The 141,830-nt window shown below is 44.4% G+C and overlaps 7 protein-coding genes across 14 annotated transcripts; 3 read left to right on the top strand and 4 right to left on the bottom strand.

The window, feature by feature from the left end:
- The first annotated feature begins 5,067 nt into the window (after window positions 1–5,067).
- PPP1R14D (protein phosphatase 1 regulatory inhibitor subunit 14D) lies at window positions 5,068–19,714 on the top strand. 2 transcript variants are annotated; one of them, XM_035111402.2, is made up of 4 exons: window positions 5,068–5,950; window positions 10,347–10,439; window positions 11,175–11,207; window positions 15,012–19,714. In XM_035111402.2, exons 1-4 carry the CDS (start codon window positions 5,708–5,710, stop codon window positions 15,078–15,080), a joined length of 438 nt encoding a protein of 145 aa, XP_034967293.2. In that variant the 5' UTR covers window positions 5,068–5,707; the 3' UTR covers window positions 15,081–19,714. The 2 variants fall into 2 exon arrangements, with proteins under 2 accessions (XP_034967293.2, XP_034967282.2); XM_035111391.2 differs by having other exon boundaries at window positions 5,073–5,950; window positions 10,341–10,439.
- A 1,456-nt stretch (window positions 19,715–21,170) lies between these two features.
- Window positions 21,171–45,476, bottom strand: ZFYVE19 (zinc finger FYVE-type containing 19). 4 transcript variants are annotated; one of them, XM_035111303.2, is made up of 12 exons: window positions 45,143–45,476; window positions 43,879–44,022; window positions 42,413–42,534; window positions 41,505–41,558; window positions 38,928–39,088; window positions 37,109–37,254; window positions 34,935–35,049; window positions 28,094–28,297; window positions 26,455–26,534; window positions 25,237–25,344; window positions 23,230–23,372; window positions 21,171–21,582 (listed from the first exon to the last, which is right to left on the bottom strand). In XM_035111303.2, the coding sequence occupies exons 2-12, from the start codon at window positions 43,933–43,935 to the stop codon at window positions 21,510–21,512; spliced, it is 1,263 nt and encodes a 420-aa protein (XP_034967194.1). In that variant the 5' UTR covers window positions 43,936–44,022; window positions 45,143–45,476; the 3' UTR covers window positions 21,171–21,509. The 4 variants fall into 4 exon arrangements, with proteins under 4 accessions (XP_034967194.1, XP_034967185.1, XP_034967224.1 ...); XM_035111294.2 differs by having other exon boundaries at window positions 28,094–28,300; window positions 45,143–45,474; XM_035111333.2 differs by having other exon boundaries at window positions 28,094–28,300; window positions 45,012–45,275.
- Window positions 45,477–45,526: 50 nt separating this feature from the next.
- DNAJC17 (DnaJ heat shock protein family (Hsp40) member C17) lies at window positions 45,527–65,983 on the top strand. Of its 2 annotated transcripts, XM_035111356.2 has the most exons (11): window positions 45,540–45,810; window positions 47,882–47,951; window positions 48,921–48,979; window positions 50,379–50,466; window positions 51,615–51,697; window positions 52,509–52,605; window positions 53,263–53,312; window positions 53,807–53,884; window positions 54,626–54,706; window positions 56,203–56,325; window positions 65,786–65,983. In XM_035111356.2, the coding sequence occupies exons 1-11, from the start codon at window positions 45,733–45,735 to the stop codon at window positions 65,906–65,908; spliced, it is 930 nt and encodes a 309-aa protein (XP_034967247.1). In that variant the 5' UTR covers window positions 45,540–45,732; the 3' UTR covers window positions 65,909–65,983. The 2 variants fall into 2 exon arrangements, with proteins under 2 accessions (XP_060129509.1, XP_034967247.1); XM_060273526.1 differs by lacking the exons at window positions 56,203–56,325; window positions 65,786–65,983 and adding an exon at window positions 55,047–55,615 and having other exon boundaries at window positions 45,527–45,810.
- On the bottom strand, window positions 60,910–65,790 carry C1H15orf62 (chromosome 1 C15orf62 homolog). The gene is made up of 2 exons (XM_035111369.2): window positions 63,789–65,790; window positions 60,910–62,563 (listed from the first exon to the last, which is right to left on the bottom strand). Exon 2 carries the CDS (start codon window positions 62,439–62,441, stop codon window positions 61,899–61,901), a length of 543 nt encoding a protein of 180 aa, XP_034967260.1. The 5' UTR covers window positions 62,442–62,563; window positions 63,789–65,790; the 3' UTR covers window positions 60,910–61,898.
- Window positions 65,984–67,313: 1,330 nt separating the features above from the next.
- GCHFR (GTP cyclohydrolase I feedback regulator) lies at window positions 67,314–82,271 on the bottom strand. Of its 2 annotated transcripts, XM_035111274.2 has the most exons (3): window positions 82,166–82,271; window positions 76,614–76,708; window positions 67,314–68,089 (listed from the first exon to the last, which is right to left on the bottom strand). In XM_035111274.2, the coding sequence occupies exons 1-3, from the start codon at window positions 82,199–82,201 to the stop codon at window positions 67,909–67,911; spliced, it is 312 nt and encodes a 103-aa protein (XP_034967165.1). In that variant the 5' UTR covers window positions 82,202–82,271; the 3' UTR covers window positions 67,314–67,908. The 2 variants fall into 2 exon arrangements, 1 of the variants encoding a protein (XP_034967165.1); XR_009557464.1 differs by having other exon boundaries at window positions 67,949–76,708; window positions 78,379–82,245.
- A 13,975-nt stretch (window positions 82,272–96,246) lies between these two features.
- Window positions 96,247–131,746, top strand: RMDN3 (regulator of microtubule dynamics 3). Of its 2 annotated transcripts, none has more exons than XM_035111252.2 (13): window positions 96,247–96,368; window positions 97,919–98,103; window positions 99,190–99,385; window positions 101,566–101,712; window positions 105,740–106,004; window positions 107,570–107,672; window positions 108,921–108,981; window positions 117,117–117,192; window positions 117,979–118,056; window positions 120,575–120,673; window positions 121,458–121,511; window positions 124,125–124,205; window positions 126,629–131,746. In XM_035111252.2, the coding sequence occupies exons 2-13, from the start codon at window positions 97,926–97,928 to the stop codon at window positions 126,680–126,682; spliced, it is 1,392 nt and encodes a 463-aa protein (XP_034967143.1). In that variant the 5' UTR covers window positions 96,247–96,368; window positions 97,919–97,925; the 3' UTR covers window positions 126,683–131,746. The 2 variants fall into 2 exon arrangements, with proteins under 2 accessions (XP_034967143.1, XP_034967151.1); XM_035111260.2 differs by lacking the exon at window positions 96,247–96,368 and adding an exon at window positions 96,976–97,246.
- A 3,234-nt stretch (window positions 131,747–134,980) lies between these two features.
- Window positions 134,981–140,106, bottom strand: LOC118075397 (cytochrome P450 1B1-like). Its single transcript, XM_035097347.2, has one exon. It carries the CDS (start codon window positions 139,671–139,673, stop codon window positions 138,066–138,068), a length of 1,608 nt encoding a protein of 535 aa, XP_034953238.1. The 5' UTR covers window positions 139,674–140,106; the 3' UTR covers window positions 134,981–138,065.
- Window positions 140,107–141,830: the final 1,724 nt, after the last annotated feature.

Genomic DNA, 141,830 nt, shown 5'->3' with positions numbered 1-141,830 from the left:
TTTTCTTTAAATTACCAGCTATTGATATATCTGCCCCTTGAGAAGTAGGATTTACTTTTTGCAGTCTCAGTTTCTCTATGTCACTGACAAGAATGTTCTGTGACCCATAGTCAGGAGGCCATTAAGCATCACTTATGAAAAAGAGTATCCATTTGTGCTGTGTGGAAATGTGAGTACAGGACATTAGGATCCATCTAAATCCAGATGTTCTAGAATGATATGGACCACCCTTTCAAACAAAGGAAATTCTTAATTTCCAAGGAGCTTAGTGTGTACTTAAACTGCAGCTATTGTTGAAGCATGCTTCAACTTGACAGTTACAGTACTTTGCTCTAGTACTGGATGTATACACTTCACTAGGGTGTTTAAGGTCGAAAAAACTTGCAAATTAGAGTATGTGGAAACATAGGCACCGAGTTGCACCCAACGTTGAGGGGCCCATTGCTTGTGCATGACATCACATGCGTGACACGTTCTCCCACACACACCCGGCCAGGCAGACCCGGCCTGCCACCCCCACCCCCCACCCACCGTTAGCCACCTTACCTTTGCAAAAGGGAACTGTGGGGAGAAGATGCTTCACCCAGCACATCCCTGGCAGAGACTGTTATGGGCCAGGAGTTGCTCCTGATGAGAACCAGCTGGCTCCAGCTTTCTTAAGCAGGGTTTCCAGCCTCAGTCAGTTGCTGGAAACATTTGGCTAGTAGCAAACATGCATGCCCTTCTGGGGGCAGCAGGGGCATAGTGAAGTTGCGGGCAATCGCGTGCGCGCCCGCGACTTCTAAACAGAGCGTTGTGAGGTGTCCGTGCCCGCCACACCAGTGGGCTATCTACCTGGAGCCTGGTTGCTCCGTTTAGAAGTTGTGGGGGGACGCGATCCCCCTCTACCTAGCACGCACGTGTAATTACATAGCGATGCATGCATCGTTACATAGCGATGCCGCGCCCCCCGGGGGCATGGCAATTTGCCGCCCTGAATGTCGCGGAGCCTCACTACGCCCCTGCTGCCCCCAGAATGGCATGCATGTTTGCTACTAGACATGTAATGACTGGCTTCATGTCAAAATTCTTGGGACTTTGCTTCCATGACTTTATTCCTTTAAAGCAGGCACCCCCAAACTGCGGCCCTCCAGATGTTTTGGGCTACAACTCCCATGATCCCCAGCTAACAGGACCAGTGGTCAGGGTTGATGGGAACTGTAGTCCAAAACATCTGGAGGGCCGAAGTTTGGGGATGCCTGCTTTAAAGGAACTACAAATCACTCACCACAAATTAATCTGATGCTGTGATTTTGCATACAAAAGATTCTGCATAGGAGCAGCTGGACAATGAGTGGTCAGATATTTACTAGGGAGAGTGATGCATTTTTTCAGAGCTCCTTCTAACCGAAAGAGTTGTCATTCATAGTTCAGGATCTGTCGCTTTTCAGTTAAGGCTAAAATAAATCAGACCATGGCGCATTCCATTCTGGTCATACATTTGGGTGATGGGAGATTATTGGGTGATGGGAGATTATTTGGGTGATGGGAGATTAATGTGATTCTGGCATTATACATTGACTGAGCATGTTTGTGAAATATCTTTGGCCTCAGCAGAAATGTCTGCTTTTGGATCTATAGAGCTAAAATGATCAATTAGTCTGCATGGATGGATTGATCTGACGTGTGTCTAGTACAATAATAGTTATTATACAAATATGGCATACCACATGCTGTAGGTTACATCAGAGCTGATTTCTTAAATATGACTCAGAGCTAAGCGCTGGCCCACATGAAGTTTATGTGCAGCAATCTGTTTATATTCTTTTCTTCTAACAAAAAATTTAAGGGCAGAATCCAGGATAGGCCACAGCTGTCAAGTTCTCCCTTTTTTAAAGGGAAATTCCCTTATGCTGAATAGGCTTCCTCGTGAGAAAAGGGAAAACTTGACAGCTATGGGTTAGGCTCACAGAAAGGCTTTTATGCATGGGATGTATCCACTAATGGAAGAAAAGAGGAGCCAAGGTTTGCTCCCCCAGTGCCCCTGAAAATAGGCTGCAGATCCGAGTAAGTCTTCTCACCAGTCAGAGAAGTGGAGTGGTTTTGTTTTGGATCATTTTTTCATTTTGGTTTGACATCTCTTCCCATTATTCCAGTTGTCTAAAAACAAGGCCTGGAGGAGGAGGAGGAGGAGGAGGAGGAGGAGGAGGAGGAGGAGGAGGAGGAGGAGGAGGAGGAGGAGGAGGAGAGGGGGAGAGGGGGAGGAGGAGTTTGGATTTGATATCCCGCTTTATCACTACCCGAAGGAGTCTCAAAGCGGCTAACATTCTCCTTTCCCTTCCTCCCCCACAACAAACACTCTGTGAGGTGAGTGGGGCTGAGAGACTTCAGAGAAGTGTGACTAGCCCAAGGTCACCCAGCAGCTGCATATGGAGGAGCGGAGACGTGAACCCGGTTCACCAGATTACAAGTCTACTGCTCTTAACCACTACACCACATTGGCAACAATAGGATGGCAACAATAGGATGGAAGGATGCTCAAGTTGCAGGGACCATTTGCAGCCAAAGGCAACCTGACCTTTCACATAAAACTTAAAGAGGTCAGAGAGTGCCTTTTGGATCAAACTGTTAAACGCCCACTCCTTTGACAACAAAAATGATGCTGACAGGTTGCCTAGATATGCCAGGTGTCTCTGGGCAACCTGTCAACATCACTCCTGTTGTTCAGGGCATGCTTTATGGTCTGCTGCAAGAGGCAATCTCCAGCCTGCAATCTCTTATCTAATAATTTTTTGCTCTGATTGCTCTCTGCAAACTCTCACCTTGTTCCATCTAGTTGTTGATTGCCTTGTTTCTAAACAGCTTTTAACTTCCTTTTTAAGAGGCAGCTGAAAAGGGACTGGCTTGTTTGTCCTTCTTTTCCTCCATCTCCACCCACCAGTTTAATTGCCTTAGATGTGTTGGGTGTCAAATCTCCAAGGTAAGAGGAAGAGGTGTGGACCTAAGGGAAGACAGAGAGGTGGCGCAGGAAAGGGAGACTTGGGGAAGGTTTCCAGAGTTCGGCAGTTCATGACTAAGTTAAATTGTGGTGTGAAATGTTGGGAGGGGGGAGAAGAAGCAAAGAGGGCTTCTGTGTCCTGCAGTCCCATAGGGGGAGGCCGCCGGCGGGGCCGTGCAGCTCCCCAGCTCACTGCGCTTGCTGGGGCACCCTTGGGGGGACCGGCGCCCTGTGTTTGATATATGATTGGCCGGGGGGGGGGAGGCCGCCAGAAGGTGATCTCGCCTAGGGCGCAAAAAACCCTAGCACCGGCCCTGGCTGCAGTAGGACATGAGGAGATTACAACGGCTTGGCTCCTTGTAGAAATGGCTTCTGAATTGTTTAGTGTGTGCACCAGTTGTTAGTTTTGACAGAGGGATGGATAGAGGCTACTGGAAGAGGATGTAGTTTAATTGGTTCCAGAACAGAAACATCTCTCTTCTAACTGCCTGAGGAACAACTGTAATATGTTTCATTCTCTGCCTGGATGGAATGCGGATCCTGGCTAAGACTTTAATGGACTTTGTAGACATGTGTCTATACATGTCTCCTATTATTTCTTTGCTTAGTACAGTGACCTATACAAACGTTAACTTTTATGAGAAAGGTCTGCAACCAGTCCGTCACAGGAGATGTAAACAAGTCTAAAGACTTGAGGTAAAATTTCACATGCAGAGTATATGAAATGTCACATTAAACTTTGGTGAAATTGGTGTTGCCAACTGAAAAAATATTTGCAAATTTGTGTTTCAGGTATAATTTCATGTACCAAAATATGAAATGGTGCATTGAAACAGAGTAACTATCACTTAGGGGATTTTGTTGGTTTCCACTATCGAGTCTAATTCAGAAATCATTTATACAAACTGGACTTGTTTTTTAAAATTTCTTTCTTAGCCAGGTATTCAAACTAGGTTCAAACCGGTATTTGAGAAATTTATTATTTTTATTTCAGAAATTCACCTCCTCCTCCCCCCCATGTAGTAACTTTAAGGCTCTGTTACAAAGCAATGGCGTTGTTGCTGGCTGACAAGTCTTAAGGCCTCAAGCCCAAGTGAAGCTTCCTGGAGAGAGATCTAAATCTTTAATTCAGTCCCGGAGTCTATGAGGCATGGATCTCTGAGCACACTCCTCTGGTCTGGGAAGGGCAAGATGTATAGATCAAGTAATCTTTCTGCGGGAAGACCTTTATAACAGGAGCTGCTTGGTCTTCCTGGTCTGGACATTGTCACCTGCTCAGCTTCTGGATCTGATCTGGGAGTGAAGAGTGCTTCCAGGGGAGGACAGCCATAACCTATAGAACTGCATTATAAGAACATGAAGAACTTGGCCTTAAGCTTACTTACCCCTCCTCCCTTCCATTCCTTTTCCCTCATGTGTCATGTATTTTTAGATTACAGACCTGAGGCCAGGAACTACCTCAGTATGGATTTTTGTAAGCTGCTCTAAAAGCCTTTTCAGCTAAAGGACACGGGTGGCGCTGTGGTCTAAACCTCTGAGCCTCTTGGGCTTGTCGATTGGAAGGTTGGCGGTTCGAATCCACGCGACGGGGTGAGCTCCTGCTGCTCTGTCCCAGCTCCTGCCAACCTAGCAGTTCAAAAAGCACACCAGTGCAAGTAGATAAATAGGTACTATTGTGGTGGGAAGGTAAATGGCGTTTCCATGCACTCTGGTTTCCGTCACGGTGTCCCATTGCACCAGAAGCCATTTAGTCATGCTGGTCACATGAACCAGAAAGCTGTCTGTGGACAAACGCTGGCTCCCTTGGCTTGAAAAGCGAGATGAGTGCCAAACCTCAGAGTCGCCTTTGACTGGACTTAACCGTGGAGGGGTCCTTTACCTTTTCCTACAAGGAAATGCCACAAATTAAATAAAGAAATAAATAAATAGGTGTGGGGGGGTAAAGTGCTTTTCTATGGCAATATTGACGCAACACAGCACTCTCTCTCTCTCTCTCTCTCTCTCTCTCTCTGTGTGTGTGTGTGTGTGTGTGTGTGTGTGTGTGTGTGTGTGTGTTTGTGTGTTTGTGTGTTGTGAACTGCCCTGAGACCTGTGGGTATATGGTGGTATACAAATTTAATAAAACAACAGCAGCAACAACAACAACAACAATAGATAGCAGATAGATAAATACTGTGTCTAAAAGAGGCCTCCATACTGTACGGGTTTTAGAGTTAGAATATTAAAAGGAAATAGCATATTTAAAGCACAAAATGTATTGATCAGAAATGCATCAGAGAGGTGTATTTCAGAAACATGCAATGTAATATTGCCTGCGTTCCCTCTCCTCGCTCTCAATTATCCCCACTTAGCTCATTCTCCCCAGGAAGTGGATTGCATAAAACATTAATGGACTCTGTCTGCCAGGTCTATGATTGCTCAGCCTCTTCTAACAACAGATGTTATTACAACTACTCTCCCTCCCACATTGCTTTTGTCAGTGTCGCTAACAGTGAAACCGAATCAGCTTTTTCCTAGAGCAGCTGATTGATTGCTTCTCCTGCGACTTCTCTCTCTCTCTCTCTCTCTCTCTCTCTCTCTCTCTCTCTCTCTCTCTCTCTCTCTCTCTCTCTCTCTCTCTCTTGCTTTCATCTAGCGACTTGCTCTGGGACAGCACAGGCACTTTCTTCTGCTTTTTGAAAATAATCAATGGCAATTTTTTGAAAGAGGAGGAGGGTAGGGTGAAGAAACATGCTGGAGGAGAGAGCGTTGTCCCCAGAGAGTACGGAGGAGGTGGGACAATTAGTGAGCATAGCCCAGGGCCCAAGTTGCCTTCCTCGGGTCACTTTTAATGCTCCAGAGAAACCAGAAGAAGAAACGTCCCACAGAAAGCTGGCCAAATTAACCATCAAGTATAACCGAAAAGATCTTCAGAGATGGCTCGATCTGGAGGAGTGGATTGATGCCCAGTTGCAAGAGCTGTATCAGTACCAGGTGGGTAACTATTTGACTGGATAAAGACATCACACATAAGCCCAAAGAATTTTACCTACGCCAGGACTGTCTGTAGCACAATGTATGGCTTGGAATGGAATGGACATCTGTTTTGGTGATAAAGGAAGTGATTCACTGTCACACTCATTAACTTCTTAAATTCTCCCACTCCCATTCTGCATGAGATTACTGTGTGAGATTAGATTGGGGCTTAACGGTAGAGCCACAAAGCATCTGCCTGGAAAGGATCAGCTCATCCAACTCTCCACCCTGAGGCAAAGACATGTTATATCCAAAAAGCATTCCTGGCAGACACCTTTCTATTCTTACCTTGGAAATTTCTAAGCAGGAGACCTCACAACCTTCTTAAGTAGTGTTTTCAGTTGTGGGAATGCTTTCATTATTAGGTTTGTCCTAATCTTGAATTTAAATCTACTTCCTGCAACTAAACACCATCGTTTGTTGTCCTGTATGCAAGTTGAAAGAATGGGTAACTGTTTCCCTTTTATTTTCCGATATCTCTAAAAATGTCTGGAGCGCGTCTGGGTACCTTGCAGAATTTCTGGTTATTTTAGACTGGCTTTGTTTATTTAAGGCAGCCTTCCCCAACTTAGTGCCCACCTATCATCCCTGACCATTGTCCTGATGGCTGGGGCTGCTGGGAGCTGGAATCTAAAACAGGCACCCCCAAACTTCAGCCCTCCAGATGTTTTGGACTACAATTACCATCTTCCCCGACCACTGGTCCTGTTAGCTAGGGATTATGGGAGCTGTAGGCCAAAACATCTGGAGGGCCGCAGTTTGGGGGTGCCTGATCTAAAACATCCAGGGTGGACTGGGGTGGGGAAGGTTGACTTTGATTGGCATCCGTCTGTCTCAGGAGACAATGAAGGGGTGTGCCTTGGGTGTATGTGTGAAGTCAAACTGTTGGAAAGTTACAGTGCCTGTTGGGGCTGTAGAGACCAATACGGGAGAGACATGCTTTGTTGTAGCGGGGGCAAATGAAGGCGTCAAGTTGTGCTGTTGCAGATGCACCATGGCTTTTCTTCTCCCAGTGGTCATTCCTCCTCGGGTCATTGCTATAGATACACAACTTGACTGCATGTCTCCAGACACTGTGCTTGTCTACAAAGGATTCCCACACAGCAGGGTTGATGTTGCCAACCTCAGGTCACATTTGCAGACATTTTTGTTACAGCATGAGTGTCCTGCCCAATTTGCAAGGGCATTTAAATTTCACAACATCCCTGTATGGAGATGATCGGCTTGGAGAGATTAAGAATCTGTCCATAGTCATCCCAATGAGTTTTGTAACAGGAACTTGAATAAATGTTTTCCATTTCCAAACTCACTTGAATCATTGAATCCACATTTACTTTCTGTGGCTACTTTCACACTGGCCATGTTCTGTGGAACACCTACCCCCTGTTCACTCACTTTTTATGGGGAATCTGCATGATGCCATTCTCAAAACATCCTCCCATGATTATCCTCTTCAACTTCCATCCTTTACCAAAGCTCAATTTCCCAAGAGGTAAATGACCTGTCATGAGGCTGTTTATTAGGTTGTTGGGCAAGTTATGGATTGTATAGGTTGCTCTAACAATTTCCTTCCCTATGATCCATCTCTCCTAACTATGAATTACTTTAACCCTTCCCTTCTCAAATAGCATTGCATTTATATCAATTTCTATTCTACTCTCCCCATACATCACACCAAAAAGGGGGTAACAATGATCAAGACTGCAGCAAGTGGAGGAGGAAGAGGGAACATTTAACCCTTTGCTCCATGCCCTTGCCCCAGTGAAAATTATCTCTCCCCCCCCCCGTTCTATCTATGGGCACTTGAGGCCTGAAGACACTGTCTAGTCACAAGCCAAGCAGAGAGCATCCAGGACCTTGGACAGCTCCAAAACGCCCCCCTTCCTCTAAAACAGCCACAAGAGAAGCTGTCACAACAGGGAGCTATAGCCAACTGAAGTATAGGCTGACCAGGCCTAAAGTTTGGCAGGTTCCACTGCCCTGGAAGAGGTTGCCTGCTGGGTAAAGGTCCCTTGCCTTATTTTGTAGTCTCTGGGATCTGCAAGGCTTGAGAGACAGAAGTAATGCAGGGGGCTCACCCTGCAAGTCAGAGGATGGTGGCAGGACTGTGTCTGCTAGCCCAGAGTAAGGCACTGTTTGTTCTTCCTCTAATGAGTAGCTTGAACTTCATCTGAGCCATGCACTGCAAGGTTCCCAGGTCATGGGTCAGGACACCTCAGCATTTGAGGCTGTTTTTCTTGGGGGGGGGGGCTACCCACCTGGGTACACGTTGAATCCTAAAGACAATAAGACTGAAAACAGAGTTGCTTTTCCACTTGCAGCCTAAAGCAGGACAACAATTATTGTGCCCTGATTAATTATCCACACCTTGAAACACCTGAGATCTTTACCCATGTTTGTAGAGTCCTCTTCCATCTTGTCAGCTCTTGAACTATGGAACTAAAAACTCAACACAATACTCGGAAATGAGATCTCAGCAGGGTCCTTCAATAGCACTACTAAATTTCTAAGTCCGGAAGACTATTCAATACTTTGATTCTACCTAAAATAAGGTTGTTTGTTTGCTTGCTTGCTTCATGGAATGCATACACCATTTGATTGTATTTTTTTCCTGACAATACAAAAAGCTAAAATGCCGGTATTAAAACATTAAAATTCACACCAGCATTTCTGAGCATCTGAGTGGGCTAAACAATGTTTTTAACAAGTGCCAAGAAAAATATAGTGAAGCTAGCTGCTTGATATCAATTGGCAGGGAGTTCCAAAGTGTAGGTGCTGACACACTATTGTGTTCTTATACAGTGGTACCTCGCAAGACGAATGCCCTGCAAGACGAATTTTTCACAAGATGAATGCGTCTTGCGATCTGATGGTGACTTGCAAGACGAATTCGTTTTGTGAAAAATCCGTCTTGCGAATCGCGGTTTCCCATAGGAATGCAGTGAAATTTAATTAATGCGTTCCTATGGGCAAAAAAAGAAATTTCAATGCATTCCTATGGGAAACTGCGATTTGAAAGACGGATTTTTCGCAAAATGAATTGACTCATGGAATGAATTAAATTCGTCTTGTGAGGCATCACTGTAAAGGCCGAATGGGTGTTATGTGGCATCTGTAATATTGCCAATTCTGCCAATCAAGGTGGAAATAGCCTATTGGGATCCTTTGTGGGGGGGGGGGTGAAGGAGGTTGAGGGAGCTTATTAACAACCAAACTAATTGTGGGCTATCCTTCACAATTGGGGTCATTGAGAAGAGTATTTCAAGCCTGTTTCTGTACAGGCAGCATGTAAAAGCCCTGCCTGCCCTCTTATCTCCATTCCAAAGGTTGTTTTCCCTACACAGTTTTGCTGATGCTTTACATTCCAGCAGCCTTATCCCCGCTTCTCAAAGGCAGGTACCGGTAAAGGTGAGGATATTATTCAACCTTATTGAAAGGAGGTTGTTAAGTAATCAAGAAAGACATTTGCTGACCCGTCTGTGTAACATGGAACCGAAATCTGACTGTGTGCATGTGTCACTGGTGGAGGTCCTGGAAAGACAGAGGAGGCAACCATTTAAAATTTGCTTCAATCAATCAAATTTATGTATATATAAAGTTTACCTTCAGAGTAGCAACGGGTGGGCCAGATGAAGAAACAAAAACTGAAGGTGTTATGTGCCTCATTAAGTGTGCACATGCATACACCTGAATGAAACAGAATCACCCGACCTGGGTAGCAGTCCTATACCTACAGTATTTATTATCGCCACCAAATCCATAATAATAATTCATTACAGCTGGGTGGAAATGAGAGGTTGGAGTAGGTAATTTTTTCCAGGGGATAAACAGCACAGGGAAACCCCCTCACCCCACAATCCCGATTCAGATTGGGGTCCTCCTGCAGCTGCTAAGAAAGGTGTGGCTAGTTAAGAGCCCACAATTTTAAAAAGGTGCTTAAAGTCACGTCTCATTGACACTTGTTAGGCCACTGGAGCTGTTGGAGCATGGCAGGAGGCTCTTGATTGGCAGGTGCAAGTATCTGATCAAACAGAGGGCCTAGGGAGAGGGGTTGGCCAGGCACTGGCTAAAGAAAGATCCTGCCTGGGGACGTAACAGGAGTGGTTCTGCCTGAATAAACAGAGCTATGCCTGGCTGGGGGCCAATTGGCCAGCTTCAACCAGATGGGTAGACATGATGGAGCTGAAGAAGCCCAGGCAGGATGGTGGTGGCATCTGATTAGAGATTGGGGTGGGGAGGAAAGAGATGATGGTTCCAGTGCCTTCTAAAAGCAATAGAGAAGGGGGGCAACCCCAAAACAATGAAGGGCAGCCCCTGTGTAATTTGAGCATTGGTGATTCTGCTCCAGTTGCAGGAGGAGACAGAAGCCACAGCCGCTCCAGAGCCAGAAATCGACATTGAGGATCTCCTTGACGTCTCTAATGAGGAGCAGAAATCTAAACTGCAGGTTGGACAGAGTCACCTTTAACTGCCTATTTAGACGGTTTGTGAGGATCAAAGGGGCTTTCCCCAACATTGCAATGTTGGTCATCATGAAAGGAGGTTCTCCATGAGCTGTCGAACACAGTGTGACTAAATGTGACAAAACAATCTGCCCCATTTTTTGATGTGGTGCCTGAAAACGGAGTCCTCCACAACTAAGTAACTGGAATTGCAAGGTGGGGTGGCATGGGGTGCAAGCTCTGTGTACCGTTTTTGCATGTGCTTGAATTCTGAGATTGATTCAAAGCAGGCAGGTCATTTCAGACTTGGGAGTGTTTTGAGAGACTGTCCATGAAGTACATCAGTTTTAAACATACAAGTCTGCTTAATACAGAGTCAGATTATTGGCTCATGTGGCCCAGTGTGGTACGCTATATTCCTATTGCAGATAAGCGAAAGGCCATGGCTCAGTGTGAGAGCATTTGTTTTGCATACAGAAAGTCCCAGGTTCAATCCCCAGTATTTCCAGTTAGGGCTGGGAGAGGCCCCTGCCTGAAACCCTGGAGAACTGCCAATCAGGGTAGACTATACTGAGCTAGCTGGACCAATCATCTGACTCGCTATAAGGCAGCTTCCTGTGCTCTATTGGCTGTCAACCAAAGAGATTTTGCTTCCTTGTCCCTGGGGGTAAAATATAGAGGAAGATATATAGAGATATATAAATCAAATACATGCATAAATGTTTTATCTTATCTTGTAGGAAATTCTCCACGAGTGTTCCAGACCTACAGAGGTGAGCATAGAGCAAAGCATTTGTCAGTGCTTCCCCCCCCCCCCAGGGAATAATCAAGTGTACGCAGTACAGGCACCTTACTGTAACAACTTCATGGTGAATACTGGCACCTATTTTTCGGGGGGGGGGGAAGCACTGGTGATGCTTTAAGATCACGGTATTCTGCTCTAGAAACAGCTGAACAGCCAGTTCTACAGATGTTTTGAAGTTCTGTTTAGTGTGCATTGCTCATGCTTTCATTTTCCAGCCATATTTACACAGGTATAAATTATTTTATCCAAAACGGTTTGTGGCTCAACCAAGAGGTTTGGATAATGCCAAAATTTGGATAATCTGGAGTGCCGCTTTATTTTCTCCAAATAGCACAAAACTACTAGGGTTGAATGTGGTGGGTGGCCAAGATGGAAGTTCTACTTCTAAATATATATATATGTTTTGAATGCAGTAGAGCCAAACCCACTTAGGAAGGGCTGTAGCTCAGTGCAGGGCCGGTGCTAGGGCTTTTTGCGCCCTAGGCAAAATCACCTTGCACAACGCCACTGACACCCCTGTGTCCCCTCCATAGGCGGGAGGAACGCGAGCCAAAAGGAGAGCTCAGCGTCCTCCCGCCTATGGAGGGCATGCTGTGAGCTCCTCAGTGGCAGCTGCAGCAGCAGCGCCCATAGCTGAAGGCTTCAGCTACGGGCGCTGCCACTGCCGCCGCCACTGCCACCACTCGCTCGTTGCAGCCGCTGAGGAGCTCACAGCGTCCCCTCCATAGGCTGGAGGGCGCTGAGCTCTCATTTTGGCTCGCGCTCCATAGGTGGGAGGAGCGCGAGCGCGCGCCATGGGAGGGCGGCGCCGGCGCGGGGGTTTTGCGCCCCCTCCATTTACACGCTCTAGGCAACTGCCTAGTTCGCCTAAATGGACGCACCGGCCCTGGCTCAGTGGTAGAAAGTCTCAGGTTCAATTCCTACCACCTCCAGATAGGTCTGGATATGTTCCCCTGTGTGAAAGCCTGGAGAGCTACTGCCAGCCAGGGTAGACAGTGCTGAACTAGCTGACAACGGCCTGACTTGCTATAAGGCAGCTTTCTTATGTTCAAACTATATGCTACTCTTAAGGTGCAGCTATGTATCTAGTATCATTTTCCTTAACTACAGGCACATGGGGAAGAGATTATTACAGGGAAGTTAGCACACGAAGAGTGGGGGCTTATTTCTTCCCTCTCCATGCAATCAGAGCCAAAATTGGCTTCCTTGTGCACGTGCAGCTAAAATGCTTAAGGGGGAAAATTCCCATTGATAGCAATAGTAGGTTTTGTAGTCATGCTGGAGGGGGAGGATGATCTTGGCTCTGATCAGACAAGGGATGTATGACCTTCCTTGCAAGGATCACACACACACACACACACACACACACACACACACACACACACCTGTACTTAAGAAAGGGAAAACCTGATAAGGTTTAATATATGGCAGAAATCAGTTTGGCCCTAAGAGAACTGCTCAGTTCTCATGACATTCATTCCTCTTCCTTCTACCTGTGTTGGTCCATACATGGAGTCACTATCATCAACTTTCCCTTCAAGGTTAACACCCCTCCCTCATGCAGAGAGCCGCACATGGGCTAGGCAAGTGTGTTGTTATGCAAAGGGCACCACCGATTTGCATTCATTTCAATCGGTCTACTCAGAGGGAAACTTAGCTGCATACCACCACCCTGTAATTATGTTTGAAAGGGAAATCAATCGGGTTATCTATTGAAATAGGACTCTGAACTATATTGTGTGCTACAGCTGAAGGAGGCAAGATTTTCCCTCTCCACAACTAGTAGCAGTTGAACTTCTTGACTCACCATTGTTGATCTCCATGGTAACTTGACCAATCCTTGTAGAAGTTGTTCAAAGGTGACTACTGTATACAAACAAGCAGGGTTGGTGAATGATTTCCTTGTGAACAATAAGATAGCACTCAGATGTGGCTGGGTAGAAAGTGAAACCCACCAATAACGGTGCTAGCTTGAAGGATTACAAGAGGTAACACACAAAGTCCATCACTCGGTACAATTGGACGCGTGCAAAATGGTCACCACCTGCACAGCTAGCGGTGTATAAGCACATGGAAGGTGACTTCTAGATGTGTAACACAAGCAGGATGAAAGGCAATATGTGATCTAGCTTCAGGACTGCATCCCTCTCATTCTGTTAGAAAATAGCAGCAGCAGCCTTCAGTTACTAAAGGGCAAGTGGAGGCTTCCATGGCTGAATGGTGCCTGCAGCAGTGTTTGGTGGGAGGCCAGGATATACATTTAACAAATGAATGAACAAATACATGTTCCTCCAGACAAAAAAGGGGGCCAAAACAACTGAGTGTCTGGAAATAGGCTAAGCTGGAATGCTTCTTCCCGGCATACCTGTTTTCTAAGCAGGAACTATTTTCAAGTAGATGAGTATTCAGACATAAGAGTTGCCACCTGCAGTCTGAATCTGTCTCGTAGTTGATCCTGTTTTTTAAAAAAGACATGGAGATTCTTCTCCCACCTATCTGCTAAGATCTCCATTGCATGAATGGCTTTTCACAAAGTGCATAGCAAATATGGGGACCCCAGTCCAGACTGGAACCCTGGTACTGGTGGGAGAGGGCCTTTAACCTTTTGCCCCTGCTACAGTCCTGATCCAGCCTGGGGCAGAGGAAGAGGGGAGGAGATGAGACCTGGGTGTCAGCGCTATACAGTATGTCTTCATTTGGCCTGGAGAACCAGTGTGAACTAAAAACCCCTTTGTAGGGTAACAGAGGAGGAAGGCCGACCATCTGCATTAAAAGAAAAGCTCCATTGGTGTGAACGGGAGCTTCTATTCCAATGCAAAGAGTGGGACTGGGGACATAGATCCACACTGGAACTGCAATGTGGGCCATGCCAAGATCCCCATCCAGACTGGGGGCCCCGCACTTGCTATTTACTTACTTTACAAAATAACTTTGCAATTGATAATGGCACAGAAGACATCTTTTCTCCTTGCACCCCAAAGCAACCGTGTCAAACAGGCTGGCCTCAGGCCAGCGAGGACACGGCTCCCGAATCTTAAGTAGATTGAAAGGAGGAGTTTCAGCAAGTCTATCATGTCAACTGCAGGCTCATCCAGACTTTTTTGTGTGCTGCATTTCTAGGAACAGACCTGTGCTTTAAAGTGCCATGTCCAAGCGCTCTCTCCCCCCCCCCCCGGCTTTTGCAGCAAAAACTTGCTCTTTGCCTCTGAATCAGAGCAAATGGCAATCTGTAGAAAACTCAAATTGCTGTTTGTTCCGAGCTAGTTAAGGAAGCTACACCCACCAAGTTTCCTCTTCTACACAGCTACTGCACCATTGTTTATTTGCATGCCACTTATCCATGGAAAACCATACCCAAAGCAGCTTATAATATCAAAGCTTACATAAGATAATTCACTAGCAATTACACAACATAACAAAATGTAAATAGTCATATAAGCAATATGCCAATGAAAACATCTCACTTTAATGAAACTATAATAAAATTAAACAATCTGCTGATAATTCCTAATAAAGGCCTAGCAATAAAGATACAATAACAACTTCTCAGCCACAGCAACAACCCTAAACAATACCCTGATCGCCTGAAAACTTTAATCTTACCCTGTTTTAGCCCCCGGGGGGGGAGGTATTTTAATTATGGCTTAGCTGCTTCCTAATGCTTTGCAAGAGGAGCATGCCAGGAGGTTGTAAAGATCCAGCTACTTTTAATTTGGTGGAGGGTGAGTTAACCGTATGAATTAAAACCTTGTTTTAATGGATTTTGATTCAGGACTTTGTAACAGAACTGCTCGATCGATTGAAAGGTCTCAGGAGAATGGCCAACAATCAAAAGAAATGAATCGCAATGACAAAAACCGGTAACACAAAATGCATCATCCCGTGGAAGAGAATTATCTGAAGAAACAGGGATGGAACTCCAGCGCTGCCTGATATCGTAGACATCAGATTCCAAAGCATCCATCTTCATTCTTCCCTTGGATTTGCATCTGCAAGCAGTAGTTTGTGTGCAGGGAGGAGAGGCCATAGCTCAGGGGGCAGATCAGATGCATTGGTGGTCAAAGCTCCCAGGTTCAGTTCCTGACATCTTCATTTGAAAAACACTTATGGAGCAGGACTGGGAAAGACCTCTGCTGAAAGCTCCGGAGAGGCAACATGGAACTACCGTAGATAAACCAATGCTTGGACTGTGAGAATCAAGCTAGGTCCTTAAGAACAGGGACAGGGAGCCTGTGTCTCCCCAGATGTTGCTGGATTCCAGCCCTCATTGATTCCTCCCAGTGTGGCCTTTGCTCAAGGGTGATGGGAGCTGGAGGGAACAGCTGTTATGGGAGGGAAGCATCTCTTTCCTCCTTGCATTAAATCAGGGAGGGGAACCTTTGGTCTTGCAGATGTTGCTGGGCTCTCAACTTAGCTTGAGCCAGCATGACATCCAGAGGGCCACCAGATCATTGTTGTTATTATTAGATGTGTATACTGCCCTTCATCTGAAGATCACAGGGCAGTTCACAACATAAAAATACAAACACGAAATACGTAAATCCCTTGATGCCCTCCACCCATTGTGTCATGTTGTTGAGGGATGGGGAACAGATGTTGCTGTACTCCAGCTTCCTTCATCCCTGATGCTGGCTGGGTTTGATGGGAGTCAGAAGACAACAACAGCAGATTCTCCGCCCCTGAATTAGAGCATGGGGGGCAAGACAAGTCTCTCAAGCTGGACAGGTTTGTATGATGGCATTTGCTGTCCCTGCTTTAGAATATAATTTTCAGTTGAATATTTTTGTGCTTTTTAATATGCACCAGACATTTAAAGCATGGAGTTTCCTCAAAGAATCCTGGGAACTGTATTTTGTTAAGGGTAGTGGAAATTGTAGCTCTGTGAGGGGGTTCTACAGTTCCCTGGATCTTTTTTGGATTTAAAAATGTATTTTAAATGTATGGTGTGTGCGCAGCCTAAGAGAAGCATTTATTGGAATCTATCAGACTCCCCAGTTTTCATTGACATCACCTCTGAGATTAGTCTTTTAAAACATTTTTCCTGCCTAGTGATTTCCAGCTTTACTTCCATCAGTGACACAGCTGATAAGGTGAGGCACAGGAAACAGTCATACAGTGAAGAACGACATCATGATGGGGGTTTACAATTTGTGCATCCTCTCTTTGTTACATACCTATGGTATGCACCATTTTTGGCTGACAGAATGCCAAAAATGGGAAGCAGAGAAGTCAAGTTTTCAGTGACTGAGAGAGGGGAAGAAGTTGGGAAAGTGGATTTAGCTCAGCCTTATTTTTCTCTTTCATGGATAAATGCTCTTCAGTAATTGCACGTGGCTTAGCTACCAGAGTCTAGAATCCAAAAATACTGAGGCATGGGAGTTTCCAGCAGCTAAACGTGAAGGAGGTGGGAGATGAAATACCTGAGCTGCTGCAGATCTGTGAGTTTTCTTGAGTAACACATGTCCATTCATGTAATTACAAGGTGGGGTTTCCTGTCCTTTTTACAGTATTTCCTATTCTGAGGAATATACACTGGTGACTAAGGCAATGTTGAGATCGTTCATTCTTCTGAGCAATGGGAATGACTTCACCAAAAGATCTGTGCTTTCAGGCCCCAGTGCTGCATCCATAGCAAAAAGTGTGTTCACTGTTGCTTCCCCCCCTTTCAAATATTGTGTTTGTATGCACAAACACCCCAAGCATGTGATAGTTTGAGATGCATAAGGAGTTAACATGAAAAATGTATTTTTGTCTTTCATTTCAATTGCTTTGGACAATGTCTTCGTCATCATCATGTTTGAGGTACATTTTCTATGGCCTTGGTGTGGTCTTTCCAATGTCACAATTCCCATGCCCCCATCTCCAGGTGTATTTCACTTGCTAAATAATAATAATAATAATAATAATAATAATAATAATAATAATAATTTATTATTTATACCCCGCCCCATCTGGCTGGGCTTCCCCTGCCACTCTGGGCGGCTTCCAACAAACATTAAAATACATTCAAACATTATGAATGGAGGTGACTGTATAACAGTTGGTAGCTAATCTGTGGCATGGGTGCCATAAATGGCACAAGGAACACAGGTCTGTGCCACTCCTGGACCAAAGCAAGAGGGTCTGTGGGCAGGGGTGGATTTCAGGGAGCGTGACCAGGGCCACCGCTGAAATTTGAAAGCCCAAAGTCCACCACTGTTGTGGCAGAAAGCTTGGACTACCGGTATGTGCCTGCCTCTGAGATCTAGAGCTTGGTCTCATATCTCTATCTAGTGGACTACACCTAGAGTTCAGGTTTCAGGCCAATTTCTCGGTCTGTCTGCAAGAGATCCATGGACAGAATAGTTAGGTTAATTCTGAAACTGAAACACGCCATGGATGGTATAAGAGGAGAGCAGCAAGTACAGTTGTACCTTGGTTTTCAAACAGCTTAGTTCCCGAATGTCGCAACCCCGGAAGTAACTGTTCCGGTTTGCGAACTATTTTTGGAAGCCAAACGTCCAACAGGGCTTCCCCGGCTTCTGATTGGCTGCAGGGCCTTCCTGCATCCAATCAGAAGCTGCAATTTGGTTTTCGAACCTTTTGGAAGTCGAACACACTTCTGGAATGGATTCCATTCGACTTCCAAGGTACGACTGTACTGCACTGCAACATGCTTCCAGGCAACACCTTCTGCCCGCAGACTATGCTCATGTGCATTACAAACACACCATCTGAAGGAAAACACTCATTTCACTATCTTCAAACCGCCTGGCTAGCTCAGCCCTCCTAACAAACTAATCAAACAGTATTAAAAATGTTGTGTCTGTTTCCCTCTCTCTTCCTACATGCATTTTCTTTGCAGTACTTGCTGGGCAAGTTGCTCAAGTCCATAAAACACACTAGAGAACGGCAAACAACTGGGTCAAACTGAGGTTGAAGTAGAAATTATATTTGTGGAAAAATACAGCATCAAGGAACTAAAATGACGCTTCCCTCTCCAGCAGGCAGTTTCATACATCTTTGCATGAATGCGTTTAAGCACAACATGTATTTTTCTAGCCACAGAAGACATTGTAAAGAAAGCCTGTCACTGACTTCAGAATTTGTAGGAACTGAAAACTCTTTGGGGAGAAAGTGACTGCGTGCTTCTGGGCCAGTTCCGATTCCACACCCTGCTCTATAGCTGTCTTGGTTCAATCCCCTTTCCATCCCTTTCAGCAGATAGTCTGAAACACACACACACACACACACACACACGGCCAACATGAAGAAAGCTTTGATCCAAGGGCAGGGCCCACAGTGGTTAAAAATAAAACCTGGCAAACTGGTTACTGAAACAATTCAAGGGAGAATAAGCTGGATGTCACATAGATTGTCACCTCTGAGCAGGCAGGATGGGGGAGGAGGAGAAAAGGGAGGAGGAGTCTATTTCCTTCAACACGGTCCAAATATGCTAACCACAAACACAGCAGCAAAAACTGCTTTGTCTGAAACCTGTTTTCTGTACTAAGCAAATTCGAGCTGACAGCGCATGACCAGACACCACAACTATAAATGTTGTGGTTCAGCAATCTGTGAAACATTTCTATGAAAGTGAGACTGCATTTAAAATTCTTATCCTACCCCCTAACAGCCATCCAATCCCCATGATTATGCATCTGGAGTCTGCATCAGACACACTTCCGCTTCACTGTGGACATAATACTAAATGGGATGCTGGTGCTTTTTAGGGGAAATCATGACATTCAAACCTCTGCAGCCACGGACCTCTGAATTACTGAATGCACAACTCCTGGTGGATACAGGCCATGTACCTGAGCATTGGGTTTTTGTTTTTTGATGCTAAAGTGCTTCCGTTTATTTCAACCCATCTTCCTGTTAAAACGCTATTTGTTTTATCTTTGGGAGGTGTCTAGATCTGATGATGGGCATGTTACTCTAGCACTAGTCATTGCCAGGGAATTACTTGCTCTATTCACAGAGTAATTACCGCCATTCACTCTGAAAGGAAATGGTCTGTATATGCTGCTTTGTCAGCTCACACCTACCCCTCCAGACTCCTGCCAAGTGCCTGGCTTCCCAGGTTGACTCCCCTTCTGTTCACCCTAGATGGAAACATGCCGAAAAGGCAACCAATCCACCCAAGAGTGTGTTGCAATTGCAAACCAGCTGCTATGGAACACAACTTTACGCCTAACCTTCTCTGGCTATTTAAATTGTTTAGAGGAGAGGGGCATCAGGAACCTGTGCCCGCCCAGCTGTGAATTCTGGAAATGCTTTTACCGCCTTCAGTTCAGACATGCAGAGTCCTTCAGTCACCTTGGTTCACATGCCTGAGAATGCCACTTCCTTGAGTTAGAGGAAAGCACAAGATCTGGACACCAGTAAGAGCCAATGAAGAACATTGCTTCACATCCAGTGGCACCATCCTGTTCACACAAGGACTTCCACAATGGAACTTCCCTTTTCTCTCCTGTTCTGGGGGGTTTGCCAATGCTGGCAGTTCCCTCACTGCAAGAAGCAAAGTTACAGGGAACCAGGCAGAGGGCCTTCTCTGTAGTGGCGCCTGCCCTGTGGAACGCCCTCCCTTCAGATGTCAAGGATATAAACAACTATCTGACTTTTAGAAGACATCTGAAGGCAGCCCTGTTGAGGGAAGTTTTTAATGACTGATGTTTTACCGTGTTTTTAATATTTTGTTGGAAGCTGCCCAGAGTGACTGGGGAAACCCAGCCAGATGGGTGGGGTATAAATAATAAACTATTATTATTATTATTATTATTATTATTACTGTGACACGGGGAAATGGGGGTGGGGGGAGTTCCACTGCAAAAGTCCTTGCGGGATGACTTCATTGGATGCAACCCCATTGTTTATAATTTCATTTACCTCACCACTTGGATTTTCCACTTCAGATGCCAAAACGTCTTCAGCCAACCCTACAACATGGCAGACTAGGACAAGCAGGGCAGATGAAATGACTGACTGCCTCCTCCCCCTCCCCGTATATCTAGTGGGTTGGGATATGCTCTGATACAAGGGAAGTGAGAACGGAACAAATAAAAACACAGTGGGCAAACTTCTGTCTGCCACGCTCCCCAGAAGGGATAGTTCTAGCAAAACCTGGCACAGAGAAGATAAAATAGCATACACTTGAAGCATAAAAGTAGTCGGAAGCAGTTTGCTGGATGGAGTGGAGCCGTAACGCTGGTTTTGCAATGTGTTGTGTGTGTGTCTCACTGTTGCTTAGAATGAGAGAAAGGGACAACATGCAGAGCGGAGGGTAGGTCACCACAGTACAAACATACCGGCTGTGCTGGATTTTCACTTCACCGGCCCTCCCACAATCTCTGCCTTTCCGCACCCCCACCCCCGGAAGCCACTTTTAAAAGCAGCAATGTAAGGGGTGAACACAGAACTGATGGACACAGATGGACACAGATGGACACAGAACTGAGAAACAGGGGACTGATCCATTTCCAGAATCTGGTGCAATGCCAAAACATGTCCGTTTGGCACACTCAGGTTGACTTACTAAAAGCATTCCCCACATAACAGTTTTGGAATTCGCTATTGTGAAGCGAGAACAGAAAGGATGCTGTTCTGAAAATTTAGTAATTAAAAATCAATACATATGAAACCTAAATCTAGTTCCTTTTTAAAGGGGAAAACTGACCAAAGAGAATGGAAAGATAGGAATTGAATGTTTTCCTGATTTCAGAGGCAAGGCCTTGGTTATGATCCAAGCCTACTTGGAATTTACTATAAAACTGGTTCCATTTTTGTGAAGAACTTTGCTTTTGAGGCAACACTACTGCTTGCATTAAGGATGGCATACCAATGTTATGTCACTGCAAGGGGTTAGTTTTAAGAGACCTTGAGACGAGTCCTCAGATTGTAGAATGCAACAGTGGACATCTACCCCGGGGGGAGAAAAATCACCACAATCTTCTCTTCATATAATTTATTATCTTTGCAATATTTCCTATGAACATCTCATCCAGGTAAATGGCAAATCTCTGCAAAGTAACCCACCTTTTTAAGCATTCATTCTCATTGAATTAACAGCTTACTCACATGGCAAACCACCTCCCGTGTACTACGAGCTCCGCAGTAGCTGCCTTGATTTTGCTGGACACAACCATTTGCACTCCAAGCTTCTCAGTGACACAGAGCTGCCTTTCAGAGTCTGCCAGCTTTTGCTGAAATAGCAAACCTTTATGGGCATCTTCTCTTTTATCCCCTCCCATTTCACCTTCCTCCCCTTTTCTTCTCACGCTCCATAGGCTCATTTTTGCTTTTGAGGACGACAATAGTTAGATGTTCGGTGCTCCCTCCGATCAAATTCATCATGGCTTTCCCTGAAAACCAAAACAGGAAGTGCAGGCAGTGTTTACTAAGAGTCTACTGTCATGCCAACCAGAATATCCTGCAGAAGTGATGGCGACTCTCACTCATTTATGGAGATAAGAGGAGATCACAAGCGCTCCAATGATCTGAGGCACAAGGTTTTGCAGGCATAGTCAGAAGTCTAGGAATTAACAGTATGAAAATTTAGGTTGCTGGGCACGGCTGACAAACAGGAGGCCTCCAGCTGTTCCTTCAGATCCAACTCTGAAACTGCACTACAGGGGTGGGGATGCCTTCACTGTGAGCCACAGAAAGGAGCAGAGAAGGGCCCGATCCACTGGCAGGATGATCTTGCACAAGCTCAATGGAAGGAAACAGAACTATGCGAGTACACATCACTGTCATCACCTGCAAATAAATTACTCTATTTTATGTATGTGCTCGCACACTGTGGAGTGTTTTAAGTTTCGGCACCATAGTCTGAATGACAAATTTCTCCCTCCCTGCCCTACAAGAAGAGAACTGCGAAGAGCCAGTGGGGTATATAATAAGCCAAGTGGTGGACTTGAACTTTGGACCAAGCTACATGTTCACTTAGGTACGCAGCATAGAGCTACCTATTTCCCCGTAAATAATTGCAGGCATGAGAGTTCCCGGTTCTTAATAGAAATGAAGCTCAAAGGGAGGGGAAGCTTCTCTCTTCACTCTTTGATTGGAATGGAGATTCTTTCCCTTCCCCAAATGCAGCTAGAAAATAAGTTCCCATTGATGCAAAGGAGGAGTTTTTATCTACGACTCCCAGCAGCACAGAGCGCCTGATCTCCGTTCCAGCTGTGGAATGTGAATGTGAAGAGAACTTCTGCCCTTGTAGTAAGAAACAGGCTTCCCCCAAGCCTGTAACTATTTAAGAAAAGGCAATATACACAAACTCGTGCGACCACTTTAGACAGTCATGGCTCCCCACTCAAAGAAATACTGTAGTGCTGAGAGTTGTTAGGAGACTCCTGTTTCCCTCGCGGAGCTACAGTTCCAAGTGGTTTATCCACCAATCCCTCTTCTCAAGGAACTGTAGGAATTATATCTCTGTGAGGGAACAGCGGGGTCTCCTAACAACTCTCAGCACCCTTCACAAACTACAGCTTCTCTGGGGTAAGCCATGTTTAAAGTGGCAACGTGGTCTTTTAAATATACAGTGTGAATGTGGTCATGGTCTGGCCCTGAGAAAACCTGGCTTCTAACCCATTCAGACATGATGCTCAAGGGGTGCCTTTGGGCCCGACACCAGTTGTGTGATCCTTGCAGGAGGCACTGCTGCTGAGGTGAGCGGAGCATTTCCCACCAATTTCCCTCTTTGAAAACAGCCCTCAACTCCTGTCCCAGATGATTCATCCATCCTTTTTAGGGAGAGCAGGAAGTTGCAGCAGGATAGAGGAATTGGGTTAGTCCCTTCCCCTTGGGGCCCAAGTCATGGGGATTGCACTTTCAGCGCTAATCACTTTCTGCCGTGGGACTCTTGCAACTCAGGAGCTTTGTTTCAGCCTTTTTGGCACACAGCTCTTCCTGCACACTCTAAAAAATCACGCAGCAGATGATCACGCTACACAAGCAGCATGGAATGCTGGGATCTCCACCCTCCGCCCCGAGGTTCTTGCCATTACCGGAAGCATCGCTGGCAGTAGAGGTCGTCATCACAGGCGTGGCAGCGTAGGACAGCATCCTCGTTGCAGATGCAGCACCAGGGCAGCTCTTCCTCGTCGCTGTCCAGTAAGACGAGAGGTTTAGCAACCGCTGGAGCTTTTCCCTAATGGGAAGGGTAATATGCGTAGATATTCCAACAGAAACTTCAAGAGTACCTTTTGGTGTGAATGGGAAGCTGCATGGCATTGTCTTCACTGTTTGCATTCTGCAAAATTCCTCCCACTACAACTTTGCAGCAACTAAAAACCCAAACATACTTCTTCTTATTATTCGTATTTATTATTATTATTATTATTATTATTATTATTATTATTATTATTAATACCCTGCCCATCTGGCTGGGTTTCCCCAGCCACTCTGGGTATTAAACTACAATAATCTATTAAACATTAAAAGCTTCCCTAAACAGGGCTGCCTTCAGATGTCTTCTAAAAGTCTGGTAGTTGTTTTTCTCTTTGACATCTGATGAGAGGGCGTTCCACAGGGCCGGCGCCACTGCCGAGAAGGCCCCCTGCCTGGTTCCCTGCAACTTGGCTTCTCGCAACGAGGGAACCACCAGAAGGCCCTCGGCGCTGGACCTCAGTGATCAGTGCAATATTTCTACGTATATCATGTAATTTTCTCATTTCAGTGTTGTTGTTTTTTAAAAAATCTAGTTTTTTAAAAAATTAAAAGCAAACACACACACAGCACATAGGAGGGATGCTGTAGTTATTTCCTGGATCGTAGATCCCACACTCAGCCGTGGGTTGGACTGCATGACCACCAAGATTCCACCTTTATTATTCTAAGACTGGAGGCCAGCAGGTAGGAAACTGAACTAGATAGGGCACAGGGCTCTGTTCCCTGAAGACCACAGCATTTTAAATATATGCTATGCACACACCTACATATATACACATTCTTTTGGGGGGAGAATTTGAGATAACCACTGTGTTATTAATATGAACCATCCATTTCCTGCTTCAGGCCTCATCTTACCCGAGACAGTCCTTCTTTCATTCTAGGCCTACATTTCCTCCTCACCACCACCATGTACAATACGATGCTTGTGGTGTTACCCCATGTTACAGGGCTGTTTTAAGGAATATACTGGGAATATACATGGAGTGCTTGAGACACCTGAAATGTCTGCATAAATGTGAAGTATTAATATCTTACAGCCGCAAGGACCCGAAACTCCAGAAACTAAATAACAAAACCCCAGCTGCTAGGAACTCTGCTGCAGGCCCTAGAATACAATTCTATCCCTGTGCCATATTGGACACCTGAAGACAATGCAGAACAGCCCGAGCAATAAAGGAACGGCCACTTTTGCTTGGTACAGGAAGGGGCACACCTGAAGCGATGAGGCCTTGACATGAGTTTTGTAAAGTGACAGAGGAAGCATGTGGAAGGACTGATTGTTATTTCCCACATCAGCACCAGTCATGCTTGATTATTTATTTTAAAGTGCACACACAACTTCGGGCATCTCTTCTTGCTCACACAGACATCAAAACCTATAGTTCTAGAAGAGGACACCTATCAATTTTGCCTACAGCTGGAGGGCTTTGAATTGTTCGGCATAACACAGAACTAGGGCACAGAGTGTGGCTCAGAATTAGCTGGCCTTCAAGGAGTCATCTTGTCTTTTGCTTCTCAGCTTAACCATTAGGGCCATGGGCATTTTTTAATTTGTTTCCATTTAGGTGCTATTTAGCACTATGGGATGACACCTAAACTAAAAAGGCCTTGGTGGGGCCAGCACTGAGCACAACAAAGAGAATGCCACACGTAAAGGCTGTGCTTTTTTTTCTGGGGGTACGCATACCCCTAAACATTTTGTGAATCTTTGTCCTTTTGTCCATTTACTGTATTTATTTTTCCTGATTTGAACTATGAAATGGTGATTTTCTTGAGTCAAAATGAGAGTACCTCTAAAAAGGGGGGGGAGCCCTGCATATAGGATTCAATGGACTGCTCACCTGCTCAGGTTTCCTGGCTGGTTTCTGTTGGGCGGTCGCTGGTTGGGTGGATCGATCTGGAGAAATATTGAAGCCGCTTGCTTCATCCAGAGCCGCCTCCTCAGTAAGCTGGTGGCAGAAACAACAGCAGTTGAAACAAAAGACTTTTCTTCACACAAACCTTCCTCTCAGAAGCGGCTTTCTTCTACTACTTCCTTAATCTTTGGTTTAGTAAACAAACATGCAGCCACCAGATTAACTATTGGGCAGGAAAGAAAGCAGCTTTACAAAGGGCATTTATGACCCAAAAGACTATCACTGGTAATTAAATACACAGAGAGCACCTGGGTTCAAATTCCTACTCAGCTAATTAATATCTCTAACCTACCTCACAGGTTATTGTGGCTAGCTCCTCTGGCTAGAAATTATGTAACAAAATCAATAATATGGATGCTCTTCCCTTCAGACATTTGCATGGCTTGTCTTTCTGCCTCTCAAAACCCTTTTCAAAAGTCTCAAGCATGACAGCTTTGATTTTTCTTATTTTCTTACATCTACCGGTATCTTCATTTCATTGTTCTTTCATTGCTTCCACTGAATAGCAAATATTTGTTTATCTTACTACGTACTTCCTATTCCCCTCCCCTTGTTTCTCTGATATTGTGAGCCTACAGGAAGATCCCATTGATTGTTGTTGCTGTTGTTTAGTCATTCAGTTGTGTCCGACTCTTCGTGACCCCATGGACCAGAGCACGCCAGGCACTCCTGTCTTCCACTGCCTCCCGCAGTTTTGATTACAGAATGCTTTACTTTGCTGAATTGCTGAACTGCTGCCATTGTGAGTTTTAGATGGTATTGCTTTTTATGATGCTGTAAGCTGCCTTGGGTGGGCTATACCCCAAAAAGCAACCTATACATGATTTCACAGATAAATAAAATTCACTGCACAACACTCCTACGGTTAATTGACTACAGCGGCTTTCGCATGCATACTTTAATGGGAGTAAGTTTCATTTTAACTCTGAGCTGACACGCACAGGACTGCATTACATGATTTCTTTAATTGAATGAAAGCTCTACAAGGCTTATGGACTAATTTAGGGAAACCATTAGGAGCACACCCTGAGGATGGATTTACAACAAAGATAAGAAGACGGGCACAGCAGAAATCTTGTCATTGTAGCAAGATAAAAGCAAGAGGCTTAACAAATGCAAAATTTAATTCCAATTACTATGGACCTGTTTCAAAACTCTCTGAATGGCTTCTTCTTCTTCTATTTCTTCATCACTATTGGGGAATCTGTAGTCATCCAAAGTCACTGCAAGAGAAAGAAGAGGAAACTGAGGAGCTAAAGATGCAATTCATCAAGACGGCCCACCATCATCTTATGTTTCTTGCCCTCCTTTGCAGGTTTGCCCTCCATCCTCTTCCTTTTGCGGTCTTGTTTCCCTAGCAGCCAATCCTTCCTTCTTGTTCAGCCCAAGTTCTCTAGGCTGATTGTTCTTTATGGTAGAGTCCCAGGGGAAGCATGTGACTTTTGGTTCCAGCCAGTAGGATTTCTAAAGACATCCAGGATCCTCCTTCTCCCGTCATCAGTGTAGGTAAGGCTAACTCTAGCTGTGGCAAAGGGAGTTGCTAATGGAAAGCAGGTCACTTTATTTACCCCATTGGCAGCAGCTTCGTTTGCAATCTTCAGCAGCGGATACTTTTCAAGTGGAAAAGTTCCACACACTCACTCTTGCATAGCAAGGTTATATCAAAGGCAAAAGATTAGGCCAAGGTATTATCTTTCCTTCAGTTAGTTGGGAACCCTAGTGGTCAACATGAGAATTACAGAGGGAGCACGAAACTACTGTACGGCTGACCCAGTTGCACAGGCTGCAATATTTTCTAACACTTGGGATTACCGGTACTTGAAGGAATAGTGTGTATATTTTATTTTCTTATAATAATATTCTGCAAAGATATCTGTCTGTTTGATAACCATGTGGACACCTTTTAAGGTATCATAAATAACATTGTGAATGGCAGGTTCCTGCGATCAAGGAGTAGGTTTTTAATCTATGGTTCGGGGAAAATGGAAGACCAAACCTTTCAAAATGGCACTGATATTTTTGTTTCTTCAAATTCCTGAGCAATGCTAGGCACCCGGGGGTGAATAAATATGAGAGAAGACCAGGCCCCTGGCAAATGCCCAAGGCTGGAGAAAATACAGCAAAGTATGGAATTTTTCTACAGGCCTGTCTATATGCAAATCAGGCTTTGCTTAAATAGTTTCGCTTGTGAAAGAAACCAAGGCTTTTTGTTACAACTTAGCTCCGAGCTATCCACCAATACCAATTACTTGTTCCTTAAAAAACCAGAATCCCAGCACCAGGAAACAGTCATTATTTTTTTTGACAATTGTTTCTCAGGCACATTCCCACCAGCCAACAAAGAAAATGTAAGAACATAAGAAGGGTCTGCTGGATCAGGCCAGTGGCTCATCTAGTCCCACATCCTGTTCTCAAATGGCCAACCAAATACTGTACAGTCAAACCTCGGTTCTCAAAACAGCTCCGATTTCGAATGTTTTGGCTCCTGAATGCCGAAAACCTAGAAGAAAATGTTCCGGTTTTTGAACATTTTTCAGAAATTGAACATCCGACATGGCTTCCACTTGAGTGCTCTTGCAACCAATCAGAAGCCATGCCGAACATTTCTGAAGTCAAACGGTCTTCCGGAATGGATTACGTTTGACAACCAACATTTTACTATATTCCACGGAGAGGCCTGCAAGCAGGACCCAAGAGCACTAGCACTCCTGTTGAGAACTACTCCTCTTAAGGAAATAGAGTGGATGTTTTTCTGCTTACTTTAATATCCCATGTTACACACCTTTCTCAGGATCTTGGCCTTTTAGTGCGGCCAATCGCTTGGCTACTTCTAGAATCTTCTCCTGCCTGGTGTTGTCTTCCCTCAGTTCAGTCGCTGCCGATGCCAGCAATCTATTCTTCTCCTCCTCCAACTGTTTGGGATCCATATCACCAACACCGCCAATGCTGTCGGTTCGATTTAAGTCATTTAAAGTCTGGGTCCTAACTTCTGGAAAAGCAGAGACTTAGGGTTAATTCAGAAATATACGGCCATTGCACAATGACTGCAACCTTAAATGATGCACGCAGCGCAAACCTCGCAGACCAAATGCGGCAGATGGAACATTTATTATCTGGCTCCCACATCACCATAAACACAGTGCTATTTCAGTCTGCAATGTCATTCACCCCATGAAAAGGATTGCGGTTGCTGCAAGAACAAATAAGAACTAGCACCCAGCAAATAAAACACATCCAATCAGTAAAGGTAAAGGTAAAGAATCCCTGGGTGATTAAGTCCAGTCAAAGGCGACTATGGGGATGCAGCGCTCATCTCACTTTCAGGCCGAGGGAGCCGGCATTTTTCCACAGACAGCTTTCCGGGTCATGTGACCAGATGATTAAACCACTTCTGGGGCAACGGAACACCATGACAGAAGCCAGAGAACAAGGGAACACCATTTACCTTCCCCACCACAGTGGTACCTATTTATCTACTTGCACTGGCGTGCTTTTGAACTGCTAGGTTGGCAGGAGCTGGGACAGAGCAGCGGGAGCTCGCTCTGTCACACGGATTTGAACCGCCGACGTTCTGACCAGCAAGCCCAAGAGGCTCAGTGGTTTAGACCACAGCGCCACCCGCGTCCCTCCATCCAATCAGTAGCAGCCAGTGAGGCTGCATTCCCAGTGTCAAGCACCACTGCTAGTTACCAAGCTGGGGGATGGGGATTGGGGAGGCGCAAGGCTGCAGGGAGTATAGTGTGATGCAGGCAAAGTGCTGAAGCCAACATGACACTCCTGCTGCTATGCCTCCTACTGCTCTCAGTAGCCACTCATGATATGCAGCATCAAGAAGCCAGGTGAACGACACAGCTTTGTCCCACTGGGCACTGCTGCATCAATCCCAAAAAAATAACTAAGACCCAATACAGTAAATCATTAAAGCTAGAAGGGTATTGCAGATTCAACAACCCCATGCAATTCATGTTTAAGAGAACATGACGGAGAACAATTAAAGCCTTCGGGGGCTTTTTGAAGGCCTGATATGATGGGGATGTTCTTCCTGGAAATGCAGCTAAAGTTCAAGATGCTTGGAGATATAACACTGAAGGATATACTTTCATGCCAGTAGTGTGTGGTGTTCAAATCAAATTTTCATGGTAAGTTTCTGTGCCCAGGAAAACTGTGGCCTGATGCAGTGGAATAGTTCTGCTAGTTTGCAACAGGACCCAGCTGTTGATAATGTGGTTGGCTGGCACCTGCAACATCAAAAAGGATCTGCTCCCTCCCAGAATAGTTTTGCAGTAATTTTTCAAAATGCTTTCTTTAAAAAATAGTGATTAATTAGTAACACTTGATCTTGACTTGGGTTACATTCTGGGGGTTCATGTGCAAAGGCCAAATCATGCAAAGTCAGAACAACCCCTGGAACTGCCCCAGCCGTTTGAGATCTTGTGAGATCTTGCAAGGCCCTGCAAGATCTTGTGAGAGATCTAAAGCCTGAAAAGCAAGGGTCTTCCATCCCCTTTTTGCGATTGCTAAGTAAAATATGCGTAAATATACATGTGGCACTTTTAAAAAATAATAACAAAAAAAAACCCATAAAAGAGGAAAAGCCCTCCTGAAGCACAAAGGGAGGGTGGGGTGAGGCTGGAAGATGATGCAGATTTTGAATTTCTGGAATGTGAACCTGCCGTGCAAATTGCCAGGCCAGGTTCACACCGCAGGGCATGAATAATTATTCTCCCCACCTAGTGACAATTAACAGCAAATAACCCGCTACCATTTCTCTTCAAATGTTAGGTTTGCCTTCAGCCTAGGACTCGCCTAGAGAGTTCTGCTCTCAGGGAACCTCCCAGGGTCCACATGCCAGCAGAGGGTTGGGCCAGAGGCAGAGATGGGCGGAACAATTGATGCGACTTTCACCTTTGCACAGCAGGTACGTTCTAGTTCCGCAAAAGCCAGAGGTTTCTGCACCTCCCACCTACTCTCCCTTCCAGGCAAGTAAAAGACATCGCCACAATTTAAGGACGGGAAAAATACACACTGAAGAACAGGAGCAGCCAGTATGGAGCCCTGTGGGCAGTGGTGTCACTGCTGCTTTCTGGGTCGGTCTGGGGGTTGAGCAGGGTGACATAACAGTTGTGTGAATGCACCCACTGGCAGAGCTTCATTATTCGGCACCGGGGGCAGAGAGCAGGCGGGGGCGGGGCTGGTGTGTGTTCTGGGGGCGTGGTACACTGCCTGTAGGGGCGTGGTGCGTGTTCTGGGGGCGTGACGCGCTGCCCATAAGGGCGTAACGCATGTTCTGGGTGCGGGGACCGCCGTCTGTGGGGGCGGGGCGCCCAGCACAGGTGTGAGGGGGGCAGCTGCAATGGCAGCCTCGGGATCACGCTGCCCAGGGCGGAGCGCCCCTCTCTTCCTATGCCCCTGAATGCACCAGCAGAGTCAATCCTGCATTCCCACTAGTGTGCCTGCTAGAACCATTCTGCAGAGGACACTGGTATCAGAGAGGCAGCTCCATAGCACCGACCCAACATGCTGGCCCCTCCTGCTCCATGAGTCCTGGGGGCCAGATAAGAAGGCTGGAGGGCCACATTCAGCCCCTAGGATTGAGGGTCCCCACACCTGCTATATACATAGGAGGAGGAGAGTCAAATTTCTCAGGTGGGTATGATAAAAAGTAAGACCTCCCTGTATACTTTTAAATATTAGAGGGGGGGGGAGAGATGCTTCTTTGTAGGAGTTATTTATGAAAGAAAGGTTTGATACTATTGATTGTGATATCCTCCAGGATTTCCTCTGAGGGTTAGAGGCACACTTCTGCAGTGGTTCTGTATCTATCAGCTGGGTCAATTTCGGAAAGCAACCTCGGTCCCCTAACAATTATGCTGTGAAGCACCACAGGCAAAAAAGACTATCACGGAAGGGTATAACCAGCGTAAAAACAAAACTGTGCCGTGATAACTCCCTGAAACGAGATATAGGTAAGGTGAAAAGACTCAACTAATAATTCCTCAAAGACAAATAATAGATTTAAATATTCCCAAAGAAACTTGGTATAGAAAAGAAATAAATATCCCCAAATAACCTCTAAATAAAATAAACCTTGACAGGGGGGGCGGTCCACTGTCCCTCAGACCTTGTGGGGGACCGGACTATATTTATTTTTTAAAAAAAATTGAACGAATTCCTATGCCCCACAAATAACCCAGAGATGCATTTTAAATAAAAGGACACATTCTACTAATGTAAAAACATGCTGATTCCCGGACCATCTGCGGGCCGGATTGAGAAGGCGATTGGGCCACATCCAGCCCCCGGGCCTTAGTTTGGGGACCCCTGCTCTATAACATCTAAAGTGGTCTCTTTCAAAGGCATACTTAACTTTTGTTTTATTATTGTCCACTGATCATCTCCTGGCCTTGTACCGAAATTTTAACTATTATTGCTACTGCATATTTTATGTTTATTTTTGGTTTTCTGATATTTTATAATGAGTAGCTTATAAATCTTTTTGAAATAAATACAGTAGAACCTTGGTTCCTGAACGGCTTAGTTTCCCAACAAATCAGCTCCCGAACGCCACAAACCCAGAAGTAAGTGTTCTGATTTGTGAACTTTTTTGGAAGCCGAACGTCCGACATGGCTTCCGCTTAAGTGCAGGAAGCTCCTGCAGCCAGTCGAAAGCTGTGCCTTGGTTTTCGAACGGCTTCGGGAGTCAAACGGACTCCCGGAACTGATTAAGTTCGAGAACCAAGGTACCACTGTAAAATGAATAAAAACATGTCAACCAAAGAACGACAATGTGCCCCATGACTCTGATCAAAGTACTCATAGTGCTCTCAAACTGTAACTAAAGAGATCACCACAAACAAAGATGTATATATGGAAACAATTCAAAGAATCTTGTCTTCATTTATATACAGTGGTACCTCGGTTTATGAACACAATTGGTTCCGGAAGTCTGTTCATAAACCGAAGCGTTCATAAACCGAAGCAAACTTTCCCATTGAAAATAATGGAAAGTGGATTAATCCGTTCCAGGCGATGAAAAACACCCCCTATAGCAGCAATTTAACAATAATTTTACTTTCTACCAAGAGCTTTCCGAGGCCTATGGAGGCCTCCACGGAGGCATCGGAGGGTCCGTGACTGGGACGCAGCCACGGAAGCACTCCGATGCCTTCACAGAGGCAAACTGCACAGAAAGGAGCCTTTCCCCGACGCGAGTGCCCTGCGCTGCGGCCGCCTCTCAGTCAAGGCGGCTGAGTAAAGCGCGGGAAACCGGGGGGGGGGGTTCTCTTCGGAAGCTCTTACCTCGAGCTTAGAAAAGGGCTTCCAGCAGCAGTAGCAGCAACAGCAGTGAGAGGCTTTGCGAGTCGTTTCGCTGCACAGTGGTGGCAGCGCTCGCAGCTCTCCTTCCCCCTCTCTCTGCGGTGCCGGGCGGGCGACCTTCCTCCTCCTCAGAGCAGCCGCCACCACCACCAGACGCCAGGACTGGCCTGGGTGGCTCGCGGTGCGCCTGGCTCTGGTTGGAGCGGCGGCGGCAATGGCGGCTCTCTCAACCGCGAGCCTCTCCACTCCGCAGGGGCGCAATGGTGAGGGCCCGGCCTCGCTTCTCTTGACCCCTCCGCGAGGCCGGGCCTTCGCCGTCGTGCTCCTGCGACGTCTCTCCACCTTCGGCGTCGCGCTCCTGTGGAGAGGCGTCGCAGGAGCGCGAAGGTCCGCTTCTCTTGAGCCCTCCGCGAGGCCGGCTCAAGAGAAGCGGGCTTTCGCGTCGCGCTCCTGCGACGTCTCTCCACCTTCGCCGTAGCGCTCCTGTGGAGAGGCGTCGCAGGAGCACGAAGGTCTGCTTCTCTTGAGCCGTCCGCGAGGCTGGCTCAAGAGAAGCGGGCTTTCGCGTCGCGCTCCTGCGACGTCTCTCCACCTTCGCCGTAGCGCTCCTGTGGAGAGGCATCGCAGGAACGTGACAGCGAAGGCCCGCTTCTCTTGAGCCGGCCTCGCAGAGGGCTCAAGAGAAGCAGACCTTCGCTGTCACGTTCCTGCGATGCCTCTCCACAGGAGCGCTACGGCGAAGGTGGAGAGACGTCGCAGGAGCGCGACGCGAAAGCCCGCTTCTCTTGAGCCGGCCTCGCGGAGGGCTCAAGAGAAGCGGACCTTCGTGCTCCTGCGACGTCTCTCCACCTTCGCCGTAGCGCTCCTGTGGAGAAGCGTCGCAGGAACGTGACAGCGAAGGCCCGCTTCTCTTGAGCCGGCCTCGCGGAGGGCTCAAGAGAAGCGGACCTTCGCGCTCCTGCGACGCCTCTCCACAGGAGCGCGACGCCGAAGGTGGAGAGACGTCGCAGGAGCACGACGGTGAAGGCCCGGCCTCGCGGAGGGGTCAAGAGAAGCGAGGCCGGGCCTTCACCATTGCGCCCCTGCGGAGTGGAGAGGCTCGCGGTTGAGAGAGCCGCCATTGCCGCCGCCGCTCCAACCAGAGCCAGGCGCACCGCGAGCCACCCAGGCCAGTCCTGGCGTCTGGTGGTGGCGGCGGCTGCTCTGAGGAGGTGGAAGGTCGCCCGGCCGGCACCGCAGAGAGAGGGGGAAGGAGAGCTGCGAGCGCTGCCACCGCCGTGCAGCGAAACGACTCGCAAAACCTCTCACTGCTGTTGCTGCTACTGCTGCTGGAAGCCCTTTTCTAAGCGCGAGGTAAGAGCTTCCAAAGAGAAACCCCCCCCCGGGGTTCCCGCGCTTTACTCAGCCGCCTTGACTGAGAGGCGGCCGCAGCGCAGGGCACTCGCATCGGGGAAAGGCTCCTTTCTGTGCAGTTTGCCTCCGTGAAGGCATCGGAGCACTTCCGTGGCTGCGTCCCAGTCGCGGACGCTCCGATGCCTCCATGGAGGCCTTCATGGGCCTCGGAAACCTCGGGTTACTTACTTCCGGGTTTCGGTGGTTCGTAAACCGAAAGTTCGTAACCCGAGGTGTTCGTAAACCGAGGTACCACTGTACTTATATATACTGTACATTATTTAACCGGGACCTGCAGCAAGGAGTAAATGTTGGGTGATGTGCTTTAGTCATAGCTGCCAAGTACCCCGTTTTCCCCGGGAAACCCCCCATTTTTACTTACCTTTTCCCGGTGGTCCCCCGTATCACTTTGTCTCTCGTTTTTCTCCGTTATTTTCTCCTGGCGACGGCCATTTTTTTTCCTGATTTGCCCTTCTATGGGCACAAAAAATGGCCGCCGCCGGCTTCAAAAGTCGCATCTACGCATGATCAGAAGTGCGTAAACGTGACTTCCGGTGTTGGCGGCGGCCATTTTTGGTGCCCATAGATGGGCGGGCGACACTGCAAGTTGTGTCGACGCACTTCCGGTCATGCGTATAAGCTACTTTTGAAGCCAGCAGTGGCCATTTTTGGTGCCCATAGAAGGGCAAAGCGACACTGGAAGTTACGTCGACGCAGCTTCCGGTGTCACACGGCTGCCGGTCCCGGATTTTGCAGTCCGGGACTTGGAAGGTAAGGCTTGAGTGAGTGGATATATTGATCTATAGCAGTGGTGCCCTTTGAGGTCTTGAGGTGTACCTGCTTGTTCCTCCATTTTAAATTAACTTTGTGGGGGGAGAGGGAAAGACGGAGCAGATTTAAAAGAAGACAGGGACCTTGTGGTGTAACTCCTGAGCCACCGCTCTCATCAATGGCAACTTCCTCAGACATCTGGTTCAGCAGGTCATCTGACTGCTCAGTTTGCGTCCTGGCATTAGGGGCCTCGTGTACCTAACAAAGGAAAGAAAAACAGAAAGGGATTGCACAAGTTACATCTTTCAAGTTCCCTGACCACTTGATGAGTTTAGAAAGTTGCCATCAACCTCCACCTGAATTCTTAGGAATGCAAATGAAATAAAGGGGTGGCCTTGGGAAGCAGCTAAGCGGAGCCCTGAAGAAAAGTGAGGCTTTTTAAAGGCTCACTGAAGTTTCCCAAAGGCAACTTGCTTTTAAATATTGGGGGGTCGGTTGAGGAGTGTTATAATTAGTCTTTTAACACTGTAAAAAAATAATATTTTACAAGTGAAACCCTGCACTTACATACATTTTATTTTTTTGCAAAAGAACAAAAGAGCATGGTCTGAGAATCCTGTTGCACTGTGGAATCATCTTGTTAAATACAAAAGTTCCTCAATGGCAAGGGCATTCATTGGCTCTCTGAACATGCCCTTGCTCAAAAGTTTGTAATTAATCACATCGTACCTTATAAATTCCTTTTCCAGCCCAGGCCTTTTTGGACACCCAGATCTTTATTCACCCCTGCACAGTCCCATCAACCCCAGAGGATCAATGTTGACCACTTTGAGAAAACCTAAGTTACACAATCAATGGAAGGAGCCCAGAGGTTCAAAACTAAAAGAAAGAACAAGGGGCCCAGCCATGACAACTTCCCAAATGTCTCAAGGGGCCCAGGGATATTTCTGTTCTTTCACACGAACCTAATATACCCAATCTTATTTTCAGGGAGCCAGACAACAGATACAGCCTGTCTCTGAGGCAAACGGCCTTGGACAGAGATAGCACAGTGAAAGCCAACACCTGCTCTCTCTCAGCCTTCGAACACAGCTGAGAACTTGAAACACTAGAATGTACCAGAATGTCCCTGGTGGATTCTGTACGTCATAAAACTTCAAAATCCTATTAGTAAGAGAACGATAATAGGTAAAAAGGTATAGGACCCCTGGATAGTTAAGTCCAGTCAAAGGCGACTATGGGGTTGTGGTGTTCATCTCGCTTTCAGGCCGAGGGAGCTGGTGTTTGTCCACAGACAGCTTTCCGGGCCATGTGGCCAGCATGACTACGTCGTTTCTGGTGCAATGGAACACCATGATGGAAGCCAGAGTGCACGGAAACGCTGTTTACCTTCCCGCCACAGTGCTACCTATTTATCTACTTGCATTGGTGTGCTTTCAAACTGCTAGATTGGTAGGAGCTGGGACAGAGCAACAGGAGCTCACCCCATTGTGCAGATTCAAACTACCAACCTTCTGATCGGCAAGCTCATGAGGCTCAGTGGTTTAGACCAGTAGCCTTGGCCGAATTAATTTCCCCACATACATTAGGTTGGTGCCACCCACGTCCCTTGACAATACTCATGTGGCAGCTACAAACAGAATCTGGAAAAGAGCGGAACCTGTGGCCCTCCAGATACTGTTGGACTACAATTCCCAGCATCCCTATTCACTACCATGCTGGCTTGGGCTGATGGAAACTGGAGTTCAATAATATCTTGAGGGCCCCCAGTTCCTTATTCCTTGGAAATTATATACAGTGGTACCTTGGCTTACAGTGGTACCTCTGGTTAAGAACTTAATTTGTTTGAGAGGTCCGTTCTTAACCTGAAACTGTTCTTAACCCGAAGCACCACTTTAGCTAATGGGGCCTCCTGCTGCCGCCACACCGCAGGAGCACAATTTCTGTTCTTATCCTGAAGCAAAGTTCTTAACCCGAGGTACTATTTCTGGCTTAGCGGAGTCTGTAACCTGAAGCGTTTGTAACCTGAAGTGTTTGTAACCCGAGTTACCACTGTACAAACTTAATCCATTCTGGAAGTCTGTTCTTAAACCAAGGGATGCTTTCCCATAGCAGTGGGGGACTCAATTTACAAATGGAACACACTCAACAGGAAGCGAAACATGTTCTTATTCCAAGGCAAAGTTCACAAATCAAAACACCTACTTCTGGGTTTGCAGCGTTCTTAATCCAAGTTGTTCATAAACTAAGCTGTTCTTAAACCAAGGTACCACTGTATATATATATATAGAGAGAGAGAGAGACAGGAAAATCTTACTGGTTTTGGAGCTGGATAGGGGAGTGTTCTGCCCTGCAAGGCTGCCAGCCGGTTTTCCATCTCCTGGGCTGATGGAATGGGTCTTGCAGGGTCATCTTTCAGCGCTGCCAGCCTAGACTCTATCTCAGCCTGAGATGGAATGGACTCTGTTCAATTAAGAACAATCTTGTTTTACTAAGAGAGCCCAAGAGGCTTTTGTAACTTCCTTGCATTAAAACAGATAGGCAAGTATTTTCCTCCCCCCCCCCAGCCATCATATTGACTAGACCCAGAGGATACCGAGAACCACCTGTGATACTGGAATAAAACATTTCCCTTCTCTGCCCCCACCGCATCATTCCCAAGCCTGTGCACATTCAGTGCCCTGCAAACCCCCAAATCCTGCTGTTTGAATAAAGCTTAAGTAACAGACAACAATTGATGCATTGTGTGCTATCTCTGCAGGCAGGACAAAGAGCTATTCAGGACACAGAAGCTCCACCTGCTGACCACCGGAGGGCCTTCCCATTCAGTCTGAGGTTTCCATCAGACACTGTTCACGTATCAAGCAATTCTGCTTCAGAGACCTCAATCGCCAGAAACTAAACAATGAATAGAAGTTCCTTTCAACCGCCCACAAGAATATTTATAATGCCTGCCAAATGTCAGGTGCTTGCCTTGTGTAGCAATCCCAGGGACACACTAATTATACATAGCCTTGCCTAAGTATCACACAGATGCGAGCTGAATTCAGACCATTGTAAGTCTCTGGTGCCTTCCCTTCAGCACCTTCAAATGGAAGGTATCTAAAGCAGCTTCCAGCAGCAGCACAACGGCCTGCAAAAGGAAGCGTCCAAGATGTATATGCACACAGAGGTCATCAACCCAGAGCATATAGCATATATCGACTAACTGTGCAATTCCAGAAGTACTGCCTCAAAAGTAAGTTCTATTTTTTGCTCAAGACAAACCATGAGCTGTAAACCAAGAGCAAACCTAGGTTTCAGCTCAGGTTACAGCAGGGGTCCCCAGACTACGGCCCGGGGGCCGGATGCGGCCCAATTAGCCTGCCAATCCGGCCCGCGACGACCCCCGCCGCCCGCCGCTGCCGCCCACTTTTACGGTGCGCAGCGCGGCAGCGCTCTTCCGGGTTAGGAAAAAAGCGCCGAAAATCCTTTGTGCGCATGCGTATGGGCCTCTCCCGACCCGGAAGAAGTCATTTCTGATGCACTTCCGGGTCGGGGGAGGCCCACACGCATGCGCACAACGGATTTTCGGCGCTTTTCCCACCCTGGAAGCGCGCCACCGCGCCAGTAAGGCGCGCCGGCCCGCACAGGCGCGCGCTCCCCCGCCCTCCGCGCGATCGGCGCGGCGGGAACCGGCCCAAACGCCGGTAAGTCTGGGGACCCCTGGGTTACAGCTTGTCCAAATCACAAGGCCAGGTTTGTACAAGAAACTATGGCTTAGTTTGCAGCACTGCAGCAGGATCGGAGGAAGAGCAAACTGGCTACAATCTCCTCTCCAGGAACCAGTGGGTTCACACTAAGCCATGGTTTAGCGTAGCATTATGTGCAAACTGGATCAGTGTGTGACAGTCTGGATCAGTGTGTGACAGATCTATTGTGCAAATGAAGAGTGAAGGTAACTGGCTCACAACCTTGCCATCGTTGGTTTTTCCACACTGCTGCAAGCACATGTTGACTTTAAAGCTAAGGGCAAGCCTTCCCCTCCATTTGCAAGGATGGGAATTCATTTTTTAAATTCTGTTTTATGTTGTGTCTAAAGCAGGCTTTCCAGGGGTGATAAGAGCAAATGACTCCAAAAATAGTGCACAGCTTACTGGGTTTTGTTTCCTTCTTGAGCCTCTCCAGTCTCTCTGCTAGAGCTCGATCCTCTTTTGATAGACCTTGATATCTGGAGCCCGCTTGGCTTTGGGACTTCAACAAACCCTGCTGGAGTCCCTGCGGCCGGTTCTGCTTGGCTTCAAGGGCTGCTACACGCCTGCAGAAAGAGCAACCAGGAGGAGTTACAGCAGGGTTTGTTTGTGGGTTTTTTAAGGGAAAATAATAATTCTGAAATCATATTCCATGTGCTTCTCTAGAGGTTTGGTCACACCCACCCACACTATAAGATCATTGGAGCATCAGCTGACTACTGTACTTGCATGCACAAAACCAACACTACAGATGGAATCACCCCACCAAGTAAAACACAGTTCTGTTTCCCAAGCGCATTCACATGTTCAGCCAGAGTCGTGAAATACTGAGCAATCAAGTGCTGAGCAATCAAGAAGTACATAGGCATGACTGAATTGGTCCTAAGCAACAGGTAATTTTTTAGATGAAGGTTATGCAGCGACTATGGAAAAGTGCCGTCTCCCATCGTATGAGTGGAAATCACAGCTACTCCAATAAGAAACAAGAACTACTGTACCATTTTAACAGCAAAGCAATGCTAGATGAGGTTGAGAAAACAATTTTGACTTCCCACCCTTTACATTAGGGCTTCGAATCCTGACACAAACTAGAGAACAAGAACATTACAGATGGCTGATTATTACCTAGAGCTATTGGTGGCAGTTCAGAACAAAGACTTGATCTGGAAAAAGAGCAAACGTATACCCCCTTGTTTGCAACTGACACCAAGGATACGGAATAAAACCAGCTAGATTGTTATTTGCGTACCAGATCCAGGTGCTCTTGGGGGAAACTGATTTTCTATATCTATTTCAATTGGGGTTTAGGCCTGGTTTTGGCACAAAATTGCTTTGGTCGCCCTGTATGATGACATCTGTCAGGAGAGAGACAAGGACAGTGGCTCCCTATTTGTAGAATGCCCTCCCCAGGGAGCTTCGGCTGGCGCCTTCATTATACACCTTTAGGTGCCAGGTAAAAGCATTCCTCTTCAAGGCCTTTGGCTGATTAACATCTGATACCCTTTTAAACGTGTTGTGAGAGGGGGTGAGGGGAAGGGAGTTATTAGATTGTTTTTGTTCTTGTTTTTATTACGTATTTGGTGTTTTATATCTTGTATTTTTGTGTGGTGAACCGCCTCGGGACTTGTGGATGAAGGGCGGCATAAAACTTTTAATGATGATAATAAATTAACATCTGCATGAAACTACTGAATAGGATTATCTGGAGTTTTGCAGTACATTGTCAGCAATATGCTGATGACACACAGGTCTACTTCTCATTCACATCGGCAGGTGTGGCAGTGGAAGAGCTGGGCCAATGTCTTGCCTTGGTCACAGACTGGATGAAAGCCAACAAACTGAAGCTCAATCCAGATAACACTGAGACACTGTTAGTGGGCTCTTCCCTAGACTAAATGGATGGGAGGTTGCCTGCCTTTTATGGAGTTAGACTTCCTCTGAAGAAGCAGGTACATAGCTTGGGGTATTTCTGGATCCCCTGCTGTCGCTTGAGGCTCAAGTGGCCTCAATGCCAAGGAGTGCCTTCCATCAGCTTCAGCTGGTAACCCAGCTGCACCCCCTTCTGGACAGGAATAGCCTAACTTCAGTCACCTATGCTCTGGTAACCTCTAGGTTACTGCAATGCAGAGGGAGGCCCCTGAAGACGATTCAAAAACTTCAGCTGGTTGACCACTGGAGAAAGATGGTTTGAGCATATTACACCAATCCTGACCCAACAGCACGGGCTGACAATTTTGGGGTTCAATTCAAAATGCTGTTTTTGACCTATAAAGTCTTAAATGGCTCAAGGATCGCCTCTCCTCATATGAACCAATGTGGAACCTGTGGTCATGATCTTAGGGCCTTCATCGTGTGCCTCCTTCACTAGATGTCCAGAGGGTAGCAACACAAGAACAGGGCCTTTCCTGTGGTGGCTCCTTGCTTGCAAATGCTCTCCCCAGGGAGGCTCGCCTGGCGTCTTCATTACATATATTTAGGCACCAGGCGAAAACATTTCTCTTTAACCAGGTCTTTTAAATGCATTTATGGGATGGGGTTATTGGTTTGTTTTTCCTCTCGTTTTTATTATGTATTTTGTGTTCTCACTTTGTATTTTTATGCTGTGAATCATCCTGTGAATCATCCTGTGATCTTCAGGTGAACAGCAGTATACAAATTTAATAGATGATAGATAGTGCTCACTGGAAGGACAGATCGTGAAGCTGAGGCTCCAATACTTTGGCCACCTCATGAGAAGAGAAGACTCCCTGGAAAAGACCCTGATGTTGGGAAAGATTGAGGGCACTAGGAGAAGGGGACGACAGAGGACGAGATGGTTGGACAGTGTTCTCGAAGCTATGAACATGAGTTTGACCAAACTGCGGGAGGCAGTGCAAGACAGGAGTGCCTGGCGTGCTCTGGTCCATGGGGTCACGAAGAGTCGGACACGACTAAACGACTAAACAACAACAACAAAGATAGATTAGATGAGATAGAACTCACTTTTTATAGTTCTCTGGTGGAGACCATTTAGCTGCATTTGACTGAGGTGAGCCGCTGTAAAGCAAAAGGAGAAATGTCACAATGGCAGAACATAAACCCCTTCTTAATGATGGCAGGACATGCCCTCAGACAGAACCCCATCTTGCCTTGCCTTCGATCGTATGAGAAGTCCCAGGTATAACACCAATTCATTTCAGCCTATGCCTCAAAAGCAGCAGGGTAGACGGCAAGGCTGTTTGTTGATTGTGCCTCTTCAGCTTGCGTTTGAAGAACTGCCTGACTGAAGACACCCCCGCAACAATCTTCCATCAAAGTTCACAGAAAACTAGATGCAAAGGTCCCAGCCTAAACTTCAGCCTGACATGCCAGTTTCCTAACAAGCCTCAGTGATTTCACTAAGTCCACTTCAAGGGTGAGGAACCTCAGTCCCAGGGACAAAACGTAGCCCTCACTGGCCGTGCTCCATTTCCTCTGTGAATGCTTTTGCCTGGATAGAACACGTCCCTCAGCTGGAATAAGACTGCTTGCTTGCACAGATGGAGAGACAGGGGAGGGGTGTAGAAGTTTCTGACTTTTGCATTGCTGGAATGTAGCCTACTGTACAGAGTTAAGAGACACATCTGTTGCGCCAACCACTTTTGCCTCTGCCCCTCCCCCTTTGCAGGATGCAGCCCCTGCCCAGTTTACCTATGAGAGAATGTAGCCTTCAGCCTGAAAAACAGCCTGAAAAACTCCCTTAGTCTAGAAAGACCCTTGCAGCATCATATGGACCTCATAGTTGTGGGGAATGCCCACCTAGCCTGTAGAAGTTTTGGAGTGGCAAGTCCCTGCAGGAAATGTCCTGTGTTGCCTTCATAAAAAGAAAGCGCGAGAACCCCTCAATCAGAACCACAGCTCTATTTTCTTACCTTGTTAATTCCCCATGGCATTGCTTGCAGACCTTCTGCTGGGTGTTTCCACAATGGGGGACGACAGCACTGAATCCCAGGCAGCCTGAGCAAAACGCTCGCCCGCATTTCTTGCATCCACACTGAGAGAGGAAGGGAAGAGGAAAAGGAAGGAAGTGCTCTTAACACCCAGCTGCAAATGATTCCAAGAAGTCTGAATGACTATTTCTTGGAAAGGGTTCACAAAGGGGATGCTTCCACATCAAAACATCAGAGCCTTCTTCAATCATTTTCTACCTTTTGAATGCAAATGAATTTCTGTGAATACAGAAAGTGTTTGCTAACAGCAAGCCAAACCGGACACATGATTTAGTGATATTTGTTTTAAATGTTCTCCTGCTTTTATCTTTGATTTTAATGATGGGCTTATCCATATTTGTTTTTAACTGGTTTGTCAATTTTAGTTATGCTTTATGACTAACTGGTTTATGACTGAACCTGGGTTGTTTTTGTTTTTTGCTTATACTTTTTCTAAATAAATAAATAGCATAACATAAATACTTCCCATAAAACACATTAAATGAAACTTTGTTTACTAAATCTGTACTCAAAGATATCAATCTTAATTCCAACCATTCCACACATTATGTAGCTGCAGACCTTTGCTACCAAACTCAATGACCAAAAGAAAATCCTGGGTCTCTGGTGAATGTTCTTTTTATACATGCAATATTCCACACCTTACATTTTTAAGTGCACACTACACAGAGCATGCCTACTCATTCAGAAATTTCCCACAATGACGCTTACTCCCATGTAACTGTACACAGTTTTGCACCCTTACAAATATTGGATATTTATTTTATTTTATATATTTATATTCCATTTAATGCAAGAACAGTCTCTAAGTGGTTTACAAAATATTTTATTATATAATTAAACAATGAAATGTATCTGAAGAAGTGCACATGCACACGAAAGTTCATACCTATGACAAACTTAGTTGGTCTCTTGATTTTTTTATTTTGTTTTGAATGAAATGAAAGTAAAACAATACAATACTGTATTGAAAAGGTGTATAAAAAAGCATAATGTATGAATCAATTCTAATTCTTACTTTGCAAAGCCAACATAGAAACAACGTTTTCACCCCTTCACACCATACCCCAAACTTTTCAGGGTGGAGGAACTAGCAAGAGAGCCCCCTCTGCCTATCTTAGCATCTATACACTTTACAGCTGTACAAAACAGAAAATTGGCACAAAAGAAAGTGATATGCTGAAGACCTACCTCATCCAGTAAATTAATGACAGGAGACGATTAAACAACTGACACATCATTAAAATAACTAAAATTTGAGCAAGTGCACCTGTCACAAATGAATGGAAGCCTGAGTTCTAGTGGAACATTTTGGAATAATAATTCCAAGTTCTACTCTTCAAGCTCTCCTTTCTCAAGACAAAGACGATTAGTGGAGAAAACCATACCTGTTTCTTGAAGACAGTAAACTTCGATGCACAGCCATAACATCTGCTATCCATCATGTCAGGTGAGGTGGCACACTCAGTCTTCAAAAATGTACAAATGGAGACACATGATTCTATTCTGTCTGCTACCTCAACTTTCTTCCTCTTTCAGAGAGAGACCAGACAATAAGAGAGACAGTACAGTTATGGAATGTTAGCAATGGACCACGGAAAACATGCCATGCTATGGAACCTGAGGTTCATGCAGTCTGAAGAAAATGTGAGGATCTGGTCCTTACTTAACCTTAACAGCAATGATTGCCACTGAAATGTTCTTAAATCACTAAATCAAAGGAAAGGAAAACAAGACACTACACTTCTTCTAAAAATTTCCTTTCTGAGGTGACCATCCTGGTGACCCCTCCAAATGTAAAGGAGAAAATCACTGGGTCTCCTAGAAGGCCGAATTCTAGATTTCAGCACTATCAGTTTCTGATGAAGGCAGTGCCCCCAAAGTCTGCGTGTAATGGGTCGGCCACCCCATGAGTTGCCATTATTATCATTATCACAGATGGCAAACATAACCATCTACAATGCACCGATTTATGTGAGAAAGGTGGCTGGCAATGTACATTTTTGAAGAGGAGTGACTCATCACTTTCCCAGGCCGCTAGCACATTAATCACCACCAAAAGGTAGCATCCCACAAGCAACCTTTAAAAATAAGAAGAGGTTACACTTTCCTGCCATACTCCAAGGCTTTTAGAGAGGATCACAGAACTGCTATAGATCCACTTATTTCCGCAATACTGTATGAACTGTAAAATGCAGATGCGGCTGGGCTGACACATGGACAAGTGAGCAACCAGAGAGATTTCCCACCTGGTACTCATCTTGCAACAGCAAAACATTTCAGTCTTCTTTGAAGACCAGGAATGCCAGCCCCCACCTTATTCATGGCACCCACATTTATTATATTAATTAATTAATTAATTAATTAAAAAAACAACCCACACATTTCAGTTATTTCTCCTTCTGTCTTCCTCCGCCTTCTCCTCCCTCCCTCCCTCCTTCCTCTCAGTCCCTCATTAAAATAAAAAAGGCAAAAAATGGAAAATGGAAACGATGATGGAGAAAGCTCTGGAGCAACCCACCTTAGGCTGACCCTGGGCGTCATCCAGCCGATTCACACGACCCAGCAGTCGAAGGCAAATGCTCTACCACCGCGGAACTCGAGGGCCGTTTTACCATAGAAGAGCAAATCAACAACCTGCCAGGTACACACCTCGGTCCCAAATCTGGAAATCCAACACCCAGCTGCACAACACGACACGGTCTCTGGGCGCCGGGAGGGCGAGAAGGCTGGAAGCGAAGCAAGGCAGAAGACGCCTCCGCCTCCCCCGCCAGACAACCACGAGCGGATCCTCACTAATGGCAACGTCCACTGGCCCAGCTCGGTAATACTCACTATAGTGGAAGAAACGCGCGGTGCGGCGAGAACCCCACTCTCATCACCCCGGACAGATTTTCTCCGCCCAGAGGAAGGGGAGAGAACTACATTTCCCAAGAGCCCACGGGGCCTCTCCGCCCCCACTTTCCCTTGCGCGGTGTCTCCTGGGAGTTCTCGCCGGTCCCCCACCAGCCTTTCTAGGTCCGAGGCATGGCGGGAATCGTAGTTCTGGCCACACCAGCGAAGGGGAACGGCTGAGGAGGGAAAGACTACGTTTCCCAACAGCCTCAGGGCAGCGCCCGTCGCTGTTGGGGCGGCGGGCGAGGGTAGCCTCGCTGAGGAAAGGCAAGCTCGGCCGGGCAAGTCGAGAGAATAACAGCCGCTTTGGCCCCGAAGAGAAGCGGGTCGGAGGAGCGGGAAGAGAAATGGCGGTGGATAAGGAACTGCTGGAGTTGGACTTGTACGCGCTGCTGGGAGTTGGCGAGAAGGCGTCGGATAAAGAGGTCGGGAAGGCCTCGGGCTGAGGGGAGGGAGAGGCGGCGGCGGCGGCCGCTGGAGATCCCTGGGGGCCCAGCCGGACCTCGCAGGCCCCCGAGGGTCAGAATTATAGCAGGGGGCTCTGTCCCTGCCGCTCCTTACGGGACAAGACCTCAGGGCCCTCGAGCTGCTGAGTTCAACGGCCCCTGGCCTAAAGTATTGATGCTATGCCGTACACACTTTTATAGGGGCCAGTTGGCACTGGACTCGATGGGTCCCCCTTCTGGGTTCCCAAGTAAATCTGAGATGCGCCGGGGTGCAGCCCTGCGCGAAGGTCGCGCCCTTCTTCATATGCGATCATAATACTGTTTTTTCATAGTCATCATAGAAAGGACCACGACGGTCATCTAGTTCAAACCTGCAATGCAGGAGTCTTTTGTCCCACGTGAGGCTCGAACCCACAACCGTGAAATTTAAGTCTCGTGCTCTGCCAACCAAGCTCTCTCGCATGGAATGGTAGAGTTGGAAGCGACCCCCGAGACTAGAGTCTTCTAGTCCAACCCTCCCCCCCATGCAATGCAAGAATCTCAACTAGATCATCCATGACAGGTGGCCATCGAGCCTCAGCTTAACAACCTCCAAGGAAGGACAGTCCACCACCTCTCGTGGGAGTCTGTTTATGATAGGCTTTGCAAGTGTGTGGAACTGACCTGCATGAATGAACTGTGATTTGAGATGGCCTCTTGGGTTTGCTTTGGATGGTTGAGGTGGTGAGTATAATGATGGGGAACCTGAACTGTGAGCTAGGAAGTCCTTGGTTTGCATCCGATCTTGGCAACAATTCTTTCAGCCTCTCCATCTGGCATAAATTGATAATAACGCCGTCTTACTTTGTGTGGGCAAACATTGTGGCAACCTTGCAAATATGTTCCTCAGAAGTTACTAGACCTGACTTATTTTTATTTGTTATCCTGATCTCCTCACCCCCATTTAAGGCGTTTTTTAAAAAGCCAAATTTCAACATTTTTTCCTTCCTAGAGATGATATTTCCTTGTTACAGGCAAGCATTTTAGAAACTTCTTGAACATTTTAGAAACTTCTTGAAAGCATGTTTGTAACAGTTTCCCCAATAATGGATATTAAGCACTTTGAGTAGTCAAATAGTGTTGTTATATATTATTGTGTTAATATTTTCCTTTAAGTTTAAGGATCAATAGCTTCAAGTTGTCTTTTTAGTACTCATTTTGTCCACTAGGTGGTGCCCAAATACCAGAAGTTTTTAGTCTGTACAGTACTTTATATTGACAGAACTTTTTAAGGTAGTTATCTTAGAATAATAAGACACTGCTTTGCATATGAAAATGTTTCTGATAAAGATAATTAATATTAAAATGAGTGCAATCCTATACATCATAGTATATCTGTTGTGACAGAATTGTACAGCTAGAAAGATGCTAACAACTGATGCAGCAACCTGAACAGAAGAAAGATTTAGTGTCTTCTTAACAGTCTCACATGGATTTTCAATGTGCCAGAGAACTCGGAGGTTCTTCACTGAGAAGATCAGTAATACAGTTTTTCCAGCACTAGTGAACAACCCATCAAAGGTGCAATTTCAAGGATGGGTTGAGGCTTTTGGAGCACACTTTTGATTCACAGGCAGAAACAGCAAGAACAATCAGGGCTGGCCAACATGGAACTCATGTAGTATTTTGTAGCTTCAGGCCAAGTGTCAGCACATGTTCAGTTCCTGTCAGGCCAGGTTGTTGCCATTGGATGGATCAGCAAAGCCTTGACAAATAAAATATTTTTATTTACCTGAGCAACTGCAGTTGAAGCAGTGAGGATGCATTAGGCAGCAGGTGTGTTTGTCATATCTACAGCAGTGTTATACCAGGGTTGCCTGGTATAAGGTAGGCCTCCATTTGGGCAGATAACCTCTGGCAACAAAACAAACATCTTAAAAGAATGAGCTAATTTTAAAACTTTTCCCATTTACTTTTAGTTGCCTGCTGTTCTATCTTCTGCATAACTGTATTCTGCCTTAATCTGCAAATCACACTGTTCATTGCATTGTTTTTGCTCTGTCATTTACAGATTAAGAAAGCCTACAGACAGAAGGCCTTGTCCTGCCATCCAGATAAAAATCCAGACAATCCCAAAGCAGGTATGGAAAGTATTCATAGACACTCTTAGCTTTTATTGACTGTTTTCCCTGTGTGATCACTAGAAGTGGCTAGATTTATCCAGAATTACACTGGTGTGTTTTATTGATAATAGATGAAATGTTCTGGATATCAGTATCTGGACTTGATTATTTACGTGACCCTTTTCACATGAAACCTATTGTGTGCCAAGTCCATTGGTTGACAAATGGTGCAGTTTTTTGGCCTGCTACCAAGTACCATAGGATTACCAGGTACCACAGACAGAGCTTTTTTTGTGGTAGCAAATATTTTTTTGTGGTACCGATATTTGAAGCTCCTTCAGAAAATGTGTATGCACCCCCATTGTTTGAGTCTTAACCAGACTTGAGTTTTTAATTTGTTCTTCTATTTAGCTTTTGTTGATGATTTTATGTGGGCTTCATCTTTTAGCTGCTGCTATTCTACATGTTTAATTTACTGACTTCTGTTAATTCTTTAATTGCGCAATATGTTATATTTATTGCTGCAAGCTGCTTTACAGTGTTCATAAGCTCATCTGGGGGGATATAAATATATTCAATTAAATGATGACTCAGTAATATTTTGTATTCAGAAGGGGGTTAATTGTTTGAAGATTCAGGACAGACAAAATAAAATGTTTTTTCATACATGACTAGATTCTGCATTCACTGTCCGAGGTTGTGTCCTCTGAATACAAGTTACTAGGAATCGCCTGTAAGCTTAGAAATAAGATATTAAGAATAAACCACTGATCCTTGCATAAGGGACAAACTGTATTTTAAATGGAGCAAACTGAAGTTCTGAAGTTATGGTGAGGATTGACTTTCAAATATTGTAAGAAGCTTTGTTATATTCTCAGAAATCATTTACTCAGACAAATTTCAGACAATCATTTACTCAGTTCGATATCTAGGAATTGTATGCATTTTCTTATTGCTGTTTCATTTTTTTCACTTTCTGTTCCCTAGCTGAGCTCTTCCATCAGTTGTCTCAAGCTTTGGCAGTACTAACAGATGCAGCAGCAAGGGTGAGTTATTTTAATGCTCTGTTAGAACTCCAAGCATTTTCTGGCTCTGCTGTTAGACACGAATACTTGGAAAAGAAAAGTGCAGTCAGAAACTTATTTCAGGCCAGTACAAGCCAACAAGTTGTTTCTGGCTGTTCCCTTACATATCTATGGATAGCTTATGTACAGCTTATTCTATGTACAGCTTATTCTAAACTGTGAGTGGCTGAGGCTGGGTCATACTTGCATGGAGGGAGAACTCTATAACCACCAGAGGTCATTTGAGCCTCTAACAACAGAGATGGATTAAAGAATACTCCCAGACTGCACACCTGCTCCTTCTGGAGTAAGTGCTACCCAATGCAGAACAGACACAGAATGCAGAACAGAAACAGGAGCTACCCAGTCACAAGACCTCCGTCTTTCCAGGATTCAAGCTCAGTTTATTGACTCTGATCCAGGTCACCACTGCATCTTGCTCCACACTCAGTTGTAATGGAGAAATAAAGTTGAGTATCATCAGGGGAACACCTTGCTCCAAAACTCCAAATGACTGCTTTCATATAGATGTTGAATATGTGTTCGTTTACCTTGGGGAAAGTTAAAATTAATTTATTCTTGCCTTGGAGGCTCGATATGAATCCTTCATTTCAAACTGATCTCTGCATAAATTAGTGATTTAGAAATTAGTGATTTCTAAATTAGTGATAGCTTGGGATGGAAGAGATTTTTGGCATTATGATCAAGTATTTAGGTTCTAAAATGATCTGGGTTCCACTTAGCTGAGTAAATAATACTTCATATGAAGAAATAAGATGGAATTTTAAAAAAAAAATTGAGAGAGAGATGGAGGAAGAACTATATGCACAGCTTTAAACTTGTTTGCTGCAACAGATCTTATTACTGATAAAAGTAACTGCTTTTTTCATTGGTTTTCTCCTGTATTTGGAACTGCTGTGACATGAAAGCAGGTAGAGCTCTTGCAATTTTATTGTTCTTGCCCATTCTTTGGATCCCTGTTAAAAGCTGCACTCCAAGCAAAACTATACCTGTTGTCAACAGGTTTGATAACCTAATTATTCAGTATGTTTCAGACCATGCTGCCCCTACAGTGCTAGTATTAAACTGAGCTAGTGATCTAATACAGACATTAGAAGTAAGATGTATATTTCAAAATACTTTCAAACAATGTATCTTTCTTGATTTCACATATTCTGGTCCACCTTTCTTTCCTCTGTTCGTGGACATTACTACTGTTAGTTACTGAGAAATCTGGAACTATTACAATTTTTATGTTAAACACAATCTGAATGTCCATGACACTTGCAGTTCATTGTTTTTGTTTTAATATTTCTAGATATGTGATTGAAACTTTCATTTTGTTTTGATTTATTATTTTTTCTTGTCCTATCACTACTAGGCAGCATATGATAAAGTGAGGAAAGCAAAGAAACAGGCAGCAGAAAGGACTCAGAAACTTGATGAAAGGAGGAAAAAAGTCAAACTTGGTATGTAAATCTAGAATATTATTTTGCATTTGGAGTAAATGCCAGGATGCAGGATTCTTACCATTTGTTCATGTCTCCAATTCATTTGTTTTCATTAAAATTTGAGGTGGCATCAGTAGGTGCTCTAAAATCTACTGTACTGTGAGCAGAGATTCATCCTGTTAGAAATGAATCTCAGAAAAAACCAATCTGTTGGGGTTTGTCCTATCTTGGAATCATAAAATTGTAGAGTTGGAAGGGACCACGAGGGCCATCTAATCCAAGCTCCTGCAATGCAGGAATCTTTTGCACAATGTGGGGCTTCAACCCATGACCCTGAGATTAACAATAATAATATTTTTTTATTTATACCCCGCCCTTCTGGCTGAGTTTCCCCAGCCACTCTGGGCGGCTCCCAATCGAGTGTTAAAAACAATACAGCATTAAATATTAAAAACTTCCCTAAACAGGGCTGCCTTCAGGTGTCTTCTAAAAATAGGATAGCTGCTTATTTCCTTGACGTCTGATGGGAGGGCATTCCACAGGGTGGGCGCCACTACCGAGAAGGCCCTCTGTCTGGTTCCCTGTAACCTCACTTATCACAATGAGGGAACTGCCAGAAAGCCCTCTGCGCTGGATCTCAGTGTCCGGGCTGAACAATGGGGGTGGAGACGCTCCTTCAGGTATACAGGACCGAGGCTGTTTAGGGCTTTAAAGGTCAGCACCAACACTTTGAATTGTGCTTGGAAACGTACTGGGAGTCAATGCAGATTTCCTGCTCGGCAGGGGGTTGGACTGGTTGGCCCTTGTGGTCTCTTCCAACTCTACGATTCTATGATTCTATGATTCAGATCTCTCAGGAATGGTGTTATATGGTCCTGGCGGCCACTCCCAGTCATCAGTCTAGCTGCTGCATTCTGGATTAATTGCAGTTTCTGGGTCACCTTCAAAGGTAGCCCCACGTAGAGCGCATTGCAGTAGTCCAAGCGGGAGATAACTAGAGCATGCACCACTCTGGTGAGACAGTCCATAGGCATGTAGGGTCTCAGCCTACGTACCAGATGGACACAGAATTAACCTGCGCCTCCATGGACAGCTGTGAGTCAAAAATGAGTCCAAATTAAGAGTTTCCTGCTCTACCAACTTGTGGACTTCTCCTTTTGCTATAGATCTTGAAGCCCGGGAAAAAGAAGCCCAGTCCCAGGTTAGCAAAGAAGAAGAGATCCAGATAACTAGGACATTAGAGCAAGAGGTAAGGGTAGCAACCAAACAAAATGTTATTTTATATCAGAAATGAGGATGGGATCCTTTATGTGCACAGCCATTGTGAAGAGCAGAAAGTTAATGGTATTGAAAGATAAATTATGCTGGCAGCCTATAGGAGTAGCAACATTGAGGTTCAGGCTGTGTGAAAACATGGCATAAAGGGATTATAAACTTGTTGGGCATAGTTCAGTGGTAGAGTGTGCTTCATATGCAAAAGGTCCTAGGTATTGATCCTTGGCATCTCTAGGTAAGACTCCTTTCTAAAAACCTGGAGAGAGACACAACATCAAGTTAGGTGTCTCCTGATAGTCTAACTTTATATAAGGCTGCTTCCTGTGTATCTATTCCAGGGGTAGGCAACCTAAGGCCCGGGTGCCGGATGTGGCCCAATCGCCTTCTCAATCCGGCCCGCAGATGGTCTGGGAATCAGCGCGTTTTTACATGAGTAGAATGTGTCCTTTTATTTAAAATGCATCTCTGGGTTATTTGTGGAGCAAAGGAATTTGTTCATTCCCCCCCCCTCAAAAAAAATATAGTCCGGCCCACCACATGGTCTGAGGGATGGTGGACCGGCCCACGGCTGAAAAAGGTTGCTGACTCCTGATCTATTCTTCCCTTGAAAAAAACAACCAACTTTTCAATTTGGCTGTTGTTCATAGACAGTAAATAAATAGATTGCTGGTCTATTCCTCGTGACACTTTCTTCATACCTACAAGTTAAAGAGTAGATTGTTTTGTAACAGCCACTTTTCTTGGCAACATGGTCACCATTTTTTGCCTTCTACCTCTTTCCCCAGATCCTACGGTTACGTGAGGAGGGATCCCGCCAGCTGGAGGAACAACAAAAACTTATGCAGGAACAAATACGACTTGAGAAAGATCAGCGAGTACGAGGTAAGGCCAGGCAAGGTCAGAGCCTCTGGCTGCCACAAAGTTGTCTCACCTCGGTTCTCTTCAGAACACGCCCATGGGTGCTCAAAGCCAGTTTGCTTCTGTTGTTAAGGAGTATATGCCTGTAGAAAAATAGCCTTTTCTTTGCTGCGTCTCTTGTTGTGGAGCTTAGTGGCAGAATATTCTTTTATTAAGTAGAAGGGCAAAACAGCAAGAGTTAAGTTGGAAGATGTACAGCACACTCCTATGCATGTCTACTAAGAAATAAATTGAGTTCAGGGGGACCTTCTCCCAAGTCTGTGTGTGTAGGATTGTAGCTCTGGTCTCTTCTAAGCTGTGCCACTTATTTCCTTTTTCACCCCAGGCAGATGTGCAAATGAGGAGGGTATTGACGATTATTTTAATGAATGTTTGCAAAGAACTTTGCAATATTTGTTACAGATTTTTCAGTACCAGTTGGCATGTGAGATTGGTTTATGAACATTCAGTGCTATTTTTATCCTCCCACCCCAATTTTTTATTATTATTCTTTTATTTATTACATTTATATACCACCTTTATCTTCCAATAATCTGAAGGTGATGTACATGGTTGTCTTGAGTATTTTCATTCATTAAATGTCAGTGTAGTTTTCATTTTCTTTTTCTTTTCTTCTTTGAGGCAAACATGATGGGTATGGAGAAGAGGGCAAAGGAACACCCAAGCTCAAAGTAAGACATTCCCAAAAATTGAGCTATGAAGAGAGATGAGCAACTAACTTATCATTCCATCAGTAGAAGCCACATGGATCGCCTCTAGCCACACAGAATGCTGGACTGTCTCTGGCATCCTCGCTGCTTACTGGAATTGTCACTTACTACATCTTAATGTGTTCCTTGCACTTTAATCTAGAATCTAGGCACTAGGATGAAGGTAATTAGAAGTTAAGTCTCTGTGACTTGGGATATTGACAGCTTGCCAGATGCTGCTTGATGTATGTAGTAATTTTCAGATCTTCTAAATGTGAACTTTTCCCTGTGCCTAGGACTATGTATATCTGTTCCTGTGCAGTGTAGACATTCCTTTTAGTATGTCTACAAATTTTGACATCTGAATCCATTGCCTCTATAGCATCATAGATGTAAAACCAAATGTTAGATTCTGCTATATATTGCATCCAGTACACTGAAAAGTGTGAAATTAATTTCTAATTTTTCCTCATCAGCTACGCTGGAAATGCAAGAAAGAAGATGAAACTAAAGGAGGCTACTCAAAAGAAGTTCTTCTGCAAATCCTACAAAAGGTCCTGTTCCAAAATGCTCCTTTTAGCTTGGTTGGTTGGTTTTGCCTAGCATTCTGTAAGAATAAGCAAAGAAAGTTGATATCTTCATAAACTAATGAGGCCCTCCCATGGTAATTATAAACCATTCCATTCCTTTTTGTTGGTAAAGGAGGAAAACATAAGGAATTTATTAACTTGTCAGCTAATATTTAATATAACTAATATATCCCTGTGGTATGACTCGTAAATAACTTGATGTTGTGGTTTAACATGTGATCTTTCCTTCGTCCCTATTTGTACTTCAGTAACCGCTAGGCAGACTTGACTGGCTTGGGCTTGCTCTATTTTTGTGTGTGTGTGTGTGTGTGTGTGAATAATTAATTCAGAACTAGGCTGGAACACTAACCTCATTCATTACATCACATGATGATTATGTTCTATGGGGTTTTGCTGGGAGAGTGTGATCTGTGAACTGACTTATAGCTGTGTTGCATTTCAAGCTTGTTACGATGACCTTGGCCTCAAATCAATGACTGCTATTGTAATATATCTAAAAACTCTTTAACTAGCATTTTGACATGATTATGCATAGTATACACAAAATGTACTCTTCACCAGTGTTGTATTTCATCCCACTGCAGTCCTTTTTCCATTTGTTATTTATGGAGACTTTGGCAAGAGCTGTCATGTATCACATTTTAGAACATACGGTTTCTCCCCTAGACCTATGTCTGACTTTACATTTCTTATTGATTCTGGCAGTATGGCGAGGTTCTGAATTTGCTAATCTCTAGCAAGAAGACTGGGAGTGCAGTTGTGGAATTTGCCACGGTGAAAGCTGCTGTAAGTTTTTTGACTTGGTAATTTCTCAGTGCACTTTTATGGTGGTATACATTGACCTTTATGGAAGAAGGTATCATTAGAAGTCTTTCTATGAGTCTTCTACATCAACTGGGCTTCCCCCACCCAACCCTTATGACTGGCGCAGAAAGCAGGGTCAGTTCCCCATCTTTCAGCAATGGGTGGGTGTTTATAAAGGGGTGGGAGGCTCTGTGAAACTTCATCAAAACAAAGTGAAAGCATTTAGAAGAAGAAGAGTTTGGATTTGATATCCCGCTTTATCACTACCCGAAGGAGTCTCAAAGCGGCTAACAATCTCCTTTCCCCTCCTCCCCCACAACAGACACCCTGTGAGGTGGGTGTGACTAGCCCAAGGTCACCCAGCAGCTGCATGTGGAGGAGCAGAGACGCAAACCCGGTTCCCTAGATTACAAGTCTACCGCTCTTAACCACTACACCACACTGGCAGTTTAGGAAACCAAACTTAAGTATTTCTATATAGATAAGTAATTTATATGAATATAGAGTTTCTTGTTACTTTGAACACCCACTCTTATAGCCCCTGAGTAACAAACTATCATGGTAAAACGTTCTCCCATCAGTATGCAAATACCACTATCAAGATAGTTACCAATAAACCCTAAAATGCTACATCTGATTTTGTTATTGTTACTAGGATGTTTCTCTCCATATTATGATGAGCCTTAGATGCAGAAGAAAACCTTAATGAAGTTAGGAAGGAATTTTCTTCCCATTAGATTATCTGACTACAGTCATACCTCTAGTTACGTATGCTTCAGGTTGCGTACGATACGGGATGCGTACGCGCTGAACCTGGAAGTAACGGAACGGGTTACTTCTGGGTTCGGCGATTCGCGCATGTGCAGACACGCCAAATGATGTCATGTGCGGGCGCAGAAGCGCTGAATCATGTGGGGAGCATGCGCAGATTCGGCACTTCAGGGTAAGTACTGCTCTGGATGCGTACAGGGCTCCGGAACGGATCCCGTTCATATCCAGAGGTACCACTGTACTGTACTTTCACCGTTCCATACAATACATTTAGTGTGGTTTGCTTTAAGCAAGCTGGATTTGTTTTACTTTCCCCACAAGCTTTCCCCTATCACATGGTGCATCCTTGTGGCACTGGCATGCACTCTCTCACACTAATGTGCACACACAAACATACTGATGAAAATGGGATGGGCTAATCAGAGACTGGGAGGGGCTCATATACAAGCTTGGAGGGGGTTTCAGCTCCAACTAGCACAGCCTTCTCCAACCTGATGCCCTTGAGATGTTTTGGACTCCAACTTCCATCAGCCCAGCATAATCAGTGGTTGGGGATAATGGGGATTATAGTCCCAAAACACCTGGAGGGCACCAGGTTGGAGAATGCTGATCTAGCATGATCGTTTAATCAATTGACCTGTGGCTATTCTGTTATTCTGGGCTTAGTATGGGAAGCATGAAATGAAGAGGCTGTTTTTATTCATTAGGAGATGGCAGTGAAGAATGAAGTTGGCCTGATAAGCAATCCTCTAAAAATCTCCTGGCTAGAGGGCCAACCACAGAGCAATCCTGTGTTTGCTGATGGCACCAGCCTGCCACAGATATCCAAGGTAAGACCAATACAAGCCGCTACTTTTGCATTTGGTGGTTCTTAAAATCTGTTTGAACTCTGTATACACCTGGTATGGGCACTAGCAAAAATATTCTTGGGAAGCATTCACCGAGCAACTATAAGCCATTTAAAGTTTTTCATTTATGAATTTGTTCTAATGAAAGCAAGTATAAATCTGGCTTGATGTTGAGCTTGTATAGATATGATCTGCTGCGGCACTAATTGAGCTGTTGCAAAATGGAGTAATAGAGAGGATCCCATGTGATGTTTGCTGTGTTTAGGGTTGGGCTGCAGAAGTACATGCACAGTTGATGAAAGATGAGCCTTGGGAAGCCATCTCTCCTGAGAAACTAGATTGGGGCAGATAATTCTTCCACAAAAGGAAAGGCTTGTTTTACTGATGAAACTCATGGTTTTAGAGCAGTGGTGGGAAACCTCCAGCCCAGCATCAGCTGATGGCCAGGTCTTGCAAAGCCCTGTGCACAGCGCTTTGCAAGACCAGACAGTAAACAGATCATCACCACTTTGTGCACTGTGTCTTTGCCACCCACCTGTCAATTTTGTGGGGAGGGGATGTGGGGACAGATCCAGTTCCCCACCCCTGCTTTAGAGTATATGTTCTCTTCTGTTTGTTGAGAAAGTCCCATCATTGGAAAGAGGCCTACAAACGTGATGCACTGTCTGCAAATCTGCTAGATAAAATAAACCTCTGTGATCTCTTTTAAAGCAGATCCAAGCTATAGATTCCTCACATCCCCAAATGTGGATTTGCTTTATTGCACCATTTCTATATTACATTTATAAACACTGTCCTAAAGTTTCTAGAACTTCCCCTGCTCCGTTGAAGGCAGGGGAATTGGCGCTGTAGAGTGCAAGGTCATCTGAGCTTCCATTTTATATTTGAAGCTTCATTTGTTTTTACTTTTGAATTTATAGCTTGTCGTGTCTTGAATCAGAGCACCTATTGTTAGTCATAAATGAAATAAGAGTCTTCATGCGTTAAGGACAAAACAGATTAGATAAATGGGTGGTGGAGGGAAGTGGGAACGTGTAAATACCACTTTATTATCTTGATTTGGACTGTATCTATTATAGATATGTGAGATGGGAATGCCCAACTATTCATTCTGCACATGCAAATATTCTTTAAAAGCAAAAGCAGAGAGAGCTTTGGGTCAAAGTCTGCCCTCCTTTTCTCTGTGCACGTGGCTTGAATAGCTTTTTCAGAAGTGTGTGGGTGGAAAAGTAGCAGCTGTCTACTTAATGAGCAGGTATTCTGGTAGTTTCTCAGGTGAGGCTGTTATTTGCGTCTTCCTTTGTTTTGCTAGCCGGTTACTTTGTGTTTAATTCCAAGTAGTAGTTCCTGAGAAACTGCCTCTCAGCCTCCCTGAGGTTTTGTTTGAGCCTGGATGGCTCCACCTAGGGAGCATTTGCAGCTCTTTTCAAAGAGTGACTTTCCTGCCCGACTCCACAGGGCTGTGTGTTTATGGCCACAAATAGTCTTGCCTGGAGTGCAGTAGGGAACAAATGCTGTGACTGGTTGTGCTGAACTAGGTGGAATCCAGCAGTACTTTCAGGTTGTTTGGGGCCAAGAGATGTTTTTCTCCCTTGCGCAATATAGGTGAAGCTACTGGGCATGATAGCTACGCTCTGCCTCCCCAGCCGGAGGCAGTAATGCTTCTCAATACCAGTTGCAGGAAACCACAGCAAGGGAGAGTGCTGTTGTGGTTGGGTCCTGCTTGTGGGTTGGTCATTGTGAAAACAGGATGCTGGACTAGGTTGGTCACTAGCCTGATCCATCAGACTCTTACATTCTTATCACAAATAATGCCCATAAAAGTTGTTTTCTCAGGACTGAAGACCAACAGTTGTCTCCAAACAGAAGCTCTTGTTGGTTTTCAAGTTAGCTTATTGCTTCTTATGAAGCCTCTGGCTTATGACTGAGTTTATCTTGGCTTGTTTCCGTTCCATATGTTTCTTACTGGGAGCCCATATACTCTGCCTGCTGCACAGGATTAATGTGTATGAACCCAAGCTGGGAGCTGTGACTGAGTTCATAGCTCTGCGGAAGTGATAGGAGCTCTGATACAGAGGCCTTCCAGCTACTTGCTGGAGTGCAGACATTGGGATTGTGCTATTCTGAACTCTTTCTTAGATGATACCTTAGTAAGTTTTGGTTTTGGACACATAGCAGCACTTCTCAGTGGGATGTGATCGCAATTCATGGTAATTCCTGGATTCAGCACTGTTGTTTCAGTGGGTTTCCAGCTAGAAGGGATACAATAGGTATGTCTTTCAGGTTGGAGATGAACTGCAGTGTTCCCCCCCCCCCCCCCGGAAGTAATAGTTTCCACGTAAGCTAACTGGCTTGACAGTTTTTATGAATCAGTTTTCATAAGAACTAAGAACTAGGATGGTTGCCTAAAATAGCAGGATTGCATTTTATCCCAATGTATATTTTGTTTTTAAAAAATTGCAGTAGAGGAATACTGATTTTTTTTACTTGAAAAGATAGTAAACTTCTGTACTGTAACCTAAATTCAGTACAGAAAAAGCTGAATCCTGCAACCTGTGTAAATTACAGTACCTAAATGAAATAAACATCCATACATTACAACACAAAATATGGTAATATTCTTAATCAGAACTTTAAAATTGCTTTTGGAATTTGTACAATTACACACAAATATTAAACCTGTGAAAAGATTACTTATATTTTGCATCCTTAGCCTTTGACAAGTGAAGTTCCAGTAAACTTCACTTTGATATGCAAACTTTTTCCTGTTGCTTGTGCCATGCCTGTGGTGATCATCTTCCTTCCTCTTTTTGTATAATTACTCCTGAGGTGATATCACTGATTCCTTACATCCTTTCTACAGAAACATCCCACAACTTATTCTGTTTGGCAGTACTTGAATATAAATACTTGTAACTTTATTCATTCTCTTCCCAATTTTAAGCGACATCTTTTGTTAAGGCCTCTTTATATTTTGGGATCCTCTTCCACTTCTGCTGTATTTACCTAAAAAAAGTTATTGAATTTTAATGACTAATTTACTTCAGCGCTTATCTCTTGACTTCTGTCTGCCCTGAGGCTCTTTTTACTATCCTGTTCATGTTTATTAACCTTCCAATAAATACTTAACTTAGGTGCCCTCCTCCTGAAATATTGTAAAATCCATTAAGAATGTAGACTGTATACCCACACAATGCTTGTTTTGTCTGTGTTGTCATCATGCTTTTAAAAGGAAACCTCTTGCGGCATTAACCTGTTTGTTGGCATGCTCCTTGAGTTATGTGATGTTGCATATTTAATGTATTTTTTTTGTTAGAAAAAATGATCTGTTATCTGCTCTGCAAAGATGATTCAAAAGCAGATACTTTTTTGCAGCAGAGACACAAACACAAATCTATTTATTTATTTCATAACATTTCTACACTGCATGATTGTAAAAAAATAAAGCTCAAAGCTGTTTACAAAAAGATAAAACAACATAATCAAGAAAAATTCACAGCCATACTTTAAAACATACAAAAGTTAAAATACTACGACATTAAAATTACCTCAACTTTTTAAGCATCTGAGTAAGCATCACTTTTTGTGCTGGAGTGGGAATTGTCTGGCATGCTAGCTGAAAAGTTATGCCAATATACATTGCTGTAGAGCAGGGGTGGGAACTAGATCCATTTAAGGGGCCAGATCCTGGGTTCTGCTTACCCTGGAAGGCCACTTTGACAGGTGGTCAGGGCCCTACCCACCTGTCAATGTGACATCAAGTGACATGTTCCCTGCTAGAAAAGGAAGAACAAGCTTGAAGTCACCCCCTGTCAGTGAATAGACTTGCTCTCGCTGCCAGTCAGCTGATTGGATTAGTGACAGCACACAACTGGGAGTGCACTTTCAGACTCCTAGTTGTGCAGTGGCAGCCACATCTCCACCTGCCCCACACTTGATGTCACCTATGGCAGCAGGTTGGCGTGGTTTGGGAAAAACTGTCTCATGGCCCAAACTGGGACTTGTGTTAGCCCTAATGAGGACCATGGGCCAGAGGTTCCCCACCCCTGCTTAGAGTATAGTGTGTCGTGCATTTCTCAAAGGCCATGCTTTTAACCTGAGGAAATCACTCTAAGCTCAGTTCTGACTCTTGACTTGTTTATAATGTGAAGCCAGAAGCAGAAACAAGGGTAAGAGTCCCTGGTTACTTAGGAACTCTTGGCATGCTGCAGCTTTATCTTGATGGCACAGTCATAATGGCAAGTATGCAAAAACGGGTGGAGTTCATAATTCAATTGTTAGTTTTACAGAGGGCAAAACTACATGTGATGTTAGTCATGCATTGCAAACAAATATGCACAGCCTGACTGTTTTTATATTGAAGAAGCAACAGCCATAGGGTTCCAATCTGCAGTAGGGATAGTAAATTGCACCTTAGGAGGTAAATAGGCAGTGATGGGACAGTTTTCCACAGGAAAACTATATGAGGTGGTTGTTTTCTCTCTGAAATAAAAGCTGTGAGGTTTTGTATTCTTGTTTAAACATGGAGTTGTTGTTGTGTATACCACCCTTCATCCATAGATCTCAGGATGGTTCACAACATAAATTTACAATATAAAAAAGACAAAATGCAAAATAAAAATAAGAACAAAAAAAATAACACATGTATTTGGGTCCTGAGACTGACCTGCAATAGCAAGCAAGGGAGTATGACTGTGAATCATTCTACACATTGTGAATAAGTGTTTATTCAGGACAGTAACGCAATACTGTAAATTATTTTGATATGGCCCTGGAGCCACATGATTGCATAAACAAGCCTTGGGACATGATATTTCTTACAAGGGGGTCTTAGGTGGTTTGGATATGTTTAGGAGAGCAGTAGCTGTTTGGTTTTCCTTTCAAGGGCCCCTTTCCTGCTCTTTCTAGAGTTTGATGTAACAGGGTTTTCCCCAGCAGTCACACTGTTACATGAGTGCTTGCCAATGGAAATTAAAGGAGACACAAGTGAGGTATAGGAAATACTTTTAATAAGGTCTAATATATATATTCTCTTTCACATTTTACAATGTATTATTCATAGCTTATTGTGGAAGCAATAGTTATACACTTCCTTTCCCCTGTGACGAATAGAAAGAAAAACAATTGCTTTCCAATAATGATCTGGCTTTCTAATAGCTTAAATTAATGAGGAAAATATGCACCAGTATAAAAGAAGATAAACTTCAGTCATGTATAGTTCAAGGCTCTTGTATATACATGAGTTCCTTATAGTTCCTTCATGTTACAACCACCCACCCCTTTCCACACACACATTAGTTGTAGAGTCTCTGATACAGTCCAAATGTAGGAAGCATCTTGTCATAATGTAGTACTTTGAGTAGGAGTCTTGGGAATGTGTGATGAATAGAAAAAATGCTAGTAAATTCCAAGTAAATACTGTGCTCAACTGCTAGCTGGTGTGCTGTTCGCAGTTCATTGAGAAAAACAAAAAGCAGCCTCAGTTGCGTAAAGGCAGTGAAGATGAGCCAGTGGTTCAGTGTAATTAATTCCTCTGCTTTTATTTGCAAGTCTAGCTAATTTGACAGTAAATTCTGGTTTCTGAGTGTCTGCAAAACATCATCAAGGAGTGAGGGCCCCAAATCCAATGTGAAAGAAAAAAAGGGGTCTAATGGATCACGAATAGGATTTCTGTAGCAGGAGGTGGTTTCAGAGAGCCACCAGTTTGTGGCTTGGTTCCTATAAAATAGGTCTGGCTGTGTTTGAGTGGCCTTGTGGAAATGACGTGAAGTGCTTGGGAAAGAAATGTCTGTAGAGGGAGAATCAGTGTGGTTTATTATATTGGGGCAGCTGGCACTATCCAGATATAGTCGAGGTGGTTTGGGAGGTGGCAGTGGCTTGCTGAGTAGGTTTTGCTCGCTCTGACAGGATAAATAGTCCGACTTTCCAGTCAAGTCTCTTGGGAGCTCCCTTTTGTTGTACTGTGGTCCACTGGTGTCTATTGTTTGGCTGTTATGATTCCAGATTGTGACTTGATTGCCCGGCTTTTTATGCCTCCTGAATGAGAGGCGCTTGAAGAAACCAGAGGATCTGATGGATCCTCTCCGCCAAGTGTCCATGGTGAGGGAAGCAATAAAAAAGGCTGGTGGTTGCCAACTGTATGATGAAGGAGGCCAGGGGCCTCCGTCTTGAGCTTAATTGAGGTTTTCTGAGTCAGTGGGGAGCTTCTTTCTTCTAATTTCTGGAAGAAAAAAGAAAACCTAACAAGCTGGCTCCCCAGAGAAGGCAATACTTGACTGTTAACCCTCACTTCCATTAAAGAAACGATTGGGAAAGAGTTCTACCAACATGACTTTCATGACCGTATTAGAACTGTAGAACCCTCCAAGTTAGTAGTATTTCAAAGAAAATTGTGAACGCATGTAGCATTTGCTGTCAAAGTCCAAATGTTAAGTAGACATACAAAAAGCACTTCAAGTATTGGGAAATTGAAAGCCAATCATAACCTTTAGTGTGTAAATAGTTGTGTTTTAAAGCATTTGTAGTTGAGGCTCTGTCATCCCAGCTGGCTGAGATGCAGCAGATGAGTTATTGCAGTGTACAGGATGGGGCTTGACCCTTCTTATTCCTCTGCTGCTTGACTCTGCCATGCTTACTGCAGTAGCCTTTATTCAGGACAGTGGCAACCAGTATACAGTAGTACTATTTGAGAGAGAGTTATTGACCTATCTTCACCATCATCAGCCTTCTTCCCTGCCTCCACTGCTTCAAATCATCTTCTTATCTAGTGGTCCCTAGAACACCTCTCTGCTATTCTGCATTCCTATGTCTCCTTATCTGTCACCCCCATTTACACAATTTTCCACAGCTTTTTGTACAAATCCACCTCACTCCTTTTTTTCTTTCTTCTACCTGCAGTGGTCTTCCCATTTTCTATTTATCAGACCACTGTCCTTTCTTTCTCTAGAGCTCTCTTTAAGACCAAATTATTTCCAAAAGAGTCTTTTCTGACCTACCCTGCCTTTGTTTCACTTGATCTGCTACTTTCCCTACCTCATTTCTTTCTTCAGTTGTTAGGCAAAATGAGGGACTATCTAATGCAGATTGCAAACGGTAAAGTGTCAGGACGTACTAACTTCATCTGCCAGATCAAGGTCACCAAACTCCACTGACCCCTTTTAGCCCACTTTAAATCCTTACCGCACAAAGGAATTATGGGGCTGCCAAATAAAGGGCTGTATATACATATCATCACCTCAACAAATTTACCCAGATTCTAGAGCACAAAGCAGCATCCATATGGTGGAAATGTTGAATGTTACATGATAGAAAAGTCATTATCAGTCTCTCATTACTGGATTGGCAGAGCCAAGAATTAGCAAAACTATATTCATGAAGGATTTGTAGAGCTTAATTAGTTACAGAGCTTAACATTGAAGAAAATGAAATGTAGAGTCGCTACTTACTGTGAAACAGAGGGGAACTGTGAAGAAAGTTCTTCCAGTCCAGGGCACAGCATACCTGTGTCCATGTTTAAAAGTCCACTGTATCTTCTCAGCGCCACCTCTAGAACACCTTTTCTTTGGTGTTGCTCATTGCCCTTCTCACTCAGCCACTCATGTGTTTTGCTGGTGGCAATTCCTTTGTGTGTGTTCTGTGCCAAGCCCTTGCTGACTCAGTTACTTCAGAAACTGGGATTTACACTATTAGTTAATTGCAGAGATTGCAGGAAGTAGGTGTGTAGACCTGTGAAGTGTCAGCCCACACATACGAAGCAAGAGAATACGAAGCTTCTATGAAATACTACTTGATCAACTTTCAGTAATACAATTTTTCAGTGTAGCTGCTGGAGGAGGGAGAGGACAAGCAAATACAATAAGACCCAGTTCTGAACTGCAAGTTCAAGGGACCCATGCATTTCTACCTAGGGTTGGAGATGGGATCTCTCCCCGCCCCCAAATGGCACCTTCGTGGTCAGAGGCAGTAAGATTCTGACTATCAGGCACGGTGGAGACACAGAAGCAAATAATCATGCTATGCTTGCAGCTGTCCAGGGACACAGGACTGGTCACTCCTGGAGACAGGATGCTGAACCAGAAGGACCTTAGTCTGACCTAGTCCAGCAGATTTTTAAGTAGAGGTTGGATGGTCATCTACCATGGATGCTTTAGTGATTCCTGCATTGCAGGGGGTTGGACTAGATGTCCCTTGGAGTCCCTTCCAAGTCTACAGTTCTACAATTCTATTATTCTTTATACAGTGGTCCCTTAGTTTACAAGCTTAATCCGTTCTGGAAGTCTGTTCTTAAACCAAAACCATTATTAAACCGAGACACGCTTTCCCTAATGAGGCCCGCCGGTGCCCTTTCACTATTCAGATTCTTTTCTTAGACCAAAGTTAAGTTCTCAAACCGGGACACTATTTCCGGTTTTATGGAGTTTGTAAATCAAATCGTTCTTAAACTGGACTGTTCTTAAACCGAGGTACCACTGTATTCTCACACCATTATATATATGTTACATAAGTAATTAAGTCACAAATACTGGTATAAGGTGCCAACTGCCTTCAAATTTTTAAAAATGTCTGACTAATCAGGAATGTACAAAAATGGCTGTTTTTACTCTGATTTATGAATTTATGAATTGGATAGCTCCAAGCTGAAAATGAAAAGCTCTTGAGTAGTATTAAAGAGTCATGCCACCTATAAGCCCTCTTTTGACTCAACAACACTAAATGTTTAAGTATAGAATCTGTTTAATAGAGGGCTGAGAAATAAAATGACATACAATTTCCAGGATAATGGTTCCACTGGTTTTACAGGATATTAGGCCAGGGGAACCCCCTCAATGTAAGATGTTACATTTTCAAGAATTTTAGATTTGGGGATTTGTATTGTTCTCTTCCTGGAATCTGTGGAAGAAATCACTACCCTCCTCAAAAGAGTATTTGCAGTGCTTTGCCTATTCTTAATTAAAGTGATATTATGTTCCTGTACTAAAATTAAGGCAGTAGACAGTATTTTGATCCTAGAACATTTATGATGCTACTTTAGTACTTCCTGTTATATTGCAGCAAAAGGAAATTTATTACATTTCTGTTACACTTTTTCAGTAAGGAGCTAGCTTGGGTCTGTGTCCCCTTGCACACCCATTTTACCTTTACAACCACCCTGTGAGGTAGGCTACAATTACCTGAAGTAATGAGAACTGCCACAGCTGTAATAGTTGAGAGTGGAGGAGCTTACTTTTTCTGGCATGAAATTTTGCTTGGAGTGGCTACATTAGAGTTGTCCCTACTTTGGGCAATCTTTATTGCCAATAAACACTAGCTAGTAATGTCTGTAAGGTACTCTGCGTCAGAAGACCTCTTTTCTTGTGCCATTGTGGTGGGTGTTTATTTTAGGACTTCTGAAAGAACTAGCAGGGATTCCACCTTACTTTTCCTGCCATCCCTTTTTCTTTAGGGTTCGGTTGTCTCGGAGCGGGATTATGAAAGCCTCGTGATGATGCGGATGCGCCAAGCCGCTGAGAGACAGAAGCTGATTGAGCAGATGAAACAGGAAGACGAGGAAGAACCTTCCACATAGTACAAGGAGAAAAATAGCATTATCTTGTGTGTTTGCTTATACTTAAATTAAGTCAATAAATATCCTTTTTAAAAACAGCTGTGGTTTTCTTTGGAAAATAAACTGATCATCCTCAATAAGGGTGTAAATTTGGTGGTGTGTGGCTCTGTTTCAGCTTAGATATCAGGTGCCCACACTGTCAAAGCTACCAAGTCCAGTTTCTCCTCCCACTGACAGACCATGGGCTAGTTTTAATCTTATGGAAATGGCTAGAAAATGGTTCCTGCTGTTGGCAACTCCACAGATGGGTATAAGTTGTATAAATGATTGTCATGTTTACGAGGTGTCTTCAGCAACTTCTGTATTAAAAGAATTGTGTGTTAAAGGGAGTTTGAAAGACATTGAAATGGTGATGTGATTAATAGACACATCAGTTGCATTTATTGGTTGAGAAGAATTCACCAGAAGGTTGTCGTGCAATGGACCTTTGAGAAACCTATTGCTTCTGTTTCCGCATGGAAGGCTTTAAAGAAATTGGTTCTGAAATACATTGGATGCACCTTCAAATCTGCAGCAATCATCATGGCAGGTATTGGTGCTGTTTTTGGTCTTTTCTCACTGCTCTCATTAACAGGGGAAACATGGAGATTATATATAATCAGTGTTGGCCACAATTGTTGTTTAGTCATTTAGTCGTGCCCGGCTCTTTGTGACCCCATGGACCAGAGCACGCCAGGCAGTCCTGCCTTCCACTGCCTCCCGCAGTTTGGTCAGACTCATGTTGGTAGCTTCCACTGTCCAACATCTCGTCCTCTGTCATCCCCTTCTCCTTGTGCCCTCCATCTTTCCCAACATCAGGGTCTTTTCCAGGAAGTCTTCTCTTCTCATGATGTGGCCAAAGTATTGGAACCTCAGCTTCACGATCTGTCCTTCCAGTGAGCACTCAGGGCTGATTTCCTTCAGAATGGATAGGTTTGATCTGCTCATAATACGTGACCATATTTTCAAACACAAGGGGAGTAAATGGTTTGGCACTACACTACTAAATCAGTAAATAGCCTATGATACTGCCATGTTCCTACAGCTTCTTGAAGAATGGAAGGCTGTACAAGTTGGGATAGCTCAGTTGGTAGAGCATGAGACTTTAGGGTTGTGGGATTGAGCCCATTGGGCAAAAGATTCCTGCATTCCAGGGGGCTGGACTAGATGGCCCCTCCCAACTCTACAATTCTATGATTCTACTAAGGCTGTGGGCCTCTGATTCATTATCTGGCAATGCAGGAACTGGCCCATATGCAGGGTTATCATCTCTGTACTTCTAAAGCCTTTTAGCGGCAGCTGCTCATTATTTCTCAGAACTTCATTCAAGAGTTAAAATGCTTGCCTGCTGCTACTTCAAAGGAATTAAACTCGGGACAATGTGAAGTCTGTTTGTTAAATTATTTTATTTTGCCAGCTATTTTAAGAACAGCTTACTGCATAAACACAGTTCCAAATAATGCCAGCAATGAACGGACTGGTACAATTACAAAACTGATGTTCAAATATTTACAGGACCTTTTGCCTACATTTTCCAGTTTGCGTATAGAAGGGGTAGCTAAAAAAAAAACCACATTCAGGATTCTGTTCATACTCTTTAACTTGAATGAGTACACCCTAGATTATTTTAAGCTTGGAGATATGCTGTGCTTACTGATAATCAACTTGTTCTGCAGCAGCATCTGCCCCTTTCTCAGCAAAGTAACCATCTTATAAGCTTGGCCCTTTTCTCCCTCCAGCCACTCTAGCCTGAAAGAGCTACTTTAATGCCAGCTTTTCATCATTCAACAGGAACAAATGAGGATAATGCTGCTTTATTGGCAATTCTGGACTGGCATTCCAATTAATGCTCAAAAAGGATTGATCTCTTCAGACCAACGCCAGCCCTAACTGGGCCACCTTCCTATGATGTGCTTGTGGTAGTGGTACCTATTTTTCATAATGCCTTAAAACGAGTGACACGCTGGAAAATGAAGGCAGGACTATGCTGGGCGATTTACAGCAATATCTTGGTCAGAGAGAAAATCTGAGTTCTCTGTACTTTCTTTGTGGAGGCACCACACCAGTGTCTGGCCCACTCCCGTCATGCTGATCACGCGATAACCACGCTTCTCCAGCTTGTCCAAGACGATCCGAGGGGCATCCTGCACATAGTATTCCCAGCTGTTGTAAACAAGATGTGGAAACAATGAGAAGAAGCAGTTTCCCAAATAACTTCAACTGAACTGTAACCACCACTTGGGGAAGGCTACCAAATTTCCATCAAGGTTCTGACAGCACAATCGGTAAACATAGAAAGTAACTGGACGTGTAAACTAAAGTGATGCAGATCAGGATTATGCCCAGTTACGGCTTTGCCATCCCAAATTTTCAGAAGACTTAGGAGAGGGTTGGGAAACCTCAGGCCTTGGAGCCAAAGGTTCTGGCCCTAACCCAGGGCTTTCCAAACTTGTGTGTCGCTAACACTCCCCGCGCTCCTCGGGCTGGAAAGGGGTTGGTTTAACCTCTGGTTTGCTAGTAAAACTGGATTACTGTGTCGTGAAATGATGCATGTCTAAAAAGTGTGTCACCAACATGAAAAGTTTGGAAAGCTCTGCCCTGACCAGTACTGTCAGCAGAAGTCCTGCACAAGGCCATCTGCTTGTGCAATGGGGTTTCCTCCCCTCTCCCTGAACTTGCAATTGGCTCTTGGGGTTGTGAGAACTCCCAGAACAGCACACCAGGGAGAAAAGGGGGAATTGTTCGTCAGGCAAGCTGATATGCTTTGTGCTGATGGAATGATCAGAAGAGAGCAGTGTTAGAAACTCAAAACTAATGGCCAAATGGCACCTTAAAACCTAGGTTGCATTCCCCAAAACTAATGGTATAGGAGCCTTTTTTATTTTTTACCGTATTTTTCGCTCCATAAGACACACCTGACCACCTAGTTTTTAGAGGAGGAAAACAAGAAAAAAAAATTTGCTTTCTTGGATTGTCCTAGGCATAGCAGCCAACTCCTAGAAGCCTCAAATTAAATATTTGAGGAAGTCATCGTCCCCCCAGGTTGATGGGCATTGTCATTCATATAGTGTGCATGCACTTTGTCTTGAGATCAATTGCAGTGATTCTCAACCTGTCGGTCCCCAGATGTTGTTAGACTACAGCTCCCACTATCCCTCAACTCCCATCATCCCTAAGCTCTGGCCTTGCTAGCTAGGGGCGATGGGAGTTGTAGTTAGCAACATCTGGGGACCCACAGGTTGAGAAAGGCTGATACGGTATGTGAGGTGGGACTTACCTGCCCCCCCCATATTTTATTCAAGTTGGAAGAGGGAGGGAGGGAAGGAAGGGGTGAGAGAGAGAAAGAGAGAGAGACAATGAAGGAAGGGGTGAGAGAGGGAGAGGGAGAGAAGCAGCCCTCTCTGCTGTCACGGAAGCAGCCCAAGAGCCGGTTTCCTGCTGCGCGCGGCTCCGGCCCCAGCCTTCGCTCCATAGGACGCACGGACTTTTCCCCTTCCTTTTTTGGGAGGGAAAAAGTGCATCTTACGGAGTGAAAAATACGGTACTTTGCAGTGGAATTTGTTATTGTTATTCATTTCTATGCCACTTTATATTTAAAAGAAAAAAATCTCAAAGCAGTTTACAACTAATTAAAATATCAAATAAAACAATCCAGAATAAAGCAGATTCAAGCTTCAAGGAAAATACTTCAGATCCTTCTCTAAGTGATGTTTGCCTTTCCCATATTTATTTACCTACTTAATTTATAAAGCTGACCCATAACGGAAGTACTCTAGGAAGCCAATGTGGCATAGTGGTTATAGCGTGTCGGACTAGGACCTAGGAGATCAGGGTTCAAATCTCCACTCAGTCATGAAGCTCACTAGGTGATCTTGGGCCAGTCACAGCCTCTTAACCTACCTCACAGGGTCGTCGTAGGGATTAAGGAGGGGGGTGAACAATGTACTGCTTGGAGAAAATGGTGGGAGATAAATAAGCTCTTCTGCTTACCTGCTTAGGAAAGCTGGAGGGGCCAGCCAGCTGGAGATGTCAGTTGCCAACCTGGCATCCAGAGATCTCCATGTGGTCACCCACACCAGTTGCAAAATGTGCCTGGCGGCTGGGGAATTTCTAACACTGGAAGAGAGTGACATTGAATTCCTCCTTAAATCTGGCCGTTGGGACTCTCCTCAGGCCAAACCCCTCACTAGCTCTGGTTCACACCCTCCTTGAGTGTCTTTGCCTGGCTAGAATGTGCCTTTGAGCCCTGATAATGCTTCTTACTTGCTTGAACAGGGGATACAGAGAGAGAGATGTGAAGAAACTACCCTACAATATACAAGTAGAATTCACAACTATTGCTCCACCCACTTTTGCCTCTGGCCCCACCCACCCCTAGCATGTGGCTCCTGCAAGGTTGCCAGAAGAGAATGGAGCAGAGCCCTCATCCTGAAAAAAGGTTCCTGGTCCCACCCTAGGGGATACAAGAGTCACTTTGGTGATTGTAATCTTCCAGTCAAACTTCTATTTCAAGATTTGGAAAAGGGTGCAGAGAAAGGCAAGGGCCAGTATATTCTGAAGGAAAATCACCTAGTATTTCTTCAGCATCTCAAAAACATAGCCGGGAGTGATTGTGAAATATAGAGGTGAAACTCGGAAAATTATAATATCGTCGAAAATTGCATTTATTTCAGGAATGCAACTTATTTTTATTTTTTATTTTTACAAATGCTTTCTTTTGGAAATTCCACAGTAATAAAACAAATAGTTACAATAATACAAAAATAAACAAAACTAAACATGGCTACTACATTTCATTAATTACATTCAATTTATAATTGACCCGCCTAACGACAAATAATTACAATTACAACAACAAATAAAGGCTTGACATACGGTATCTTGCTTTGCATGTCATGCATCTATCTCATATATTGGTTTCACCTTTTAAATTGCATTATTGAAATAAATGCACTTTTCGACGATATTCTAATTTTCCGAGTTTCACCTGTACATTTTATCCAGTTTGTGTCTGCATAGCACATGCACTACGAATACTGGTAATCCTATCTTAAATGTCTTGTTACTCAGGAAAAGTAAGGCCCCCTTCAATTTCAGGGCATATTTAATGGATGTAGGGAATATTGTTGTACACACCAAAAAGCAATTTAATATTGGCTCCATCACAGAAGATCACAGACATGATTAACTCATTAATCTTGAGCAATATGTTAAATCATAAAGGCTAAACCTATTAGCTAGCCTTTTACAAGGAACAGGGAACAGGTTGTAATATGGCAGTAATTAAAGCATCTCTATGCAAGAAATATCAGCAGCTCCACTTCTATGGGCTGGTCAAAAAGTGTGTAAGTATTATCTAACTCTGTGCCTGTTGCTTTGGATAGTAGGCCCCATACAGACCAATCACACTCTCTAGAGCAGCTTATCCAACCTGGTGCCCTTCAGATGTTTTGGACCGCAAAGCCACTTCTGAGCCTGCGACGGAGGTGGGGTTGTGGGCTGCCCGACTGTACCATCGCGTAGGGGCTGCAAGCTCAGCCCCTACGCGATGGTAGGTTCCCGCCTGCGTCACCCCCGACCGGCCAATGAGGTCGGTCGGGGCGGGGCCACCAACTTTAAAGCGCTCCGCAGGCAGGAAAGCAGCCCCTTTCTTCCCTGTTCGCCAGAGCGAACAATTCATCAGCTCTTGCCAGCTTAGGTATTGGCTGATCTAGATAGGATTAGCATGAAGCTTAACACACTTCATGGCAGAGTGACGTCAAAACCAACTGTACTGTAAATGCAAGTTTGGAGTTGAACTTGGCTGTGGAATCTTCAGCATATCTTTTCTTTTTTCAGTTTAGGGATCACTTATAGAAACATTAAAATGCCCTTTGAATAATGAGGAAATAGGAAGGACGGCCTACAACTTGGGAATCTAACTGATAAGAAGAAATTAACAAGGGAATCCAAACTGACTGCTCTTGATACATCCCAACTAATAAAGGATAATAAGCATCGCCGAAACATTTTTGACATTTCTGTGGTCCTTGCCACATATTTGGGGCTAGATGAGAGGTCATCTTGCTCTGTGGGGAAAACCGTGGCTGTGTGTGACCCGGATTCAAGCCACACAATCTCCATTTATTTAAGTACTTTCTTGTTAACTACATTTAATAATAATAATAATAATAATTTATTATTTATACCCCGCCCATCTGGCCGGGTTCCCCCAGCCACTCTGGGCGGCTTCCAAAAAAAAACAGAAATTCTAAAATACAGAAATCCATCAAACATTAAAAGCTTCCCTAAACAGGGCTGCCTTGAGATGCCTTCTAAAGGTCTGGTAATTGTTCTCTTTGACCTCTAGTGGGAGGGCATTCCACAGGGCGGGTGCCACTACCGAGAAGGCCCTCTGCCTGGTTCCCTGTAACTTGGCTTCTCGTAATGAGGGAACCGCCAGAAGGCCCTCGGAGCTGGACCTCAGTGTCCGGGCAGAACGATGGGGGTGGAGACGCTCCTTCAGGTATACCGGACCGAGGCCGTTTAGGGCTTTAAAGGTCAACACCAACACTTTGAATTGTGCTCGGAAACGTACTGGGAGCCAATGTAGGTCTTTTAGGACCGGTGTTATGTGATCTCGGCGGCCGCTCCCAGTCACCAGTCTAGCTGCCGCATTCTGGATTAGTTGTAGTTTCCGGGTCACCTTCAAAGGTAGCCCCACGTAGAGCGCATTGCAGTAGTCCAAGCGATTTGTAATCCCAGCTGATGCATGCTTGTTTTAAGATTTCCAGGCTTACTCCAAAATACTGTTTTCAATTTAAAAAAAAATCCACTTGCACCTTTAAAACAGGGGTGGGGAATGTGTGACCTCCCAGTTCCGGCTGAACCAGAACTCCCATCATCCCTCAACATTGACCATGCTGGCTGGAACTAGAATCCAACCATATCTGGAGAGCCACAGGTTCCCTACATCTGCTTTAAAACTAACAGGATTTATTTTACTGAAAGAGCGGGTTACCTGCACGATCATTTAGTGCAACTGATTTTTTAATACATTTAAAAGCTACTTAGTTATAACACTTTAAGTGTTGCAGATATGCCCTTCACAAGTCGTTTACAACTTGGAAGGGCGCCATAACTGCTTAGAAAAGCAATTTACCCTTAGTATGGCTCAATCTCCACCTTGATAATTTAATAGGCCTCCCTTGGTTGTGTTCCTACTTGGTTCTCTGAACTGATCCCTCTGACTTAACCTTCTTGGCATGCAGGTTTTCACACCCACAGCAAAGATGCCAAGTATAGCCCTACATTCCACCAAGGCAGGTTTGTTTTTTATTTTTTCCCCTCTTCCTCCTCTTCAATTACAAAAGGGAGGAGGCAAGCTATGCAGCTTTTCACCGTGGCAACGGAGACAGGAAAAGCATCCACTGACTAAACATTGATTGCATCCTAGAAATGGATGGGGTAAGAATTAGAACTTGTCATGTTTGGGGACACGTCAGCCAAGTACAAAAGTTGACATGAGGGAGTGACACTTCTCACAGCAAGCCCTAGAGCAGGGAAAGGCCACGTGCGGCACCCTCCAGTTGTTTTGGATTACAAACCCCATCATCTTTGACCATTGGCCCTGCCTTCTGGGGCTGATGGGAGTTGCAATTCACAAATTCTGGATGGCACCATGTTGCCTATATCCAATCTAAAAGAAAGTCTCAGGCAGGATTCCTCTCGCATCAAGGTTTTTAATGCTTGATGTTTTATGTTTTAAGACAGGCATCCCCAAACTTCGGCCCTCCAGATGTTTTGGACTACAATTCCCATCATCCCTGACCACTGGTCCTGTTAGCTAGGGATCACGGGAGTTGTAGGCCAAGACATCTGGAGGGCCGCAGTTTGGGGATGCCTGTTTTAAGATATGCTGAAAGCCACCCAGAGTAGCTGGGGAGACCCAGCCAGATGGGCGGCGTATGAATAATAAAGTTGTTGTTGTTGTTGCATCCTACCACATAGTTGCCACGCACCTGCTGGAAATGAACAAGGACACTTCTCTGGTGAGCACAAGAACTCAGCGGCAGGCGTAAGGACTCTTTTTCAGTCTAAAGGCCGCATTCTCTCATGTACTGCCTTCCAGGGGCCACATGCCAGTGGTAGGTGGGGTCAGAGGTAAAAGTGGATGCAGCAATTGATGCAATTCTTACCTTTCGACATTAGGCTACATTCCATCCACACAAAAGTCAGAGGGTTGTTTCCCCCCACATGCACACACCTGGAGGGGGCTTGGCCTAGGGACAGTCTCAAGGGTCAAAAAGAGGTCTCGAGGGCCACACTCATCACCCAAGGCTTAAAGGTCCTCGCTCTTTCTTGAAAGCACTTGCAGGAAGGCAGCTGATCAGAATTCTAGGGGGCCCCTCAAGACAAGCTGGTGCTTCCAACAAATGCCATTTTCCAGCAATGCAATTTTACACATTAAATCACTTTTTCTCTGCTAATAAAATAGTTGCTTTCAAGTACAGTATAAGCTGTACGATCAGGGAATATGACAATGAGAAGGGAAAGAGCAGAAAACATCATTAAGAGTACATTGTGGTTTTAAGAAGGGCATGATTATAAATGACGGGGGAAACACTAGTTCTTCTTCACCATTTCTTAGTTCTTATCTCTGAGGTAAATGTTCATGTGGGAGGAAAATGTTCCTTAATTTTCCTCTTCTTCAAATCTGAAAGACTTGTTTGTTTCAAGAGATTTTCAGTCTCACCTTATAGTTATGAAACAATAAAGCAATCACCTTCAAAACTGTGTGTTTAAATCGTAATTAGAGGGTTCTGTATTGTGTGGGGACCTTCCACAAGTATAGGAGGCTTCCTGCTTCAGAAGTTCACTCTCCAGCATTGGAGGGTGACAGGAACAGTGATGGGGGCTAAAAGTTTTGGGTGCTCTTCATCACACAATGCTACTTGTGGGGGAGATTATAACACCTGAAAAGGGCTTTTGACATACTTGAAAGAATGTCAAAGGAACACCAGACTGAAAACAGACTGAGGACGGGAAGGGGGGAAATGCACAAGGCAGAAGTTGAACTAATGATGAGGAAGTGGTAGAAAATTTACTCTGCATGCAGAAAGGTCCCAGGTTCAATCCCTGGCATCTCCAGGTAGGCCTGGGAGAGAGCTCCACCTGCTGCTGGTCAGTGCAGGCAATATAGAGCTAGATGGACCAATGGTCTGACTCAGTGCAAGGCAGCTTCCTATATATTTAGGGGCTGAAGCAAGATGAGAGTCCCGCAAGGGACAGTGGCTGGAACACTCCTCCTGAAATTTCTCAGGATGAATGGGCCTTCATTTTTTTACTTTTGTTCCAACCCTATTCTGGCATTAAGCCCTCACACGATGTTTACTGCATGAGAGGAAAAGTGGGGCCACACTTGCTGGTCACAACCCCATTGCCCACCCCTGCTGCCCTCCATGCACTGGATGCATGCATGCACTGGAGCCTGACCTGCGAGTGTACAAGTATACAGCAGGCTTTTTGCTTCAGATTTCCCCCCTCCCTAATGCATGGATAGCAGAGGCGGGGCCAGCAGGGGACGAGATGGAAGGGGTGGATCCAGCAACCACAGCTAGGCCTGAAGAGGACTCTTTTCATTTACTTTGGACTGAAGTCCAGGAAACATCTCAGCAGCAGGGTGGAGTGTTCCATCCATCCTAAAGAATACACATAGTTTTCACAGAGCTGAATGATGAAGGTGAACAGCAGGGCATGTTGTTGTTTAGTCGTTTAGTCGTGTCCGACTCTTCGTGACCCCATGGACCAGAGCACGCCAGGCACTCCTGTCTTCCACTGCCTCCCGCAGTTTGGTCAAACTCATGTTCGTAGCTTCGAGAACACTGTCCAACCATCTTGTCCTCTGTCGTCCCCTTCTCCTAGTGCCCTCCATCTTTCCCAACATCAGGGTCTTTTCCAAGGATTCTTCTCTTCTCATGAGGTGGCCAAAGTATTGGAGCCTCAGCTTCACGATCTGTCCTTCCAGTGAGCACTCAGGGCTGATTTCCTTCAGAATGGATAGGTTTGATCTTCTTGCAGTCCATGGGACTCTATGCAAACTATGCAGGGCATAGTTTGGCCATAGATGCAGTGTGTGAGGAAATGTTTTTAACCACTTAGATCAGGGGTACCCAACATGGTGCCCTCTACATGTTGACATAAACTGTAGACACTGAGTTGGTAATGGACTTTTCACCGTGCCTCCAAATGCTTAGATTCCAATTCACACGTGAACATATAAAAAACTGCCTTACACTGTATGAGTCAAACCACTGGTCTATTGAACTCAGTATTGCCTAAAAACTAAACTAAAGTCTGGTTCCCATATTCACTTGGCTTATCTACACTTGTTACTTTATTTTTGTTTCATTTACACTAGCAGCTGGATGTGTGGACTGAAATCCACTGAAAAACCACGGGTTTGAGAGGTGATAGGAACATCTTGCCTGCAGTGCTGTAGCTGTGATGGCCTATTCACACATGCAAGGCACTATTTGATACTGCAGGCATCCCGGTGATGAACACAAAGACATGTGAATTGCCCATAAGTATTGTATTTGCAATGCACATGCAAAATCAAAAGGCAAAAGTCACATTATACTATCAAAATCTCTGACTGGTTAACCAAAGGATGGAGAAGCAAAAAAATGGGAGATGAAATACTTACAAATGGTTCCCCAACATGTTTCTTTTCGTGGCCCCAAGGTATTGCATCAGGTTTGGGTCAGAATGCTCATCGCCAACCATGGTGGGCCCAACCTCCTGTAGGGGGAAATACCTGGTTTCATTACTGAAAATCATATTAGGATCAGGGCATTCATTCATTCATTCTATCTAGCAAGAGTGTCTAATCCATCTAATACAAGGATCAGGAACTTGCGGCCATCCTGATGTTGATTGAAGACTCTTATTTTTTCCTTATTCCAATGATGATATTATTTATAGTGACTTAGAGACTTTTATGCTGTTAAATACATGGCACAGGAAGGTGGACACAGCAGGCATGCAAAACGAAACATTCTTCTAGAGCTCCTCCTTCTGGCTGAACAAGGGACACCAGAATTTCCATATGCAACATTTATCCTGCCAAATTAGTTATTATGCTTAAATCCAGATTAACCAGAGAGAAGAGAAACACAGTTAGAAGAATAACTATTTAAACAGTTACGCTACTTAGAGGCACTTAGGAAGCTGAACCAGCCTTAGCTGCAACCAAGATCACTAGCCACACTTTTTACTAGCCTGCCCGCCCAAACTTACAAGTCGTATCAACCTATAAGGGGAGCAGGGAAAGAGGCAGTGAGAACTTTTGACTAATTGCCTGGAGCCACTTCCTACTCACCACAACCTAAGGGGGAACCATTTGAATGCTTGCAAAATCTTACTTAGATCTCAAAGGAGCCACTATGCAGTTGCAAATATACTGCTTTAAAATGTTCAGAGCATGGAGTCTCAAAAGATGCTAAGAAGCAACCTGCCTTTTACCCCAAAGGTCAAGATGCTTGCCAAACAGCAAAGGGGACCCACAATGGCTGTGCCTAATGTAAACGACAAAGAGGCTGCAATGCTAAAAGGGTCTACTGTGTGACCAGACCACATTTCAGGAAAGGGAAAGAAGAAAACAGTGCAACTGCCAGCGCTCACTGTGGCATGCACTGCAGAGTAATGTCTACAAGAGCACGCCACAGCCAAATGACCTCGCAAACCCACTTGTCCAGCAGAAAACATATTCAGTGCAACAGCGTTTCCTGGCCAATTTGTCCAGGAAATGACTTGGCATTCCAGCTTCATAAGCCCTTTGAGTAAAGGGACCGAGTGCTGCAGGAACTGGCCAATAAGCCTTGTATATCCTTGGACTGTATTTAGGAAAGAGAAACTTACACTGTTTGAAATGGCTGTAGGCAGACAACAAAATGTTGTCACCCTGTGATTTCACCCTCTTTATTCATATTAGCTAATGGTCTAGCCAGTGTTCTAAAGCTTCTCAAAATTCACTCCCCTTTCGTTTCGTACAAAATATGCATTGCAAATAAAAAATGCCAGACACTATAGAAAGCTAGAATTTATTCATACTCAGGGTGTAACCCTAAACAAATTCATTTGGGAGCAAGTCACCCTGAACTCAACTTACTTCTGAGTAAACAGTAGGATTGTGCTGTTTGTTGCTTAAGCAAATGTGTGATCTGTTGGTGGCAAGGGAAAATACTGTATGTATAAAAAGGAGAATTTCTAGATGCCAAGATCCAAGTCTGGGGCAAGTACTCATTGGTGAGAGAGTTTTAACATCACAAAATATGCAGCAAAGTAAAACATGGAAGTATAGGCTGCTAGACCTTTAAATTATCCCCCTGTAAATTAAAAACAACAACAACCCTTCTTCCCCAGCATAAAAAAAGACCACACATTTGGTCAGTTAAAAATGGTTTACTTACAAACTCTGCAAAGGTCATATTCATGTGCTTTCCCACACAGCATTCAGGAAAAGTTACAGGCAGTAAACCTGCCTTAGTGACAGTGGTAGAAGTCCCTAAATTATTGGTATAGGAATTCAAGAGAGGCTTGTTAGAGCCATGTGGTCTGAGCTTGGAGCAACCAAGGTAGGCTGACAAAAACAAAGTCTTGATTACCTAGTCCCTCCCAAGATGGGCTAAGCCATGCAAGACGGCTTACTCTACGGTCTTAACCCCTTCATGCATAAATTAGACCTAAGCACGTAGGTTATTTGAGGCTGGTTATCCCACATGATCTGCTACAGATTTCTTTAAAAAAAAATTTTTTTAATGTGCTGCAATGTAGAGTGTACCACACAGAGAAACAAGGGAGCAAAGGTGAAACTTGATAGAGCTTTTCCTAACATATGAGGGCAATAATATCCATTTGTGTATCAGAGAGGAACTGGACTTTAAAACTTTTATTCGATTTTTAAAGGACAATTGTGCAACCCCATTTGATTCACAATGTACTATGACACACTGCCTTTGTGTTTACAGATCAAAATGACTGGAAGTTTCTTCCATTTTGCCCTTTGCCACTCTTCACTCAGTTTCCAGTTGTTTTGTAACTCAATTTCTTTCCTTTGCTAACATTCAATACATCTAGCCCATGCAGTTTGATACTCTGGCTGGCATGCAGAGGCCTCTGCAATGAATATAATCGGAATCTGCTAGAGTCTTTACATAGCAAGAACAGGGCAATACGTCACTCAGGTTGAGATTTAAAAAAGCTAGACTCAAAGTGCTTCCCGACAGTCACTATTTTGCAGAAGGGATTTCCCTGTATCAGGAGGTTTTTAATGTTTGATGTTTTATTACGTTTTTATATGTGCTGGAAGCCACCCAAGAGTGGCTGCGGAAACCCAGTCAGATGGGTGGGGTATTATTATTAATTATTATTAAAGCATGCACTGTATCAGAGATTTAGGTTGGTGCAATGCAACAAATTCACTTCTTAACAATCTTTTTGCGGCTCAAAAAGCAATAGGGAAATGCACAGGGAAATGTAGGATAAATGACTGATTAATGGGAAGGCAAGCAAATCAAGATGAATGCTCATAGACATACAAGCACCCTATAAGCAAATCAGAGCGACCGCTCAACAAAGACTGGTCACAGTTTAATTACTACATAAGCTTTCTGCAAGTAGAGGGAACTCTGTGCAGGTCTGGTGCAGCAGCAGAGCCAAACCTAGGAGTAAGGGGTGGCTCCAGGCATGTGTGCTTAGTAAAGCAGAAAAGAACTGGTATACGTGCCACAATATACAAAGCTGTAGGTATTCTGTGATTCCACAAAAGCAAAGAGTACTAAAAGTGGCACTGGAACCAGAAATTCAGCTTTACAGTTTTCATTTCCTTTCCCTTTGCTATTTAACTCAAGCTTCTAGTCCTTATGGGCAAAAATAAATTGGAATGTGTGGGGGCAGTGCTGAGCAAAGACCAAGTGACATTTTCAGTTGGCTAGGAGATGCCCAGCCTCGTCCATTCCATGCCCAGTACAATCCAATAAATATCGACTCAGAAGTAAGTTTAATGATGCATGATCTCAGATGTGTTTAGGATTCCAGCCTAAATTATGGGAAAGAGTGGGTGAAGATATGCCTAATCTGCATTATGTACACAGGTCGCAAAGAATGGGAGTTATCATGGCGTGGAATCTTTCAGCTGTATTTTACAGACTGAGCAGTGCTTAAATAATATCACAGTGTATGCAATATCACAGTGTTCCCCAACCTGCATGCAAGGCATAAGCATTACTACTTAGCTCTGGTCCTTTTCCTAGGGTTTGCATCACATTACATTTTTAAGTGTGCAGATAAAATATAATGCGTCAAGCAGCTTTAAATGTGCTCATTTGGTTCCATCTAGACATATACACATACACATTTTTGTTGTTGTTGTTGTTGTTGTTGTTGTTGTTTAGTCGTTTAGTCGTGTCCGACTCTTCGTGACCCCATGGACCATAGCATGCCAGGCACTCCTGTCTTGCACTGCCTCCCGCAGTTTGGTCAAACTCATGTTCGTAGCTTCGAGAACACTGTCCAACCATCTTGTCCTCTGACGTCCTTCTCCTAGTGCCCTCAATCTTTCCCAACATCAGGGTCTTTTCCAAGGATTCTTCTCTTCTCATGAGGTGGCCAAAGTATTGGAGCCTCAGCTTCACGATCTGTCCTTCCAGGGAGCACTCAGGGCTGATTTCCTTAAGAATGGATAGGTTTGATCTTCTTGCAGTCCATGGGACTCTCAAGAGTCTCCTCCAGCACCACAATTCAAAAGCATCAATTCTTCGGCGATCAGCCTTCTTTATGGTCCAGCTCTCACTTCCATACATCACTACTGGGAAAACCATAGCTTTAACTATACGGACCTTTGTCGGCAAGGTGATGTCTCTGCTTTTTAAGATGCTGTCTAGGTTTGTCATTGCTTTTCTCCCAAGAAGCAGGCGTCTTTTAATTTCGTGACTGCTGTCACCAACACATACACATACAAATCACCAAACACATAAATACATATATGCATACTTATTTGCCTGCATATACATATATTGTATAAATGCCCCTCTTACAGGTCTGTTTTGAGGATAGAAAGAAGGAGCACCCTATATGCTGTTTTGAACCCCTTGGAGGAAAGGTATAAATATACAAAATAGCAGCCTTCTGACATTTTTTGTAGGATGAGCTGGTGTAGTGCAGTAGCTTAACAGTCTAATATGGGAATCAGGAAATCCTTGGTTCAAATCTTACCTCAGGCATGAACATAGATAATATTAACCTAACTACTTTCTTTGAGCCGCAGCATCCGATCTACAATATGCGAGTAATAAAACTGCTCTACCTTGTGGAGCTGTCATAAGAATTACAACAACAATGTACTGGTATGTAAATTGATTTGAATACTAAAATCTTCTACATAAATAAGCAGTATTAGTCATTCCCATGTAACAGAACTTCTGGCAGCGTTATTTAAATTTACCATCAGACTCAAGCTGCTTGTCGTGCAAAGCTACAACGTATTGGATTTCAGTCCGTTATTTTTGTCAAGGAGAGAAAAAGTAAGCGCTATCGGTTTGTAATCTAGGACATGCAAACTGTCTTATCATGCAACTATTTTACAGAATCACTGGTTGCTTCCATCCTCAGCCTGAATAACAGCAACTTTTAGCATCAAAAAGGCAAACTTGGCACCCGTCTGATACACTGGGATATATCCACAGTAGGTTCATGCTAACAGACAGACCACCCTTGGGACCATCGCTCAGCAGAAGGAGCCACCTGTCGAGCATCCGTTGAGACCTGTAAGTTACCTGGACAGTTTAGCAGGTGGCATCCCTGGAAAAGGAAACAAACCAGAAAACAGCCAGGTATGTTTCGATCCATGCCTAGACCCAGGAGGGTTTTGCCAATCACACCGCCACCAGCCCTAAACAACACAGAAAGAGACAGCCCCATCGGGCTCCGAAAATACTCATGCACGCTCAGGGGCCAAAGCAGGAAACAAGGGCCGACCGCTGTTTAATGCAGGGAGGTATTGCCGGGAAGCAACGGCACCTCCTGCAAAGGCAAATGAGATCAACTCCTGCCCGCGCCCCAGTCCACCTCTGCAAGCGGACACGGACGGGCAGCAAACAGTTCGGGGCCGTCCCTCGCATTCCTGGGCATGGGCACCGACGCGCTCCTGCTCAGCACCAGACCGGCAAGCCCACCTAGAGCTCCCCTCGAGCTGCTCACCATGCGGATCTGAGTACTGATGAGGACGTACGGCATGATGCCCCGCCGCGCCGCGCTGCCCCCAAGGTGGCCGCCGCTCCCGCACGCCCTGCTTTTGCTGCGCAGCGCCCACGTGACATCCTGCCAATCCTCGGTCACGCCCTCGCTCGAAGGAGCCAATCGGCGAGCGGGCTGCGGCGCTGGAACGCGAATTTCTTGGCCTTGGGGGCGCGGGCGGCTTAAGGGGCGCGCGGCGGCGTTCGGTCGCTTTTGCGCTCCGAACTGGACTGCCAGGGGGTCACGTCGGGGGGAACCCTCTCGTCTGCACCCTGCTGCGTTGCATACCCGGGTGGGTCACCCCACAGCCACCCCCTCTGTGAAATATACGGCACGATACACCTGCCGATCTTTCAGTGCGATCCTATACATGTCACAAAATAAGGCATGCATAGGACTGCAAACTTTAGTTAGGGTCTCCCGCTGAAATCGATGGCAATGAGAAGCATTTCAGTTCGGCTGGATCGATGTAATATAGTCTCTGCTTTTTTCTGTAGAAAATGTGTAGGGGTACTCTCATTTTGACTCTATAAATTCAGCATTTTATAGTTCAAATTGGGAAAAATAAATACAGTAAATGGACAAAAGTACAAAGATTCGCAAAATGTTTATGGGTATGCGTACTCCTGCGTCCCACCCGCCCCCCATAAAAAAGCATTGCATATAATTAAAAATATTTACCACAGTAATCTGCCCTTGCTGGGGTTTCCATTCCTTCCCTGAAGGAGTGGGCATGTAACTTGCGGGTACTCCTGAATCCTTTGCTGTCACTTGAAGCTCAGGTGGCCTCAAAAGGAGAGGCTGTGTGCCAGAGATCAAGTAGGATGGGGGGGCACCCTCAATGGTCAGTTAGTTAGAAAGACAAAAGGGAAATTTAGGATGGAGTTTTGTGGCAGTTTCTAAAAATCAGCAAGCTGAAGAAAGGGCCATGTTTTTGAGGATGTCTAAATTTCTGTTTGAATCCAGGACTATGTCTATGGGGGCGGGGGCAGAGGCAGTGCTCTGAAACCCTCCATGGCAGGCTCAGGTTGTATATATGTGTAAATAAAGCATAGTATCTTAAAGAAACCAGTCTCCGCTGTGCCTCATTTCCAAAGGAAACACAAATCCTGGGTAAGTGCCTGGACCCCTGGAATCTCACACTGTTGTGGAGGTTGGGGTGGCTGGTAATAATACCATTCATAGACTTCCTTTAAATATAGCAATAAGCTTGAAGATTAGGGGAGCGATATTTCACTCATTTTTTTTTTGCTTTTGAACCAGGAGGTGGGGCTGTGCACAACAGAATAATAATATTGAAATAGCAAATGAGCACGGAACAGCCTCTATATACTGTACTCATTTCCTTTGTCTTGTATTTATTATTTTATTATCTTTGATGGAAAAAGCACAAACTTCTCAGGGTCCCAAGGTATAGTCGGAGGACACATGAGGCCACTGTCTTTTTAAAGCTGATGAGGTCTGGATCTGGGTCAGTGCTGGGGTGGGTGAGTACCCGAAACCACGTACATTATATGCTGCCTTGAGCTCCATGATGGAAGAAATATAGAATATAAATATTAATAAGTGATTCATTTGTAGTTTGACAGAGCATCTCATTTTCTGCTTCGCTGTTGCTTTCATGGATTTCTTTGTTCAGTCGGCATAATTTTAAATAAACTCAAACATAACAAAACACCCTAAGCCTCAAATAACCTTCATCCAAAGGAAACCGAATCCAGGTGTGTGCTGTGCCCACGGAACTTTTCATCACTCAGAGAAGTGGGGTGAACATAACATCAACCAATTGTGCTCTGAGCTTTTTCATGCAATTCATGTTTAAGACGGCTTGAGGTGATTCAGCTGCCTCGTAAATTGTGGTATGGTTAGTTTACATAATATTAGGATAAATGGCTTTTTAAGCAAGGTCTATTTGTGTGTGCCGTTTTTGTTGTTGCAACAGCTTTTTCAAATTAATGCTTTCTGCTTCACTCTATAAGTGCTACAGCCAATCTTTGAGTTTATTAAGATTGTTCATAGTTTATTGAGATCAGCCACATTATTAAATTAAGAGATAGAGAGCTTCCTACACAGAGCGAACATCCTTTTTCTATCCTTCCTTTCAGTATAAAATATATTCAAGGCAGTTTACAAACAATAATGCAACTATAACAATGATTTGCAACAAGGCTAGAAACAAGGAAGCAACTTTTACAAAGTTAGCAACAAGGCTAAAAGCAGCAGTAGCAGTACAATCCTTAAAATGGGGTGGGGGTCCACCAAAACAGCACCCTGAAATAAAACAGTACTTGCTTCTTGTCTAAATAAAATCAACCTTCTTGGGAGGCTGCACCATGGCCACTCTCTAGCACCCACCCACCATACCTCTGAAAATTTAAGTGGGCTCTTAAAGGGAGAGGTAATACTTGATATATAGTTGGTTCAAGCTATGTCTGCCTATCAAATTAGTATCCACTTGGCTGATAAAGGATTGGTGTGATCTGATTTGCGCACAGTTTGGACAATTCTGTTGGTTAGAGTGGGGGGGCTGATAACGCCAGGTTTGCAGGTTCAATCCCCATATAGGACAGCAACATATTCCTGCATTGCAGGGGGGTTGGACTAGATTATCCTCAGGGTCCCTTCCAACTCCACAATTCTATGATTCTACTATCTGATCTACCAACTCCAGACAAGCCTGTCATCCACATTATGCACACTGAAGCCTGCAGACTATCTTCAAGGGCCGTGCATTGCAGTAATCTACAGTAATGTGAAAGTGATTACGGTAGAGCAGGATAAATTGAGGCCAGGTCTGGTTTATCCAGGAAAGGGTACAGGTTGGCATAAAAGATTAAAAGGTCCTGTCATTACTGCTGCCTAGGTACCCAGGAACAGGACTTGATTGAGAAGGAACCCCCAAGCTGTGGATCTGATGCTTAAAGAGAAGAGAAACCGTATGTGTACTAGTGATGGGAATGCACTGGAGCCTGTAATGTGCACACAGCCTGAGCAACCAGTGATGCATTCAAAAACATTTTCTGTTGTGGCTCCCCAACTATGTAACATCCTACCCTGGAAGCTCAAATGGTGGAGACCATGATGAGTTTCTACAATCAAGTAAAAAAAACCTTATTCTTCCAGGCGTTTGGGGTGAACGAGTGAGGCCACATTTTCAGTATTTTTAGACTGTTTCTTGTTTATTGCTTTAAGTGGTGTATTTTTATTTTTATTTTAGCTTTAAGTGGTGTATTTTTTGTAATTGTTGTTCATGATATTCTCGAAATTACACACACATTGCTATAAATGACAAAAGACAGAATATAATAATTACAAGAAGTTACATGGTTCCTTCCTTCCAACTCTACGATTATGACTTGAGTTGATAATATTGAAATGCGCACTTAATATATTTGGATGACTAAAAACATCACTTGCACATTCTCTATTTCCCCCCCTTTCTTATCCCTAGGTTCCCACTTCTTTTGTTTCTCTGTTTACCTGGGAAAACCTCTTTTGTGTTTGTATAAACTTTCAACCATCCCCATTTTACTGGAGTTGAAGAGATTATTACAAGATGAAAAGTCTGACAGTGTGTTGACATTGCAGCGAAAAGTCACATGCAAATATAACCAGCCCTGGGAACATAAAAGTTATTATTATTTCAAAAAAAAAAACCTACCGGTACAAATTTTTACAAAAAATTGGCACATTATTAAAGTAAGTAAAGAAATTACATTTCCTTTCTAGTATTCTTCTTAATTATTTAAGCTTACCTTACTCTGGAATATTACCTTGTCACTGTCCTTTGATCCTGCTCCATGAAATGAGGTCATGGATTTGTGTGTGTGTTTATGATGGAACAATGGTTTTCATTTTGATGTCATGAGTAAAGAATTAAGGACTTTTCCTGTTAGCATGAAGAAATAAAATCAAAAACAAGAAACATCTGGGAGAGAAAACTCTAATAAGTAACATTTTGTACTAACCCAATTACTAAAAACAAATTAAATCCCAGCAATGCTATTCTGGCTACAATATGGGCTGGCTGACCCATTCAGGATTTTCTTATCTCTTATATGCATTATTTCTTTGGCTTAATCACTGCCGGGTTTTGTTTTGACCACAGAAGAGCATAACCGAAAAAGGATGGGGCTAATTTAATAACTATCACATCTAAAAGAAGGGCAATAGCTCAATAGTAGGAAAAGCTTAATTCCTGACATCTGTTAGGGTGTCCTGGAAGTCCTGAAAAGTAACTCCCAGTCTTAGTAGGGTTAAGTCTGACTCAGGGCAATTCATTTTCCCACACTTGTCTTTCAAAGTGGGCAATTTCTAGAAAGTTCAGAGATGTCGGACTCAAGGCAGCCTGGGAGTCACCTATAAACCTATAAACCTGGTCCCCAATCCCAGATGTCTGGAAGCTGTTGTTACTTCTGACTTGAAGGATGAATATTGCTATTATTTTATCACCTTCTGATTAAAGCTGCAATCCTACCCACACTTATAAGTAGGTCTTATTGAATTTGGTTTAAGTGTGCATAGGATTTGGCCGAATTTGGCTTATATTATAACATTGAACTTGTTGATCATGAACATGGCTGTGCTTAATGGGTTTTGACCATAGTCTGACTCTGAATATTGTTGCCTGGTGGGTTTAGTTTAAAGAGAACAGCTTGATATTACTTTCACAAAGGCTGATGTTCCAACACCAGCCAAGTCCCAGAAACACAGTCCAAGCTATGATTTATAATACAGCACTGTCTAGATAGGATCTTTAATATCCGCAAAGGCCTAACTTCAAACTCCCGCTGTCTTGAGCCTCTGTTATTCCTTCACTGATAACAAATGGATAGTGAATAATAATTTGAAGGCTTGCAGCAATGTAGTTTCCTTTTTCCACTCACCCGTAGGGATTTGTCAGATGAAATCTATTCCATTTGCTTTCAACCCAAAGCTCTTACGTCAGCAATGCAACCCGACAGGCCAAGAGCAGATTTCTAACAGTATTAGATAGCTGGAACACTCACAGACTTCAGGGAACTGAACTGATATTATCTGTATGATGCAAAACCAAATATTGTTTGCTGGGAAAAAATGGAAGTTTGGTGACTTGCAAGTGTAATCCGTGAACGCTTAAACATGTCAACTTGCCCTATGGGATTACTATACGTTGTTTATAACAAAGTCTTGCATCACCAAACTTTGTGACTTCTAATAAGGGATGTTCTGGCATGAGCCCCACCTCCCAATTTACCCATGTGCATTGGCACAGCCACTATGTCACTGACCTTCCCGTGTTGCACACAACATCTTCATATGTCTCCTCCCAACCCAGCCAGTAACAGACCGTCCCAAGTTGTGAGGGGAAGATCTGCAAGGGGCTTTCATTGACTTTAAATTGAATGTGAATTGAATTATCTTGCACAATCGGGGACCCCACATTATCAGTGTTCCCGATTGCAGTGGGGCATATGTGGGCATCCTTGCTGCCTTCCACTTTTGGAATGTAGGAAGTTGCCTTATACAGAGCCGGGTCATTGTTCCATCAGCTTTTGGTCGATAAAGCATTCTGTGGCTTTTTAACTGTTTTTGTGGGAGGGGTTAATTGGTTTAGTTTTGTCTTAAGTATTTTGTGTTCTCCTTTTGTATTTTTATGTTGTGAACAACTGCCCTGTAATCTTCAGATGAAGGGCAGTACAGTATACAAATTTAATAAATAATAAATAAAAATAATGCAGATGGAGTGATCTGATAACCATTATAAGCAACCAGGACCTGGTAGCCACTATGCTATATTAAGACTAGCAGAATGACCTGACAAAAATGATGTGCAGGGCTTGGCTTGGAATTCTTTGGCCTGGGTGAACCCTAGATGTTGTCCAATTAATAAATGACATTTTCAGGCTTACATTGAATGGAGAACTTTAAAATATGTGGTTACTGTATTTTGAGGCTGCTGTAAGTCCCAAGGGGGAAAGTGTGCTGCCACAGAAGCTGTAAGATTAGATATGTGTGATTCAAATTTCCCAATGTGCAGTCTTCTTCATTTATTAAACCTGTATCATAACCTCCAGGGTGTATGGGGGACCCTGTGTATGGGGGACATGCTTCTTGTGGGATAGTCTGTCCACTTTTGGTCCCCACCCAGCAGTCATCTCTCACCTGTAGCTACTACAAGCTGTCAGCATGCAACAGCAGCCATACACCAGGAATGGCTTTGACTGGCCAGCTAAAGCAGGTGAGGGTAGCCGATCAGTCTCAAACTCTTGGGGAGTTAGGGACTTCACCTGTGTGCGAAGTGTTGTGTATTGAGTCAAAGGATTTTATATCTGTATTATTATTGTCTGTATTTGCATTAGGATAAAGTAACTGCCTTTTGGTCCCAGAGGGTACAGCTACTATTGGTTCATTTAAGCTGCTGTATTTGGATCCTCTGTCTTATTGGTTTCCTCCAAAAGGCAGCACTGTGATTGCGTGATATTGTTCCCTCCAAAATGTATCCCTTCCTAGCTAGTCCCCTGTCCCTATAAATGTAGCTTTCCTCTCCTCAGTCTTCAGTCTTGTTCACTTTAATAAAGAGCTGTTACTAGAGAACTGTCTCCAGCATGTTTTGTCAAGAGAGCTGAAATCACAAACCCCACGTCACAACAACTGGCGACGAAGGTGGGATCCGGAATGCTGAGGAGCGGTTAAACACAACCCTGCCTCAGAGTCCGGATTGCAGCTGAGAACAAGACTCACTGGCCAGCTGAGAAGACGACCCTGCCCGCTAGGACAATGGAGAGTCCAAGGGTATTGGAGCCCTTCCAGCCATCAGAGCCCCACACCTGGGAAGACTACGTCGAACGCTTCGAGTTCTTCGCAGTGGCTCAAGGGATCACCGATGCCAGCAAAAGAAGGGCCACATTCCTGAGCTACTGTGGGCCCGAGACCTTCAAGCTAGCCAAGGCATTACTTGCTCCAGCGAAGCTGAGTGAGACATCTCTCCAAGATATTCTTGCCTGCCTAACAAGCCACTTGGCGCCTACTGAGACCAAGATGGCCCGGCGGATGGAGTTCCATAAGAGGCAGCAGCATGCTGGGGAGTCTGTATCCGCATTTCTGGCTGAACTCCGGAAGCTCGCTCAGCACTGCGGCTTCCAAAATCTGGAAGAGACTCTCCTGGATCGGTTTATTGGTGGTCTGAGCAGCAAGAAAGCCAGAAGACGCATCGTGGCTAAAGAAGAGGTTACCCTTGCTTCAGCCTTGAAGGAGGCCACCGCCACGGAGAATTATGAAAGAGAGGAGCTTGATGCCAGTCGCAAGGCCACTAAGCCACAGATAGAAGTTGCGCATGCCATGGACGAGCTAGAGGCTACTCCAAGCCAGAGCCCAGTCCGTGGGGTTGAGTCGGTGCGTCAGGCCTGCACAGTGCACAGAGATCGCCGAGGCAGTTGCCCAGGTTGTGGCGGAAACCATGAAAGGAAGAGTTGTCGTTTCAGGGATGCTATCTGCCGGACGTGCGGAAAGACGGGTCACATCGCCAGGGTCTGTAGATCGGCGGCGTCGGGAGCGACAGGAGCACCTAGACTGGAGCATCGCAGACCGCCCACAGCAACTCGTTTTCTAAAGGACTGCCACTACGTAACGGAGATCAATGGGAGGGCTGTGCAGTTTCCAGCGCAAGGCAAGGCACACGTCAAGGTGAAGATTGAGGGTCAGCAGTGCGACATGGAGGTGGACTCCGGATCTGCATTCACCATCGTGTCAGACCAGACCGCGAAGACATTCTTCCCCAGGGGTAAGTTGCCCCCTCTGGAGCCCTTTCCGGCAACCTTGCAGTCGTACTCAGCAGGCCGCATCCATGTTATGGGAATGTGTGCCGTGAGAGTACAGTTCCGGGACAAACAGGCTGTACTCAAACTGGTGATTGCGAAGGGCAGTCGCCCCAGTCTCCTGGGCACTGACTGGTTCCCTGCCCTGGGACTGAGTATCTCAGGGCTTAATTCAATCCAAACCTGCCCTGAGATGAGTGAGGTATTATGCAAGGAATTTGCTGGTCTCTTTAATGGAAAACTGGGTTGTTATAAAGGGCCCCCAGTTGACTTCGAGTTGGACCCCGGGGTGGCTCCAATCCGACTCAAACCAAGGCGAGTGCCATTTGCACTGCAACCCAAGATCGAGGCAGAGCTGGATAAATTGGTCAAGCAGGGAGTTCTCTCACCCGTGGACTCTGCTAAGTGGGAGACTCCAATCGTCACGCCCCTTAAAGCAAATGGGGAAGTCAGGATATGTGCAGATTACAAATGTACTATCAATAAGGCACTCAGGGGAAACTCATACCCCATTCCAGTTGTATCACATCTGTTGGCTAAACTGGCTGGGGGCAAGGTGTTCGCCAAAATTGACCTGGCACAAGCTTACCAACAGCTGCCAGTAACCCCACAATCAGCGGAAGCACAGACTATTGTCACACATAAAGGGGCGTTCAGAGTTAACAGATTACAGTTCGGAGTTTGTGTGGCCCCAGGGATTTTTCAAGGGCTCATGGAACGCCTGTTAAGAGGTCTGCCGGGGGTCTTGCCATTTTTTGATGACGTTTTGATTGCTGGAAAAGACCCACAGGAACTGGTTGCGCGTGTCCGTGCAGTGTTGCTCAAGTTCAAGGAGGTGGGGTTGCAACTGAAAAAGGAAAAATGCAGTTTTGGGGTGCCAACGGTGGATTTCTTGGGGTTTAAAATTGATGCATCAGGCATCCACCCCACAGATGCTAAGATTAAGGCCATCATCGAGGCACCACGACCACAGGACAAGACGGAGTTGCAGTCATTCCTGGGACTTATTAACTTTTATCATTCGTTCTTACCCCAGAAAGCTTCGGTAGCTGAACCATTACATAGACTATTGCAGAAAAAGTATGTGTGGCGATGGGGGCGGGAGCAGCAGAAGGCTTTTGACTCCTTGCGAGGAATGCTGAGTAGCAGGAGCGTCCTTGCTCATTATGATGAGTCAAAGCCGCTGGTCCTGGCATGTGATGCCTCTCAATACGGTCTGGGGGCTGTGCTGAGTCATAGGGAACCGGATGGGTCGGAAAAGCCCATCTCTTTCTATTCCCGTACGTTGTCGCCCACGGAGCGCAACTATGCTCAAATTGATAAAGAGGCACTGGCTATTGTGTCCGGAATCAAAAGGTTCTATGATTATTTGTACGGTCGCCAATTCTCCATTGAAACGGACCACAAACCACTGTTAGGGTTGTTCAACCCAAACAAACAAACGCCACAAATTCTCTCCCCCAGAATGTTGCGTTGGTCAATATTCCTGAATGGGTTCCAGTACACCTTGACCCATGTGCCGGGGAAACAATTGTGCCATGCTGATGCGCTGAGTCGCTTGCCCCTTCCTGGCGGGAGCAATGAGGATCCTGCTCCGGCGGAGCACATTATGATGCTAGAAACACTTCCGGGGGCTCCTGTAACAGCTACGGATATAGCTGAGAAAACGAGGAAAGATGCTGTTCTCTCCCGTGTGCTCACTTGGGTGGGGAGGGGGTGGCCAGGTGGTCCGCATGAAGAAAAATTCAGGCCTTATGCGACAAGGCAGCACGAATTGTCCATGCATAAGGGTTGTCTCCTATGGGGAGATAGGGTGATCATCCCAGCACCACTGAGAAACAGGGTTCTTGAGACGCTTCACATGGGACACCCGGGAATGGTCAGGATGAAGTCGCTAGCCCGATGTTATGTGTGGTGGCCTGGAATGGACCAGAACATAGAACAATGGGTACGAACATGCAAGGCATGCCAAGAGGTGCGGCCAGAAGTGGCCAGAGCACCAGTTCACTGGTGGGAGCAGTCCAGGACTCCCTGGAGCCGGCTGCACATAGATTTTGCGGGGCCATTCCAAGGGAAGGTCTTTTTGGTTATCGTTGATGCATATTCCAAATGGTTAGAAGTGGCGATGGTCCCTAGCATGGCATCAGCTGCCGTAATCAAGGTGTTGAGGCAGCTGTTTGCTACCCACGGGTTACCTGAGACCATTGTATCAGATAATGGGGCAGCTTTTGTATCCCAAGAATTCAGGGCATTCTTGGCTGATAACTTCATAAGAGGGGTCACATCCGCGCCCTTTCACCCATCCTCCAATGGGCAGGCTGAGCGCATGGTAAGAACAGCCAAAGAATCCATTGCGCGCTTAATGGAGGGTAACTGGTCGGCTCGCATTGCGCGAATGTTATTTTTGCAGCATGCGACGCCGTGTACTGCGACGGGCAAGTCGCCAGCCGAGCTGCTCTTAGGTAGAAGACTGGTAACGGTGCTGGATTATGTCCACCCAGATAAAATGCCAAACCGTAATTCAAGAGCAACCCCCCAGGCTGAGACTGACACAACAAGGTATCTCGCCCCTGAAGATCTGGTCTGGGTGAGGAACTATTCACGAGGTCCGCGGTGGGTGGCTGGTGTGATCACCCGGGCTAGTGGACCTGTGTCCTATTATGTGACCTTGGAAAATGGGCAAGTTTGGAAGAGACATATAGATCAGCTGAGGCGCCGGGCGCTCAGCAGGGAGGAGTCAGATAATTCATCCCTGGCTAATGACGCACAGCTGCGAGACCAGAGTGAAAATGGTCCAGAGGTGCAGTCACCAGGGGCTTCAGCAAATGAACCAGGGTCTGCTAGTCCTCATGATGACGAGGTACAGGTCGGGGACCCTGAGATGTCTGGGACTCCCTCTGTTCCTGATGAAACCCCTATAGCAGCCCCTCCACCACAGGTAACACCCAATCCAGAACCTGCAACACCTGTTGTCAGGAGATCAGGTAGAAGTTGTAGGACCCCACAGTACCTGAGGGATTACGTCTGCTGTGCTCACTAGGGGGGGAGGGGTGTTGTGTATTGAGTCAAAGGATTTTATATCTGTATTATTATTGTCTGTATTTGCATTAGGATAAAGTAACTGCCTTTTGGTCCCAGAGGGTACAGCTACTATTGGTTCATTTAAGCTGCTGTATTTGGATCCTCTGTCTTATTGGTTTCCTCCAAAAGGCAGCACTGTGATTGCGTGATATTGTTCCCTCCAAAATGTATCCCTTCCTAGCTAGTCCCCTGTCCCTATAAATGTAGCTTTCCTCTCCTCAGTCTTCAGTCTTGTTCACTTTAATAAAGAGCTGTTACTAGAGAACTGTCTCCAGCATGTTTTGTCAAGAGAGCTGAAATCACAAACCCCACGTCACAACACGAAGAAAGGCACATTGAACTGATGAGACCAATAGTAGGTCCAACAGCCAGGAAGGTGATTTCTGTACGTCCTGTAGAGGGAAGTGAGAGGCAGATGCGGCTCATCAACCTAGGAAGGTAGTCCATCTAGGAGACAGAAAACACTGATGCTAAACCTCCGTAGGTCATAATCTCCCCCTAAAAAGTTGAGAGCTGCATAGGTAGAGATAACTCCCTGCCGCTTAACTCCCAAAAAACTATTTATACCCATATGGTCCAGCATCCTGTCTCCCACAGTACTCTCCTACTGTTCTCCCCCAACAACTGGCATTTAGCAGCATACTGCCTCTCATCTTGGGAGAACATATCCATCATGACTCCCAGTCAGGGCCAGATTTAGGTTTGATGAGGCCCTAACCTAATGATGATAACAGGGCCCTTTATATGTCCAGCTGTCCTTTGTCAACAACAAACTGTCACTCTTTTTGTGTTGAATATATGCTATATGGCAGGCATGTCCAGCTTCCAAGAGACTGCAATCTACTCCCACTATAAAAAAAAAAAAAACTGGCGGTGATCTACCCACTGGATTGACTAAAGTTGTTCAGCGCTTTTTTTGAAGGAGGGTGGGAGGGGTCCTGTGATCTACCACAGGCATCCTGCAATTTACCAGTAGATCACGATATACCTGTTGGTCATCCCTGCTGTATGGTAATTTATGGACCCAAAAAGTATCTAAAGCCATTTGTCACTGTTGCTGTATGTAGGTTTTATTTTATGTGTTTTTATATTATATTTTGGAAATGTCATACAGTTTTTTTTTCCTTTAATTTTTTTGCCCCCCCCCCAAGAGAGTGGGGTCCTAAGCTGTTATGTACTGAGCTGAATCCTAGAACAATAGGATTCAGAATCAGCAGTCTGATTGGTCCGCAGGAGCTACCCAATCCAACTCCAGGTGGAAGTGAATCCGCAACCTGATTGGCCTGCAGGAGCAGCCAATCAGGCGGCTGGCAGAAGTGAATCTGCAACCTGATTGGCCTGTAGGAGCAGCCAATCAGGCTGCAGGCAGAAGTCAATCCACAACCTGATTGGCCCACAGGTGTAGCCCTGAAGTAGCCAATCACGCAAGGCCCATTGTGTAAATAATGTATATAAGCAGATGGTTTTGGGAAAAGAGCCAGTCTTCTCTTCTTCTCCTTGATGACTATGAGCTGAATAAAGAGCATGAAATTCACTCTCGACTCCGAGTATATTTCATAAGCTATAGGTTGTTTAGCATATGGTTACCAGACGTCCTCGTTTCCTGGGGACAGTCCCTGAATTTACAAATCTGTCCCCGGACAAAATCCATCCCCAGATTTCATTTAATGTCCCCGGATTTGTATTTTAAGTGTTGTAGATTTATTAGTAGGGAATGAATGTTGTGTGATTGGTTCAACGGCACAAGACATATCATATGGGGACTTCTGGTGAGGCAAAATGGTGGGCGCCACAGCAGCGAGCAGCTCCTGAAGCCAGCCAGAGCCAAGTGCACTACTAGGCTGGCTCTGGGCTGCTGAGACTGCTGCTGTCACTGCCAAGAGGGAACTGGGGACGCCTGGCGTGTCAACTGGGGAAACCACTGATCCCTGCAACCCAAATTGAGCCGGGAGCGAGAGTGCCGCCACCCAGCCGACTACCCAGAGGTGCTCCGGGGCCAGTAAAAACCCCAGAGCCTACGCAGGGAGAAGGAGGAGAGGAGAAGGAGAAGGAAGAGAGAGAAAGAGGAAGGAGAAAAAAGAGGGGAGCCCTGAACTTGCCTCGCTGCCGAAGAGGAAAGGTAGGAGAGCACCGGGAGGGCAAGGACACGACGTCGCCAAGCCCAGGCCCGACCAGAGCCTACTCCATGGTGGCTAGCGCTCCAAGAGAGCAGGCCGGGGGCCGGAGGAAGGCCATGTGACAGAGCAGACCACAGAAGAGAAGAGATTACTTTTAAAATAAATAATAATAATAATAATAATAATAATAATTTTTTTATTTAAAAAATAAATAAATAAAAGATTCCCCAGACTCTTTTTTAAAAATCTGTTAACCTTAGTTTAGCTTATACATAAATCCGGCACTGCTCCCAGCCATTGATGCTCCCAAACCCACCCCAAGCCCTTTCAGATAATTGCACCATTTGGAATCAGGGCATCTCCCAATGTGGCAAGTTAGGGAGAGAACAGCCTCTGTATTCATTGTAGCCTACATACGGTACCACTAGCAAACGTCTAGGCCGGCACCCAGCTGCTCCTGATTCCATCCCCCGCCCCGGTCTGGTGTTTTCCCCACCCATGTTTCCCTATTGCTCAGGCATAAGTAAACTCGACCCTCCAGCTGTTTTGGGACTACAGCTCCCATCAACCCTAGCTAACAAGACCATTGGTCAGGAATGATGGAAATTGTAGTCTCAAAACATCTGGATGGCCGAGTTTGCCTATGCCTGCTATTGCTCGTTTGCTCCTCAGAGGGAGGCCGGAGCCTCCACTGTGGGAGGCAGTAACGCAGGCTTCCTCAACCTCGGCCCTCCAGATGTTTTGAGACTACAATTCCCATCATCCCTGACCACTGGTCCTCCTAGCTAGGGATCACGGGAGTTGTAGGCCAAAAACATTTAGAGGGCGGGGTTGAGGAAGCCTGCAGACAACGCTCCTGGAAACACTTGCACTCCGCTCCTGCTTATAGGCTTCTCACGGGCGCCTGGTTGGCCACCGTAAAAACAGGACCAGCCCCGGCCGCTGGTCTGATCTGACAGGGCTTCTCTCTACGTTCCAGAGGCGTGGCCTTCATTTCTCTCCGTCAATTCTCCGCGCCACCTTTTCACCGGCGGAGGGATGAGCCGTGCCCAAACGTCATTTCTGTGCGTCGGCGAGAGGACTGCCCTGCGGCTGGGTAAGGGGGAAACGCGGGGAACGAGGAGGCTGGCGGACGGTGGCCGCACGAGGACAGATCCAGCGAGAAACGCAGCGGTAATTTAAATAGCTGAAGAAGGAGCACTTTGAAGTTTTCACTCAGCCTTCTCAAGCGGCTCGCGCGCAGCAACCGTCGCCTTGCGGCTTTCCTGATTCTTTGGGCGCGCGCGCGGCCTCATTTTCGAGTAGGGGAAGGAGGCGAAGAAGGAGAAAGGGGCGCTTGCCTGTTGAAGCATCAGTTCCCGGGCACATAGAACTACACACAGGCAGAGGGAGTGGGGGAGAGCGAGTCAGGTGTCACTTTTTAAAGAGGGACGGTGTAAGTCCCATACGTGCCTACTCTGGAGTAAACCCCACTGAGTTCAGTTGGCTTACTCCCATGTAAGTGAGTGCGGGGTTGCACCCTCCATCTCTTGTCAATGCAGCCCGCAGCCCAAGAGATCCGCTACGCAAATCCATTCGTCTCTGCGGTGCCACAGATCTCTCTCTCTCTCTCCGCGTTTTGCTGCAAACGGACCAATAATGTGGCTCCTCGGAATTTAGAACTCGGCCTTCTCAGCGCATGCGCCTGGAGCGACGGGAGATGCTGGGACAACGCGCCTCCTGTCGCCCATGGGTGGGGGTCGGGGTGCGGGTGGGGAAGGGGCGTGTGCCTCAGTTCTGCGGCTCACCAATTCCCGCTATCTCTGAGCACACCCAGTGGGGGGCGATCCCTACATGCTCCTTCTTTCAGTAACGTTTGTGGTTTAAGAACCGCAGTGTCATCGCGGGGTCAGAGGCTTGGCCCAATTATCAAATCGCCTGAGCTGGGTAGACAAGAGTTTAAAACCTGTTTGGTGGTTTTGGACCCCTAAGGCTCAGCATTTCTTATCTCGAAACACATCATGTAGATGATGCTGACAAACCGTATTAAGGGGAAACTGGTATATTTACATGTAAGTGGGTTTAGATTTCTGTGTATTTGTGTATGTACGGTATTTAGGCATATATGTGAGAGAGACAGCTAAAATTGGAAAGAGTGACCTGGGAAGAAGATTATGTGGCTTCAGTGTTTTAAAATTACTCCTAATGCGGATGGTGTCCTGCTTTGAAATGGGAGTGTTTTTGGCAAGGTTGCTGGGTTATCATTTGTGTCCTCCCTGTTACCTGTTGAGCTCCTGCATTGAACTGTATCCGGGTATTATCTGGGTGAAATGTGTATAGCTTCAACTACAGAACTTTATCATGTGGAATGAAATCTCATTGAATGACCTTTGGTATTTGATTATATTTCAGTGTAAAATTCTGTTTCCCCTAAGCATTAATTTGCCATTGAGGTCACCAAATCAGGATTTTCCTCCTATATAGACAGAACATCAGAGTATTTATTTTTACATATTCTGAGAAGTAGGTTGCTGTCTATCTCTCGTATCAAGAAACTGACGGCTATGTTGCTGCACCCTTTTTTTTAATTTAAAAAATACTTGGCTTGTAAATATTTTAGACTTATTTTATTTTGAAATATTGTTAAGGACATAACACTTACCAAGTGTTATAATACAGCTCTTTCCCCTTCATGTTCTATCTATTTCATAAATACAAATTACGTCCTGCTTGAATTGTTTCAGATGCATCATGTCCAAAATGGTGGTCTTCCGTGTGGGACTTGGTGTGGTCCTGGGAGCAGCTGCAGGAATAGGTCTCTTCTACTACTTCTACAAACAAAAGAGAAAAAAGCCCCAGCAAAGAGGGCGATCCAAATCACCAATGGGCGATCCAGAACACACACAAATTCTACAGCCTTATAATCAGGGTACAAAGATGCTTTCCATTTTTTTAAATTATCTTTTGTACTTTCTCTCTCTCTAAGACTAGAGTTACTCAAACTGTTAAGAGGTTGTGAGGTTAATTTATCACTATTAAACTTGGAATTCACATGCCTAGTATTACTCTTATTTGCTCAATTTCAGTGAAAGTATGCTCTGAGATGAATGTGCAGATTAGTTGAGAATTCTGTTTATAAGCTATAATTACTTTAAAAATAAGGATACAACTCTGCTGAACTTGCCAGATGAGAATATGTTAAAATATTCAAATTTTCTGTAAATTAACAAATTACAATTAGATGCTAAGTTGTAAATGCTTAATGTGTACAAGTCTGCATATGCACAAGACTCTTTCTGCAGACTGGGAACCTGGAAAAGCAGTTATATTAGTGTAGGTTATATACCCTTGTAGGGATGCGGGTGGCACTGTGGGTTTGCCGATCAGAAGGTCGGCGGTTCGAATCCCCGCGACGGGGTGAGCTCCCGTTGCTTGGTCCCAGCTCCTGCCAACCTAGCAGTTCGAAAGCACCTCAAAGTGCAAGTAGATAAATAGGTACCGCTCCAAGTGGGAAGGTAAACGGCATTTCCATGCGCTGCTCTGGTTCGCCAGAAGCGGCTTTGTCATGCTGGCCACATTTCCTGGAAGCTATACGCCAGCTCCCTCGGCCAATAAAGTGAGATGAGCGCCGCAACCCCAGAGTCGATCACGACTGGACCTAATGGTCAGGGGTCCCTTTACCTTTATATACCCTTGTACTATTTATCTGCAAAATGTTGGCAGTTAGCATGTTTGCATCGCTGTATCAATGATATGTACAGTGCTATGGGAATTGACTCGGTTTTTATCTCTTTTTCCTGGGAAGTCTCTGGGTTCTCCATTCAGGGAGAAGCTTCCTTATACCAAGTCAGACTTTTGATGCATCTAGCTTAGTATTGTCCACCTGACTAGCTGTGGCTTTCGCCAGGGTTACTGACAGGGGACATTCCCCTTCAAACCTGGAGATGCCAGGGATTGAACCTGGGAGTTTCTCCATGCCTAGTTGTGTTGCAGCTGCTTCATTTTCTTTCTCTAGTTCCACGGATGAGACAAGCACCAGTGGAAGGTGGTGATAGCATCCCATATACAGCTCATCTAACACAAGAAGAACAGGCTGAAGTGCTGAACCGTCTGGACTTTGTGCTCAAAAGCCTTATAGAACTGCGACATGAAGTGGAAGAGTTGCGGAATACCCTGCAGGGTTTAGCAGGAGAGATAGTTGGAGAAGTCAGGTTAGTATAAAGCTATTTCCTGCAGATTCCGGGTTGCTGAAAATTACATGAACCATGTTTTGGGTGAAATTGTTATTGTGCTTTCCTTTTTTAAAACTGTCACTGCTATTTGTAAAACAGTAATTCTTCCCGAGTAATTTCACTAATATTCAGCAAAAAGCTACAGATATGCTAGAGGCACATGTCCTTACAAGGATATTTAATTTCAACATGTTTCTCTCTCTTTTTCTTCAGCTATCTACAAAGCGTCAACTTTTATCACACTAACCAATATTTAAAATTTGCACCATTTGATTTCATATCTGTTGCCAAATGTTGTTTGTAACAGGTTGTCAGCCCCCAAAATTGATACCGGAGCAGAACACTGGTATAAAGCAGTTTATCAAGCAGTTCAGAATTGAATCCAAAACTAAGAAATGTGTAGATGTTTGTATTGTGGGAAGAGTAACTTCTGAAATAACTCCACTGGAAGATTTTGGGTGAAGCCTTTTGAATGATTCATGCTAATATTGACAGCTGTAGAAAAGAAGCAGCAATGAAAGAGCACCTGACTGCAATCCTATACACACCTTGGGGGAAGCTTCATTGAACTTGATGGGACTTTTTCCTGACACATGCATAGGATTGCACTGCTATGCTTCTTAGTGGATGACCATTTATTTTTTCCTGGAAGTTCTTCTTAGTATAGTATGTTTGGCTAGTGATTTTTCCCTAACAGATATCCCAGACTCCGTAGACTTCACAGCCCTATCTAATCTGTAAAGTTGAATGCATTTTTGTCAGTTTCCTAATAATAATAATAATAATAATAATAATAATAATAAAGAGGAAAGAGGAGAGCGCAAAATATGGTCTGAAGCTCAACATCAAAAAAACCAAGATCATGGCCACTGGTCCCATCGCCTCCTGGCAAATAGAAGGGGAAGAAATGGAGGCAGTGAGAGATTTTACTTTCTTGGGCTCCTTGATCACTGCAGATGGTGACAGCAGTCACGAAATTAAAAGACGCCTGCTTCTTGGGAGAAAAGCAATGACAAACCTAGACAGCATCTTAAAAAGCAGAGACATCACCTTGCCGACAAAGCTCCGTATAGTTAAAGCTATGGTTTTCCCAGTAGTGATGTATGGAAGTGAGAGCTGGACCATAAAGAAGGCTGATCGCCGAAGAATTGATGCTTTTGAATTATGGTGCTGGAGGAGACTCTTGAGAGTCCCATGGACTGCAAGAAGATCAAACCTATCCATTCTTAAGGAAATCAGCCCTGAGTGCTCACTGGAAGGACAGATCGTGAAGCTGAGGCTCCAATACTTTGGCCACCTCATGAGAAGAGAAGAATTGTTGGAAAAGACCTTGATGTTGGGAAAGATCGAGGGCACTAGGAGAAGGGAACGACAGAGGACGAGATGGTTGGACAGTGTTCTCGAAGCTACGAACATGAGTTTGACCAAACTGCGGGAGGCAGTGGAAGACAGGAGTGCCTGGCGTGCTATGGTCCATGGGGTCACGAAGAGTCGGACACGACTAAACAACAACAATAATAATAATTTATACCCCACCCATATGGCTGGGTTTCCCCAGCCACTCTGGGCAGCTTCCAACAGAAAAATAAAATTACAGTAATCTATTAAACATTAAAAGCCTCCCTGAACAGGGCTGCCTTCAGATGTCTTCTAAAAGTCTGGTAGCTGTTTTTCTCTTTGACATCTGATGGGAGGGCGTTCCACAGGGCGGGTGCCACTACCAAGAAGGCCCTCTGTCTGGTTCCCTGCAACTTGGCTTCTTGCAACGAGGGAACCGCCAGAAGGCCCTCAGTGTTGGACCTCAGTGTCCGGGCAGAACGATGGGGGTGGAGACGCTCCTTCAGGTATACTGGACCGAGACCGTTTAGGGCTTTAAAGGTCAGCACCAACACTTTGAATTGTGCTCAGAAACGTACTGGGAGCCAATGTAGATCTTTCAAGACCGGTGTTATATGTCTGTTATACTTTTATATTCTATGACACAATAGTTGAATAAGGTCTGATTTTGTAGGACTAATTTGAATTATACTGAGCAGACTAGAATAATTATTTTGGTGGTTTGTGGGTGCATTAGAAAAGGGAAAGGGAAACAAACAATTAATGGGAAACAAACAATTAAACAGCGTAAGTGTCTCTTGTGCTAATATCTCCCCTTGCAGAACCCAACTAGAGGAAAGCCAGAAGGTTATTCGGCGGAGGCGTGCTGTATATCCCAGAGAAAGGAGTGATTCCACAGGTTCCAGCTCTATATATTTCACAACCAGCTCTGGAGCTGCCTACACTACTGATGGTGAAAGTGAGGGAGGGTAAGTGAGAATTAGTTCAAAGCGAGGATTAGTTTTAAGGCAGCAGCAGGTTCTATAAGAGAACTGACTAGTAAAATATCTATTCTGTGCTTAGTATTGAGCCTCATCAGGGAAACTTCAAAGAGAAGTAAAATGTTGTTAAATTTCTATGTAATTTTTTCTTTAGTAAGCCTTGCTGTTCGCTTAGGGCAGCCTTTGAGGTGACAAACAATTTGGAGGGGCTTGTTTCATGCCTAGTTGTGAAATTTGACATTTCTGAACTACAGTGGTACCTCGGGTTAAGAACTTAATTCGTTCTGGAGGTCAATTCTTAACCTGAAACTGTTCTTAACCTGAGGTACCACTTTAGCTAATGGGGCCTCCTGCTGCCGCTGCCGCCGCGTGGTTTCTGTTCTCATCCTGAAGCAAAGTTCTTAACCCGAGGTACTATTTCTGGGTTAGTGGAGTCTGTAACCTGAAGCGTCTGTAACCTGAGGTACCACTGTATCTGTAAAGAGTTTGGAGCTAGACCTCACTTCAAAAGCTTTTAAGCAGAGATTGCATGATGCATCCCTCCAGATAGACAGATCAACTGTAGCAATTTCTAAAATAGCACTACAGAGGAATCACTGCGTACATAGGAGTTCCATTCCTGGCTGCCAGACATGTAAGTGTCATGTGCCCAATTCCATTCCACTCCAGTGCGCCTGTCAGCGGCCACACATTTGCTGATCTCGCATGAGTGTGGAGGTGCCTGTATTTTATAAGATTTCCCTTGCGTTCCTTTTTAACTGCCTTGTTAAAAGGATTTTGAAAAACAGAGAGCTAGAATGGCCTTCGCTTTTGAAAAATTAGTTATTAATTAAATAATTATATCCTGCTTTTCATCATCAGAACATAAAACAAACTCCAAAAGGGTGCAAAGGCATCTGAAAGTCAATGCAAACAGTTCTTATCTAACATCATGAAAATTGAAAATTGATATATTGTTCTAAAATATTAATTTAATTAATATGTATTTTATTTCATGAAGTTTATAATGCAAATGTTTTATTCATAATTTTGTTCTGAAGATTCTGAACTTGTCATGCCTGATAAAGGTTATTGATTGATTGATCTAACATCGTGTGGGAGGGATGCCTGTTTAATGAGATTCCTCAGCTGTCTTGGAAGGAAGGTTCAGAAATAATGCCATATTTGTCCTTGTGGCTCAAACCGATTTCATGACCTTACATAGATTTCTAGAATGTGTTGTACTTGGGAAAGAATTTGGGGAGAGATGTGGAGAAGTCTGACCATGAGTCTGTAATTTATCTGCTGAGTGAACAATACTGTATAAAGAAACAGCTATGAAGCTTGTACACTTTCTATCTGCTGTTGTCTTGTTAGGGAGATTCAGAATATTAAGTTTGTTTTGTGCTTTTATTATTTAGGTGTTACTGTAATTTTATTCACCTTTGTGTATTTCTATGGCATTTCATTCAAGATTTGTTCCAAGACAAAAAGTTTTTGAAGGAATATGTTGTAAAAAGGAGTTGTGATCTGCTAGGAACATTTGGCATTTTGAGTTTATGTGATACCGGTATATAGTTTATTTTGGGTCCAAAATAAAGTTCTACTGATTTACATTGTGTAAATTTAAACTTCAGTTTTATAATAGTCCGATGACTAGATACAAATAAACAGATCTAATCATATTGATGAATGAAAACCACAAGCATTTCTTTCCCCATGGCTTGTTTTTTATTTGGGATATTAATCCTTTAGTAGTAGATTTCTTTATGGACAATATTACTATGCTTCCTCATAACCAAAGTTATGGATGGCATGCCTAAACATCATTAAAATACAATAAAAGCAATATAAATAAAATCACAATAAAACACTTCAGAGACTGCAATAAAATGAGGCGAATGCAGGCCTTAAAACTTTTAACAAACCAGAGCCTCAAAATCTTTTAAAGCCCTAAAAAGGTCCCCTAAAAAGCATTGGAGAATAAAGTCTTTTCCTGATGCCAAAAGGAATACAAAGTACAAATAGTTGGTGGTAGGTGAGCCGCTGTGGAGAGGAAATTCCACAACTGGAGTACTATCAGTGAGGAGGCCCACTCTGTAGTCACGAAACAGAGTACTTAATGCTGGCGCTTTGAGAAGGGCTGTTGGTGACCTCGTGAATGAGTGGAATTTGAACCTGGGTTGCTAGTCCTAGTCAAACATGCTAACCACTGTACTCTGGACCCATACAATTGCACACGGAGTTTGGTCCTTTGAAAAAGGAGGTAAAACACACACATCCTGCATATACTCCAGAGCTTTTTACTGAGTGACTTTGCACACACATACTTATCTCTAAGTGATGGCAACATCAAGTTATGTGATTATGTGAAATAGCAGGTACAAGCAGGGTTTTCATGCAGCTTGATACCATTTCAGATACTTCCTGTATTTTAAGTAGCAATATAAAATCATATGAAGGCTCTGGTCGGAGTACTACAAATAATTGAACGTTTGAAGTGACATATTTTGTCCCACACCAGAGGTAGCACTCCAAAAATGTATTGGGAAACTGTTTAAGGAAAGTAAATAAAAATGTAGTGGGTAACTCAGTTGCAGGAGTGGGAATAATTCTTAAAAGTGCACTGAAAACCACGTGGAGGGATGATGTAGAACAGGGGTCCCCAAACTACGGCCCCCGGGCCGGATGCGGCTCAATTGGCCTCCCAATCCGGCCCGCGACGACCCCCGCCGCCCACTGCCGCCGCCTGCTCTTACAGCGCACGGCGCGGCGGCGATCTTCAAAATCGGCAAAAAATCGCCGAAAATCCTTTGTGCGCATGCGTATGGGCCTCTCCCGACCCAGAAGAGGTCATTTCCGATGCACTTCCGGGTCGGGGGAGGCCCATACGCATGCGCACAAGCGATTTTTGGCGATTTTTTTCCAACCGTGTGCGCATGCGCACGGGCGCGCACTCCCCCGCCCTCCGGCCCGCTGCACGCGCACTCCCCTGCCCTCCGGCCCGAAGCCCGGTAAGTCTGGGGACCCCTGATGTAGAAGATGTAGAAATAAGCTAACACTTACCAACCAAAGCACAGTATGTTGGCATCACTGCCACGACTTATTGCTAGAAGATTGTCAAGTAATTATCATTCTGTAGGATGTAGATTCACAGTTCTTGACAGTGTTGTGAAATATGTTGCAAAATCTGCACGGTTTTTGGTTGTATAGTTCTACTTTTATTCTAGTTTACTACTTATTAAAAAATCCTTAAAATATTATTTTTAGAAAATGCAGTCTTTTCCGATGGAGCTGGGACAGACAGTGCATCATATCTAAGTTTTAGTAGACCTGTTGAAATATCTAAGTTTTAGTAGACCTATTTTAATCATATCTATTAATTTCAATGGGTCTGCTCTGAGTAGGACTAGCATTGGCTACAACCCACTCAGTTGGGAATTAGACTGATGGCCCATGCATGTGTGCTGTGGTTCGTTGGTCAGGAATTTTGGCTTTGTTTTTCAGTTCCAGACTTTGAGGCCATTAGCCCATTCTGTTGTGTTGTCTTGTATGTTGTATCTACTGCTGGTACTAACAGCTGTTGCATAGCAGGAAGTTTAGGATGTTTTTTCCTATATTAGCATTCTGTTCATAGAGTTGGATCCAAATTTCCCTGATTAGAAGGGCTCCTTCTGTCCACTTCTGATCCAGAAGAGGTATCTCATTAGTGGAAGGACAGAAGAGGATATTTGTTTATACCCCCGCCAACACTGTTCTGGAGAGTCTCCCCATCCTCTTGAGCAGATCTTTGAAGGTTGGGAGGGGTTGCAGAAGGAAAAACAAACCAGCAAAAGTTAGCTTCTTCCCCCTTTTCTGCTAGTGGAAGTGTGATGAGCGGAACTCCCTTAGGGAGAAGCTTCTGCCACGAACAAAGTTCAGGCACAAACTTCGATTTCTTAGGATGTGAAATCTATTGACTTTAAAAGGTTTGATTGTGAAATTTATGTTATGTTATGTTAATGTAATGACTGATTTTCTGCAATTTGTCTTAAAGCTATACTACAGCCAACGCAGAGTCTGATTATGATCGCGAGTCTGATAAAGAGAGTGAGGAAGGAGAAGATGAAAGAAGTTGTGAGACTGTGAGAACGGCAAGGAGGGATTCCTTAGACCTTGTCAATGAGGATGAAACACTGACTTTGGACCCTGCTACAGACGAAGCACTTGGTCAGTTGCTCCAGCAAGCAGATCGCTTGCACAGTGGGACCGAACAGGAGAAGAGAGAAGGATTCCAACAGCTGCTTAACAATAAACTAGTGGTAAAGTTCACTCTAGCAATTTCCCAGAAAAACTGAGCTGAGCTAACCAGCAGGGAGAACAGAACAGGATGTTGTGCAAGGTCTTGTCTATACCACAATCCTAAATGAGACCAGGCATCTAAAATGCAGCGTTGCTTATGCTGCCATTAGAAAATTAAAACCCTCAAAGCCTGTGGGGCTTGGCCTCTCCTTAAAAGTATTAAATTATGTTTTGTTTATTGCGTATTGAAGCATACAGTAACTCAATCCCCTAATGTATTTAAAAGTGAAACCGCAGCATCTCTGAAGTTGATAGCAAAGCTCTCCTCAGACTTATTACAGTGATGATTTAAGCATAATTGTTTCATGAAATGTACATACAAACTTGCTTTATATATACACATGTCAACAAGTCAGATGGTCAGTGTTTGCAACATGGTTGGGAATCAAACATGTAGAGAAGGGCTTACCAGTACCCAAACTTTTCCCATCTTCATTTGCATTCATTTCTCAGTCTGTTCTTCTAATGTGTCTCTTACATCTTTTGTGTTGCTAATGCTATCTCAAGTCTTCTACTCCTGCTTCGAGGCTGCCCTACCCAACTGCTGCAACCTACTTGCTATGCTTGAAGTTGGATCTACAGTATTATCTAAGAACTGTTGTTCTGCCTTAATACTCACCCAGTTATTGAGAAATTGCTTCATTTTCTCTCCGTGTCCCAACCCCACTGTAAAATTAGGTTAATGAGCCTGGAATTTATAGCTGTGTCAGTAGTTATACATCTGCTTTATATATCATTGTACCAAATTAATTGGCTCTGTAGTGGCCAACTTGCTTTTATGAAGTCTCACACAGGTCTCTAGTTCCCAGTCCTCCCCACAAGGGGGAGTATTGTCCAATTCAGCCATGCATAATGTGCACATGGCTGGTTTATTCCATCTAGCGGCCATGGCTGTGGTACATCTGCCATATGCTGCTTAAGCTTGACACCTTTGTCTGCTTGCAAAGTAAGCCCCGTGTGACACCAGCAGAGCAACAGCTTATTTGCAGGAACAGGAACTTGTTCTAGGAAAGTTTCTATTTGACATAAGTGTTTGACTGTCTGACCTGAATCCTATAGTTTCTTTATTAAAATCTAAAGAATGGGAAGCATACTACACTTTACTAATTCAGGCAAGTGAAGAGATTTAAATGAATTATTGAGTTGGTTTTGCTCGTCTTGCTTGCTTGTCAAATTATTCACAAGCTACGTTAAAAAAAAAAAACCCTGCAATATGTTATACTTGGAAATCCCATTTTCTTTTAAGCAAACAGGTGAACTAATAAATAAATAAAAATGTCCAGTAGCACCTTAGAGACCAACTAAGTATGTTCTGGGTATAAGCTTTTGTGTGCATGCACACTTCTTCAGATACCAGGCTGCATGCACACAAAAGCTTATACCCAGAACATACTTAGTTGGTCTCTAAGGTGCTACTGGACAATTTATTTATTTATTTTGACTGTGTCAGACCAACATGGCTATGTACCTGAATCTAGAATCACGTGAACTAATAAATGTGAACTAACATTTGTTTTATCCACAGTATGGTGACAAGCAGGATTTCCTTTGGCGCCTGGCCCGAGGTTATAGTGATATGTATGAAATCACGGAGGACACAGATGAGAAGTTATCTTTTGCGTCTGATGGTAAGAAGGCACTTTGAGATAAGGGGTGGGTGCATTTCCCCAGTGAGTTGTATTGGGCATTTATTTACCTGCCTGCCTTGGAAAAATGTGGGTTACACACACACTCACACTCACACTTTTGTTTGTGTGTTTGTTCCATTTATATTCCACCTTTCCTCCCAGAAGCCCAAGGTGGTGTACACTGATTCTCTGCCTCCCCATTTTATCCTCATAATAACCCTATGAGGTATGTTAGGATGAGAGACTATGACTGGACCAAGATCACCAGTGAGTTTCATGGCAGAGCAGTTATTTGAATCCTGATCTCCCAGGTCTTAGTCCAACCACCACACTACACTGGCTCTCAATTTAAAATTACAGATTCCCCCCCCCCGGTGGATTATTCTTACTCCTAAAATGAAATCATGTGTTAAAGAAACTTGTAAACAGAATTGTCCTCAGAGAACTGCTTGGCAGGTGCTGCAATTGCATTTGCTGGCTTTATCATGCAATGCAAGACTTTCGTAGCATGAATGGTACAATAATTTTGAATAGCTGCATCTATATTGGATGCGTGTGCCAACCCACACTTTTGATTCACATCACTGCTACAAACTGCTTTACTCCTCCTCAAATTCCTGAGCTTATGCTTGTCTCAAAATTGTCCGCTTTCCTTTACCTCCTCTGTTGCTGCCTCCTTGGCATTGGCTTCAGACAGCAACCACCTACTTCTCTTTCTGATAGGGCAAAAGTAGGCTCTTTGTGATGCTGGAACTCTCAGGCTGCAGTTCTGCTGTCTGCACCCTGAGCACACATTGCTATGGGAGTTGGGAAGCTGGTAGATTCAAAGCTATAGTTTCCCATCTGAATATGGTACTTCATATGTAGCATGTCTCTTTTAAAAGTGTAGTTAAATGCTTGCTTATTCCTGCCTTGTCTCTCCCTTTGTGACAGCTCCACAAATATTAGAGGTGAAGCTTGATCTCAGGGGTACTGGCAGGAACCTTAACCTGGTTTTCTGGGTTGGGAGGCATGTGAGCCAAAAACCTATGGGCTCTATTTCCAAGAGTGTCAGACGATGAGGTGCAGCTCTTCAGCTGTAATAATGTGTCACCCTAATAGTAGGCTGCTGTTTTCTGAATAATATCTGCTTACTGAATGTGTGAAACTTCTTTGTACCCTGTTAATCTCCAGTTTCAGAGTATTTGAAGGGTTAAGTGTTTAAAATGTGGCACACAAACAAGTTATTTTCGTTGGTTTTCATTGCAGGAAAGGATGAGGCAGAAACAGCTTTGCAGATGGGAGATCAAAGTGCTGAGTGTCACCAGTGGTATGTAATTACTTCCTTTGTGAAGAAAAGTCAAAAAGAGGAGAATTGTTTTATATATTGGCCTTCTATATGTTGTCTCTTTAGACACAAACTTTTCAGAAGTATAGTCCACATACAGAGCTGCTGTCCTCTTAAATGTACAGATTTGATTTATCCTTCTTCCACTAATACTTATTCATTTGGCAGAAGAGTTTGAGTTTATGGACAGAGCTGTTTACAATTAATCAAAATATGTTTTCCCCATTTGCTCTTGTCAGCTAATGACAAACTGGCTCAGAACAATTCCCCCAGAGGATTTTTTTTTTTGGCTGTTAGAATAATAAGTATGTTTTGACTCTGAGAATATGATTCGTATCAGTGTCTTATGAGCCCTCATCTAGTAATTTACTGCTTTCCCCCAGAGTTGTAGAAAAATGGAGTCTAGGCCTATATCCTGGACAGTTCTGTTGCTTCAAGAAAACAAATGACTCCTCTTTTGCCGCCTCCTAATCTCTTTCTTCTGCAAGCCTGCAGTTCAGCTGCAATACAGCTGTGATTTTAAAATCCCAAGAACAACACTACTTACTGTAAAATTATGATACAGATACCACCTGGTGCTGCTAATAAGCCATTGTTACAGGTAAAATAACAATGACTTCAGAGGAGTCCCATAAATGTCAATATGTTTTCTGTTAAGTGCAGTAGTAGCCATCAGGGGTGGCGCAGGTGAGGCAGCATTGCTCACCTGGCATCCCAATGCTTGCATATCTGCTGGTTACTGAAAGAGGGGGGGACATGACAACAGGGAGTTCAACATGGGCGCCCAGTTAGGAGTATTGGATTGCCTCTGCCTCTGTGGCTCCACCACGCTCTCCACTGCTTTGTCCCTCTTGGTAATTGGCAGTGATGTGTGGGGTTGGGAAGCCGGGTGAGCAACACCATGCTGGCCACTGCTGCTTAAGTGTCATGGGCTTAAGTGCCAGGTGGGCTGCTTATAAAGCATTGTTCATGTTGAACCTTTTATATACTGTGCCTGTAAAACTCACATATAATGTTTAACCTGCAAGAAAACTGAGATGGTAAATAAGGTGAGCTTAATACTATGGTTATCAGCCCCTTATACTCTGGCGATTTGAGAGTGTGAAGTTTGAAGAACTGCTATAGCTTTCATGTGTGCCCAGTGCTTTTTGTCTTAATTTTTTTTAAGAGGTACTCTCATTTTCCTACTCATATTGAAACAATGCCCCTCAACGAGGCCAAACTTAGATTCACAAAATGTTTAGGGGTATGTATACCCCTGCGTTCCCCCAGAAAAAAAGCATTCCGTCTTTCTGCTGAGTGGTGTATTATTCAACTTTCCAAAAGGCAAGAACAGAATTAAGTGTTTGAAGACCCGCTGCTATCGGCTAGCCTTTCAAGGGTGCTAAAACAAAAATACTGAATTCTTGCACACATTGGTCTAAATTTGGTGTCTAGTGGGAATGTGAGAAGGGTTTCATTGCATTATCCTTTCTACCAAGCAGTAAAAGGGAGCCTCTTCTTGGAACTCCCATCTGCTGCTAGAGGGAAGAGACTAAAGTTCTATATCTGCCAGCAGTAAGAGGCGAGCTTCAGAGTCATTAGGTATTGTTTCTGGAAATATAATGTTTTGCGGGTGCAATGTAATACATGAGAAAACATGGGTGGCTGACCCAGTCTTGTTTTTAATAGGATGTCCCAAGCTTATCCCACGACTTTCAAAACTAGTTGTAACATTTAATTGTGTGATAGAGGGAGAAAAATAGACACCCCTGTCAAAAACTACGGTAGGGCAACTCCATGTGCTGTAAAGCATGCAGTCTAATGTGCTCAGGCACCAATATGTGAATTCCCGAAGGCCTAGCAAAATAAAAACAACTGAAAATCCCCCATTGTTTCAGCATGTCTGTGGCCTCTGCATTCCTTAAAAACATACTCTGTGAATTAAGGATCAGGAGGAGGAGTTGCTTGTTTGCTTTGGCATTTGTTTGCATTTGCTGTTGAAAGAAATGTTGGAAGTACAACAAGAGCAGGAGGGGATCTCAGAGTGGTCTCTGGAGAGGAAACAGTGCAGGTGCAGCATTATCAGTCCTTTATGCAGTTAGAGTAGTTCTGAAAATATTTACAGACATCCTAAGAAGTCAAAGTTTTTTATTTGCCTTTCGAGACTGAACATAGAGAGTCAATTACAAGATGTGTGAGGCTGGCCTCCAGACCTAAATGGAATTCTGGCACATGAGCTGTCTCTTTTTTAAAGGGGTGTACAGAAAAACTGCAGTTCTCAAATGTTCCTGGGGTTTTTTTTATGAACGAAGTGTGTTCACGAAACATGGTTTTTTTGAAGCTTAATATGCCCATTCTTCTTGATGTGAATTCTATGTACGTTGTTTTGGGGTAACCCAAAAGGTCCATAAAACTTGCTGAGATAAATTGTCATGTTTAGATTTAGAGCTACATAATTTGGAGTTGTTCCAGGTTATCTCTGTTAACAAAAAATCATTGGTAGGTAGATGCTGACTTTCTCCACTTACCAGTGGAGTTCTGCTCTGGATACCTAACTTTCGGGTTGCAGAAGCGGTGCCTCCAGTTACGGACTTTTCGGGTTAAGTACAGACCCCCGGAACGAATTTAATTCATATCCGGAGGGTCCACTGTACATGTGGGTAGCCCTGTTTAGGGAAGCTTTTAATGTCTGATGGATTTCTGTATTTTAATGTTTCGTTGGAAGCCGCCCAGAGTGGCTGGGGGAACCCAGCCAGATGGGCAGGGTATAAATAATAAATTATTATTATTATTATTATTATTATGTGGGTGACATGTAACAAGTACTTTCATGGGGTGTACTGCACCCAGGTTTGTGGCTGTTGCTGAGGAAGCAGGTGTTCAAAAGCACCCTAAAAGTGGCTTGGCCACTTTTGGCTTGGCTATTAGGAAGAGGGAGATTTGCAAAGTAGCCACTGAAACACTCTAGAGCTGTTGGTCACGATGGAACATAGGGGAGAAAAGGAACCATACCTAAGGAATTTCTTTGCATCAAGTGGAGCCTGTGCTCCTTCATAGGTTGTTGGACTCCAGTGCCCATCTGTCCCAGGCAGCATGGCCATTGGTCAGGGATGCTGAGAGCTGTAGTCTAAAATTATTTGGAGAGCCACAGCTCCCTTCCCATCCATCATCTAGGCTGCTTTTGATTCTGGTAACAGTAGATGCTTTACTAAGCAGCAGTGCTTAAACAGTTGAATTCTATGAATTACCTTACCCAAGTTTCATAATGTTTTTTTTTTTATTGGTGGAAGCTGTCTCCTTCACTCAGCGCTGCTATTTTATAATGCAAACCGTGCTGTCCAATAAAACAACCAGTTGGTAAACTTCTAGGAATTTTATAAAAAAAAATGAGTCACAGCAACCTCTAGTCCAGATGTCAAAGCAGTCACTGAAATTTCTCACATCTATTTCCCTTTTTGTTCACTGTTTTGAAAATGTGGTTATTCAGAAGGGAAAATAGGGCCATATCCATATCAGCAGCTGTATTGCTCTGGTTTCTGACTCTGGATAGTAATCAATTTTAGCAGACCTTTAGTGTGGTCTCTGAATGACTGATCTTCCTGTGCAATAAATCTCTTAGTCTTGAAGGTGTCGCAAGACTCATTTTTTGAAGGAGAGGGAAGAAATAGTTGGCTGAATGAATTCAAACTTCGTAAATTTTCATTAAGTGAAACTTATCCTGATGTTTCTCTTTGTATAGACAAGATTTTTGAGGAAAGTGTTTTCCTTGTATCCAGCAGATTTCCCTTCAGGAAACAGTTCATTTAAAAGTCAGCTTGAATTATTTCCTTCACTGATTGACCTTGTGGCAGGAATGAAATAGCAAGCCTGTTTTTTATAGCTAATGGGAAAGCTGGTGTGCAATAAAAGATACAGTTGGGAGGAGGGGAAATGCAGTATTTTTTTTCTTGCTTCAAAATTTAAACCATTAGTATTTTGTGGAGTACTTCTCTATGTTAGAGCAGTTAAATAATATAAAAAAAACTTCAGTAAAGGTTTGCAACCCCAAGGAGAGAGAAAAAGCAAAACTCCAGTATGTGTGGTGTGATCCTTGACATAAAGTTACCATTCCTCCTATCAAATTATGTACCTTCCACGGCTGCTTTAAAAGAAGAATAACCATGCTGAGAGAGCTGATCTTGGCACTATTCATGTTCTCATTCCCCCTATACAGTATGAGCATCTTAGGGAAGATTCAGACAGCTGGAAGCCACCTACTATCGCAAAGCGTTCCAAACTTTTCAAGTTGATGACACACTTTATGGATATGCTTCATTTCATGACACAGCAATTCAGTTTTGCATCACTTCACAACACAGTAATTCAGTTTTACTAGCAAGGTAAAGGTAAAGGGACCCCTGACCATTAGGTCCAGTCGTGACTGACTCTGGGGCTGCGGTGCTCATCTCGCGTTATTGGCCAAAGGACAGTTTCCAGGTCATGGGGCCAGCATGACTAAGCTGCTTCTGGCGAACCAGAGCAGCACACGGAAATGCCATTTACTAGCAAACTGGAGGTTAAACTAACCCTTTGCAGCCCCAGGAAAAATGTTCATGTGACACACCTACACACTGCAACCAACACACTAGTGTGTCACAATGCGCAGTTTGGAAAGCTCTGTACGCTTCCTGATGCTCCTGTAACTACATCTTGAGAACTGCATTTCCCTTGCAACCATGTACATGATGACACACACACATGCATCACCCTAAATGGCATTCAAATTCCTACCTGACCCTAAAACTCACAGGGTAAATGTGGGCTCATGATCTATTAGGCTAGCACATCTCATTAGTTGTGAAGGTAAAAATGAGGTTGAGCGAAGAGGAGAGAAAAGCCATGTATGCCTCTCTGAGCTCCTTAGAAGAAGGGATGGATGAACTGTAGTAAAAGAAAAACCTATTTTACCCCACATGGCTCTCTCTCTGTGTGTGAGAGAGATAAAACTGGACTTCATTGCACAAGGGAGGCTAGGGACAATTTTATACAGCAAGTATTTAAGTAGTACTGCATAGCTTGTGGGAGCCTTAAGAGGTATGCAATAGATTCAGCAGATTGTGGGTGACAAACTGTTCAGTTTGTTGCTGAAAACTAAAAGTTTGAGATCCTTCTCAAACTTGGGGTCCTTTTGCTATATGAAATATGGATGGGGGGGTGAGATCTTTCTGGTTTCTTCCTTTTTATATAGTGAAGTTTTCTCCAGGGAGATCTTGGAGCACTATAGAAGTCCCATTGCAACTTGTCTGCTAAGCACTTTGCGGACAAAATCACACATTACCTTGGCCTGCAGCCTACAATTTCAGCAGTTCAGCTGGAGAATGGTGCAATTGGGGGTAAGGTTTCACAAACCATAGTTTATTAAACAAAGAATTGGTGTTGGGGCTGCACAGTATTTTCTCCCGTCCCCGCTCACACCAGCTTTGGTATGAAGATCCAAGTTTATTTTGTACAAGAGGACCCTGTTATGTCTGAACCAGAAAAATTATCACAAACCAGGATCTCTGTACAAAATCTGAAGCACAAGGTAAGGGTTGAGGGAGCGTGCAGGTCTGATGCTTGTTCCCAGCTTTGTAAGATTTTCAAAGCCTAGGATGTTCTATCTGAGCCACATTTATGCGTACAGGAACTGCGTAGTCCTTTTCAATATGGATTAGGTGACTTTCAGTTGCTGCAGCTGTTCTTCCAGCCTCCCATCGACTGAGTAAAGGAAAGAAGAAAAGCACTAATGTAAATTAGCCACTTTGTAAAGCCTGCTTACCAAAAAAGGTGGGATATAAATCTCCCCACCCCCACCAAGGCATATAATTGTACTGCAGGGTGTGAGGTAGACGTTTCCGATATCTGCAGTCCTAGGTGGCTGGTTCTGTTTTTTCAGCTGGCCAAGGTTCATGAGAATCTGCTTAGTTTTGAGTTCTATGGCAATGCTCCAAGATCTGAACCATCAACATATACCGTCTTTGAGCTGTGGGATACCAGCCGGTGAGACTTGAGACAAAACTCCCCAGTTTGTTTTCCAAGGAGAGAAGCTGCATCAGAACTGGTGGGAGAATTGTGCCGTATTGAGTTCGTCAACCCTATGTGGGCCGATTCATTTTCTTGTCCCTCACCGTTGCTATGGAGAATGTGAATTTCTGCACAGTTTGACACTTCTTGAAGGCCTGGCCCGGCTTAGTATGTTAACCAGGAAAGGTGGAAGGAAAAAAAAGATGTGTTTACTTGGACATAAACCTTGCTCAGTAGGATTTACTCCCAAGTAAGTGTTCCCAGGATTGCAGCTCTGGTGTTCTTTCAGCTCATACTAGACTCCCCAGAAGTTACTGTTAATGGCAGGCTTTTGTTAAGCTGTTCAAATTCTTCTTGCTACCCCCAGTGATAGAAACTGAAAGTAAATATGACACGTTTTACAAGCAGTTACTGGGAAGAGTTTCCTAGTGCCTTGCTTCAGGGCAAGCGTGGAGGTAATTAACTGTGTTTATTTGAAGATCTACGAGTTCACATGGGGGTTATATGGCTTTCTCTTGTTTAAACAGCCTTGTAAAACTGTATTTTAAAGATCTCGCAAACTTTTAGTAGTGTTGCAGTAACTTTCATTAGATCATCCTAATGTTTTATGGAGTTGCTGTGCAGCCTGAATTAGAATCTGATATGAACCATTGAACTTTCAGACCTGTAACTTTCAGCAGCCCTTCATTGTGGGATTGTTCATTGATAACATGCCACGCCGCAGCTAGGTACATGCAAAACTGGCAGAAAGCTAATACTCAGTGTCAAAGCCTCTGGTATTTTCTTTACTTTATGTCCCCATGAGCGCAACATCCATTTTTCCTTTGTCTCTATAGTCTCTACTTTGGCTTCTCCCCACAATCTCTTTCCCACTGAGGTGATCCCTCTGTTTAACAATAAGCATTGGTCCACAGCTCTTCCAAGAACAGAAGATTGAACTTGTGAACTTCTTCTGCATTACTTAAAAAATTGCAGATTTTTAAAAATAAGTTTCTGTTCACAGCAGTCCTTTCATATTAAATGTTTTAAAAAAGGTTTTCTTGTATTTAATTTGCATTTTGTTAAATTTTGTTTACTATTTGTTTCAGCTGATTCCCTAAAGAAGAATCATGCTTAAAACATGTAGGGATGGTTATACCTTATTTGGCATTTTTTAAAGACAGGATTATTATATTTCATTTGGCATTTTCTTAGATATTCTGCTTCATACGTATAGAATTAATACTTTAATAATATGGTTTCCCACCTTTTCTTTGATTGGTAGGCAGCCTCTTTTCATGCCTCAACTAGTCCTAGACATCCTTTTATAAGCTCAAATGAAATAGCCAGGATCTGAATGTGTTGGCTTGCCCGCTTGAACATAATGCTGGATTGGGTCCCGATTTCTATGGACATTATCAGATTGGTTTCTGTTTGATTTATGTTAACCAAGCTTATCTGTGATTCTAGAGGGTCCAGAAAAAACCTCCTGCGCGAGCTACTTTCCATGTATCAAAGGCTGGCCTCAAAATCCCACTTAGCAAGTGGCACAGGTGGTGTTTGTCAAGTGGAGTTCAACTTGGCCAAAGAAAAATAAAAAAATTCCTTCAGTAGCACCTTAAAGACCAACTAAGTTTATATTTTGGTATGAGCTTTCGTGTGCATGCACACTTCTTCAGATACACTAGAAACAGAAGTGTCAGACCCTATATATATACAGAGGGTGGGTGGGTGGGTGGGAATGGGTGATGGGCTGATGGGAGTGGTAAACCTGTAGATGGCTGTTAATTGGCCAAAGAAGTTTGAATATGAGCCCTCTGTGAGAACAACCTAATGGCAAGGCTGTAAAGCAGTCCAGAGAGGAGATAGTGACTCACCTGAGCCTTGGGGGACCAATTCAGGGTGTGTGTAAATACCTATGAAGTGACAAGGTATAAAACCTTGTGTTTGTAAACTGTTGTTAATTATTTGCCCTCTGTTTTCTTTATACATGACTTCTCTGGACAACAGAGTATTTGATATTTTCCTACCCCAGAACACAACCACAACACCATGATAAAAAAAAACAGATTTTGGAACAATACACTAATGCTCAGGCTTACTGTAATTTCCAGGTATGCCATTTTATGTGGCCAGGCTTCAGAAAACGAAAGTATACAAAAACGCATACAAGCAGGGCACAATTTCAAGGTAAGATTATTTTTTTCTCTTTTAAAAAGACATTTATTGCAATGGAGAAAAATAGGATATTGTGTTGAAAAGGCCTGAGAACATGATAGGAAAGACACCAAATATATTACAAGGCAAAGCTGCAAGTAAGATTTCCAACTGATTATAACCATGGTCTGCTTAAAGCTACCCAACAAATTTATGGCTGAGGTTTATTCTGACTTTTGCGTCAGCCGGTACTCTGCACCATACATTTCTGCACCCTTCTGTCTCTCTCACCCTCTCTCATATAACACACACATGTACATGCAATGTGGGTGCTGCTCTTCCAGGGTGCTGTTCTGTACTCCAGAGGACTGTGTGAAGTAAACATTCATGAAGATAGGGCAGGTTAATTTAATGGGTCTCTGCTTCAGTTGAATCCTACAATTGGTTCCTCCCATGCTTTTGTTTGTTTCGCATAACAGTCTCCAGTGCTGTAGGATCCCACAGTGGGAAAGCATCCACTATGAATGCGTGTAAGAGGAGGATTTTAAAATGTGTGGCTGACATAAAAGAGGACATGCCGTTTGTGCCCTTTAGCAGATTTTAAGAAATGACTTAAAGAAGTTGCAGAGAGTCTTGTCTTTGATACAGACTCTGGTATTAGCAAGTACTATGTTACCAGCTTTTTGATAGTTTCCTGCTTTCGGTCATTGTTAAATAGGAAACATGTTTTTAGTGGAATCATAGATTTATCCCAAAATGAGTGTAATCTTAAAATTGTGCTTCATGAATGAGAAATGTCTTTGCTGTACATCTCTTTAGAAACATGTAGACAAAGCAATTGCTCTGAAACCAGATGACCCCAAATCTTACTATCTCCTGGGCCGGTGGTGTTACCAGGTAAATCATTTTATTTAATATGTATTTCTGAGGTCACAAGACATCATGCTAAATTATTTTGTCTATATTGTTGTTTGTTGTTGGCACCCGCCTGTCTTGGGAGACAATGAAAGAGTGTGTCCTATTCCTCCTCTGGTCAGTACTGTGGATGCACAGCCAATCTCCAGGTGACGCAGTCGTCTGCAAGGGATTCCCACATGGAGGAGTTAATATTGCCAGCCTTTCTGTCACATTTGCAGACATCTTTGTAACACAGAGTTGGTGTGCCAATGGGCCTGGTGCCTGAAGCCAGCTCCCCATAGAGCACGTCCTTGGGGATCCTACCATCTTCCATTCTGTGGACATGACCAAGCCAGCGTAGAGTAGGAAATAAAATACATCTGTTGAATGCCTTAGGGTTTTTCTGTTTTTAACTGTCTGGATTCCTTTACGCAATTTCAGCTGCCGATAAGATCTTCACAGAAATAGTCTGCTTCATTGATTTGGTTCAGCGACTCAGTTTTATTGCATTTATTGCAGATGGATGCAATTGTAATGTTTTGTGCTTCAAAATCCTGTTGAAATCTGTCCCACAGCTCCTTTCTCCACTTCTTCCTATATTTGGCAATTGAGTGTCGATGCATTACTTGTTTGAGGCAACATTAAGAATAAGCTCAATTAGATCTTTGCATTGGGATGGAATTTGCATGGAAGTGTTATGGCCTTGTGATGTGCGCTCTCTCTTTCTGTCTCTCTCTCAAACGTACACACACACAGAAGGCTAGTGGCTGCTAACTAATTCACTGGTCCTCAAGGCATTTACACTAGAATCTAATAGTTGACCAAAATGGGGTTTCTTAGGTAATGTGGGATGGCCAGCTTAAAAGCTGCTGATGTAGAGAGCCAGCACTGTTTTAAAATGCATGAATTGGCAACATGCGCAAAACAGCCACTAATGAGCAAAAAGTACTATTGGATTTGTCCCACAAGTGTCATATGGCAAGTAGTTTTAGATGGGAGTGTAATGTGTCTGACTGCAGAGATTTGTAGTGTGATCATCTGCTGCTACTGTTAATCCTGATTACTGTTTTATACCTGTGTTTGCTGGGCAGTGAGTATAAGAATGCTATTAGGATATTTATATTGTGAATTAGTGTCAAACTGATTGATGCTGGCTTCTTTTTGGCAACATGCATTTGTACAAAATATGTTCATGCTTTGTTTTATGAATATGAGGTATATTTAAAAAGTGATCCTTTTTAAATTGAACAAGTTAGAATTGTGTTGAATAATTTTGCAAAAAACCTGTTGTACCTTCTATTGAAACGTTACTAGTATTTGCACCAGTAGATGGCTTTAAATTATTTGCTGTCTCTATATATTGTGCGTGTTCTAGATTAGCAACATTATCTTCATGATTTATTACCTGGATCTGTTTTCTTTCTTTCCTCTTCCTCTGGAGGGGAAAATGCTATTATGCTGAAAGCAGTTCCAAGTTGTAAGAAACTCAAGATCCTAGGTAGTTTTAAGATCCTGATTTAGTGCTTTGTTCATTGGAGGGGGCAAGGGAAGTGGACACAAAGGGATAGTGAAAGAAAAGCATTAGTTGCAGGCAAATGCATGCTTTCACTTTCCCCATAATTTTACTCCAGTAAAAACAATCACACTTCCCTCTTTTGAACACACATGGATGTGATTAAGGATGTTTCGGAGCACTCCAGGGCTCCTGCATACAGTGTATTTGTATAATGCTTAGCATGTGTTTTTCTTCTGTTGCTCTTATCAGAAACTGTTGCAGGTATTTAAAAAACTGTATCACATGCTTTATATTTTGGTGTAAAGAAAGGAATATATTTTGGTGTAAAGAAAGGAATGAATTGAGGGCAATTCATTCACTTATTGAGAAAAAAACTTGACTGAGCTAAGTTTATTTAGTACAGTGACTACGAGGCATCCAAAACAAAAAAAAGGTGCCCAGGCAATGGGACTGCTAGCTCGCTCTTCCACTGCTAGCAGAGTTCAACTTGGCTGCAGTTGAGATTTAGTAGTGTTGGATAACAAAACAGAATGTCAACTAGAGTGTCATTACAAGCAAATGGTCATTTAAATATTGAATGGCAGTGGGGAGTAGCAACCTCTACTTCTCTAATAGTTCGTCTCAAAAATGAAGGAATACTGGTGGGAGGAGACACTAGATTAATTGGTTCTTAATCCATGTAGCAATTCATTTCTGTAGTTGCTGGTGAGGGAGTAGGTGCCCCAGCTATTACTGCACATTTTAAGTGACGTTCAACGTGATCGCAACACATGGAGGCCACCGCCATCTTACTTTGATGGTAAATAATCATGTTAATACCTTCTGTCTGGTATACCCTGGTCTCTGTAGAGCACCCACATTACATTATTCTTGGAGGGACGGATGCTTACTATCCTGTTCCTCTGCCATACCAATGGAATCACTGGCAAGATAGGCGGTGGTTATGTGTTGGCTGCCAAGTTATAGTAGGAAGATTATGTTCACCTCTTTGTTTTTATGCAGGTCTCTCATTTGGGATGGTTGGAAAGGAAAACTGCTGCTGCCTTGTATGAAGAACCTCCCACAGCCACTGTTCAGGATGCACTGCAGAATTTCTTAAAGGTACTAACAGTTGAGCAAAGCACTAAAATGCTGATAATAAATTATTATTATTATTATTATTATTATTATTATTATTATTATTATTATTATTATTATTTCGGTGAGTGGAATATGTTAGGACCTACCTTTTAGATGTATGGATCTATTTTGGTTTTATAATGGTTTTAGTCTTTCTACTATTTTAGTCTTTCTACTATTTTGTAAACCGCTTGAGTTACCCTTTGTAAAAGAAAAGTAACTAGTAAGTGCAATAAATAATAAACTTTTACACACATAAACACACATCTTTTCCATCCAGTCAAATATGCAACAATTATCACAGTTCAAGGACACATTTCAGCCAGGCAAAAATACTTGGAGAGTATAAATCAGGACCACTGAGAGTCAGATAGGTCTGGAAGGCTGCATGCAGACCCTGGGCCTGAAGTTCCCCACCTTTGTCTTGAAGGCTAAAATAAATACTATGGGATAAGCTTCTAAGATTTTTGTGGTCTTTTTAATGCAACAGACTAATACGACTTCCCCTCTAGATGTTTTGTTAGGTGTAAAGGTCATGTATTTTAATGGACAAGGGTAACTGACTCATATGGGCTACATCTGAAAGCCCTGCTTCTTAAAATGATGTGAGCATAGCAGAAGTTTCTCTCTAATAGGCCCCCTCTCCATTTTCATGAACCATTAGAGTGCAGACAGTTTCTCTCAGATGAACATTGTAGAACCTGCATAGCCTGAGCTTAAAGTCTAATCACTCTGAATCATCTTGAATTCTTCATATTCGTTGTAGGCCGAAGACCTGAGTGCTGGTTTTTCAAAAGTGGGAAGAATATACATTGCCAAGGTAAGGGTGTGTGTGTGCTGGGCCACTGACTGCGAAAAATTGTGTGTTTACATACATTAGAAGTTCAGAACTAGACTGCTTGGTTTGAACACATGAAACTGCCTAATGCAGAGTCAGACCATTATTTATTTAGAAAAACTATGCTACACCTTTCCGATGATCTGCGTCATTCATGATGACCATTAGGCATTCTAGCCCCTAGTATCTATTGCTCCAACCGGGTAGTGGCTCTCTAAAGCCTTGGGAAGTGGGATTCCCAAACCCTGCCACCCAAGGTCCATTTAACTGGTGGTGCCTGGGATTGAATGTGAAACCCATTGCATCCCAAGTGAGCACTACGCCACCGGCTTATGGCCTCATTCCACATGATAAAGATGACTATCAAATGCAAACTAATGCAAAGATCTTAATATTTAGCTCAGAGCAGTTTCACAAATGAATATATCTGGCAGTAATGTTACCCATCATCATCATCTTAGTAACAACAACAACAGGCTATGACTTCTTCCTAAATGTTAATTACAATTCTACTCACAGAATAGCATTGCAGAATGAGCTTAAAGGTAGAGGTTGAAGTAAAGAGCCAAAGCAGGTTAAAACTGATGAGTTACCAATAGAATCTGAAACAGTTACCAATTTAAAGAAGTATGTATGAAAGTGAGAGAACATCATCTTTTATTTCCTATGTTCCAGTAAAATTGCTTCCATGTGTATTAAGATCACAGAAGTAAATTTATGTCAGGGGACACTTGTGCTTTTCGTCAGATAATCATTCTGTACCTAGCTTGTTTCTACAAAGCATATTTTCAATTATTTTTTAAAAATTGAATAAGATTATTGGGGGGAGGGCAAGGCAACCTATCCAGCTTGCCTTCTGCCAGCATACAAAGTGGGGCAAAGCTGTGGTTGGATTATCTTGGCCAGGCATCCCTAAACTGCGGCCCTCCAGATGTTTTGGCCTACAACTCCCATGATCCCTAGCTAACAGGACCAGTGGTTGGGGGAGATGGGAATTGTAGTCCAAAACATCTGGAGGGCCGAAGTTTGGGCATGCCTGATCTTGGCTGTGAGTCCTGGAAGACCTGCTCCCTGCCTTGCAGGTCCTTTCCCACTGGCCTGGGAGGGTGGGACCCTGACTGACTCCAACTACAAAAGCTGAGGCTGCCGAACAGAGACTTGGGCTGGGGATGTTGTTGCAAGGGGGGGATTGCTGTTGGCTTTTAGTATCTATATTCTAGATCATGTTGTGATTTATGTGGAAATTGTTCAGTTTGCTTCCACAAAGGATTTGAAATATGTTCTTGTTTGCACAAACTGAATGATTTTTTTCTGGAACTGCATTGTCCTGTTTCTGTAACCTCCAGTTGGAGCCCATGAAAGTTTTAATGCCAAATGGCTTTTGCTACAACAGCCAGAGGAGAAGCCAAGCAAGAGTGTAGAGGGATTTGCTCCCTGTAAAATCACTGTGTTCCTCAAGTCCCAAACAACCTCATTTTATGTTGAGTAGTGTAAAATTTTTATTAAACAAATAAATAATATTTTAAACATGTTTTAGTAGTTATATTTAGACTATCCTATACATCTTAGCAAAATAACTTATCTGAGTCACTTGAAAATCACTCATCCTACCATTCCATTTTAACTAAGGCTGCAATCCTGCATACACTCAAACTTGGCCCTCCAGCTGTTTTGGGACTACAACTCCCATCATCCCTAGCTAACAAGACCAGTGGTCAGGGATGATGGGAATTGTAGTCCCAAAAGAGCTGGAGGGTCAAGTTTGGCCATGCCCATGGTGGGATTAATGTGAGTAAATATTCTTAGGGTTTCACAGTCTGACAGTAGGACTTTTATATATATATCTAGCTAGTGTTTGAAGACAGGAGTGCCTGGCGTGCTCTGGTCCATGGCGTCACGAAGAGTCAGACATGACTAAACGACTAAATTCTTATATTCCAAGAAAATGATCTGTTGTACATAATTTTGTTGGCATCCGTCTGTCTTGGGAGACAATGGAAGAGTGCGCCTTTTGGAGGCGAATCAGGGTATTTTGATTCCACTGGTCATTCTGTGAAAACAAAGGGTAAAATATGTCCCAAGATGGTTAGACAAATTCTGCTAAATGGAGTCTGTGAGGAGGGTGTCTGCCCCATGCCCACACCCCAGGGGTGTGGCAGCCTCAGCACTATGCAGTCTTGTGCTGCAGGGGTGCAAGTGTGAACTGCACAACCACAAGAGCAGAGCTGAATGTAACGTCACATTCACTCTTGTGTTGCCGGCTCACAACATCCTCTTGGATGTGCATGTGAAGAACACCTTACCTGTGGCGATCACTATTGCCCATCTCTCAAACATCATTCTGAAGTGAATAGCACAGCTTAATGGGTTTGTACATGGACTGTTGATATCACCCATTCTGATGCCTCTCTCTTAGAGTTCAATCTACTATATATTTTGGAATGTGGTTTCTCTGGGCGTGTCCTCTTCTGTTCTCTTATGGGTTTCAGTGTTTGAAAAGATTAAATTATATATTTTATTAATGGAATACACATCCTCATAAAATGTTCTGTCTTGTTTTACTTTTGCTTTCCCACCCCACTCTCTCTCTTACAGTGCTACAGGGAACTGGGAGATAACTCGGCAGCTGCTCACTGGCTGAGTTTGGCTTCAGAGTTGCCAGTCATCACAAAAGAGGTAGTGTTTGAGTGTCATTCATGTGTGAATATGATGATTTAAACAGATCCAAATAATATGCCACCTCATATTTAGTTGTACCTGTCTTCAGAGATAGATAGCCTATTAAATCTACACTTTAGTTTTTATTTTATCCTCCTTCCTTCTTGAGCAGTTTTCTAAACCTATTGCTGAGTAATTTTTAAATTACAAATATGTTAACTTTAATGTCATTTTAAATAGGTAGTAGGTGAACCTAAATATCCAGACTGCTGAATCCTACTGATCTGATTCATATGTCATGCTAAGCCAAACCATGACTTAGCCAGGCTCTGGGAGAAAAGATCACGACCACTTTGTTGCGCTTTATCCATTGTGTTTTGCCAAGTTAAGCCATGGTTAACAGTGGTACCTCGGTTTGCGACCACAATTGGTTCCAGGGAGCCGGTTGCTCCCTGAGTTCATCGCTCCCCGAGGCACGCTTCTGTGCATGCACAAAGCACCAATAGAGCGCTTCTGCACACTCGTGCACTGCACAGATTGCTTCTGCGTATCCGAGCGCCACGGAACCCGGATGTAAACACTTCTGGGTCCGCGGTGGTCGGAAACCGAAGCGGTCGCTCCCCGAGGCGGTTGCAAACCGAGGTACCACTGTATATTGCATGAACTCTGGCTTGCATTCTAGCTTTCCTGGTTTGCAGCTCATGGTTAGTATGGAGAGCGCTAAACTACAACCCAGGTTTGGACAGCACACAAAGCCAAACCGTGGCTGAGTTCAGTGCAGCACAGCAACAAAATGATCTTGGGGGAGGAAAGTGGCTGCCTGGTACATCTTGGTAGGCCATGCTAATCTTGCAAGTAAGTGAAACAAAATAATAAAATTCCTTCCAGTAGCACCCTAGAGACCAACTAAGTTTGTCATTGGTATGAGCTTTCGTACCTGAAGAAGTATCTGAAGAAGTGTGCATGCACATGAAAGCTCATACCAATGAAAAACTTAGTCGATCTCTAAGGAATTTTATTATTTTGTTTCGACTACGTCAGACCAACACGGCTACCTACCTGTTTCAAGTAAGTGGTAAGTGGTGATAAGTAATTTTTCCATTACTGTTATGGTGGATGTTTTCACCTGAAAGGGGTTTTATCTTTTGTTGCACAGCTCTTTAACTGACTTTCGGACTATGGATATACTGAATTTTGCTCACTATTTTATATTACGTGAAACTGGTCTTACTGCCACCTCCAGAACAATGTCTAGTATTGCACTAGCAAATCTTCTACTGCAGGCTGCCAAGCTTAGGGAAACCAGATGTGAAACTTAAGAATTCCAGTCACTGAACAGGAAATTTCAGAGATCAAGAGAAGGTTAGAGCCATCAATTCAAGCAGCAAAAACCTGTCAGACTTGGCTAGGGGAAGACTTTTGCTAACCAGGCATTTTAGGAAAACAAGTTGCATGCTGCAGGGGGAGTGTGCATCTATATAAATCAGAATTGAGTGTCAAAAGTGGAGAATGAACATCTAATGGCCATAAAGACCAGGCTGGCCCCAAGTGGCAAGGCATCTACCAGTGGTGTCAGCAGGGGCACAGTTACCATTTTGGAATCGGGGCAAGCGTCAGCCAGTTATATTACAGCATGGTTAGTCTCCTAGGGGATACTGAGTTTTGTTGAATGGGAGTCTGGGGTGAGAGGCCAGATGCTGATGATCTTGTCCAATATTTATTCCCCCAGAGTGAGAAACAAGACTGGAAGTGGGTGGCCCTGGGTGAGAGCCTAGGACTAGGATGGGCAGCTGGTTTTGCTGATTACGCTTGACTTACGCAAAGAGATTGGGTTGTGATATGCCCTGATCTGATAGGCTGGGTATTTACTTTCACCGGAAAGGACTGTGTTGCTCTACCTGTGGCTGTTTTACTACTGTATTACTGGATATCTTTGACTTGGTGAGGTACAGGATTGTAGCAGGGATTGTGTTTTTAGCTCCTCCTCCTTGCTGTCCACTTCTGGTAATTGTATAATATAGGCTTTGTGTTTAAAGGGGGGGGCGGGCAGGGAGATGGAATGTTTGAGGTTCCCCAGCTGGATTCAAACTGTGCCTACAAATGGACAACATCTGGGGGTATTGCTGTCAGCACTGATCAGCTGACCATCATAGAGCCTGGCTTTCCAAGGAAACATTGGGAGAACACTTTTAAGCAGTTCATCTGCAGTTGTGTCTTTAGTAGGTAAGCATGGTTTGGGGGGAAACAACCTGATGGGCTAAATTAGGGCCCCTGCTAGGCCAAATTAGGGCCACAAGTGAAAGGTTTCCACCGCTGTATTGAAGTATTGGGAGGTTGGGAGAAGAATAGCATGTTGATCATCCTGATTGTAAAATTTTGCAGATGGGATTAGTTCAAACCAGCCAGCCACAAATTTACTTTGTTCCTTTTCATTCCTCCAGGATGCTGAAAGCAGTAAAGAGATGGAAGAGATGGAAGCAAATTCAGAAGACTAAGCAAGTTGAAAGATCTGTCTGTATAATAGTTGTGTAAATGCAGTGAAAGTTCCAGTCTAAAAGGTTTCACAGCCATTATTATCCTTGCTGGGCTTCATGAACATGCCGCAGAATGCAAATGAAAAATCAAACTGTGGTTTCAGCTGTCCTTTTTCAAAGAATTAGGCTGGCATGATAGTCAGAGAATCAGAGAAAAGTGATTCATCTCATATCCCTTGATTGCTAAATCAGTATGCTTAAGTGTCCTCAAAACAAAAGTTACCAGGTTGATTATTTTTTCATGCTTGTGTTTTGCATATTCACCAGCCAGACATTTCCAAGACACATTAATTGCACACTTCCTTAATTGTGATGTGATCAACATGGCATTTTGTGTGTTAATCCTGTTTTCATAATACATTAGAAATTAATCAGTAAAAAGAAGGCCTATATTAAAGCAGACCTGGGGAGGATTTTTAAAAAGTTTCCCATTTAAAAGCAGTTTCCCATTTAAAAGCAGTTTCCCATTTAGAATCTCCCCAACTAGCTATATGTTGAGTATATACCCAATACCTTTATGCTTTCCAGTTTAATTTGCCATAAGACAAATAGCTTGAACTGGGGGGGGGAGTAAATTTGGAAACAAGGTTTATGGAAAAGTTTTAAATGTCCCCTTTTCTAATACCCCACACTTGTAGTGAGCAGCAGAGCAAGGTGGCATTGCTTACCTGGCTTCCCAGCATAGAGGTTGCTGCTGGTAAATAGGAAGCGGAGGGGCAAGGCAATGGGGAGGTTGGTGTTGCGCAGGTACAATGGCAGGACCAATCCGATATTCCCCACGCTGGATCTGGATCAAGCTCCATGTCACTTTGCCCCTTTCCTTCTCTGCTACTGGCAGTGACTTCACATTAGGAAGCCAGGTAAACAATACTGTTCTGCTGGTCCACAGCCTCAGCCTAAACCCAATTACTGCTTTGATCTAAATGGAAAAAGGCAATGGATCCTGTTTTCTGGATTCACCTGTGTTGCATCTAGTTTGAACTGGATGGATAAGGTAGAATTATAGATCACTGCTTCCTCTGGCAAAGTGATTAATGCTTAATCAGTGGACGCTTGACAGTCTGTTCACTACACATGATAAATATTGTTGACTTGGCCATTTTTACTCAAGGCAGCATAGTACTGTCACTTTCCATTGCCCCTATTGTTAATATCCAGGTGGGGATTGATAGGAGAACATTGGGTGCAAGTACAATATTCCACAAGTTAGACTTCTGTTTGAGCCCTTACAAATAACTCTGGAAATTGTGCCCAACGCATGCACCTTGTAAGCTATATGCATATTCATCTAGCTGCTTGTGGACTTTGTGTTCCTTTTGCAGTACTCCACTTCTTCCGCACAGTACACTATAACTGTGGCACTGCCATTCATTAAAGCCACGAGGGGCACCCAGCCGAAAAACTTAGAAAAACCTTAATGTTGGGGAACCAAATAATTTGCCTTCAGTTTTTGGAGGTGTTTGAGAGAACTAACATTACTGCTGCAAAGGGCAATTAAAATATGTTTTAAGTTTAAGGAATAAAAACAAAGAGTTTTCTTCATCTGCTGGCCTTTAACAGTATATTCCAAGATATATTTTTAAAATTATCTTTCATTCCTTCTCTTCAGCCATGAGCATTACCTGCCTACTGTAGAATACAGCGTAGGGGGAAATTCTTGGTTCTGAAAGAGAACCAAGATCTGTATTTTCCAGAGCTGTCGCTGAGTTGTACAGAATATGCAATGCCTAAGAGGTGGAATTAAATTACCATTCAGTTTCAGCCTGTTGTAAACCAAACAATCTTACTACTTCCAGAGCACAGAATAATTCTGTTTTCTGTGTGCTGTAATTTTTGCCAGGAATTCAAGTGGGATTTATCAATCCCCTTGAAACCTAATTTACAGTTCACTTTAGCTGGATAATTACAGTGATTTTTATTGAATACACGCTGCTGTATTTAACATTTCTAGAAAACACAATTAGAGAGAATATTTTATATAAAAATCATCTAATCTATTCACCTAAGTACGGTATGTATATAACATTACGCTAGAATTGCTTTTGAACATTACAACAAATCAAGTTGGAAGACAAGAAATACTTCTGTCCAAAGATTTTCCTGGTGCATATTTTCCTGTCTCTTAATTCGTATTTATATCTAAAAACATTAGATAGGCTGTCACTCTAGTCCTATAAACATTCAGAGAAGCAAGTACTTTTATAGCCCTATTTTTACTGTGCTCACAAGGAAAGGCAGCTGTGTTAAGATGTGGGTTGTATTCAACTTAAGTTGCACTCAGAGTAGACCCATTGAAATAAATTTACGTTAGTCATGTGCATTAACTTCAGTGGCTGTACTCTGAGTAAGAAGTATTGGATACTGCCCTTTGAGTAGGTAGCAGTGTTACGTATTCTTGTGACCCTGTGGTTTGGATGAGAACATACTGCCAGCTACTAAATCACTAGGGTAGTTCCTTGCATGTTCAAAATGATTGGCTATAAAATGTTCAGTGAAGGGTTCCTCAAGTTAATTTAACATAGTAAAAGTTTCCCGGTATTTAAAGGTTTGTATAAATGCCTGAAATAATACTTGTTTTTAAATACAGCAAGTCCTTGGATAAATCCTTGTTGCCCTTGCTAATTTACTGTAATAACATTACCTCGCAATCAACTTAGTTCATGCCCCTTGCGAATCTTAGGCCATGCTAAATCTAAACAAAATCTAAACAATCTAATCTAATCTAAGCAAAATCTACACAATCTAAACAATGCCCTACTGTAATACTTACTCCATACTTCATTCAAGTGAAGTACAAATTGTATCTTCAGCTTAGACCTGTGGTCCATTTCCCTCAAACCATCAGTTGTTTGTCACTTGTAGTGTGATCTGATGGGGGGGAGGGCAGAGTTAAGACCTGAATTGGTAGTGTGCACCTCTTCCTAGCAAGGGACGGCTAATGGAGACGTTAAATTAAAATAAATCAGTTCAGCAGGATTCCATGCAAACCCCTTCATGATTCAGGGAGCGTTTTGCATTAGAAGCTCCTGCTAAAACAAAGGAAGAAACACCAGTCAAATTGGTTCCACAGCACTGATATCTGGCTGGTGGAGTCAAAAAGGTCCCCCATCCCATTCTAAAACCGCTAGTCAAAATGTGCATCTGGATATTGGACATTTTGTTTGGGTGAAAATGGGAGTGACTAACAAGAACAATATTTTATTATTTATAATGCCGCCCCCCCCCCAAAAAAAAATCTGGCCTTGAGCCGCTCACAAGTAGTACTTGAAAAGGACCAGTCCATATATTTGCATTCAGAAGTACTTACGTTTTTCTGAAGTTAAAAATTTGTTCGATTTCTGTGCCTGACTAAATTATTTATTATTCCAATGAAAGAACTAATTGAAATGCTTGGGAGAGCTGTATGAATTATTAGACAGTGACCAAAGTATTTTGTGTGAGTACTGCTTTTAAAAACTATGCTCTGGAAGCATTTATAGAAGATGGAGAACTGTAACTAAGGCTGCAATTGTATACTTGCTTACCTGGGAGTAAGCCCCACTGAACTGACATATTTCTAAATAGATGTGATAGGATTGCACTATTAAGCACACTTTTCTGTCATCGTCATCGTCTGTCCCCCCATTTTGACATTCCACATGCTTATTTATGAGACCTTTGGTGATTCAGTGTTTGCTGTCACTATCCATTTCCTAATGTGTTTAAAGCTTTAAATTTCCATGTGTGATATTCTGATACTACAGAGAAACGATGTCAATTGCAAACACGTTCATTTTTATGTGAGATGGATGAATTAAATCACTGATCTGATTGTGCTTCTACAAGTAAGCCTGACGAACCTGACTAAAATGCCAATGAAGTAAACGAAGAAAGGGATCTCAGTAACCTCACATAATATCAACCTTTAATTCAAGTACAGACATAGTCATGTGATGCCCTATGTAAAAATTGCACTGTGTGATCATTTTAGGGCCCACAAAGCAGTGAGTATCTTAATGCACTTGACCAAAGCAAGGTCTTTAGTATGATTGCAATAGCACAAGAATGGTCCTTTAACTGCATTACGTATCCAACTAACATCTCTCCCTGCCCCCCCCCTCCATGAATGAATTGCCATATGGGAGCACTGCATGGGGTTTTGGAGGCTGGGAGGAAAAAACTTTGATAGGCTGGACAAGATCTTCTGGCTATGTATGTGTGCCTTGCCCTTCATCTAAGGAGCTGGAGAGAGAACTCTGCCTGCCTGCCTCCTTTTGTTCCTTTTCAGGAGATTGCTGTTACAACTAACACCATAGAACAGGCTCCCTCAACCTCGGCCCTCCAGATGTTTTGGACTACAATTCCCATCATCCCTGACCACTGGTCCTGTTAGCTAGGGATCATGGGAGTTGTAGGCCAAAAACATCTGGAGGGCCGAGGTTGAGGAAGCCTGCCATAGAATCATGTGTTGAAAAGAGAATAGCTTTCTGAAATTGGTTTAAGTAATCAAGGCAATATCATTTCGAGCAAGGTAGATGGTATACCTTGAGATCAGTATTTTGGAGAAGAGTAATCTCTGAGGAAGGATGGTTTGGGGAAAGTGGTTCTTCATTTAGAAGGAGGTGCACTTTAGCAGCCTTAGGTGGAAATGATTTATGTGTGTGTGGTGGTGGTTGGGTGTTTTTTTTTTAAGTTGCATATGTTTTGTTGACTAAACTGTGAATATAAAGGTGAAAATCTTTTATGACTGCACTGCAACCCTCCCAGAGGGTCACTAAGTACTTAAAAGTCTGATGGAAAAAAAGGTAGTTCAAAAAGGCAGGTTGCATTACTGACAAAACTTATTTCCAATATCTATTTTACAGGGAACAAATGACAATTATTTTCATGTAACTGTATATTTGTTTTTTAAAAATCAAGCTAATACAATAGTTAATTGTAAAACTGGGTGGTTTTAACTTCAACTTTATTTGAAATAAAAGTGACAACACTGCCTAATGATGAGTATGTAACAGTTCTGAAATAAAAATATCTGCATTCTTTTTATATGACTGTGGCTTGTATCCAGAGTTCTGTGAGCAAAGCTCTACTCATAGGACTTCTCCCAGGAGGAAGTGCAGGGAGGTGACATTTCCTAATTCATATTTCCCCCTGCAGTGCTCTGAAAAGCTGCTCCAGTGGGGCTGGGGAGCCTCTTCCAGGAATAACTTGGCTGAAGGGATAAAAATCGAAAGGCAAACCCAAATCTGAGTCCAGACTTCTCAAGAAGTGTATTGTGACATAGACTGTGTAATTAACAAACATCGTATTGGTGACTCTAGTCAATAACTGGTTTCTTAAAATTACAGTAATTATTTTAATCAAGGAAAAGGCCACACAAAGACTTGCAGTGCTTTGGGGGTGCCTTCAACTCCTTTTTAGCCCAGCCGTGACATTACCTGCCCCACTCCTGATGTCATATTTAGTGTAGGGCAGATAGGCATGGCTTAGCCAAATGGGTAGGCCTGGTGGACTTTATTAGGGGCTCGCGATTCCCTTCCGTAAACAATCATAAGAACCTAAGAAGAGCCTGCTGGATGGATCAGGCCAATGGCCCATCTAGTCCAGCAGGGAATTGAACTCTAACCACTACACCACACTGCTACTGGATGCCTGTGGGAAGCCCACAATCAGGACCTAAGTGCAGCAGCAGCACTGCTTGCCTGTGATTTCCAGCAACTGGTATTCAGACTCTTACTGCCTGACAGTGGAGATGGAACATCGCCATCCTGGCTAGCAAGTGATGATAGTCTTCTCCTACTCCTCTTTAAAGCTATCCAAGTTGATGATCATCAATGTGGAAGTGAGTTCCATGGCATGAATATCCTCTGTCCTGAATCTTCCAACATGCAGCTTCATTAGATATCCATGAGTTCTAGTGTTATATATATAAAAGCTGTTCTATCGATTTTCTACGTGCCGTGTGTAATTTTATAAATTTCTATCATGTGACTTGCCTTGATTCTCAAGTTCTGAATGCTGCAACCTTTCCTCATAGGGGAGTTGCTCCATCCCCTTGATCATTTTGGTTGAATTATCTTCCTATAGGGAAATAAGGGATTGATGGGGGTGGGGAACAGATTCCCTGCTCCCATTTTCCACTTGAGCCTGGGTCGAGCATGTGCGTTTGGCAGTCATGACTGCTGTGATGGTTCTGGTGGCATCACCTTTGCCTAGATGTGCTAACTGCAGGTTGGTTTTAAAAGATAGTAAAGAGTTCTATCAGCTTCCACCCTGACTTCTGCAAGGCTCATATACTTTCTCCCTCTAGCTGCTGCCAGATGTGGGTGCGGGATGCGGGTGGTCTAAACCACTGAGCCTCTTGGGCTTGCTAGTCAGAAGGTCAGCGGTTCGAATCCCTGTGATGGAGTGAGCTCCCGTTGCTCTGTCCCAGCTTCTGCAAACCTAGCAGTTCGAAAGCACGCCAGTGCAAGTAGATAAATAGGTACCGCTGTGGCGGGAAGGTAAACAGCATTTCCATGTGCTCTGGCTTCTGTCACGGTGTCCTGTTGTGGCAGAAGCTGTTTAGTCATGCTGGCCACATGACCCGGAAAGCTGTGGACAAACACTGGCTTCCTTGGCCTGAAAGCGAGATGAGTGCTGCAACCCCATAGTCACCTTTGACTGGACTTAACCGTCCAGGGATCCTTTACCTTTTACCAACAAAGTCAAGTTCCACTTGGATTTTTGGGGGGTGAGGAAAAACAAATAATAAGAGTTCAGCTTTCAGAAAACAAGTGCTAGCTGGTTAGGCATTTTAGCTATGCAATGTTGAATGTTATCTGTAACATTGTTCTTGACTGTTTATCCTTGGTTATTGTTTTTATTTAAACCACTCCATGAACCAAGAACTTGTACATTGACCACTTATAATGAACCATGTTACAGATATTACAGCAAATATATACTATTTTTATGGTGTATATGTGACATGAGAAGATGTGGTCAGTTTATTTGTATAATTAATTATTCCTATGATCCCTGCTTTCCTTTGGAGCACATCAGTGAGGCCAAGGGGGGTGGGTCTTGTCCCATGCACACTGCCAGGCTTGCACCCCAGGGAGACCACTTTGGTGCTGCAGTTTGGCTTCACCCCCAAAGGCACACTCCGTTGTCTCTCAAGACAAATCATGCCCACAAATTAAAGTGCCAGACAATATGTGGTTTTGTATTTTGGAAGAACACGTTTATTTAAAATTTCTTTAGACCTCTGCACCACTATGTTCAAATCCTGTGCTACATGAGGAAATGTTGATATCTTCCCTTGAAAGGCTGTGATTGCCTGCCAGATTCCCCAAGTTCCTTGGTTGCATTATGGCAGGCATCCCCAAACTTCAGCCCTCCAGATGTTTTGGACTACAATTCCCATCATCCCTGACCACTGGTCCTCTTAGCTAGGGATCATGGGAGTTGTAAGCCAAAACATCTGGAGGGCCACAGTTTGGGGATGCCTGCATTATGACGTTCTGCACTGTCACCCAATAATCATCTTTAAAAGAAGGCTTTTGCTGACTAATGTGTTAAAGAAAATCTGCACATTTCTTAGCTGTGAAAAGGGCACAGATGTTCTCTCCAGTGGTGACTATGAAGAGCTGGCTCCTAACTATTGCATGTATGGGGACAACACCCGCCCACGGGAGATATCATTGTCTCCCCTACTGGCTGGAATGGAAGACACTGAAATTTAATCATGTTATTGCTTAGAGGATTGTTTCTAGATTGGCCCCAGAGAACAGCAGGAACATACAGTGATAGTCTGTGACATTTCGACCATTGTAGACTCTCACTTAGCTAGCTTTTATCCTGCTACCCCTCAAAGGTGCCCAGTGTTACTTTCTCTTGCCCCACCTCCAATCCTTTTTCTACCCACTAAGTTAGGACAGGAATGCTCGAGACTCACAAACATTTCTGACAGGTGTTAACAAAGCAGAGTCTTACAAGTATGATGGTATGAGAGCAGGACCATCCAGCTAACTTTCATAGGTATTGACAGCACTTTTACTTTTAATCACTTCAAAGGAGAGGATTCATGAAAAATGTTTCTGACTACCACTGATGGTGACCTTACTGGTGCTGGAGAAATAAGGTTGGACAGTGGCTTTCCTGACAGTAAGTGAACAGCCATGTGGCTTTGCCAAAGTGCTTGCTATTTGCGCTCATCTGAAACTTCTACTTTGTGTAGGATATCTCTGTATTTCTTTAATCCCTTGCTGCAAGAAGACAGACAATTGTGACAGCATCTTTATTCGGAGGTAATAATAGTCACATTTTAAAAAATGTTAAATAACACTCAAGTAATGTTTAATACAAAAGAATATTTTTAAAAGTGCTACTTATGGTCTTCACCCAAACATAGGAATAAGGAAACGCCTAAAGGTATATTCAAAAATAGGCTATATTATTTATGCATTTCAAAACCTTTCCTGAATATGTGGCTTACTAGACAAATATAAAGGCTGCTGGAAAGAAGAAACAGCTATGCAAGTTAACTCCTTGCTTTTCAGCAAAAAGCAAACAAGTGCAGATTGCACTTGTGTTTAAAACAGGGATGGGGAACCTCTGGCTCTCAGTGTTTTTGGACTCCCAACTCCTATTTATCTTTGATCACCCTGATAACAGACAACTAGCAGCGCAATGTGCAGTTGAGTCACCGTCATTGTACTAAGAAGAGTTCAGTTCTCCTTGCTTCTTCCAAAGCATATGGCTGCTTCACAGGTTACTTTTTGCAAGACCTTCATGTGCTTAACTTCTATGCGGTAAAATGGGGGAGTGTGTTAGGCTGATGCTCTTCTCGTCAACCTCACATGCACCCAATGTGCAGGCAGAAAGCCAAGCAGGCTCAAAACAGTCTGCATCTCCAACTCCTTCCTCCACAGCACCTCCAATGCTGGCAGTAGAACAACTCTACAGTAAGAGGTAGGTAGCCGTGTTGGTCTGACGTAGATTTTATTTTGTTTTAACTCTACAGTAACTGGCTTGTGAGTACTGAGTATTTTGTCCACCATAACTGCAGCCACATGACCGGCTTTTGGGGGTGGGAAAAGCTGGAAGGTGCGGGGGGGTGGTGGTGGACAATCTGTGGCCCTGGTCCAATTTCATGTGAGTGGCAAAGAGGAAGGAAATCGGAAGAAGGTGGGAGACGGAAGAGGCTCTCCATTCTGAGGTCTGGCACACGGCGAGAATGCAATCCCCAATGGAGTACAGGGGAAATGCTGTTAAGAGTAGAACTGGCAAACGAGGAAATTTAAGTGTCTTGATTTCATATCACGTTAAAGCGTAATGGTCTAGATGCTATTTCTAATCAATCATCTGGTAACGTTTATTAAAAACAGTTGGTAGGTTCCGAGTTGAATTTCAAGGTAGGAACCACTGATAACAGAAAAAGAACAGTTTCTCCCACAAACCCAGTGCAGAAAAATGCAGCCAAAGTATTTCCTGTTCCCTGGCTAGGAGGGGGCAAGCTGGCTGAGTGTGCACACTATACAAGGAGATTTTCATTTACATTTCTGCTCAAACTGGAAGTGACAAAGCTGCCAAGACGTGTCACATCTGTGCTGCAACTTGAGTGATCTACTAATGGACACTAAAGAGGCTTGGTCAAGAACAGAGCAGGAGCACTAGGTCTACAAGTGGCAAGCTTCTGCTGCCAGGTGCTTCTAAGAAAAAGCAGGTTTTGAGAGAAGCATCAGAGTTGCTTAACCCTTCCCCTGCCTGCCATTTTTCCAGCGGCTGCTAATATGATGGCTGTGCTCTTCCTCCGAAGTTGGAGACAGTATTGTTTCTAAACACCAACTGCTGGAACGACAGGAGGGCAGAGTGCTCTGGTGCGTGGAGTCGTGCTTGCAAGTTTCCCACAGGCATCTGGCTGGCCACTGTGAGAACAGGATGCTGGGCTAGATTTGGCCACTGGCTAATCTTATGTTCTGTGTTGCTCCCCCCCACAGCTGGCAGTGTTCCAACCATAACTGTCATAGGCATGTATCTCAACCCCAGAGAGTGGAGGAATTTCAGCATAAAGCCAATGGAACAGGAAAGGGTTGTGGTCCCCTCCACTGCTGCTGCTTTCCTCTGATGGGGCACTGTGACTCTCCGGATGTTGTTTGCAGCCAGCATGGCTAATATTAAGGGATTATGGGAATTGTAGTTAATCAACATTTGGAGGGCTACAGATTCCCTGTACCTACTTTAGTGGCAGTGGGAGAGGTTGCTACATGAATAATTTGGCCCATATTTAGCAGCACTAACCAACCAAAGGTTTTCCCCATGTCTTTTTTTGTTTGTTTGAATGAAAGATAACTCTATATACGACTCACCCTCTGAGATGGGATGGAGCCACAGGGTTAATTCTTAGCAAAGTCAGAGCACAGATTACTTGCTCCTGCCTTCCACTGGTAAGGAGTATCTCTCTTCTTGTTCTGCTTAAATATGACAAGTGTGGGAGGGGATACAAAACTGCATGGGGATTGTTCCAAGTGACAACTGTGCACATGTATACATAATAACTAAGTGCTGTGCTGCCACCCCTAAGTGTCATTTCCCAGCTGATGGACCTGCAAGTTAAAGGCATTGTCACTGTGATACTCTTCACACCGATTACACATTATTTCCAAATAAATGCTTCCTATAAAAATGCTTACCACATAACACAACCTTACCTTCTTTTTTTGATCAACAACACTGTTAGGTGACAAACTTCTTGACACTTTTTTTTTTTGGAGGGGGGAGCTGGGAGAATCCAGGAAACTTTTTCTGTCTGCATGGTTGCCTGCTTCAAAGGAGCATTTATTACAAAACTTCACAATCCCAAAGGAAGTAACTGATGCGAATTTCCCACACCACAATAATGTGTTTCTCTCCCCCCCCCCTGTCACAATAGTCTCAATGTATCTCAAATTTAAGATGTTTGATTGGAGGACTCTGCATGGAGCACTCAGGTGAGCTGTGCAGTTTGGCTGCAAACTGACCGCAGGCTCAGAAACAACGCCCCCCCCAGCAGGTTTAAGCTTCCCACAGCGCAATGTCTGCCAGGGATGAGGAAAGGAACCTTTGGCTCTCTCCAGATGTTGCTGAACTATAACTCCCATCCTGGCTGACCACTGGCCATCCTGGCTGTGGCGGATGGGAGCTTCAGGCCAAGCCACCATCATCTGGGAGGGCGGCAGGTTCCCCATCCCTGTGTGAAAGACATGAGCTTCAGAAAGTTAGGGGGAGAGGGACTGGTGGGGGAAAACATTAACTTCCTCTGGCAGAGGGCAGCTCTGAAAAGCCAGCAGGGGCCTGACCTCGAGCTATGGAGAACTTTCTGGTGGGGAGGGCCGCGCCATTGCTAAGAGGCGCCCTCGACGATCCCCCCGAGGCTCCCTCTCTCCTCCTCTCCGTTAGGGAGAGCGCTTCGCCGGGAAACGGACACCGTGTAAGGCAAGGGCTTGAGCACCAGCCCGTAGACGTACTCCAAGGTGATTTCCTCGGCCGGGTTGGCTTCCAGCTCGCACTGCTGCAGAAGGATGGCGGTGAAGAGGAAGAGCTGCAGTTTGGCGAGCTGGTCGCCGATGCAGCGCCTCTTGCCCGTCGAGAAGATCATGACCCGGTGCATGAGGTCCCGGTCGACGTTCTCTTGCCGGGCGTCCAGGAAGCGCGTCGGGTCGAAGACGTGCGGGTCCTTCCAGCGCAGCGGGTCGTGGTTGACGGACCACTGGTTGACGAAGACCACCGTGCCCTTGGGAATGTGGAAGCCGTCGAGCAGCACGTCGGCGGCCGTGGCGTGCGGGATGGTGACGGGCACGAAGCTGCTGTAGCGGAGCGTCTCGTGGAGGAAGGCTTCCAGGCGAGGCAAGGAGGCGCGGTCGTCACCCGTCGGAAGCCGCGAGCGGCCTACCACCCGGTCAAGGTCCGCCTGCAGCTGCCGTCGAAGCTGCGGGTGCTTGAGAAGGAGCAGCAGCACCCACGTCAGGGCGGTGGAGGTGGTGTCCTGACCTGCGCCGAACATGTCAGCCAGCGTGCCCTCGACGTAGTCTCCTCCCAGCCCCTGCTGCGCGCCGGGGCCGTGCTCCATGCACTCCAGGATAGCGTCGCTGATGTGGCGCGGAGGGGCGCCGGGCTGGAAGGTGCTGCGGTGCTGCGCTACTTTGGCGCACACGAAGTCGTACAGCTCGCGGCTGAGCGCCTGAAAGTCTCGGAAGACGCTGCGCACCGGGTTGGGGAAGGCCTGCAGCCAGGGCAGCACGTCCACCAAGCTGCCCGCCGCCACCGTCTGTCCAAAGCGGTGGTTCCTGCTCAGCAGCGCGCGGAACTCGCCGTCGGCGTGGCTGTAGCGCTGCCCGAAGCAGAGGGCGCACATCACGTTGGCGTTGGCCACGACGAAGAGCGGCGAAGGGTCGACGTAAGCGCCGCCCTGGCTCAGCCGCAGCAGGCCGTCGATCAGCTCCTGCGCCTCGGCCGCCACGTGCTGCTCGAAGAGCTGCTTGCTGGGCGTGTTGGCCGTCGAGAAGGCGCGCAGCGTGGCGTGCGCCACCCGCCGTTGCGCTCCCCAGCGCTCGCTGTAGCGCCCGAAGGCCATGCTCTTGCCTCCGGACACCAGGCGGAAGGAGAGGAAGTCGGGCCTGTCCGCGAAGGGCACGGCCTGCTGCACCAGGGCCTGTCGGATGGCCGCCTCCCCATTGAGCACCACGATGGCGCGCCGGCCCAGGCGCAGCTGGAAGATGTCGCCGTAGCGCCGCGCCAGCTCGCCAAAGGTGAGGTGCGGCAGGCGGCCCAGTTGCAGCACGTTGCCCAGCAGCGGCCACCCGACGGGGCCGGGGAGGCTCTTGCCCGCCGTCCGGGGGCTCCTCCTCGCCCACAGGTACAGCAGCAGGACGCAAGAAAGCAGCAGCGCCGGCTGGACGGCGCTCTTGAGTAACGCGCCGGGCGTCCCGTCGCGGCTCCCGCCTTCCGCCATGGGGGGCGCACGCCCGTGGGAGTCCTAAAAATGGTTTCTGTGGAGAGACGCGGGAAGCCGTCGGGGGACCCTTCCTCCGCCGCAGCCCCGACCGAGCTCGTCGGGTGGGGACTTTATTGCCCGAGACGCTTCGTCCCGTCGGTGAACTGCCCCCTCCCTCTGCCAGATGCCTCCTGGCTCTGCTCTGAGGAGTTCGCAGGATGCCCGTCGCGGCTTTATAGCCGTCTGGGAAGGGGGCTGAGCTTCCCTCCTCCCCTCGCGGTGGTCCCAGAGTCCCCCGTGCGCAGCCATTCCGTGCTTTCCTCCGAGAGAGAGAGAATGGAAGCAGCAGATTGATCCCTCGCACCAGGAATGTGTGCAACTTTCCAAGGTCTTCCTCCTGCCAAAGACAGCCTGATCCTCGCAGCAGGAGCCGGAGAAGCGGGCGGGGAGCGGAGTGTGAGAGCTACTGAACTCTGCCAGGCACCTTTGGCTGCCTTGGAAAGGCTGCTGCTTTCGTGACTGGAGACAAACTGGCCAGCGACGGAGGGGATGGAGCCGAAGCTGCTGCTGCGGCTGCCCCAGACCGCGAGGGATGCGATTGCCAGTTCCAGTCCGAAGGGAAGGGTGGCAGCCAGCATTTGGTCCCTCTGCTTTGTCAGGGCATTTCAGCAAAGCCTGGTCGGGGGGGGGGGGACTGTCAGGGGACAGCAATTACTAGACTGGCAGCCTGACTTTCCTTGCCTTTGGAGTAACATATAGATAACTTGACTTTTTTCTTTCTTTTTGCTTTGCGAAAACATCTCAGCTGTTTATCATGCTCAGAACTGGCACGGTTTGTTGTGGGGCTTAATAAAAAAAAAAGGAAAGACTTTTGGTTATCCAGAGGGGGATACTTTTGAAAAGGTTGCAATGCATAAATAAAGGAAACACGATTGTTATATTCCTGCAAAAGGGTCGCTGAGATACTTGCTCCTTTGAGACAAAGTGTTGTTTCTAATAAAGTTACAACTTTATTGGAAATGCTTGCCATCTCGGCCATCATTGGTTGTCAGAAATTGCTATAATTCCCTACACAGCTTCCCAACGCCCCTGCCAGCTCTTTCTTTAATCACTGACATGTCCCCACAACACACACCTCAGCCCCACTCCTACCTCCTGCTCAAAGATAGGAGAGCACATAGGACCTCACTTTGCTGCTGCAGAAGCTGCCGTTTTCATAAGGCTATGGGGGAAGATAGCTTGCCTAACATTAGAGTGGGGAGTGAATTGGTGGGGCTTGTGGATTTTACTACAAGTCTCCTACTCCCTGCCCCCACCGCTCAGCTGACGCCAAACCTGTCGCTGCTCCTGCAAGTGTCTTGTCCATGTTCCAAGTCTCATTCTGCGTCCCACTGCATCTCCTGGCACTTGCTTGCACTGCAGAGATTGTCCTCAGTTCAAATACCTCTTCAGCCATGACCTGACTCATAACCTCAGTTCCCTATATGATATATGGGGGTGAGGACTCTGTAGGGGTGCTTATCCAATCTGCCACATGTGATATATCAGACTTTGGAAAGCTATCAGTGGATGAAGCTCATCGATTTTGTTGGAATTAATTAAACTACATACAGTAGTTTGAACTGGATTTTGAATAAATGTGCCATTTCTGTTTTCTGAATGGATTTTACTGTGGTGTTATTTTCCTTAGTGGGTCGTGCAAGCTGCCATTTTGAATAATGCTTCTTATAGGGTAGGAGGCCCTGGGGCATGGCCAAGGGAGGCGGCTGCCACACCCTAAATCAATTAAAATCAATACAAATCTGAGGTTCTGCTCTCCCTAAGAAAAATCCTGGCTACTATGCCCATGCCCTGGGGGGTGTTTATGGAACCAAGAGGGCAGTGCCTCCCCCCAAAAAACTGGGAACCACTGACTTAAAACTCTGTACATTTAGTTGTACTCTGAGCTTCACTTGAAGCTGAATTCCATAGAGCAGGGGTCCCCAAACTAAGGCCCGGGGGCAGATGCAGCCCAATTGCCTTCTAAATCTGGCCCGCAGACGGTCTGGAAATCAGCATGTTTTTACATGAGTAGAATGTGTCCTTTTATTTAATATGCATCTCTGGGTTATTTGTGGGGCCTGCCTGGTGTTTTGACATGAGTAGAATGTGACCTTTTATTTAAAATGCATCTCT

Source organism: Zootoca vivipara, chromosome 1 (genome assembly GCF_963506605.1).
Source record: "Zootoca vivipara chromosome 1, rZooViv1.1, whole genome shotgun sequence".
Classification (NCBI taxonomy): domain Eukaryota; kingdom Metazoa; phylum Chordata; class Lepidosauria; order Squamata; family Lacertidae; genus Zootoca; species Zootoca vivipara.
The sequence above is the reverse complement of the archived record's forward strand: the minus strand, read 5'-3'. Positions and strand labels throughout refer to the sequence as shown.

Excerpts from the sequence above, each read along its gene's own strand:
- PPP1R14D (XM_035111391.2), top strand. The coding sequence starts at position 5,708 with ATGCTGGAGGAGAGAGCGTTGTCCCCAGAGAGTACGGAGGAGGTGGGA. Across the intron at positions 5,951-10,340 it reads AAGAGCTGTATCAGTACCAG|TTGCAGGAGGAGACAGAAGC; the intron begins GTGGGTAACTAT and ends ATTCTGCTCCAG. Across the intron at positions 11,208-15,011 it reads AGTGTTCCAGACCTACAGAG|GACTTTGTAACAGAACTGCT; the intron begins GTGAGCATAGAG and ends ATTTTGATTCAG.
- ZFYVE19 (XM_035111294.2), bottom strand. The coding sequence starts at position 43,935 with ATGATGGATAGCAGATGTTATGGCTGTGCATCGAAGTTTACTGTCTTC. Across the intron at positions 39,089-41,504 it reads CCACCAGAGAACTATAAAAA|GCGTGTAGCAGCCCTTGAAG; the intron begins GTGAGTTCTATC and ends CTCTTTCTGCAG. Across the intron at positions 23,373-25,236 it reads CAGCCAGGAAACCTGAGCAG|GGAAAAGCTCCAGCGGTTGC; the intron begins GTGAGCAGTCCA and ends CCTTCCCATTAG.
- DNAJC17 (XM_035111356.2), top strand. The coding sequence starts at position 45,733 with ATGGCGGTGGATAAGGAACTGCTGGAGTTGGACTTGTACGCGCTGCTG. Across the intron at positions 48,980-50,378 it reads TAACAGATGCAGCAGCAAGG|GCAGCATATGATAAAGTGAG; the intron begins GTGAGTTATTTT and ends TATCACTACTAG. Across the intron at positions 56,326-65,785 it reads GCCTGCCACAGATATCCAAG|GGTTCGGTTGTCTCGGAGCG; the intron begins GTAAGACCAATA and ends CTTTTTCTTTAG.
- C1H15orf62 (XM_035111369.2), bottom strand. The coding sequence starts at position 62,441 with ATGGACACTTGGCGGAGAGGATCCATCAGATCCTCTGGTTTCTTCAAG.
- GCHFR (XM_035111274.2), bottom strand. The coding sequence starts at position 82,201 with ATGCCGTACGTCCTCATCAGTACTCAGATCCGCATG. Across the intron at positions 76,709-82,165 it reads TCAGTACTCAGATCCGCATG|GAGGTTGGGCCCACCATGGT; the intron begins GTGAGCAGCTCG and ends TTCCCCCTACAG. Across the intron at positions 68,090-76,613 it reads AACATGTTGGGGAACCATTT|CTGGGAATACTATGTGCAGG; the intron begins GTAAGTATTTCA and ends TGTTTACAACAG.
- RMDN3 (XM_035111252.2), top strand. The coding sequence starts at position 97,926 with ATGTCCAAAATGGTGGTCTTCCGTGTGGGACTTGGTGTGGTCCTGGGA. Across the intron at positions 108,982-117,116 it reads AGTGCTGAGTGTCACCAGTG|GTATGCCATTTTATGTGGCC; the intron begins GTATGTAATTAC and ends TGTAATTTCCAG. Across the intron at positions 120,674-121,457 it reads CACTGCAGAATTTCTTAAAG|GCCGAAGACCTGAGTGCTGG; the intron begins GTACTAACAGTT and ends TATTCGTTGTAG.
- LOC118075397 (XM_035097347.2), bottom strand. The coding sequence starts at position 139,673 with ATGGCGGAAGGCGGGAGCCGCGACGGGACGCCCGGCGCGTTACTCAAG.